The sequence below is a fragment of the Perna viridis genome, chromosome 6 (genome assembly GCF_037379345.1).
Source record: "Perna viridis isolate PV_CMFRI_1.1 ecotype Kerala chromosome 6, ASM3737934v1, whole genome shotgun sequence".
Taxonomy (NCBI): domain Eukaryota; kingdom Metazoa; phylum Mollusca; class Bivalvia; order Mytilida; family Mytilidae; genus Perna; species Perna viridis.
The window spans coordinates 46,505,251-46,606,625 of NC_142450.1; the positions used below are offsets into that span (position 1 = coordinate 46,505,251).

The 101,375-nt window shown below is 32.0% G+C and overlaps 3 protein-coding genes across 5 annotated transcripts; 2 read left to right on the forward strand and 1 right to left on the reverse strand.

Moving 5' to 3' along the window:
• The first annotated feature begins 725 nt into the window (after positions 1 to 725).
• LOC148615284 (tRNA ligase complex-associated NAD(P)H dehydrogenase PYROXD1-like) lies at positions 726 to 43,615 on the forward strand. 3 transcript variants are annotated; one of them, XM_088590083.1, is made up of 14 exons: positions 726 to 876; positions 6,904 to 6,984; positions 8,345 to 8,464; positions 15,003 to 15,074; positions 16,529 to 16,585; positions 21,351 to 21,424; positions 27,564 to 27,724; positions 28,866 to 28,951; positions 33,689 to 33,803; positions 41,450 to 41,565; positions 41,953 to 42,075; positions 42,619 to 42,756; positions 43,003 to 43,075; positions 43,427 to 43,615. In XM_088590083.1, the coding sequence occupies exons 1-14, from the start codon at positions 802 to 804 to the stop codon at positions 43,600 to 43,602; spliced, it is 1,467 nt and encodes a 488-aa protein (XP_088446209.1). In that variant the 5' UTR covers positions 726 to 801; the 3' UTR covers positions 43,603 to 43,615. The 3 variants fall into 3 exon arrangements, with proteins under 3 accessions (XP_088446209.1, XP_088446210.1, XP_088446211.1); XM_088590084.1 differs by lacking the exon at positions 8,345 to 8,464; XM_088590085.1 differs by lacking the exons at positions 6,904 to 6,984; positions 8,345 to 8,464.
• Positions 31,028 to 33,674, forward strand: LOC148615285 (uncharacterized; the record flags this gene model as incomplete). Its single annotated transcript, XM_088586258.1, has 1 exon — positions 31,028 to 33,674. A coding segment is annotated over one exon (1,335 nt), but the record flags the coding sequence as incomplete, so codon positions are not given.
• A 2,078-nt stretch (positions 43,616 to 45,693) lies between the features above and the next one.
• LOC148615286 (protein O-mannosyl-transferase TMTC2-like) lies at positions 45,694 to 80,187 on the reverse strand. The gene is made up of 12 exons (XM_088590086.1): positions 79,996 to 80,187; positions 67,576 to 68,185; positions 56,181 to 57,006; positions 53,716 to 53,830; positions 51,947 to 52,032; positions 51,660 to 51,721; positions 50,815 to 51,016; positions 49,904 to 50,025; positions 49,273 to 49,354; positions 48,960 to 49,074; positions 48,633 to 48,696; positions 45,694 to 48,411 (listed from the first exon to the last, which is right to left on the reverse strand). The coding sequence occupies exons 1-12, from the start codon at positions 80,079 to 80,081 to the stop codon at positions 48,235 to 48,237; spliced, it is 2,547 nt and encodes an 848-aa protein (XP_088446212.1). The 5' UTR covers positions 80,082 to 80,187; the 3' UTR covers positions 45,694 to 48,234.
• Positions 80,188 to 101,375: the final 21,188 nt, after the last annotated feature.

Sequence of the window (101,375 nt, forward strand, 5' to 3'; positions counted from 1 at the left end):
TATTTTGTTTGGGTTGAGATGAAATCTCTGCTCTTACTAGGGTATCTCTTAAACTCCTAGGTCTACGGAATGCCAGGACCGGGGCCCCGGGGAAGCGCTAGGATGTTAAGCGAGCACAAAAGGAACCCTTTTTTGTTAAAATCTCCGATCTACGTCTGTTGATTTGTAGCCAAATGATAATAAATGACCACGGAGTTTATCTAGACGTTTTTTGGTGGTATCTTAGATGAGCAAATGCGCCGAATTTGAAGTGCCTGGCTGTATGGTATGCTTTTAGTATAATGTTTTGGATGACAACTATTGGGAGAAAAGTATTGGTGACTATAGCCACCAGTTGGTTTGCTGTGAAGATCCATTGACATTTCACCGTCTCTTACAGACGTAGTAGTATCCATATATATATAGATATATATAATCGTCTAAAAAAAAGTCAACAATCACTCTTACGGAGTGATGGATCGGTAAAAACGATGCGGTACATAACAATAAATTAAATAAACGTCTATAACATCACCAAATCATGGTAAAATTTACATTTAATAACCGATATCCTTCTTCAGCATAAAACTTATAACTATAATTTCTGCTGAAAACGGCTCGTGTGCTTACAAATATTTACAGTAAAATCAAAAACTGGTAAAAAAGAATGTCATAAAATGACTAGTTGCCATTCGGACCACTTTTAAAGTGGTCCGAGTGGCACGTAGTCCGAATTGAAGCGTAATTTCATCCGGGGATGTATAATGTCTGCGCCCATTGGAAAGGACAAGAACCAAAACAAATAGAATAAATCATGTGAAAATGGAAGAGAAACGCCAATATTTTAAATATATAATTATTGGTGGAGGAATAGCAGGTGTAACGTGTGCAGAAAAGGTCAATATATGAACCTTGATTGGATAAGTATAGTCAAGTCTTTAAATTATCTATCGTCACTTCTTTTCTCAATAGTCAGTATAGACTATACCTGCCTCCACTTATTGGAGTACCTAAATACTATAATTGGTTTAAAATATAAACATTTCGTTCTTAATAAGCGGGAACAGTAAAATTCTAGAACGATAGATGTAGAATTATAATGAATATGCTGATTATTAAAAAGTAAAACAGTTTGAAGCCAAAGCAAAGGATGTAGATAAATCAAATAAGAGAATTCTAGTCATAACGGCACTTGGTCAAAATGGCACCTGTATATAGTTAAAATGGCACCCATCATAAATGTATGTTTCATTATTTAATAATATAGGAATAAATCCTCGGATATATTTAGTATTCATCCAGGTAGTTTTTGGAGGTTATTTTGGATGGATATAAAATTGAAGTCTTTTTGCAAGACATATCATGCATTAATTGTGATAAAAACTGTTTTAAAAAGAACAGACAATTAAAATTTCTGATTATTTTACTATACATGTATCATATAATAACAGAATAACAACTAGAAAAGAATAATAGAGACTGTTTAAAACAACACTGGATATGCTTATAAAGCAAACATTTTTTTCATGATATTTCATAAAAACACTGCATATTCTGTCAAATGTATTTTACATGTACATTACAATTTTCAGTATATGAATGATCTTTAAAACAGCACTAGAAATAACATTATGGTTCAATGAAGCACTAGTTATCATTACTATATTCAGTATGATTCTACATGTGTATATATGTATGTTGACATCATGGGTCCAGAAACGGTCAAAAGTGCTGGTCAATGACAGACAAATTTTGCAAATGTACGACGACCATTATCCAATATCGTACATAAAATATTGTCAACCCGTATGAATTTCAGTCTGTGTGGTTTTATTAGTGTACGAACATCCTGTCGACCTGTCTCCTGATTGTTTATTGGAAATTAATTGACAGGTGCGTGTCAATTTTAGCCGATGTACAGCCACCTGCGACTGTGATTTACCTATAACTAATCAGTTGATTGCATAATTGAATTAACGGTACATGTGCAGCCCCATTGCGTAAACGAATTAATTGAAGTGACTCACACAATTTTCATACATTTATTACTTGATTTATGAAGAAAAAGATTGAGATGTCCATCGATCATTTTCCCGCCGGTCTTTCAGAGGTAACGAAAGCACATATGGTGCTGAAACTACGAATTAGTCGTAGTTTGTAATTATTAATTTGCCGATTGAATCTTTTTAATGCAGTAGTCAACTACCCATTGAAATCAATATAGCGAATGTATTCGAGATATTTTTTATAAATAATCAACATTTTTTTTTTATCACTTGGAATTTTTCAGCTGTTTCCCAATGTGATGTAAAAGTTCGAGAGATACGATGTTTTGTTTACATGTTGGAACATCCACGTGTGGTCGAAAGCAAACTTGTTCACTCGTTCAGATATTTCATAAAAGACTGCATATGTGATAAAATAACACAAAGTCCAATACTTATGTTAAATAACTACATGTACATGAACAATTTTTTTTTTTTTAAGTTTTTCGATCTAAACAAGACTGACACAAACGTCTGCTAAGTTTGATAAAATGACTGGCATAGGCTGTCAAAATTTCCGGACCCTTGGTTCACATTCATACCATTAAAAATACTTTAAATTAAAAATAATTTATTTACTGTCCTTTCCATCATTACATCTTTCATGTACATGTACATACATTGTACAACAAAAGTCCTTCATCGACGATCCATACACAGAAGCACACTTGCTCAGCAACTGGCTGGCACTTATCTGTCACTTGGAATACTGGTCCCACAGACTGAAGACTTTTGGCTGGGTCTGCCAACTTGCACGTTGGTACCGTTCCAGCTTACCCTCTGATATCAGTTTCAGCTGAAGTGGAATATTTGATGACTCCCTGAACAGTTCGCTGACGAGGAAGTAGAATGGCACAGGTCCCCTGGTGGACACTTTGGCATTCAGTCTGCTATGTCACCTCTCCACATTGTAGTTTGTGGGTATAGGTGACATGAAAAAACTTCAAATATCTCAGGGACATCAATTGATTAAAAAATATTTTACAAAAATACAATAATATACCAAGTGCCATTTTGTAGAAAATAAGTGCCATTTTAACTACATTTTAACCAAGTGCCATTTTAACCAGGTGCCATTTTACATGTAACTATTTACATAGGTGCCATTCTGACAAAGTGCCATTTTAACTAGCACCCAAATCCGAGACATATACATGTATGATATACACAGAGACAAGAATTAATTAAACTTGTTAGTTAGTCAGTTAATGGATAAAATTATCATGCGGTGGAGAATGAGATTCCCTGACCTTTCCACTTACATGTATTTAGTTAACTACTTTCTCCCCTTTTTATGAAATGATCTGAAATAAATTGAAGAAGAGGTCCTGAAGACGTAAAAAATTGGGAAACTGAAGATTTTATTTAGTTGTCCTGTGAAACAAAAAAGTTGTGATAGGTTAAAGTGAATATTAGAAATTTAATATGAAATTATTTTTATTTTACGGGGAAAAAAGGGGTAGGTGGTAGGCAGTTTGATTTCAATACTTCCTTTTTGTTTGCTGTGGAAGAAAGAAAAATGTTGTACATGTATTTCAATAATCACAATACTTTAGTAGGTATGATCATTAAAATCAAGTTGTTATTGTTGATTAAGTACATGTACTGTACATGATACATGTAGTACGAGATCACATTCTCTGCCTTGTGTTAATATAACATTTCAGTTGGTTGCAAATCTCTTATGTTAACTTATGATATGAATTTTGATTACATTAAGCCCTGACAATGTAGAAAGTTAGATAAATGAATCAAACAAACCCTGCTTTGAGCATTTGATATACATGTAGTCTGGGATCAATTGAACTTGGTGATATTGATATACAGATACGTGTGATAAAGTGGTTCCTTTAAAACTGGAGGTTTTTTTTTATTTTATCTGTGTTTTATTTTGTGGCATAACAATTAAATTACATGTGAAGTTTATGGAAAACCTCATGCATAAAGTTTCTATGCTGAATATTCTAGAATTGGAATATCTCTCTTTTTCCTGTTTTGAATAGCTAAAGTTGACTCAATCATATGCACTACTTTCATGGACCATACTTCTTCATGTTGCATGAGACTGTAATTTATAAATGAAAGCTTGTAAACACTTTGGGCCAATCACTTGGTGTCAATCATTGTTGCTAACAATTATTCGTAACTCTTCTCCTCTGAAATTACTTGATCAATTAGAACCAAACTTGGTATAAATGTTTCTTGGGTTATTCTGCATAGAACTGAAGTAGAATTAACAAACATGTTTGCAGATACTAAACATTTTGTAAAACATTGGGGTCAGGCTTAAGATTTTCCCATATATCTTCAAAAGGTTGAGCAAAATTCTGATGGGTTAAAAGTGCTCAGCATAATGAATATACATTTTTAGCTCACCTGGCAATAGGCCATGTGAGCTGTTGCCATCACTTGGCATCTGTCGTGGTCATTAACAATTTCTTCAAATATCTTCTCCTCTGAAACTACTGAATAGATTTGCATGAAACTTATAATGACTGTTCCTTAGAGTATCCTGCACAAAATGACCGTTTGGATTTTTTAATGGTTAAAAAACATGGCCACCGTTATTAAAAATAGAACATAGGGTTCAAACTGCAGATTTTTGCAGATATCTCCATAACCATTAGGTTTAGCCAAATTCTGACATAGGTAAAAGTATTCAGCATGATGAGATCTATCTGTGGTCAAATTTTGGTGAAAATGTGTTGACCCATGTTAGAGTTATTGCCCTTTTTGGAAGTTTTTTGCTGTTTTTGATGTTATTACTTTAAAAAATCTTCTCCTCAGAAACTACTGTACAGAATTCAATGAAAGTTGGTATTTTTGTTTTTAGGGTATCCTTAACAAAATGACTTTTTGGATTTTTGATCGGTTAAAAAACATGGCCGCCTGTACTTAAAATAGAACGTAGGGGTCATACAGTAGTTCTTTTTGCATATATCTCCAAAACAGTTAGGTTTGGTCAATATCTCTCAATTGTTGAAATTTCCTTATTATAAGGCCTACAAACGTTTCCAGGGATCAATTTGTCAGACAACTCCATGTAAGGGTTATTGCCCTTGAGAGGTGAAAAAAAAAAAATGACTTTTTTTTTAGTTTTCATCATATATCTTGATAACTATGATAGATAGAATGAAACTTTCAATTGCTGAAATGATTCCTATTATAAGGCCTACAAAAATCTCCAAGGATCAAAGTTGTCACATGACTCCATATAAGATTTATTGCCCTTGAAAGGCAAAAAATTATGTTTTTTGCAGTTTTCAGTCAATATCTTTAAAAATTATAACAGATAGAATGAAACTTTTGATTGATGAAATGATCCTTATGATAAGTCCTGCCAAAGTCTTCATGGAGTCAAATTCAGGCTCCTGGGAGCCTCTTGTTGTATCTGTGGTCAAATTTGCATGTAAATCTGTATTGATCTGAAATATTGAATCTTATTAAATTAAATTTAATTAAATTTCAAAGCAATATTAGATAAAAATGTTCCCAGTTCAAATTCCAAGCTAGAAATTATTACCAACAATTCATCATATTTATTTTGTTCAATATCTTGAGTGAACATATACATATACATGTACATGTATTGAAGATATTGTTACCAGAATTTTCATCTGACATTCTTGAGATGACCATAACAACTGTTATGTAATATGAGTAAGGGGTCCCATATTTTGGGATACAATTTCAGGTCTGTAGCACTTCTACTTCCTGTTTACCAACTTGGTTTTTCAACATTACAACAACCTGGTCATTTATGTCTATGACCCGTTTTTTTTAGCTCACCTGGCCAAAGGCCAAGTGAGCTTATGCCATCACTTGGCGTCCGTCGTCGTTGTCGTTGTGAACAAATTTTCGAAAAATCTTCTCTTCTGAAACTACTGGACTGACAGATTTTAAACTTGGTAAGGTTGTTTCTTAGGGTGTTCTGCACAAAATGACTGTTGGGATTTTTGATCCATGAAAAAACATGGCCGCTGTTACTAAAAATAGAACATAGGGGTCAGATTGCAGTTTTTTTGTGAATAATTACTCAAAAAACGTTGCCTTTAGCAAATTTCTGGCAGCGTAATATTGTTCAGTATCATAAGATGGGCCTATTGCAAATTTTTCAAAACGATTGGTCAACTGATGTAGGAGTTACGGCCCCTGAAACAGTTTTTTTTGCATTTTTCGCATGTGCAACTTTTAAAATCTTCTTCTCAAAATCCATTGCACAGAATTCAATGAAAGTTGGCATTTTTGTTCCTTAGGGTATCCCACACAAATTGACATATCGGATTGTTGATTCATGAAAAAACATGGCAGCCATTACTAAAAATAGAACATTGGGGTCAGATGGCAGTTTTTTGCAAATAACTCAACCGTTGCCTTTAGCAAATTTCTGACATAGGGTAAAATTGTTAAGCATCATGAGAAGGACCTATGCCAAAATTTTCAAAACCATTCATTGACTAATGTAGGAGTTATGACCCCTGAAACAGTTTTTTTGTTGTTTTTTTTTCACATGTACAACTTTGAAAATCTTCTTTTCTAAAACCATTTAAGATCATTGAATGAAAATAAGCATAATAGTTCTTTAGTGTATTGTGCTCAAAATGACTGTTGTGATTTTTAATCCGTGAATAGATTTGGCTGCCTATACTGAAAATGGAACTTAGGGGTCATAAGACAGGTTTTTGAAACAAATTCAAACTGTTGCCTTTAGCAAAATTCTGGTTCAGGTCATGAAAATGCTATGAAAAGCATTTCCTGCATTTGACAGTTTAGTTGATTTTAACTTAGCCTGTCTCATTCCTCAAGTTTTTTCAAATAAGCAAATGGTTAACCAGGTGAGCGATTCAGGCTCTTTTGAGCTTCTAGTTTCTTTCCACAGCTATCTTCACTGTGCCCGAATGATGGAATACTGTTGATATCCGCTTCAAAACTGATAAAGGCCATAACTAATTACAGAAAGGTAAGTTGTTCAATATTTTTCATTGTGTTGTATTGCAAAGAGAAACATTGATAGAATTGAAGTAAAAAGCTTGTATTTGTTTCAACTTATTTCCAAGTAGAAAAAGCCTTGCTGAATTTTTATCCTCTGCTACACATAGTGGCATGGTACTTTTAAGATACCTTCTATTAAATTAAAAGGTATGTGTTCCTTCCACTGTCTGTCCGTTGGTGGTGTCAAGAAGATATATTAACAACATGATTTTTAACACAATCCCTCATTTAGTTCTCTGGTTAATCCTTTAATTAGTTCGCCAGTCAATCTGTTTTAGTTCTCCAGTTAATCACTTATCTAGATCTCCAGTCAATCCCTTATTTAGTTCTTCTGTTAATCCCTTATTTAGTTTCCCTTGTTAATCCCATGTCTAGTTCCCTGATAAATCCCTTATTTAGTTTCCCTTGTTAATCCCATATCTAGTTCCCTGATAAATCCATTATTTAGTTTCCCTTGTTAATCCCATGTCTAGTTCCCTGATAAATCCCTTATTTAGTTTCCCTTGTTAATCCCATGTCTAGTTCCCTGATAAATCCCTTATTGAATTCTGTGGTTAATACCTTATCTAGTTCTATTGTTAATCCCATATTTAGTTTTTTGATTAATCCCTAATTGAGTTCTCCTATTAATCCCTTATTTAGTTCTCTGGTTAATCCCATATCTAGTTCTCTGATGATTAGTTCTCTGGTTAATCCCATTTCTAGTTCTCTGATTAATCCCTAATTGAGTTCGCTGGTTAAAACCTTATCTAGTTCTCCGATTAATCCCTTATTTAGTTCTCAGGTTAACCCTAACTTGCTTCTCCCGTTATAAACTCTTTCCATTGCTTTTTTTTTTAATGTTATAGTGTACAATATACATTTATATTCATGAGCATTTGTACAAAGTATTTTCTGATGTATTCTCTTCAGTACACTATATTAGTAGCTAAAGTATTAGGAAATTAATTTGAAAATGATCAAGTTATGACTCGTGTTATATAGTTTTATGGCCTTCGTTGTTTTTACAAAGTTGAAAAAAAACATAAACTGGTATGACAACTTTTTTACATGGAAAAAATTAACCAGAAGCTTGAGAATGAGGTACTTGTACTCTAAAATACAAAACCAAGAAACATCAAATGATGTATTTCTCTATTTTTTATTCAGTATCTTTGGTTACTTAGTATTCTGAAAATATTAGGTTTACTGACTTGTGATTTGAACAACAATCAAAAAGACAGTTCAAAAACAATACTTTGTGAAATTCATTTTTGAAGGTCTTTTAAACGACAACTGTGTAGTTTTTTTTAGAATGACTATGTCAACTTAATAATAATCTGCTTTAGATCACTAAGACCCTTGCAGATTTCGATGTTGAGGAAAAACCTATGTTAACTGTAGAATCAGGATGTCCTAATGTTAAAGTTGTACAGGACATTGTGACCTCGTTGGATTCTGGGAAACATGTAAGTTGTACAGGGCATTGTAACCTCCCTGCATTCAGAGAAACATGTAAGTTGTACAGGGCATTATAACCTCCTTGGATTCAAAGAAACATGTAAGTTGTACAGGGCTTTGTGACCTCCCTGGATTCAGAGAAACATGTAAATTGTACAGGGCACTATAACCTCCTTGGATTCAGAGAAACGTGTAAGTTGTACAGGGCACTATAACCTCCTTGGATTCAGAGAAACATGTAAGTTTTACAGGGCACTATAACTTCCTTGGATTCAGAGAAACATGTAAGTTGTATAGGGCATTGTAACCTCCCTGGATTCAGAGAAACATGTAAGTTGTACAGGGCACTATAACCTCCCTGGATTCAGAGAAACATGTAAGTTGTACAGGGCACTATAACCTCCCTGGATTCAGAGAAACATTAAAGGTTGTACAGGGCATTGTAACATCCCTGGATTCTGGGAAACATGTAAGTTGCACAGGGCTAATGTGCTCAAAATTTGTACTCTCACTAATAATGTTTATGAATTTGTAAAATTTAATCAAATTAGTCTGAAAACCTTGAAATAAGCCTTAAATAAGCAGTATTATATCCCTTATATACTGCTTGTATACAAAGAAATACATGCCTTAAAACTTAGATTTCTCTTGCTATACCACATGGATCATTTCAAGATTTAAAGAAAAGGAAAGAGTTATATGCTGTCTTTACTAAATTATATGTATTACTAGTATGTATATCTAAAAACAAAGCATTTGTTGGAAATTTTTAATTACAAAAAAATTGCTTTTTATTCAAATCAATTAGTTTTTTATTATATTCTGTGTGTGTGTGTGTATATTTACTTACAGTGTCTTATTACTTGCTTGCCTTGCCCTAGTTTTCAGTACATATTGAAGCCTTTTTGTCATTATTTATTATCTCTATGATTCAGTTATTTTATGCACTTCTAGATATTTTGCTATATCACACCATGAATGATTGTATATGAACAAATTATATAAGAAAAAATTGATTGTTGTGTGATCTTGTCACAATGTCATTAAAATCTGTGATCTTGTCACAATGTCATTAAAATCTGATAGATCAAAGCAGACATTGTGACATTTCTAACATTGTTCTCACATAAAAACTGGTGACATCATATATAAAGATTGCTAGAATTTCTGTGATGACAGATGCTCAATTTCAAGTAGCCAAATATCCCCAAATTACTGGATTGCAAAGTATCAACTCACTTTATTTAATTTCCATATCATAACTATCTTACCTAGGCTTGTTTATGGTGTTCTTAGGTTTATATTTTGCAGTATTCAACTTTCACTCATTATGAATCCTATAATTATCATTGATAACTGAGTATGTACATATCTGATGACTTGGTGGAAAACATGACAAGTGATGTTATTTACAAAATATATCTTATATATATTTTGTACTATCTATAACTAATATTGTACTATATTACTGAAAGGTTTTTTTTTAACAATGTGCATCTATCATTACAGGCTAATTAATTATTTGGTGAAATAACTGACAAATTTCTTGATTTCATTGATTTTAGAACTATATTATACAAACAATGGGAAATTTCCATGGTTTACCAAACCCATGAAAACCACGAAAATGGGTATGCCATGAACAATAATACTTTCACAGTACACAAAATCAGCTTCTGAAAAGGTTTGTGAGACTTTTTATCAATATAAATCAAAGATCAGAATTGATAAAGCAGTCGCCAGAGCTTTTAGATTTGTTAAAGCTTGATAGCATCTGCAATTATCTTAAACTACCACAGTAAAGTAGCCCCATTGTCAAACCCCATTTAGGTTCAAATGCAGATAGTTAGATCCACTTCGTAGGTATTTCTATTATATCATATTTAATTCTACGTTATTTACACCAATAAAGAAACTCAGTAAACAACATTTACTGCAAACTAAATATGCTGATTTATTATGATTGTACATTTGTATTAAGAATGATCCAATTAAAAATAGTTGACCACTAACATGACTAACCTCTTATCAGTACCTGTTTATTTCTATGCAACCAGTCATCCACTGTCTATTTATTTTGAGACCCATAATAAACCATTTGATGTTTAACTAGAAATGTTAACTGAGTGCGGGTATAATTAGTCATTAATCATAGCAATGAAATATAAAGAGGAATGTTGAAGCTGTCTTTAGATATTTCATGCAGATCCTTGAAAATCCAAATATTTACAAAAAGGAGGCAATGGATCCGATCAAGAAACTTATATTAAGAAAATGGTTCCATACTTTTATTTGCGCTCATTTTTTTGGCCAAATGTTTTATAAAAGGATAGCATAACCCCCGTAACCATCCCACTGTATCACTCACTCATGGTAATGTGTATTCTATTACGGTTACGATCATGTGTAATGGGAGGCCCAGAGACGACAAACAAAAGTGAAATTCTCCTCAGACGATGGCATAGGAATTTTGATAAGGCATTTCTCGGGAATGATGTCTGTCTGTGGTCTAGTGGTATTGCTGACTGTAATAATCATTCTATCAGGCTTTGTTGGGCACTTGTAAAAAAAAAGAGCTGCAGTGCTTCAGGTGCCACAGTGCCTTAACAGAAGTGTGTGGCTAGTGTTGTCTGCACAAGATATAATTGAAATTATATTCTTAGAATTTGAAACTAGGCACTTTAAATGACACATGGTTGTCTATACGATAACTTGTAGCACATGAGCTATAAATCTTATCGACTGAAGAATGAAGCTTGTTGAGAGGGACATGTATCTAAGACATGATTTCAATGATTGTGGCTTAAGTTTGAGTGATTAGACAGACTGTTTTGTCCTGGAGGCCAATAAATTGAATTTCGACTTGAAAATTATAAAAAAGTAGAAAACGCCAACTAGTAGTTTGTAGTTCAATTACACAGTATGTTGGAGAGTTTAGGGTTCATTCATCTAGGTGTTCAATGTAAACTGACATTGAACCTGATTATTATGCAAACTGGCACTGCTGCGATGCATCATGAATATGGTGTGTGTTTTTTTGTAATGTCATTCGTAGTCAGAATGGTAAATTAGAAAAAAAATAAAAGAGTTCAATATTTACCATTTACAACAATAAGATAGACACATTTGAAGTTGATCCTTATACTCATGATCTTTCCTTTTATTCCCAATTTTTGTATTTTGATGATTATTTGAGGCTTAAAAATTCTAACAATGGATATAAATTGATTCTGTACATGAGTACTTTGATTTTAGTGAATGCACTGAAATATACCATCTGAATGAATTAAGCTTCTTTAAAGTCTTAATAATGTTCTCATAAAATGATAAATTCGAGATATAAGTAAAAATGAAATAAAAATAAGACAGAAAATGAGGTAATTGTGTCATGTTGGATTCTGACAATACAATATGTACTAATTTCCCTTTTTGCAAACAGTGGAACAAGCTTATAAATGAAATCAGAGACCATATATATATCACAAAGTCAAACTAATGATTTCTCACTGTGATAGTAGATGATGTTTTAATTACCAGTGTAATGATGATTTCTTTATTCCCACCAGAGATTATAATGGGTATATTTTGTAAACAGTAAGGGGACATATTATCATTAAGGTTTTTGATGCATCTGAGTTCAGAATAAAAATTGTAAACACCTGTTTATGTAAGCTACTTTTCCTTGAAATTTGTCAGATTTGTAGAATCTAAATCTTGCACTGTCTACACATGATACTCATAAAAGAAGAATTCCATGAAAGTGATGTTTTTTTCCTCTGAAGGTTACCCAATCTTTATATAACTATGGAAAAAAATGAAAAAAAATTGAGAGAGTTGGGCAATAATATATTCACATAAATAAATCAATGAAAATGAAATGAAAAAGAGGTACATGTACTAGGAAGGGAAATAACCCAGTGTAATCAAGGAAGTTATCCTCTATAACCAAGCAAATAATCCAGTGTGACCAAGGAAGTTATCATCTGTAACCAGGCAAATAACCCTGTGTAACCAAGGAAGTTATCCAGTGTAAGTAGGCAAATAACCCTGTGTAACCAAGGAAGTTATCCTCTGTAACCTGGCAAATAACCCTGTGTAACCAAGGAAGTTATCCTCTGTAACCAGGCAAATAACCCTGTTTAACCAAGGAAGTTATCCTCTGTAAGTAGGTAAATAACCCTGTGTAATAACAAGGAAATTGTCCTGTGTAATATTACAACTGGTTGGTAGATAATCTTCTCTTCTGAAACCATAAATCACCTTCATTTGTAGATTATGTAGATTGTATTAGACATGTTCTTAACAAAAGTAAAATGGCCACCATAGCTATGAAATGAACTCAGATGCTAATCTATACCTCAAACTAAAAAGCCAAAGAAAAAAATTTCCTACTAAGACTTGAAAGTCTTAATTGGGTGGGGGTTTTAAATTGAATCCTTATTAGAGTTATTACCCTTGAAAAGCAAAAAATGAAGTCTTTCTAACTAATATTTGAAAAATAATAACAGATAAAAATAAACTTTACTTGAAAGAAAGAACCTTAAAAGACCCATAAAATTGTGAGTTTAAGTTGTAGGTCAGCTCCTTATGAGAATTATTGCCCATGAAAGGTTAAAATAACATTCTGGCAGTATTTACCAAATACAAAGTATCTGGAAAACCATGATATTGATAATAGGTTGAAGGAAACCATGATAATGATGATAGGTTGAAGGAAATTTTCAATTGATGACAGTTTCTTGTCTTAAAAATAAACAAAATTATCCAATGAAAATATTCTTGTAATCAAAGCCATGATCTTACACATGTGCTAAAATCTAAACTGACCTAGCAAGTATTTTTGGATTAAAGATAAATAAGTACTCAATATTATTCAAGTTTATAATGGCAACTTATGAAATTAAGATACGTTTAGTTACTTGAAATGGCAAATACATGTACAGCATACATGTACAGCATACCAGTGCATTGTCATTAGTTTTCTCTTCAAAGAGAGATAACTCATTTTTAAGCTTTTATAAAATGTGTGATTTAGTGAGTGTTTATCTTAAAAACAAAATTCCTGATGAAAAAGAGCTAATAGACAAATATAAGATGTATAGAATGTAAGAGAAGTGTTTCATGGAATGATGTTTGTATAAAGCCATTGTACTGAGTGAGACATTGTTTACAGTTCTCCAGAGATCACCATAGATGATAAATGATTGGCCTAATTCAAATCAAATGCTATTTGAATATTTTTATAAAAATATTTTTAGAAATGTTGATAATCATTTTGTATGTGCAGAGGATTTGATGTTAATTAAACAAGAAAATGCTACATCTCGTGTGAATATGGATAAAAAACTGCGTAGACAGATGTTTCTTTATCTGCTTATGGTAAAACAGAATACAGTATTTATTTTTTATTCAGATTTTTGTTAAATTTTGAAATATTGTAAGATTATATCTACATGATAAGAAAACTCTCTGATGAGAAGTAAAAGTTACGTTGTCAGATGCTAAATAATAGATCTTATGTATAATTCTTTCTGATGGGTTAATTTGAATTCCCAGTTTTTATTAATGAAATCTCAAAAGTAAAGATACCTGTAGCTTAACAGTATTTCATTCTTAAAGACTTCGTCAAAATGATAGTTTTCCCTTTATCTTTAGTCCTATGCATGCAACAGCTGTATGGATAAAGAAATCATTAATGACAAACATTCATATGGACTGAACTAATGAAGTTACAGCATTCTGATGGTACAATCCTAAATACACAGGATTTCTCAACATAAAAATCTGACCATTGAAGTGGTGTTAGAACCATAAACATTCATCTCAAGACTTCAGTACAACATGAAATTATTGTGATTTTTATTGTTTTTTTTTTTTGTTTTTTTGGAAAAATTGTTAAAATTGTAATCACACTACAAGTAATTACAACTTGAATTTTGAATATGAATGAAGCAAGATTTTTCTTCATATTGTTGAACATTGAACTTTTAGGTCAAGAAGTACTAAACTGGATTAATTAAATAAAAACTGACCTCTTGATTTTTTTTTAAGTAAAAAAAATGGACATTAAATCACCATTATGATTTTAAGACCTGAAGTATTTTAAGGCCATCACAGTCTTCACCTAAACTTGAATTCTTGAATAGGACTAAAAATCATGTCATATTTTTTTGCAGATATCTTTTCTTTAGTACAGATTGAATTTTTTTTTTTTATTGATTTATTGCCTTGAATCAGGCTTGGTTCTACTCCTGGCATGGTCTCACCACTACAATGTACTGAATGTTTACCTTATTGTCTGTCAATGTGTGTAAACATTAAATATTGTCCCTGATCATCTTGACCAAACTGATTTTCTTGCCTGAGCTGTCAAAGCAAAAACAAAAAAATAATTCCTAATGAAAACTACCAATGATTATTTCATTGCTTAGTTTTTCATATGTTGTCATAGACAATGGCATGTGCCTCCTTACTTTTTAGTTGTAATTTCAGTAAGGAAAAAGAAAAATAGTGATAATAATGTATGTTTGTTTGGTTTTTTATCAGGCATTAATTACTGAAAATGGCTGTGTATACAGATATAGTAAACTGTGCATTTGTACTGGTGGAAAACCAAAGGTAAATGTATTAATATGTATTTGCCAATCTGCATATGTTTTTTAAAGAATTTATTAAAGTTATTGAATATTAATTTAAGCAGTAACAGATCTTGCATCCATACCATTTATTTATTTGGAATATCAGTTGTTTTAAGGTATATTACAGTTTTAAATTGGCTTGCAGTTTGAGTTTAAACTGGGAAACATAAAGAAATTATGTAACGAGAATAGGTATGATGTATCTGCAAAAAGACAACAACCACACCAGGATAATAATGTCAGCCTGAGGCCAACCATTGGTTTTCTATGAATGACCAGGAAACCCTCATACTACAGGGCAGGCTGCAGCTGGGCCTAAAAAAATCATTAGACACAGATACTATGAAAGAGTTGCCCCTACATGCTCAAGTAACATAAAAAATGAACTAAAGTTGAAAATGAAACAAGACATACAGAGGCTAGAAATTCCTGACTTCGGACAGGTGCAAAAATGGGGTTGGGTTTGTCATGATCACAACACTCCCCTTTAAAATCTATGGAAAAAAATAATACTCACGTAAACATGCTTGAAAATCAGTTCAAATAGATTTGAGTCCTTTGTTACAACAGAAATAAAGAAATTGAATATAAATTACACAAATGTACAAACTAAGGACTTCCAGAAGTTAACTGACATGCAAACTCGAGCCATTTTAAACCTACAAAAGTTATGTCCCCAAAGTTATGTATGTAAAATTATTCTAAATTCTTCCCATGCAGGGTTGAGAATCACAGTACATCAGAAGTTATACAATAATGAGACAACCCAAAAACTGTAGATAAAGTGTTTTAATTTCTATGTAAAGATCCTATGAACGAAATGGTGTTAATACCAACAAATTCTATCCTTAATGATTTGACAATTATATCATGACATACTCCTTATGAATGAGCCCATTCAATAGTTTAATTTACTTATTGGATAAGTATTGAGCTTTCCGTGCTTTGTGTAGAATATTACTGTAAAACAAAGGGTGAGAGATACCGGCATGTATTAATCCTGTACAAGTACTGGTACATCTGTATTTGAGAGTTATTTCCTTGTATTGGTTGAAAATATTTATATTTATTTAGATTTATTGTTCAATGCATTTTTGCTAAAAACTTGGTGAAAAGTTGTATAATTTATTTTGATATAACATATACTAGCAGTCCTTTGCTAATTTTGTCTTCACACTTTCTCAGTTATCAAAGTAATTAGCAAGTACATGTATACATGTAGATACAAATTATAAAGGCATCACTTTACTTTGTAGAGCAATTTTTCAGATAAGATTTTTTCACAAATTATGAATGATCAATCAACAAATTGTTTAATGCAGTATCTTAAAACAATTTTGTAGAGGTAAAAATTGGACATAAGATAAATATACTTGCTATATTTTTCTAACAAGATCCTCATTATGATAATGATATTAACATTGATATTTTCAGTTAATTACAGAGAGTGACCCTAATGTATTAGGCATTAGAGACACACAAAGTGTTAAGGTATGTTACAATGTCATACAACAAACAACACAATATAAGTACATGTATACAAAATATGACAGATTATTTGTTCTTCTTTGAGAGATGATAATCTTGAATCATTTATATTGTTGCATCAGAATGATTGAACAGATTCTTTTTCATTTTAAACATTTTTTTAGATGACATTGGTGCTAGAACATAATATTATATAGATAGTAGTGATTTACCTAAAGTTTCTTATGTACAAATTTTCAATAATTCACCCTGTGAAATAAATTTGGTAATTTCACTCTGGGACTTCCCCCTGCTAAGACTTCACAAAACATCACAACATGTATATTAACCCCCAGTTTATAAAATTTAAATTTTATGTTGAAAATAACAACAAAAAAGGAATAAAATCTATATAATAAATAGGATAATCAACTGGGTATCGTGAATAACTAAAATATAATCACTCCTGCCTGGACACATTAAGATCCTCATGCGAGGAACATGTTCCACACACTTGTTAAATCTAGGCGTTCTTCATGACCATTTTTTAGTTGTTCACTCTTTCCAATTAATTGCCCTATTTTTATTTTTGTAAGTAGTTTATTTGCTTTATTTCTGCATGTTTTCACTTGCTAATGATGTTTCAACATGTTAGGTTGGAGGCATTTCTAACCTTTACTTACTGGTAACTTTATCCTTGATCACTAAGTGGCTAAACTTGGGCTTTTGGGTTTTGACCAAATATTTATAAGTTTGGAGGTATGTAGGAGTCCCCCATCAGTCTTGTCTGTTAGTCTGTATGCATTTCTTGTAACTGGAACTCCTTCTAAATCACTCAAGGGATTTTAATGAAATTTAAATAGAAAAATTAATCCAGATTTGCAGGATTGAATATAATTTCTGTCAGAGGACTCCATAGACAGATAATCTAACTGAAAGGGTTCACATATAAGTCCATTTGAAGCTAGGAGGATTTTCTCTTTTTGAGCTCTATTTTCAGCATTCCATGTTTCTATTAATAGATGCATTTTCTGAACTTAAAGGTGTATTGTAGTGTTGCAACCTTTCTATAGGACCATTGTTTAATTACTAGAGTTTGGTTTGAATGAAAATTTGGGTTAAAATACATGTTCATAACTTATAGAGTTTGGTTTAGTGATTTCATTTATATTTTTTTAACTAAAAAGTTATGATTATGACCCTGTTAGGTTGAAAGTGTAGAATAGATCAGACACTAAATTTAAAGACAGATCATCCTGGAAAAAAATATTTTGTGGAAATAAAACTGTAGATGACAGTAAATGTACATGGTCATTAGCATGGAGTTTGAACTATCCTGTTGGTCTATACAGATTGGGGATCAATATCAGCCAAAACATGGCATTTTATATTCAGATGTCTAGAACGTAACAAATAAAAAATCTTCAAATGGAAACTTGTCCTCAACATTCTTCCAACAAATAACTTATATGCCAAAGTAAAATAGATATTAACAATATCTCTCATTTATGTAGCATTAAAGAAGATTATAACCATTTCTTTTTTTATTGTGCTTTTGTAAAGCATGACTGGTACAAAATTTAAGAAATGGAAATGTTCTAAAACTTGGTCATCATATCTTTCCTGTAGATTCTTTTGCATATGGATACATTTTTTTTTGTAATAAATTTCAGATGAAAAATGTAATGAAGTGAATTTTCTATTACCTTTAATATATACTAATTTATAAAGAATTTTTTATTTCTGGTGGGAAAAAAACAAACAGATGTGTTTTACTTTGTTTAAAAATTTATAGTTGATGAATTCAGAACATTAAGTCAAATCATTTTAGTGTAAGATCAATAAAATTTTGTGATTTCCAGAAACATATAATATGTACAAATTTTAATAATAAGATCATGTGCTCAAAGGGTCTGATTTTACACTTGAAATGATGTATGGCCACCATGGAATTTAATATGTCTTAATTACCTCTTTAAAATCAGCTTTATAATTTCATTTGAATATCAAAGTGCTGATGCACTGAGTCAAGGAAGACCTCAAAGTAATCAAAAACATTCATATAACCAAATTGTAGAATAAACAAACCGATGAAAACTTAGTCCTTTTAAAGAATTACAATTTGTTTTAATGAAGTGCTTATTTATGTAGTCCATTTATCAATGTATTATTGGATCTTCTATTGTACTATTGCTTTTGGTATTCCTTGCTGTACACGTACGTTTATGTCTTCAAATTTCTTAACACTTTACACTTAAATTAGCCTTTCTTACAAAATTCCACTGAGAATCACTGATTATCAATATTCGATGAATTTTCAAAGCATGAATGGAACCACACTTTAAAATTTACCGTAGGTTTGGAGATGCATGAAGTAGAAATGATATAAATTAAAACTAAAAAATTGTTCTTGTCATTGCTATATAGATTAGGCCCTGTGTTAAACTCATCGAAACTGTGCATGTATTTACAAGAAATGATTACCTTTCTTTAGGAATTTTTCAATTCAAACAAGGACACAAACTCTTGTTCTAAAAACTACTATGCGATTTAAAAATCTTTAAACTAAAAACAACTTTACAGCTCATAGATATGAGCAATTTAAGATTCCAATTAAGTTGGAAAGTCAGTGGTATAGAGATGTGGTGAATACAGGGAATATAATGTCTTAATCACACATGCACTTTGAGTATAAATCCATTTTTTTTTCTCTCCAAAACAAAAAAAGTCACTAGTGAACCCATACCCCATGAGTACCACTTTTTATGATGAATCACTATTGTGCTAAAGCTGAGTGTTTAATACCTGTCTGCCTTCAATAATGTATGTGCATTTCTTTCATTTTTCTGCATGATTGTTTCACAAATATGTATTACAATACCAGTAACTTCTAAGTAACTCCAAATTTATAAATGCTAAGAAAGCAGGCTTCATGATTGTATTGTTTTTTTTTTCTTAAGAGATGATTATTTCTTCTCACTTCATGTAGTGAAACTTTTAAGTGATAACCACTGAAAAGAAATCAAGGCCCCTGCTTAGAAATTGAAAATTGCAATTTTGAAAAATTTTTGAAAAATTGTGCATGTTAAATCATGAAAAACACTCAGAAAGAAGTATGATACAATAGTAATCCAGCAAATTAGTTATTTAGTATGATTTCTTGATACTCAGCGGAGTACATGATTCATGTATATATGTGTACATGTATGTTTAGTATTTTATTTCATTTATGTACATGTACATGTAGTAATTAACATACATTTACACAGTGCATTTTATGTGCAGAAGGTAAATTCCAGGGATAAAATTACTCACACATGGAATTTTCCAATTAAAAGGTAGGGTACCGACCCCATTCACCCTCCCATGGATCCGCCACTGTAATCTATACTTACAACACAAAAAGTGTACATTGCACGTCCGAAATCCGTCATTAGAAGCTTCCAACATTCTCATTGCCAACCCCATGCATCCTCCCCTGGATCCTCCACTGTACATAATCTATACTTACAACACCAAAAATGTACATTGCAGCTCTGAAAATCTGTCATTAGAAGCTCCTGACATCCTCATTAACAGGGTCAGGACGAGAGAAATAAATTGGCAAATCTCGATTGAGCTTTCCTCTCTGGGAATGTTCGGGTCAATTTGACAAAATAGTTCAGCTCTCTGCGTCCAAATTTAAATAGTTAATATCATATAATCATTTAAATATTGTAGTTCAACACAGTCATATTAAATATCTTTTATATTATTATACGCCCATATCGTACGTAAAGTAAACATTGTATATTTTACATGGAGTATGATGGGCGGCGGAACGATATTTTTACGTGAATTTTGCTAGGAGAATAACCCACGTAGTGTTATTTTTGTAGTTAAATGTAGAAATATCTACCCTGGTTACGTAATTTGGTTGCCAATGATCTCTGGGTCAAGTTCAGTCTATAAATAGACTTCTTTGACAATAAATACCAGATTCAATTCATTGAAATGAAATTAAATGTAACAGAAAAAACTTTATTGTACTACCGTGTACATGTATGTACAGGTAAACAAAATACACAATGATTAGTCAGTGTATAACTAGTAAGTGGTAACATCACAATACTATTTTCTACAATTTTAATTTTAGAAATTTTCTTAGATATATCTGCAGGTCCATTCATAACGTTATATGAAACTAAATAGACAGCTGCTCAACTCTGTTCATCAATTTGTCAAGCTTTGATATATCTACTTTGTTTATCCGTAACTCAAAAATTATTTAACCAGTATTATTGAAATTTTGCGCATGGTTATGTACATATTGAAGATGGGCACCTTGTATTATAGAGAAATTTGATAAAAATTTTTACACATTTTTAGCATGTTGAACTTAATTATGTTTTCAGCTGTATATGCTACCATTAGTAAATTACTTTAAGAAATTTGTAACCTTCAATGTAGTTTTTTTAACTTGGTTAGGGTTTATATACATATTGAAGATACCTATATGCTGACAAATATATGATGCAGGTCCAGACATGTATTGGATCTCTTCTTCCACACAAATGATCTTGAAAACTACAGTTATTAAGTATGATAAAGCAAATAGGTTATGATACTGCAGGTCAAATCCACTTTAGTATTTTGTTTTTTTTTGTTTTTTTTTTTTAGGTGGGGGGGGGGGGGGCAACTAACCAGTCATTTTGCTATTAATGTTTAAGTTGCTGTATTTTATATTACACAAGTAAAACAACCAACCTTCAGGATTATCTGATAGAACTTGTTTAAATTTGGTTTTTAGGAGTTCCAGAAGCAGTTAGCTAGTGCTAAAAGAATAGTGGTTGTAGGAAATGGTGGCATTGCTACTGAACTAGTGTATGTATTATGTTTTGGCAGTTTTTGTTCCCCATGACATGTCACGAGGGGACATGGAAATGCCGGGCGTCCATCCATCTGTCTATGTTTTTTCCACACTTTTTTTTTAATGCTCCTACCAAATAAGTTTGTTTTTGGTATGTAGCCTTATTATGAAGAGTAACAGATAAAGTTAGTCTTTGGTTACAGTTGAATGATTTTTACCAAAGTTATGGCCCTGGACTTTTCAGTTAATTTACAGTTTCGTCATTTTTTTTGTAATGCTTTTACCAATTGATTTTATCATTTGTATGTTGTCTTACTATGAGAAGTTACAGATTAAGTTCGACTTTGGTTACGGTCCTTGAACTTAGCAAATTTCAGTGAATTTAAAGTTTTCCGCACAATTTCTTTTTAACACGGGGGACATTTGAACGCTGTTCTTTTATTTACTTAGTAACGTGAATTTCATCTTATGGAATTTTATAGTTTACTCAACATTTTGCAACTTTTTCTTGATTTTAGTTTTCTGTTTTTGGTGTATTTTTTATCAAACGATCTAGAATAATGCCTTTAGGGTTGTCTTAGTATGAACAAGGATCAGGTGTTCCTGTATTGATTGATAAGACTGCAAAACATTGAATCTCAAGGTTCCATACCCTCAAAAGAAGGGTAGGATTGATTTATGTGGTAATGACGTGAAGTGTCGTCTGAATATAGCTGAAATATTGCTGCTCGGACGTTAAACCCCAACAAACAAACAAACAAACAAATGACGTGAACTGAATGGTAATTAGGGGCCAGAAACCAGCATTTCTCTTTTTTTCCCAATTATGACTTGATGAAGTGTATGGATTGCTTTGATATTTTATCTTAAAATAAATCTTGTTTTGTTCTATTCAGTATGTATATAGCTTGATACTCACCCAATAAGTTAACTTAACTGTTGATTAGGCTAATTCATAAGTGATATATAGATTTTTTGGGGCCGCCTGCAGCCTACCCTGTGGTGTGAGGGTTTCCTCGTCCTTCATTGAACACCAATGGGTGGCTTTTGGCTGACATTTTCATCCCGGTGGGGTTGTTGTCTCTTTGACATATACACCATACCTATTCTCGTTATATTTGTTACAAAGATTCATTAAAAGTTTTTTTGTCAAAAAATATCTTTGTAATCATAGAAAGGAAGCTATTTTTATTTACCTCTGCTGCAACACAGTGGAGGGACCTATTCACTAACCACTTCCAACATTTCCATTACTTTACATGTTAAAAAAAGTTTTACTGTGAATTTCCAGGACAAATGACATCTTAAAGTTGTTTACCATTGCAAAGCTTGGAAAATAAGGCTTTCAAAATCATTATGCTAATGGTATGGTGATTGTAGAAATTCTTCACAAAATTCATTTGAATAAAAATACTGAAAATCCACATTTTTACAGTTTCTGCTAACTGACAGCATGAAGGCGAATTACTCACACATGTAAACAATATTCATACACTTTTGTAGTAAATTACAAATATGATTTCAAAGTGCACTTTCTCAGCTTATTTTTTACTATTTATGATCAGAATACACACAGCTGATGCACTTACAATGCACAGATCTAGGTTCAGGGTACTAAGTAGGGGCATTTGACCCAGAAGTGGTTAGTGAGACCATTAATGGTCTTCATCCATCTATCTGTGCGTTCATGCTTCTGTCAAACTTTCATTGTGCAGGTGATTCCACAGATTTTGTTTAAATTTTTGGCACAATATGTAGTTGATTATACCATGCGGCAATATTTGTTTGATGAGTTTTATTGGATTTATGGGACTTATGAGGTGTTGTGCTTTAAACACTTTAGTGACACTTGTAGACGCTTCTCTGAAACTGCTGGACAGATTTTGTTGAAATATTGTAGTATTGTAAGGCACAATGTGCAGTTGATCATATCCCATTGCCTTTTCATGTGACAAGCTTTGAGGGAGTTTTGGGACTAAGGGGGTTTTCCTGCACTGAACTTTATACATTTTGCAGCAGCACTTTATTGATGAAACTCCATATGAAAAACAAGATTATCATGATTTACATTTTTTTAGGATTGTTCATGTCTTACCTAATTCTTACGCTGATCACATTCTATTCCCTTTTAGGATTGTTCATGTCTTACTTAATTTTTACGCTGATCACATTCTGTTGCCTTTTAGGATTGTTCATGTCTTACCTAATTCTTACGCGATCACATTCTATTCCCTTTTAGGATTGTTCATGTCTTACCTAATTCTTATGCTGATGACATTCTATTCCCTTTTAGGATTGTTCAATGTCTTACCTAATTCTTACGCTGATCACATTCTATTCCCTTTTAAACTAAAAAAAAGTAATTACAACATGTATTTCCATGTATAAACTTTTTATGTATTACAACAAAATATTTATGCAGTTTCAAATTCTATGAACTGATAGTTGATTATACAGTGCTCATGGTTTCAATTATTCTTGAAATTTTCCTTACCTCCATATGATTTATATTTAGCACAAAGGAAAGAATGGTTTACCCTACAGCTGACATTGATGCTATTGTATTGTTAATCGTAAACCTGACATGGGTACTATTGTATCGCTACATTGATGCTATTGTATCATTAACCCTGTACCTGACATTAGCCTATTGTATCATTAACCCTGTACCTGACATTAGCCTATTGTATCATTAACCCTGTACCTGACATTAGCCTATTGTATCATTAACCCTGTACCTGACATTAGCCTATTGTATCATTAACCCTGTACCTGATATTGGTGATATTGTTTTGTTAAACCTATAACTGACATTGGTATTATAGTATCATTAAATACTATTTTTTCAAAATTGCTATTATGGTATCATTAAAATTCTATCTGCTATTACCTAGTACCATTGTATTGTTAGCCTTATACCAGACATTAATGCTATTGTATCATTAACTCTATATCTGATAGTAATGCTGTGGTATCATGATAGAAAAAAAACCAAATATGGTCAAACAACTCAAATGAACCAGTATACAACCTAATTCAAAATAATAAATATTTTAGAGGTAAACATAAGGTCATCAACAAGTGTAGCCTCACCTTGAAGAAAGCTGTGAAAGACCTTGATAACAGAAGTAATAAAATCCATGGTAACAGAATAATGAAATGATAGTGTTAGGGTATTATAAATAAAAACACTCTTGTTTCGTTAAACATTTAACTGACTTTGTAGCTATGGTATTGTAAAACCTATACCCAATATTGGTACTTCTTTTTGCACAAATATATATATATATTTTGAATTAGGTTGTATACTGGTTCATTTGAGTTGTTTGACCATATTTGGTTTTTTTTCTATCATGATACCACAGCATTAATATCAGATATATATATATATATAATAGTAGGAAAAGGCAGTGGCTGGGTTTCATATAAAAGTAAGGCAAGGCAGTGTCTGGGATTCTTATAATAGTAGGACAAGACAGTTTCTGGGATTCTTATAATAGTAAGACAAGGTGGTGTCTGGGATTCTTATAATAGTAGGACAAGGTGGTGTCTGGGATTCTTATAATAGTAGGACAAGGTGGTGTCTGGGATTCTTATAATAGTAAGACAAGGTGGTTTCTGGGATTCTTATAATAGTAAGACAAGGTGGTGTCTGGGATTCTTATAATAGGAGAAGGCAGTGCCTTGGTTTCTTATAGTATTAGGACAAGGCAGTGTCTGGGATTCTTATGATAGTAGGACAAGGTAATTTCTGGGATTTCAATGATAGTAAAACAAGGCAGTGCCTGGGCTTCTTGTGATAGTAGGAAAAGGCAGTGTCTGGTATCTTATGGTAGTAGGACAAGGCAGTGTCTGGGTGTCTTGTGGTAGTAGGAAAAGGCTATGTCTTGGATTCTTTTATTCACAAACTTCTGTTCTGTCTATCTTGTGATACATGTAGAAGTATTTTGGACCCTGATTTATATTATCTGTTGTATGTTATCTGACACTTTGTTAAGACCTTGACTTAAGTGTTTTTATTATGATGAACAGATTGCTGTACAGTTAACTAAGGTGAAACATTACCCATATAGAATTTGACACCTTTTGTAACTTGCTAATTACCAAGTATAATACAGAAAACTTTGGTACTTTACAAGGAATTTTTATACTACATGTACTAATCTTTGGTCTCTATTTCAATAACAACAACAAAGATGAAAATGTCAATAGTTTACTAATTGTAAAGTTTTAACAAAAGAGGGCAGCTTTGCTTATACTTGATGCAGAATTATGTGCTCCATCCAATCCCTTCTTTATCTCTTTAGGTTGGATAACTATGGAGAGTAGATTTATATATCACAAGTGTCATTGATCTTCAAATGTTTAAATGGGTTAGCTTCAACTTATTTCACAGATAAAATAAAATTAGTTTCTGAATTTAATCCATACTATTCAAGAAATGCTATAAACAATGCTCTTTTTATCCCTAGATTTAAGATGTAACTATTCAGATACTATTAGATACAAAATCTAAAAAATACTCAGAAAAGAAATGTAAACAGTAGTTTAGTAAATTTGTTTATTGAAATGATCATAGAACACAAAGTCCTCATAACAGTGATTATACAAATTTAACTTATAGCCTTTAAACTATAGAGGTTCAAATTTCAGATTTGCTTGGAAAATACCAATTAGAACAACTCAGCCTTTGGGTTACACAAAAGTGTATTAGAAGTAGTTCCAATTCTGCAATATGAAAGTTTAAAATGAGGGCTGCACAAGTCTACTTGGAGGACATGCAACTTTACTAATTGACATATCTTTTGAAGAGGACTTATTGGCTTGATTATAACTTTTTACAGGTTACACCTGCCTCAAATTAATATCAACAAAAATTTCTGGATTTTCTTGAACATGTTTATTCTTCCATTATATTTGAATTATGGTTATCAATTGAAGTTTGGGAAATGTCTAAATGTAAATTTTAAAGTTCTTTTAGCAGTTTCATTCATTGTCAGATGTTTGATGTATTTAACTGTTAATCACAATCCAAACAATATTAAGTTGAATGTTCTGTCCATTAACGTTCCCAAACTGAACAGGGTTTGACCACTGGAGTCATATTATGATTTGTGATGTGGATAGGTGTTAATTTTCTAGTTAGGTCTTTTTATCACTTAACCTGTATTTACTGAATAGATTGTGAGACTGAGAAAGTGTATAAGTGAGTAGGCGATCAAACTAAGGTGTTCATCAAGACATGTATTTATTGTAAGTGGACTCCAAAGGAAGATAATGATGGTCACCATATCTACTTTTCACTATGGTACCTAGTTAACTCAGTAAATGTTGAACCAATGCAATTTAACATTTTTCCCAACTTTGATAGATTTGCACCCCTACTCTGGACAAATTTTATAAATATTTATTTAAAATGAATTTTTACCTGCTAAACTGCATTGTATGCTATCATAGTACTATATAACCCACTCTATAACTTTATAAATTGCTTATTAGAGTTTATTCATATAATGAAGATACATGTGTTTATGTACTGAGACATGACTGTCATACAGATTCAGACATGTTATGAGTCATATTTAGTTTTTGACAAACCATGCTTGCATGACCTACTTTGTGAGTTTGCAATCTTCATCCTTTTTTTTTTAGTTTCAACTGCTGTCCAAATGTAAAGAATATTCAAAGCTACCAATGATAAGTTTACTGCTGTTAGACACAAAAAATCCCACTTTGATCCCTGTAGGGAGTTTTGATGAAAGGTGTTTTTGTGTTTTTCTTGTAATGCTGTTTATTCAATGTCCTTGCACTCATCCCGATTTTTAGCCTCAATCTAACCTCGACCATTGTCAGAATAGAGATATCAGATGTTCTACATAATGTAATTATTTCACAAATATGTGAGAAAATTTATCATTAATGGTTTGTCAACTAACAGTATGTGCTAATTACATACAATTAATTCTATAAATGGTCATGAATATTTGTCCTTTGTCATTTACTTACTGGACAAAACTAATTGTACAAAGGGGATGTAATACAAACTTGTACTTATAACTAGGTGTACCATCCCTTGCAAGAGAAGTTGGCATTCATAGAAAAGTGTATTTTATCATGTGGATAGATTCATCATTTGAATTTAATTTTTTACAGTTATGAGATTGAAGGATGTGAGGTTATTTGGGCCATAAAAGACAAATCCATCTCCAGTACATTTGTTGACCCAGGAGCAGCAGAGTTCTTCCTTCCACAACTAAATAAGGTCAAATCTACCGAAGATAAACCTTCTAAGAGACTTAAATACACTTTAGAGGGTAAGGTAAAATGAAAGTTTCAAAGATTAGAACCCTTAAATCTGACTTTTGCTGATTCTAGACCCCTCCTTATATCTGACTTTTGGTGATTTTAGACTCCTTCATATAAAGTCATGGCATAGAGAAGTGATGGTCATGTCTTTCAGCCCTTAGATTTGACTTTTGGTCATTCTAGACACTTTCTCATATATTCATGGCATAGAGAAGTAATGGTCATGTCTTCCAGCCCTTAGATTTGACTTTTGGTCATTGTAGACACTTTCTCATATAGTCATGGCATAGAGAAGTGATGGTCATGTCTTCCAGCCCAAAGTGACAATTTCTGAACCACTTGACCAAATCTCTTAAACTAGTCAGGAATTGCTCACATTATCCATGAAACGTTAGGAACCATTCTGTATTGGAACATCACCATTTTATGATGCATTTCCAATATGTCAGGTGTATTGGAGTTTTATTCACATTTAATAGTACATCCACTCCACTTTATCACAGTCTTATGGACCATGAAATAAAGGTCAAGATAGGTTGTATAAACTTTTCAAGAATTTTGGTCTCCAACATTTGTAATGTTGAGTATCTGTGATCTCTTGATCAATTTTCTTCAAATTTATTTCTATTTAAAGAATGACTGTTATATTTTTTCAGTCTATGAAGAAATAACCTCAATCACATGGTGCACACTAAATAATCTATGTAGCAGGTTATTTTCAAGTGTACACCATGGGCATGGAGGTTATTTCAAATAGACCGAATACATATAACAGTCATTCCTTATAATTTTATATTAGTATAGAAATTCAGTGAGTAAGTATTTAAAAAAAAGTTTGATGACATCATAGTCACATTACAAAATTTGGTTTATGAGATGATGAGAGATGATTTTTATCCAATCAGAAAGCATGGTACTTCTGACATAAAATTATTACAAAATAAAACACACAGACATGAAGCATAATGCCTTTCACTCTATTTGATAAGGTTTAACACAAACCTAATGTTTAGGACTTATGCTAAAAACTTTGGAAGTTATTACATAGTGTGAAAGTAATGTTTATTTAGTCACAAAAAATCATTGGACTAAATTTGTTTGTTGAAAAAAATAATTGAAAACAGAAATGTAATTTATTTCCTACTATAGATGATACTGGTGATGGAACAGGCACCACTGGAGGAGCTTTAGGCCCTGACTGGTCCAGTGATTTATACATGTCAGGGGCTATGCAGGTACAAATATTTATTCAAGTACATTTTGCCAAAATCTTATTTGACCTTGAAGATTGTTTTGTTGTGTGATTCAACCTTGAGTGGTTCAAATATGAGTAAAAAAATTCATGAACAATCAATAATAGGACAATTCAGATACTTCAAAATCCAAGTATATGGCTTTAACATAGAGACATGAAGTGAAGATGATCTACATAAACAATGTAGCAAACAGAATAAAATACAATTACATGTAAAAACACTGAAGATAAGGAAAACAATACGGCCCACAAAAAAAAAACAAAAAAAAAACTGTAGTACTAGCAATATAAATTTTAACAAAAATTGGGAGTGACATAAAGTGCCCCGGTAAGGTAAGTATGTTCTGTTCCTTCAGTGGCACATGTCACGTTTGAAGTGAGTAAAATCAAATAAGACTCTAGCTTCAATAATGTAGTTCACCAACACACTGTCAAGGCAGAGTCACAAAAAAGTCCCACCAATAACAATGGAGTAACCATGTAAATTCACTCTTCGGCAATATCATTTAATTTAAATTTATTGGTGTAAATAATATGGAAAACAATCCAAAATAGAAAAATTAAATGTATAAGATTAAAAAATCACCTTAAGAATACTGAACCTTCAAATTTTGAATGATTAATCTTGAAATTGATAATCATGTATCAATAAACCATGCCAAAATTAACTTACCCAATATCAAGAACTTATTTTTAAAGATTTTTAAAGGAAATGAAATGTATTTTTGTCTAATTTTAATGCCCTCATATGATGCTAGTGGGATTAAAGACTTGCAATTTAGATATTTGCACCATTAAAAGTCTTTACATTTACCTCTGTAGCTCCTCTGATACAAAGGAGCTCTGTAGCTTTTAAGTGTAAAATTTGGTAAACAGCTGAAGATATTTCTCAGGACTTCAGTATCAGCTTTGTTCTCTGTAGGATTTATCAGGAGTTCAATATCAGCTTAGTTCTCTGTAGATTTCTCAGGACTTAAGTATCAGCATTGTTCTCTGTAGGATTTCTCTGGGGTTCAAAATCAGCATTGCTCTCTGTAGGATTTCTCAGGAGTTCAGTATCAGCTTTGTTCTCTGTAGGTATTCTATGGAGTTCATTATCAGCTTTATTCTCTGTAGGATTTCTCAGGACTTCAGTATCAGCATTGCTCTCTGTAGGTATTCTATGGAGTTCAGTATCAGCTTTGCTTTCTGTAGGATTTATCAGGAGTTCTGTATTAGCTTTGTTCTTTGTAGAATTTCTCAGGACTTCAATATCAGCGTTGCTGTCTGCAGGATTTCTCATTTTAGTATCAGCTTTATTCTCTGTAGGATTTATCAGGAGTTCTGTATTAGGTTTATTCTCTGTAGGATTTATCAGGAGTTCTGTATTAGGTTTATTCTCTGTAGGATTTCTCAGGAGTTCAGTATCAGCTTTATTCTCTGTAGGATTTCTCAGGACTTCAGTATCAGCATTGCTCTCTGTAGGATTTATCAGGACTTACAGTATCAGCATTGCTTTCTGTAGGTATTCTGTGGAGTTCAGTATCGGCTTTGTTCTCTTTAGGATTTCTCAGGAGTTCAGTATCAGCTTTATTCTCTGTAGGATTTATCAGGAGTTCTGTATTAGGTTTATTCTCTGTAGGATTTATCAGGAGTTCTGTATTAGGTTTATTCTCTGTAGGATTTCTCAGGAGTTCAGTATTAGGTTTATTCTCTGTAGGATTTATCAGGACTTCATTATCAGCATTGGTCTCTGTAGGATTTATCAGGAATTCTGTATTAGGTTTATTCTCTGTAGGATTTATCAGGAGTTCAGTATTAGGTTTATTCTCTGTAGAATTTCTCAGTGGTTCAGTATCAGCTTTATTCTCTGTAGGATTTATCAGGAGTTCTGTATTAGGTTTATTCTCTGTAGGATTTCTCAGGAGTTCAGTATCAGCTTTATTCTCTGTAGGATTTCTCAGGACTTCAGTATCAGCATTGCTCTTTGTAGGATTTGTCAGGACTTCAGTATCAGCATTGCTTTCTGTAGGTATTCTGTGGAGTTCAGTATCAGCTTTGTTCTCTGTAGGATTTTCGCAGGAGTTCTGTATCAGCTTTATTCTTAGTAGGTATTCTATGGAGTTCAGAATCAGCTTTATTCTCTGTAGGATTTATCAGTAGTTCAGTATCAGCTTTATTCTCTGTAGGATTTATCAGGAGTTCTGTATTAGGTTTATTCTCTGTAGGATTTCTCAGGAGTTCAGTATTAGGTTTATTCTCTGTAGAATTTCTCAGAAGTTCAGTATCAGCTTTATTTTCTGTAGGATTTATCAGGAGTTCTGTATTAGGTTTATTCTCTGTAGGATTTCTCAGGAGTTCAGTATTAGCTTTATTCTCTGTAGGATTTCTCAGGACTTCAGTATCAGCATTGCTCTCTGTAGGATTTATCAGGACTTCAGTATCAGCATTGCTTTCTGTAGGTATTCTGTGGAGTTCAGTATCAGCATTGCTTTCTGTAGGTATTCTGTGGAGTTCAGTATCAGCTTTGTTCTCTTTAGGATTTCTCAGGAGTTCAGTATCAGCTTTATTCTCTGTAGGATTTATCAGGAGTTCTGTATTAGGTTTATTCTCTGTAGGATTTCTCAGGAGTTCAGTATCAGCTTTATTCTCTGTAGGAATTCTCAGGACTTCAGTAACAGCATTGCTCTCTGTAGGATTTATCAGGACTTCAGTATCAGCATTGCTTTCTGTAGGTATTCTGTGGAGTTCAGTATCAGCATTGCTTTCTGTAGGTATTCTGTGGAGTTCAGTATCAGCTTTGTTCTCTTTAGGATTTCTCAGGAGTTCAGTATCAGCTTTATTCTCTGTAGGATTTATCAGGAGTTCTGTATTAGGTTTATTCTCTGTAGGATTTATCAGGAGTTCTGTATTAGGTTTATTCTCTGTAGGATTTATCAGGAGTTCAGTATTAGGTTTATTCTCTGTAGGATTTATCAGGACTTCATTATCAGCATTGGTCTCTGTAGGATTTATCAGGAATTCTGTATTAGGTTTATTCTCTGTAGGATTTATCAGGAGTTCAGTATTAGGTTTATTCTCTGTAGAATTTCTCAGTGGTTCAGTATCAGCTTTATTCTCTGTAGGATTTATCAGGAGTTCTGTATTAGGTTTATTCTCTGTAGGATTTCTCAGGAGTTCAGTATCAGCTTTATTCTCTGTAGGATTTCTCAGGACTTCAGTATCAGCATTGCTCTTTGTAGGATTTGTCAGGACTTCAGTATCAGCATTGCTTTCTGTAGGTATTCTGTGGAGTTCAGTATCAGCTTTGTTCTCTGTAGGATTTTCGCAGGAGTTCAGTATCAGCTTTATTCTTAGTAGGTATTCTATGGAGTTCAGAATCAGCTTTATTCTCTGTAGGATTTATCAGTAGTTCAGTATCAGCTGTATTCTCTGTGGGATTTATCAGGAGTTCTGTATTAGGTTTATTCTCTGTAGGATTTCTCAGGAGTTCAGTATTAGCTTTGTTCTCTGTAGAATTTCTCAGAAGTTCAGTATCAGCTTTATTTCCTGTAGGATTTATCAAGAGTTCTGTATTAGGTTTATTCTCTGTAGGATTTCTCAGGAGTTCAGTATCAGCTTTATTCTCTGTAGGATTTATCAGGAGTTCTGTGTTAGGTTTATTCTCTGTAGGATTTCTCAGGAGTTCAGTATCAGCATTGCTCTCTGTAGGATTTCTCAGGAGTTTAGTATCAGCTTTATTCTCTGTATGATTTGTCAGTAGTTCAGTATTAAAGTTATATCTGACACGTGTAAATCTTTTAAAGTCTTATTAAAGTAAATTATATCTGACACGTGTAAATCTATTAAAGTCTTATTAAAGTAAATTATATCTGACACGTGTAAATCTATTAAAGTCTTGTTTTATAATGGAAGACTCTGATTACTTTCATTCAATACTATTTCCAGTGTTTTTTTTTCTATTTCTTTCTGTGATATCTTTTCCGGATATTTATCATTAAATTATTTGTCTTAGATTAGATTTAATAAATTATCCTTTAGGTCACAGACTTCATCCTTCCTTTGTTTTTAATTTTTGTTTTTATTTGTTATTTATATATATTTTAGAAGACTTATTGAGATACATGACTCATTTTAAAGGGTTTATTTACTTGATCCTGATGAACTGTTTTAGTTTTATTTTTTATTATTGGCAAGTAGTGATAATCATTCTCCCTATGGGGTATTCTTTTTATTATTGACTAGATGGGATATTTTTTTTATTATTGGCATGACATGATATTTATTCTCTTTATGGGATACATTCTTACCAGTTTAAGATATAAGTGTTATATAATCAAAAGTCGGAGATTATAATTTTTTTTTTTAAAAACCAATTTGTTATTGAACTGTAGAATAAATGCTTATAAAGCTGAATCTTAAGTTAGTTAGTACATATTGCTTAAGTTGGTGAATCTAATAAGTAACTGAGATGTTTGGTTCAAATGACATGAAGCTGCTATGAAACAGTCATATATTGATCATATGACATTCATGTGAATCCATGTTAATACATGAAATTAATGTGATTTTCATGTAAAATTCACTTATTATGCTTGTGAACTCTCACCAATTTTAATTTTTCCAGTTTATTCTGGGTTTGATTTTGACAAGTTTTTCTGTAGTCATTCCAGAACCCCTTATATTACACATTTGCTCCCACCTACAATATCAAACTCTAACTTACCATTATAAACAGGTATCTCACCAAGTCCATGTAGAATATTCAGTAGAAATCAAGAGGCTCCTGACACAGGAGGTGATGAGTGGAGGCCTGTTAGAATCTCAGACTCCTCAAAACTTCTCAACCTGTGGTAAGTTGTATCCCTGGACACAACCTTAGTATATAGTAAGACCTCTCAAGCTCAACCTGATGTCAGGATTTAACCTTTTACTGGATCAGAAAGGCATTGTTCAAATAAACAAGGGTTTTTACAGGAATTCAAATATTCTTATGAAAATTGGGTTCATTATATGTTAGAAGTATTCTAAACTGCTGCAACATTTTTTATACCACCGCAAACAAATTGTGGTTATTTAATGGGATTGAGCTGTCATTTTCTGTGTCCTCTTCAGCCATAGAGACTTTGTTTTGTGCTGTAACATGAGTATTACTCGTTGGATCTTGATAAAATTTTACAATCAGGTTCCAAATGGTTGAAACCACAAAATTAAGGTTGTTATTGAATACTACTAAATGTATGTGGGTTATGGTCAAATCCATTTTGGAATTTGGTGTAAAAAAACATATTCATAAAATTTTAACTGTGTAATCAAAGTATAAGTTTATAAATCTCTATGCCCAATGGTCTATACCACAAAGGTCAGATGGATTGATTTTGGGAATAAGTATCAGAATTGTTGAGGAATTGGGGATGAATATTGTAAAAACAAGTGTTATTATTTAGGGATTCAAAGGGGTAAGAAGCAAGCATTTTAAGAATGAAAACAAAACTATCTAACTTAATGATCACTATCAACTTAGTCAGGCTTGGGTCGGTTTTTGGGGTGAATACCTTATCCCTGAATGAATTAGGGTCCAAAAGGGGCAAAAAGCCAACATTTTCCTGGTTTTCCTGGCAATAACATGGGAAAAGTGTATATATAGATCTCCTATAATATGGCCCCTTCTATCCATCTGTTCATCCATCCATTACAGAATTGTGTCTGGGCTGTTTTTTTTTTGTCTTTAGATGTAGGCTTTTGATATTTTTCATGTGAGTAGATCACCTAAAGACAATGTGTCTCGTACTATGGATAGTGTCCTATGACCTTGAACTTTGACCTCAAGATCAAAATTACTTTTTTTTTTCTGTGTCAAACTCATGTCTGAGCTGTAACTTTTTTTGTCTTTTGATGTAGGCTTTTGATATTTTGCATGTGGGTTGATCACCTAAAGACAATATGTCACATACAATGGATTATGGACTGTGACCTTGAACTTTGACCTCAACATCAAATTCCTTTTTTTTTATGACAAACTTGTGTTTGGGCTGTGACTTTTTGTATTTAGGTGTGGGCTTAGATGTTTGGCATGTAGGTAGATCACCTAAAGACAAAGTGTCCCCTACCACTGATAGAGGCCCATGACCTTAATTTTTCACTTCTAGGTTAAATTTCTGGGGTTTTTTTTCGGTGACAAAATATATTTGATTTTATACTTCTTTCTCAACTGGTAAATATTTCTATTACATATGAGTACTGCATCAAAAACTAAAAATTTTGACTTGGTAAGCTTTATCCAAACCATTTGGAATACTTAGTATATGGCTTATTTGCCACCTCTAGGCCTACAGAGATGGATTCCATCTGAATTACTTCTAGTTTGAACTACTAGGTTCTATACTACAATAGGGAATATTTATTAGATTTAAAGACTTATGGCACTTTAACTTCGTTTGTATAACAACTTAGTAAGTTTTTAGGCCCACTTTTATTCTGGTCAGAATTTTGTCAAACATCTATTTACCATCCAAATTTAGAGCTGGTTTGAATACTCAACCTAACTGTTCATGGTTTAACCTCTGTGGTCTTATCAAGCTGTGTAAGCATTTTACTATTATTGTGAAAATGGGACAGGGATGTTATTGCAATCACATTTAAGACTTGTTTTACTTTGAATAATGCAAGGTAAAGCTGGATATCTCAAAAATTAAAATGGTTTTGTTCTAAAATTTCTAAATTGAATTCCCAGTATTATTTACTGGATAGTTACATGCTTTTCATTTAGATAATGAGTCTTTTAATTAATTACATTATGCCCAGCTAATGGAAGGTTGGATGCACAAGAATTGACATTTGATTTGGGAATCCTATTATTCTTTGTAAATGTTGTTATAATGGGAAAAAAGACATTGTTTGGGTGGGTAGACATTTTAATGTTTGTGGAACCAGAAATGCAAGTTTCATTTGAAAGGTTAGTATTCTCTTAGAATACTTAGGTGCTCTTTATAAAATCTAGAGCTAACAGAATTTTGACAAACTTGAAATAGATAACCATTTTTATGTCCTTGCAATGGTAAACTTGTAAATTACAACATTAAATTGATTATATTAATCAAATATATTACTAAAATGAAAGAAGGATAACTCTAGAGGATTTTGAATATAATTATCTTTTCTTCATGCAATCCTTGTTTACTATCTAGTATTGTAATATACAAGGTTTTGATTGTGTGGTATTTCTTGTGCAATTTTTCCTGTCCCCTGTGATTAAAAATCCAGTCAAAATAAATTTAAAACTTAAACAAGATTTAGATTTGTAGCATTATGACCCAAATAAACACAGAAAAAAGTCTTAACAAAATCTAACGTGCAGAAACCTAAAATTGTGCATTTCAAATTTCCAATGGAAATTATTAATGGAAACGGGTGATAACTCTGTAAAAATAATGTTTTTTTGTCAGATTTTTATTCCTTATTTTATCAATTGTTTGTACTTAAATTGAAGTTTTTCCATATTGACACTCTCCCATTATATGCTACACATGATGTGTAACATTTTAAATTAGGATGGGTATAATTTGATTTTTGGGAAATTTTTAATTACAGAAAATGCTTATCTTTTGGGCACTTCCATCATTTTGAATCTAAAAAAAAAATTGTAATGTTCATTTCAGCAAGCTATTTATCTACAGTTTTGCCTTTGTTAAAAGAATCATTGTTGTTGTTCGGTAAAAGATATGAAAACTCTTTTCTAATCAATGCTAAAATGTCTACTATCACCACATTTTATTAATGAGATAAAGCATAGTTATAATTTTGTATCAAATTTCATTGTTATTTCTGTCATTTTGACAGAGTTATCTCCCCTTTCCAATTTTAATTTCCATAGGAAGTTTGAAATGCTTGGTTTTCACTTGTTAGATTTAGACCTTTCTCTGTACTCATTTTGGTCATAATGCTATTGCTTAGAACTTAAATTTCTTCTGTTGTAATTTGTTTAGATTAAGGGCAAAATTTTTGTAGATTGACTGGACTTTAAATAGGATTAGTGCTTTTTAAGCCCATCTAGGACAGCACGTGCTATGTATTACCGTCCATCTGTTTATCATCCACACTTCGGACAATAACTCAAAAACACTTTCACCAACTTTTATGAAACTTTGGTGAATTGTTCATATCTATTGATGTAAGTTCCCTTTTGATTTTTATAAATTTCAGATTTTTCATTTTCGTGTTATGAATTTTTATACTTAAAAACAGGGGGATTTTCAAGTTTACGAACAATAACTCCAAAACGCTCTCGCCAACTTTAATGAAACTTATTGTTCATATCTGTTAATGTAAGCTCTATTTAGATTTGTGTAAATTTCAGTTTTTTCGTTTCCGTGTTATCAATTTTTGTACTTAAAAAAAAGGGGATTTTCAAGTTTTCGCACAATAACTCCAAAACACTTTCACTAAGTTATATGAATCTTTGGTGAATTGTTCATATCTATTAAAGTAAGCTCCCTTCCGATTTGTATAAATGTCAAATTTTATGTTTCTGTGTTATGAACTTTTACTCTATAAAGAAAGGTGGACACAGCCAAGGAAATTTATTCGTTAAAAAATTGTCGAAAACGGACCATTTGTTATGAGAGTGCCAAATTTTTGTACATTTTATTAACTTGTTTTTTTGGAGGGTGGGTTGGGGAAGGGTATTTGACAGGGCTTACAATATTTTTAGTTGATCATATAATTTCATTAATAGCACAAGGACAAGTTGAAAGAGCAGGGGGTGTACCTTACGCTTAAAATGCAGCTTTATATTGTTTGTTGTATTTTGACACTTTTTTCAACATTTAGCTAAGGATCAGGAATTTTTAGATACTCAATTGACCTGATTTATTGATCCAATAGTATATTGGAATCACCTTGTCCTTCTGTCAATCATTCCATCCATCTGTCCATCATTCCATCCATCTATCCATCATTCCATCCATCTGTCCATCATTTCATCCATCAGTCCATCATACCATCCATCTGTCCATCATTCCATTCATCAGTCCATCATTCCATCCACCTGTCCATCATTCCATCCATCTGTCCATCATTCCATCCATCAGTCCATCATTTCATCCATCAGTCCATCGATCCATCCATCTGTCCATCTTTTCATCAGTCCATCATTCTATCCATCTGTCCATCATACCATCCATCTGTCTGTCATTCCATCCATCTGTCCATCATACCATCCATCTGTCCATCATTCCATCCATCTACCTGTCCATCATTCCATCCATCTGTCCATTATTCCATCCATCTGTCCATCATTTCATCCATCTGTCCATCATACCATCCGTCTGTCCATCATTCCATCCATCATTCCATCCATCAGTCCATCATTCCATCCATCTATCCATCATTCCATCCATCAGTCAGAAATTTGTTATTTTGACTCCACAATGATGAAATCAATTCAAATGGAGAAGGTCCATATGTTGTTAGCAATTTTTGTACTTGTCTGATATCAATTTCCTTTTTGGTGGGACTCAGCCATTCTTCACCATATGAAATGAATGGAGGTGCAACATTGTGTACAAAATAAAATATTATTGAAATTTGATAATAAATTAATACTTGTCATGATACACTGTATATGTGTATAGAAAAATATATTTTTGCAATGACTGATATCATCTGTATACCCATAAATAAGATATTCACCAATCACTCTTAATCATATTCATATGATATGAAAATAATTTCATTATCAGAATTTCCAGATATGCATTTGAGGGATTTTTCGTTTTTTTGGGGTATTTTGACACTTTTTAACAAATGAAAGTATGCAATTTGATCCTTTTACTATGAAATTGCTGTGGTATGAATGATTTTGACTTGGTATTGCAATGACATTAAGATGGTTATTCAGTGCGTTTTGACAGTTAAATCTTATCAATCACATCTTCATTCTTCTGGAACAAAGTTAAAAGCTGTTGTGATGCATTTTATCTACATAATTATCGGCCAAAATGGTTCCAAAACCCTATTTCACAACTCAGTTTGTATTTAATATCAGTGACAAGAATACCTGGTATATGTTCATAGATTTGTTTAAGTAGCTGTCTTCATAAGAATCATGCAAAATCTGAAAAATGTGATACACCCTAATAAAGGCTACATATTTTTATTTTTGTAATTAAGTTGTTTTATGGGTCTATATTATGAAATGTGTAATTATATATTCAAATCTGCCTGCTCTTAGGCGATAATCAACATTGAAAGTCCAATAGATTCTATTGTATTTGAGTGTCATTTACAGAGTTATCTCCCTTACCTTTGAATTCTACAATGATCGAAGATCAGAATTGATATAGCAGTCGCCAGAGCCTTTAGGTTTGTAAAGCCTGTTAGCATCAGCAATTATCCTGCACTACCGCCAGAAAATAGTCCCATTGGCTTACCTTGTTAAGGTTCAAATGCAGATAGTTAGGTACACTTTATAGATATTTCTAATACATCATAATTAATTTGATGCTATTTATGCCAATAAACAAACCGAATAAACAACTTTTACTGCGAACTAAATATGCTAATTTAATTTGGTTGAATTGACAATGATTCAATTAAAAGTAGTTGACATGTAACCTCTTATTAGTACCTGTTTATTTCTATGCGTTTAACTGAATAAACCAATCGCTTACTGCCGATATATTCAAATTGCCTATAAATGCTTTATTCTTAGTTAAAGATGCCAAGGTGTTAAATATATAAATCCCTGTAGACGCATAATAATACTTTTGATGTTTAACTAGAAATGAAAACCCTGCGAGATTATAAATAGTCATCGTTCATAGAAATGAAATATAAAGAGGTATTCTGAGTACCAATTAAAAGAACTGTTTTCAGATATTTCTTGCAGGCGTTGGCGGATCCATACACTAAGTATTTACAAAAATGTGGCAGTGGTTCCGATCAAGAAACTTGTATAAAGAAAGAGGTTCCAGGCAGGGAATACACTTCCTGTTCCAGGCTATTATGTGCCACTCATTTTTGCCAATCTTTTAACAAAAGGGTTGTATACGCCCCGAAACTATCCTGATGTATTACCCATTGTATCGTGTATTTTTATTACAGTTACCGCCTCGTGACATCGGCGGTTGTCTCTAGAAAAGCAGTGGATGCTTACCCTACCGATTCATCTGGTCCATGCTCCCTGTTTTTAGAGTCCTAGTTGCGCTTTTACTTTTGTTACTTTGTACGTATCGTTTTGGTGTGTCTGTTTTCCATTTCTGGTATTTGTCCTTGGATAGCATTCTTTTGATTTCCGCTAGAATCTTTGTTCCCTTGATTACTCTTTGACAGACAGATTTGACCTAGAGGTCGATAAAATGAATTTCGACTTGAAAATTTATTAACTGGGAAAGGCCAGCTAGTAGCTAGAGGTGTAATACCCCCCGTTTCTGGAACCATTCGCCTGCACATATAAGAAAGTAGTTCGGAATGACACGAAGTAGTCCTAAGATTGTATCTCATTTTTTTCATAGTTAAGTAGAAATATAAAACTTAGTATCATCTGAAAGCTGAGTGAATCAGCAGCAGTCTTAAAACTACAGTTTCCTTTCTAAGTGTGGGTAAAATAATTCTGGACAAAAACTCTATGCCCTTGATATGACTAAATTTCTGAACAAAAGTAGTGATTTCTGCATCTGGCTACTTTAGCTGTACGGTTCTTTCTTAGAAGGCACATAACTTAAAGGTATGTTGACATTTTTATGAGAGTTAAGATAAAGGGTGCCCATGATAATGAAACCTCTCTAGCACTATCTGTACTCATGTAAAATTTGCTATGAGCCTTATAAATAGCTGAATTTAACATAGAAAGTAATGGAGGCATGAAATGGTAGTATTACACCTTGTAGTTCGATTACAATATGCAATATGTCAAAGGTTTGTGTTTATTTATCAAGGTGTTTCATGTAAACCCACATCAAACCTGAATATAATGCGAACTGGTGCACTGCAACGATGCATCGTGAATTTTGGTTTGTGCGTTTTTTTGTAATGGCCTTCGTAATCAGAATGATTAATTAAAAAATAAATCCAAGAATTTGATATGATATTAACCATTTACAATAATAAGCTTGTGTTTAGATACGTTTGAATTCGTTCCCCAAACTTTCTTTTATACCCTATTTTTGAAATTTGATGATTATCTGAGGCGTAAAAATTCAAATGATCGATATAAATTGATGCAGGACATGAGTACTTTGATTATCTCCTATGAGCACAGGTTATATGAAAAACCAAATGTTAATTTCTTTTTACTGAAGCATTTTAAACAAGATATCAAAAATAAAAATATGTAGGCTTTCCAACCATGTATCACATTTTGCATGATTCTTAGCTGGAGTGCTACTGAAATACTTGTGGATCAATGATTTAATTACCTAATTTCTATATTACATTCTTCTTTCAGATAATAGTTGGCCAGTCTATGTACACCTGACCAATGACAATATTCTTCTTTCAGATAATACCTGGCCAGTCTATGTACACCTGACCAATGATAAAGTTTATGGCTGTGATTTTGTAGTTAGTGCTACAGGGGTGTCGCCCAATATTTTACCATTTTTAAAGGACAATCAGGTAAAATTGAAAATTCTACCAGAAAAAGATTTGACAGACACTGTCTTTTTTAATAATTCAGTTTGAGAAAAGAATAAAAGCTTTATGACCTGAAATTTCCCACCTGCAGACTTATAATTAATTCTAAATATAAGCTTCCTATGAAAGAAATGTTAAAAACTTCTAGGGAATGTATTTAAATTTTTTACAGGTTATTTAAACTATTCTGGTTTTTGGCACTGGTGAGCCAGTTTACAACTTATGTAAAAGATGAAGCCAGTTTATGACTTTTAAAAATGTCAAAGCAAATGATATTCAGAAGGAAAAGGCTGATGTTGAAGAAATAGGATGATCGATCATAAGTATAGTAGATTGTCATTATGTTTTCTCGTTTTTATTTATTGTTAGTTTTCTGTAGCAGAAGATGGAGGGTTTAAGGTAAATGATCACATGCAGACGACAGTAGCAGACATTTATGCAGCAGGTGATGTCTGCTCAGCCTCATGGGAACCTGCCCCTCAATGGTTTCAGGTAAGCTAATATTATTTAAGTGTCTGCTTATGAAGGACAGAGCTATTTGTACTCAAATAACATTTAACTTTGTTGATTATGCACTGCTATGTTGTTATACTGCTTATGTCAACTACTTTCCATAGCACGTGCTGTGCATCTGCTTAAAAGTTCAAACAATTTCTAACCACTTACATCACTTTCAACAGAACAATTTTCAGCCATTCGTGTTCCAGAGCATCTACAAATTTCAAATGTTGCTGATGTTCTTTCCCTTTAAACTTGTGGCAAACAATTTCACTGAAATTTGCATCAGCTTTATAACCATATTACAAAGTAATTTTCAATGGCTCAAGATATGAAAAAAACTGTAATTAATAATGAAGTTTGCTTGGGATTAAAAGTAACATCTCAAAAATTCAATATAACCTCCCTGAATTTAATCCAGTTATTGTGAAAAAAAAATAGAATTGTAAGATATTTCAACATATGAATAAAGGTTAAGTATTAGTCTTTGTGACAGCACTTTGGAAATAATATAGCTATTTAAAATTGTGTTTTTAGATGAGATTGTGGTCCCAGGCTCGACAGATGGGTATATATTCAGCCATGTGTATGGTGGCAGATGACATGAAGGAGGACATTCATTTGGATTTTTGCTTTGAGCTTTTTGCTCATGTCACTAAATTTTTTAATTATAAGGTATTACTGGTACTAGTGATTTATGGACTTGATATTGATTATTTTTAATTGCAAAAGTTGTGGTAAACAAACTTTAAGATGGTTTATAATCAAAATGTAAAATTTTATAGTACATAGATATCTAATATGAATTATCTCCCTTTGACAAAATATTTAATTATTTGATTCATTATTTCATAAGTAAATAGTATCGAATGTCGGTACGCAGCTGGAGAAAGTCTTTATTTGATGTTTTCATTATTTAAGGTAATATTGTTGGGGAAGTATAATGCTCAGGGACTAGGAACAAATCATGAATTATTATTACGTGTTACTAAAGGTATGTTATTCTCTGGTAGTGAGAAACTATTTACATTAAAAACAGTGGTACATTCCAAGTTTCTACTAGTACTTTCATTATGTGTATTAACACAACAGAATCATTGTTTAGTTATAAACTCGGAGGTTTTGGCATGATAAATGTTTTCCAGTCAAATGACTTATTCGCTGATAAATTGTTCATTTACTTGCAATTAGAACTCTTAATTCAGAAAGTTTTCAAGAATGAGAAATATTTGTGTCCTTAATGCATGAAATAGTTGTGAATTGACATTAAGCTCCAATCATATGGTTTGTACTTACAGGTAATAACTTTGATTAAAAAGCTAATTTATATGATGATCTGTTTCAGATGAAGAATACATAAAAGTTGTATTACAAGATGGTCGCATGCAAGGAGCTGTCTTAATTGGAGAAACAGACCTTGAAGAAACATTTGAAAATTTAATTCTTAACCAGACTGATTTGACACCATTCAAAGATCATTTATTAGAGCCTGAAATTGACCTTGAGGATTTTTTTGATTAAAATTATAATGGTTTGTTCCTTTTTTCCTTATAAACTTGTCATCCAAAGAAAAAGAAATGCAGCAAACAAACAAGAGGCTTCCAGGAGCCTGAATCGCTCACCTGGTAATTTTTCAACATTCAAGGGCAATAACTCTTACAAGGAGTCATAAGACAACTTTTATCCCTGGAGACTTTTTTAGGCCTTACAATAAGGATCATTTCAGCAAGTGAAAGAATTTGGTTTAACCTAAAGGTTTTTAAGATGAAATATGCGAAAAACTACTGTCTGACTCCTATATTCTATTTTTAGTAACAGCATTCATGTTTTTTGATGGATCAATAATCCCCACTTCAGTTCTATGCAGGATACCCCAAGGAACATTCATACCAAGTTTAAAACCCAAATTTGACCATGGATAAATCTCATCATGGCGAACACTTTTACACTATGTCAGAATTTAGCTAAACCTAACAGTTTTGGAGATATTTTCAAAAATCTGCCGTCTGACACCTATGTTCTATTTTTAGAAACAGCGGGAATGTGTTTCGATGAATCAAAAATCAATTCTATGCAGGATACCCCAAGGAACATTTATACCAAGTTTGGTTTCAATTGGTCAAGTAGTTTTAGAGGAGAAGAGTTTTGTATAATTGATTACGATGACGAACGCCAAGTGATGGCAATAGCTGACATGTCCTTTGGCCAGGTGAGCTAAAAATGAAGGTTGGATTACTCCAAACTTATCTTTAACTGAAGCAATTTATTACTTGAACCACAAAAATTATACTAGTAATAATTCATGTTCTCTGAAGATTCCATGTGAATTTATTTAATGCTCTTTATAGATGTGAAAACTGCGCATGAACCGTACACTTTCCTGCATAGAAAAAGATTAGTTACCCAAAAGAATTTAAAACTACAAGAAATGTATTTTTTACATAAGTGATTAGCCTCAAGGTAGATCATACCCATTACACAGAACATTCTTTTCTGGCATCTTGTCAAATCATACAGATTTATATATTTTCTATAAACTAATGTTTGAAATAATGTTTAATCTATTTATTTAAATTATTTCAAATGATTTTTTTTTACATAAAAATTAGAATGACAAAATTAAACAATTTTAAAAAGCCTCTTTGAAGGGGAGATAATTGATGGGAAAATGTTCTACTGGAATGTATAGGGAATTTTAGTTTTATAATATTGCAAGAAAAAGAGTTCAGTGACCACCAATTTTCATTTTGAAATATGGAAGTGTTCTTGTATAAAGTTATTAGAAATTTTATCTACCAGACTTTTAGAAGCTTGCTAGATATTGAATATTTCCTACAGAATCCATATGAAATATAGTAAAATCAAGTTCAGTGACCTTTTTTTTTTTACGTTGAAATTCTAAAGTATATTCATTCATTTCGAGAAAAACTAGGAAAATTTATCGACTAGAAATATTAGGTATAATCTACCTTCAGAACCGGAGATGATTTTACAAGGTCTACAAACAAAGCAGAAATTGGTAAAATTGGAAGTAAATATACAGTAAAAAAAGAATCATAATGGAAAAATCAGGATTTGAAATAGCGGAATTCTGCTAAAAAGCAGAAAAAAAATCATGTCTGAAGAATGCTAATTTGATACAAATGTATTGCCTCCCTTCAAGCTTGAATTTTTTTTGCTTTTTTATTGTTTTGTTTTGTTTTTTGTTGTTGTTTTCATTTTTTTTCCCCTCGAAAAGTGGTAAATTCAATATGCACCATAATTAATCTTTGAATTGTATTTTATGGTTTAAAGCTTGCGGCATGTCGTCTGATAAAAAGGGAGACTACTTGTCTTTTCTTTTTACTCAGTTGACTTATCAGATATTTCGAAATTATATTTAGAGAATATTATGTTTGTGAACAGACACATCAGACTGGATTAAGTCAAGACTTTAGGTGGATAACTTGATTCAAATCTGTATAATAGTGGAAGAAATTCTTCATTTTAAAACCATATTACTGTAAAATTTGAATTGCCTCCCCTTTTTTTTTAAAGATTGTAGTGTAAAATCAGTAATGGGTCAATTTCCTGTTTTCAATTTTCACAAGTCAAATACAAAAACACATGAAATCCATTTCAACAATTTAATTATCATTTTAACAAATGAGCATTAACAATTCAAAAACATGTAAAAATCAATAGTATTCTTAAAGAAAACAAATATAACAAGAAGAAAGATATTGCTAAATAAAATATAAAGATTTCAATAATTAGATTACTGAACATCTAAAAGAAAGCACAAACAGAAACTATTGCTATATATAAAGATATTGCTAACAATACGTGAGCACAGCGAGAAATTGCAAGATATATAAAAATGGATAGAGGAAAAAATAGTGATATCAAACTAGAAATCCTCATAAGATGTTATATATTGTAAAGCAAGAGAACTTTATATTGGAACTGTCAAACTACTTATAGTCCAGCCATCAATTTCACAAAAAGTTGTAAGTGTGAATTGATCACATGTTATGACGTAACAATGCTATTTTCTATTGTGATGTCATAACTTATGATCAACTTCACACTTATGACTATGAAATTGACGTTTGATTTATAGAAAATCTGGAAATTTATAGGACTACCATTTTTTTAAATTAAGCATCTGTGGAGTTCCTAAAATTATATTTGTAATATGATAACCATTTTTTAATTGTGGTAAAAATGCTTATAAATGTTAATTGGAAATCTTTTGTTCTTAATATGACAACACATATACAGTTTTCAAGTCAATAAGGAACTTATGGCATCTATTTTCACTGTCCTAATAGAAATATAAAATTATTCTGTACCAAGATGTAGGACAAAATAACTACAACTGAAATTTACATCAATACTTTGTTCGATTTCTTTGTTACTTTGTTCAAATCTTGTAAAAAATAATATCACAATGGTGAACAAGTACTAAGCCTGGTTTAAAAATCTGATATTAAGTTACTCTAAAACCCTTCCTAAAATACTGACTATTTAAGTTACTTGGGCAAAACCATGATCAAAGACTAAGAATATTCATCACTTGCATGGTAAATGAAATTAATTTTTCAAGGTTTTGCCAAGGTTTAAAATGAAAGATTTAGTATTGAGAGCTGTAAAAAGGAACACAGGCTAAGTATATCATGTTATGTGGAGATACACTGGTAAATGATCATCATGCTGTATTATCATTGTACTAAATTAAAACATTATCCAATTTGTGAAACTTCAGAATTCAATGAGAAGAATACCCATGGAATGATTCATAAAATATCTATCATAACATAAGAAAATATATATGGAATGTTGTACAAAATAGTTTCTTTCTTAATAAAAATTGTTCTAAAAAGAACTGGAATGTTAACAAAATATAACTTCATCTAACTTTCAATGAACAAAACTACGTTTGCTCTGAAAATGGTCAATATCTTTCATCCTTCGGCATTTATTCTTACCTATCACAGTTTTACAAACTCTAGGACAGAATAAAAGCTATAAGTACAGTTTAACAAGTTAGCCAGATATTCTACAGTGTATAATATTGAAGAGAAATAGGTCATGTGACTAGAAGTTCTACGTAGATGTAATGAGTTATTTCCCCTGTACATAAATTACAACTTTACTTATAAGGCACATCACCCAATGATACAATCAGCTTTAAGCTCAAAACAACATTTCACATAATCATACATGTACACAAATGTCTACTTGCTTTGAGCAAGCTGTTCCATACTTGTATATACAAAACCAAGCAAAATACATCCAATAATTACTTTACAAGTAAAAGTTCTGTATAGAAATCAGTAATGATTGCGTTCTACTATAGCCAGAAAGATTTGATTTGTAAAAAACAAAAGATAGTATTTATTGGTACTTAGTTTTAGACCAAATTAAACCCAATTAATTATTGGTTCTACAAATGATATAAAGGCATTCAGGGATTATGAAGATCAAAGGTGTTAACCCATACCATTTGTATGTCACCGACCCCATTGTTATGTATATATATATCCCTTCTATAAGAACTCTCCCACAATTTAGATAAGAATCTTCCATGGACAACCCCTTCTTGAACAAATTTTTGATTTCCAAATACAAAGACATATATGAAACCTTTACTGAAATTTAATACAATGAAAAGTTGTGGGATTACATATTGTATTCATCTCAGATGAGTAAACATTAAAAATGGTAACCTCCCATAAATGTAAAATTGCATATAATATGGATTACAAGTTACAGAGTATTGACAGTAGTAACAACAAACATTAACAATGATTGTTTAAAGATATTTTCATAGATCTTATATTTCCTTGGATTTCTGAAGAAACTGGATTTATTTGACTGTTCCTTCAGATCTACCCAAGACTATAACAACATGAGTAATAAATGAATTGGTAAAATACAGCTTTAATCTCAGTTAAACTGATATTCTTATCCCACCTATTTATGGCACTGACAATTATAGCTAACAATGTAATATTGTTGTGCTAATAAATAGCATAGTTGTACATATATAGAAGCATCAAGATACAATGTTGACTTAGAGTTGTATGGTTCAATTCTTCATCATATTCTATCACTCACACAAGAGTAAATACATGTGCTCTGACTAAATGATTGCAAAATGTTAATCTTTCAACTTTTTCTACCATTAGATGATTTTGACATGAGGTTACGTAACTTGACTAGATTTTGTTGTGTAGTGACATCATCTGGCTTAAGTTCCAGGGCTCGAAGATAGCTAATCTCAGCTTCCTGGAGTTTACCATTAATATGATACATGGCACCAAGGTTCATGTGGGCTGTAGCACTCTGTAATTATACAATATTGATATAAGACTTTCTGTGTAAATAATAGTATGCTGGTAAATGAAACAATCTGCACATTTTAAAACTTTTTTTTCTGGAAGAACTGTCTTTTTTAAAGAACAAACAAATTAAGAAATCTTGACATCAGGAAGAGCTAACACTGTGAAGGCAAGTGTATCTGTTGATTTTAGTTAAGTCAAGATGATTTATACTGCTGTACTTACGTTTGGTTTAATTGTGGATGCTTGCTTGTAAAGTTGTTCAGACTTTTCATTATCTCCAACTTGTCTGAAAAAAAATGATGAAACAGAATTATTCCTTATTTTGTGAATAAAACATCAAAATGCCATCATAAATGTAAGATATATTTTTCAACTTAAACGTTCTAATAAGCAACAGCTATATTATATTATATTATATTATATTATATTATATTATAAATTAAGCAAAATTTTAACAAATTAATTTACTGTAAACATTTTGATTCAGTATTGAACAGTAGATAAGTACTAAACAGATCTTTTCTTCCAAGTGTACAGAAGTTTGCCTACCTTAATGTATTTGCAGCATTGAAGAACAATTCAAAATCTGTATTGGTTTTAGTTACTGCCTGTTTGTATAACTCTGCTGCTTCTTTCAGTCTCCCAGTCTCACTCAGAAAATGGGCTGAAAAGGAATAAAAAGAAAAATATATGTCAAAAAACAGGATGTTTGTTACAATAATTCAGTATGACACAGAACTTATTTGAATTATTTAGAACATACAAAGTATTCATTATTTAACATTGTCATTACAATGATCCAATAGTAAGGGCAATATCTGTTACTTTGATATTGAAGTGTAGAAAGTTCTACTGATCTTACCATAATGATGGTCTATAGAAACATCTGCAGGATCCAACTTCTTGGCCTTCTTAAACCATTCTTCTGATTCCGAATTCTTGTTCTAAAAATTTAGAGGTAAACAAATGGTTTAAATCTTTATAAAAAAAATTAACATTCAATTATTTATTTCGATTAAGATCATTTCTTCATTCTATGGATCTCTGGCTCACTCAATTTTATTTATGTGCTAAAAGTGGCATACAATACATAATAGACCGAAATTTACAGCTCATTTTCTTATTTCGGCTTACCTTTCATTAAGTATACAGTGAGACAGCACAGATTTTGGCCCACTTAATAATTGAAAAACAAGGAAGTAGATACATTTGTTTGTAGAACAGTTCTCCATGTTACTTCTTAGCCCCCTTTAAAATTTTCTGTAAAATTTTTTTTTAAGTATACAGTTTTTTGTACATTTCATCAATAATCCTTGACTTTCTTGTAACTCTCTATCATCACTACCCCTCCTATACCCCATGTCCCTTGCTTTGCTATGCTGTTAGGGTTGAAGGTTACTAACCTGTTTCTAGTATAATTTAGCCATGGTTGTGGTCGTCTCCCCTACCCACTTTGTTGTGTGGTAATGCTGCTAAGATTAAGGGTTACTGACCTGTTTCTGATATAATTTAGCCATGGTGAGATGGGCTGGGATGTGGTCGGGTTTGGCCTTCAAGGCCTCTCTATACCAATGTTCAGCCTCTGTCAGACGTCCTAACTTTGTATAAACCTCACCTGGATAAATAAATACATGAATACAAGTAAATAACAACTTCAAAACAACTGTTAGAACCAGAAAAAAAATGCTTTCAACTTTCTTTTTATAAATAGAAATACTGTGCAGCTCAGAAAAATAACATCCCATAATTCAATAGACTTAAATCAAGTTAATCCCTGAAGTCAGATAACGTCTTATTGCAGTGACTTGACTTCAACATTATCACACATCTAAATGAAATGCTCAACTTGTGTTTAAAATTTCATTAAAATCAATTGAGCAGCTTATAGGACTTTAACTTATAGGTCTAAACATGTAAAACCCTTAAGTTTTATATATTCAACTTTACAAAACCCTTACGTTGGCATATTCTTCTTTACAAAACATTTATCCTACTTTGCAGGCATTGGATAATATGTACCTTCTTACAAACATATCTACATATGATATACAACTTTGCTTTATTTATTTTTCATCCAAACGGAAAAGACAGATAAAAGGACAGGAAGGCAGAGTGATTCCTGAATACCCCACAAAGTTAGTTCATACATTATAAAAATCAAAACATTTTTAACATTTTCTCTTGCACCACAAAAATTAAGAGGAAATACAATGAAAGGAGACAGATTAAACAACTTAGTTAAAAATTGGCTAATCTTATATGGAACAGCAGTAAGGTTTAAATTATAAAAAACATTCTGACAGGATTGACTCCTTATCATTTCCATGAAGACTTGTAACTATACCAACAGAATATGGATCACAATAAATCCAAATTATTCTTTAAAAAATCTACAAATACACACCCATCATATTATAAATACTCTGTGGAGCATAATGACTCGGCCTACGCCTCAGAGCTTCATTATATATATCTATAGCTTTCTGGTATTTTTGTAATTCATCATACATCCTCCCAAGATTGTATAAAGCTGAGATCTTTGTGTTGTCATGGAGACGAGGGTCTTTCAGCCCAGATGTATCTAAGTTGGCACAGTGTTTATAAACCTGCCAAAAAAATAATCAGTCAATAAAAAAGTTCTGGAAGATTTTATTTTTCTTGTTCATTCTATCTGTTTATTACAAAAAAGTTTCTTCAAATGCAGTTTTTTTCTCAGATGAAAGGTCAGTTTTGTTTTTTGTTTTGGTTACATCGACAGAATCTCAGGGTATTTAATAAAAATAATATCATGCAAAAAGCACAAATATTACTTGTATTCACTTGTAAGAATAAAAGAAACAATTCCTACATTGTCGCAAGTTGAAATGCAAAAATATCATATTGGATGGCTTACAAAAATAAAGATGCTATGGTGACTCATGACCAACAATAATTACACAAAATCATTTTTAATGATACCCTGATTTAAATTGACAATCCTATAGGAATGTATCAACTGTAAGATCACATTTCAGGATAAAACATTAACAGAATTATAATTTAGTCTTAAAAAGCATTAGGTACATTCAAATATGCACCTAGAAAATAGTAGTTGAATACAGTATTGTATAATTAAAAAGGTACAATCTTTTAATCACAGGAAGTCTGACTGCTTGTATAGTTATTAAATTACGAGGGCCGGTAATTACTTGTATATTTTTTAACAAAATGAGATGTACAGACATGAGAACTTTATAGTGTTCTGCTCACCTGTTCAGCCTCTTTGTACAATCCTCTAGCAGCATATAAAATACCTAGATTTAAATGGGCCACTATAAAAAAAACAAGAAAAAAAATAAGAGTTATTCCCCTTTAATGCTGTTGGGTTGATTTTGATTTTACTAATTATGTTTTAAGCAAATTTTAAACAGAAAGAAAACGACTTAGCTACATATTGTGGAAATATTACACATCAAATAACTAAAATGTGGAAATTTTTTTGCCAAAAAATATTGATCAAAACAGACATGAGAATAGGTACAGCTGAGTGGACTTACTAGAGAGTTTAGGTCTGAAGGAAATTGCCCTTTTATAACTCTCTATGGCTTCTTCTGGTCTCTTACTTTCCTGTAGGAGTATTCCCCTGAAAAATACATGAAGTAAACTTAAAATATTCTGTTTCTTACTCTCCTGTAAGAGTGTTGAACTATTCCCATGAAAAATAAGTAATCAAATGAAGTCAACTTAATAGATATTCAAACAGGAAGTGTAAATTCAACAATTATTGCAAGGTAACATAAATGTATTCACACCCTGAACGGATCCATGCAAATTGACAGCTCAATAAATCTATATCATTTAAAGAATTTGTGTAAAATCAATAATACTAAACAAACCAGTCCATTCCATAAAATGTATGAACCGATCAGTGGTCAGGAGTAAAACGAAAACAATCATCAGTGATCAATAACTGATCTGAAACGGATTTTTGATGACTGATCATAGTTATACATAATCAGTCCAGGTACTGTAGAAGGATCATGAAAAATTCAAATAACATCTTTGTCTAATAATCACAATTAATTCTCAGCTAAATTTTTATTGTATTTAACTCATTATTGAAAATTTACTTAAAAAATAAACAATTTTAGATTTATTACATGTCTTAAAGTTTATCTCCAGATCTGGAAAATATATTAACCAAATTCAATTTAACTCTTAAAAAAATCCTTCTTAACTACTTAAATACTATTACTTATATCACTAATCAGAATGTCAATAAACCCATCAATAAGTACAGAGAAGACTCAAACTAATGTTATGTCACATCCTATGGCCATCAAGCTATCTCTGCTACTTGACATTTAGATAAAGAATTGTGATAATTCATAGAACTCCATCTGTAAAGTTCAACATTGACTGGGGTATAACTGATACACCTCTATAGGTCAACAACAATCGACAGTTGTTTAGATACAGTTATGGCACACACAGTGTTATAGTTACATGTAAAAGAGCTGATATATTATCATCTTCACCTCCTTTATACCACATATAAATAAACATCTTAGGTAAAGAATATGATACACCCATCCACATCCCCCACCCCACCCTTTTTCAGCTTTGAAAGCCATTCCAAAAATTAAGCTAAGAAAAAAAATGAAAAAATGAAAAAGAAGCTTAATTTTTTCCATGGTGGAAGACAAAATACAAAAATAATCATTAAAACCAGGCTTACTGATTTATCTTGTAAAATGATAATAGACAGACTAAAAAATTACCTGTAAGGGTAATGAATTAACAAAAATATCACTTAGTTTATCATTGGTCACATACAAAAAATTGTATGAACTTACTACATGTACCTATCATATCAGTCTAGTGACCAAAGTAATGATAGTCCAAAGTAACCAAATGTTAACTAAGCTTAAATGCGGCTATTCATTTTTTTAAAATTATCATTCAAATACATTGAACATTGACTTAGAATTTTCTTTGTTCCCTCACTCCTGGTTTATGAAAATCTTCTAATACAGCTATTATAACACACCATAAAAGTTTCAACGGCAAAAAAAAACAAATGCAGACTTAATCAAGAGATGTGATGGAAGGATGGTGGGACAGATTGATAATATCCCAACCTAGCATCATATTGGTTCCTCTATTAAAACCTTTTTTTTTAATTTTTAGGACCATTAAGTCCACATCAACTCATATTAAATTCTCAGTTTAAATCAAAACTTTAAAATGAATCAATATATCAGTTGTCTCCAGGTGAGAAATGCAGTTCCATTTCTTAGTTTCAGGCATGCATCTATTGACTTACAGGTTATAATGAGTATCTGCCATATTGCCTCTGTAAGACAAGGCCTTTCTGTAGGCAAACTCAGCTGACTGGATCTTGCCTTGCTGATTCCAAACGTTTGCCAGATTTGCCCAAGCTGAAAGAAATAAAAAAAGAAATGTACAAACTTTGCTTTTTAACCAAAATATGAACAAGTACATAGACTTCTACAAAATAGTAAAAATATCATGTTTATGTTTGAAATTATTTAGAGGTCAATTCAAAAAATGGACTTTGAAACTTACAGGACTTCTACTATCTCCTATTGAAAGGGACTAAGAAGTATGTAGTCACATTCTTGATGGACTTTGGAACAGAACATGTTTTTTTAAGGATATGACTTTTAAGATTTGCTTTGTCATGTAAATTAACCACTAAATATCATGCATATCCGTCAAGTAATGATATAAATTGCTACATCAACCAATTTTTCACCACACTTTTAGCACAAAGTGAGAAAAACATTTCAAGATCATTTTAGGACCTTTCAAACAACACAGTCAGCATGCTGCTAACACTTAAATATTTACACCTCCTCTTGTCGGGAAAACAATACACAATTTTGTGTGTCCAATATCAGATGGAATGCACTTTCCTAAAAGATTAAAATGAACAAGATGTGATATTAATATCCAAGTTATTATATACTTTGACTATGTATCTTGTGTACAAATACCGTAACCAATACTCTAACACCACCGGGAAAGTGCACATCAGAAAAGTAAATGTTGGGTAATAGTCCATTTATATTCCATACGTGTCAAGTCAATATTATGTAATTAGAAAATTCATAGATCTCCAACATTTTGTAACCCAGTAAATGTTACATTATTTATGCATAAGGTGTTGGGAGTTTTAAGGATGTTTGCTGTGTACCACTAGGTAATACAATGGAATTCCTATTGTAAAAGTTAAAATAATTTATACAAAAAGAAGTCTTTGTTCATGGAATCTTGTTAACCAAGATACAGCATACAATCCTGGCTATGAATTTATATCGATTCCTATTGTAAACAAGTATGTTAAATCATGGCAAGGACAAAGTACAAGAAGGCCCATATTTGAGCCCCTGCATGACTGGAAATTAGATATTTGATATGGAATTTTTTTTCTCTATTTTTAAGAATGTTAAATGAATTATTTATCATGGCCAACCACACTTGTAAGCATATTACCTTCAATGATTGAAAATATAATGTCCAAAATTTGGCAAAGTTGCATATTTTCAATCAAATATGCCAATATTGGGAACTCTTGGGAAAATTTTAGCGATTTTTGGGTGCCTTCCCCAACTTGACACAAAATGATGATTTCTTAATGCTACTTCGACAGGAGTCATGTTGGCAGAGACATTTGAAAATAACAAAATAAGCATTGAAAATTGGCAGTTTTCTCAATTTCATTGTTTTTGGCAAACTTTAGGCATCCATAAAACTGAAAATTAATAAAATGGTGAAAATATAAAACCATTTTTAAACAAATTTCCATCATCCATTTAACAGCACATATCATATTCTAACTTATTTCTTTGTGTATTTAGCTAGGGGACATATAAGGCCCTTATAACTTGTTCTTAAAGACCCATTGAAATAAACTTGAGTTTTGTAGACGACAATACAGGTATACAATGATCTTGGTATTACTTAGGTCCTACATGTTTCAACAGTTTAAACAAACAAGATTTAAATTTCAGCTCTTTTTTATCTAACAAAATTAGCAAAATTTATTAGCATTATCAAACATGAAGTTGCAGAATGTTGTTGTGCTATGTATATCCCCACTCATACAGGAAATTGATAATGGACAGCAATCAAAATTGCTAACAAGGTATGCCAATCTATATAAAGGCATTTAAAATATACCCATTCAGTAGGAGCCAAGATTTTTGCGATGAAAAGTCTCTATCATTCCGTATAGTCAACTAGAGGCTCCCAGGAACCTGAATCGCTCACCTTGGTCAAGTTTGTCTTTCAAGAGCAATAAATTTATCAAGGAGTTGTCCAACAATTTTGACTCAACAAGACTTTAGTAGGACTATCTTAAGGGTCATTTCAGTGATTGAAAGTTTCTATCTATTATAGTTTTCAAGATATTGGCTGAAAATTGTAAAAAAAAAAAAAAAAAAAGGCATTTTTTATCTTTAAAAGGCAACAACTCTTACAAGGAGTCGCCTGATAACTTGAAGGCCTAATAATAAGGGTCATTTCAGCAATTAAAATAAGTATGCTCTTATAAAAACACATGACCAACATTTCTTGCAATACATGGGCACCATCTATTAAAAAATATGACAAACTAGACCTATTATAATCAAAATAAATCACAGAAACTCCATTTTATCAGTGTTTTAGCTTCGGCTGCCATTTATGTCATTATTTAACCCTTTATTATCACTTGTTTTCTTAAATACTGATTATCTCCCTTCTCTCTCATTATTCTTTACTTACCTTTAGCAGGATTTATTGGAATCCCAGATTTGTACAGGTTCTCTTCATTCTGCCATACTTCATTTCTTAAAATTGTTCTTCCAGACAGTAACAATACACAAACAGACACACACACAACAACTAAGTTTCTCCGTAAATCATCATTGGAATATTTAGAGTACAATAAATAAGCACCATAAGAAATTAACAAACAAAACCCCATACTTGGAATGTAGAGTACACGCTCCGCTATCACAAAACCAACATAGAAAAACAAATTAGTTGCAGGAATGAAAGGGAATATAATTAATGATAATGAAATGATGGCAACATCTTGTTTACTATATCTAGATGAAGATATATATTCCTCTTCACTCTCTGTAGAACTATTAGAACTTCGTCTTGTTTTGGAGGATTGTCTTGTCAAGTGTTTAATATGTGAAGTGCTATGATGTGCTAAGCCATTACCATTTAGATGTGGTACATATGTCTTCAGTCTAGTTCTGTGTACGTGTTTCAATAGTATAATTGATATATATCCTAAAACTGAGTAAAATGTAACTGTAAATATGTTACGTAGATCTGAAATATTTTCTACTAAGGGAATGGCTTCCATTGACCAATCAAAACTGAGTACTCTTGGACACAGTAAAATCCAGAAATTATAGACAGGAAGTAGACCAAAGGTCAGTAACTTTGTAAGTAAACTATCTGAATCTGATGCAGGATTATCAGATGGAGCGAACTCGGGAGTCTTTAGACCCATAAACATCAGACGGAATGATACAAGTGCTGCTCCTAATAGAGACAATAGAAACAATCCTTCTAACTCTTTCTTGTACATACTCTGAAATGATAAAAATATCAGCTAAAATACCACATGACTTAGGTTAAGGATTATATTCTAAAACTTTATTGAAGGGAAATACTATCATTTCTTTCTTGTGCATGCAAAACCGTCAGAATGTTACATATTGCACAAAATATTCAGGGTGATATACCTTTCAGTCTATGTATGGAACTAATACTGTAAACATTGTATTTTTTAAGTACAGCATCATCCCATTTTCAAATTCCCCATAAAATATATACCATATATAAAATTTCTTGAAAAAAAATTTTGTGGAGCTGTCCTTACACCAATTAAAGTTTCATAAGGAAAGAGAAAAAAGACAAAGATAAAATTGAAGATTCAATAAGATGACTTGCTTTTATAGGTAAATTATACTCCATAATTTTCATTTAATTTAATCACTGGAATTCGGGAACTTGGCAATAAAAACTTAAAATCTTCCAAATGGTTTATTCTTTAAGATGTGTATTTTCCATCAGATTAAAAAGTTCTTTACAATGACTTGTAAAATGGCTTCACAACTGTTTTTTCAAAAATGTAATTTTGTAAAGATTCTATGAGGGAAATAAAAAATGGGATTGACTTTTGACACAATCCTGTACACACATTTCTCATATTTTCATGGTGGACTAAATAAGTGTGAAATATAATGCCTGTAATATTATTATTTGAATACAACCAGTACCAAGAAGACCCAATGGTTTATCAAATCCTGAAGTAAATACTTACAAATATGTTCATTTGACTTAATTTAAGAACACAAGCAACTTTATTTATTACTGCATTATACCATAGTTTATGTACTGGTACAACATAAGTAACTACATCCAGTTAGTGATGCTATGAAGTCTATTTGGTATCTGATGATTACTGCATATTAACAATATCAATTCATTCTGTGTGTTATTAGGAGATAAGAATAATAAAAGCCAATTCAAAGAAGGGGGAACTGTTCCTTGATTTGAACCCCCACCCCCTATTGTTGCAATTTGTTAATTTTGTACCTTTATTGGGCAAAAGATCACCTAAGTTAACGTAATTATTTTAAAAGATTCACCATAATATAGATGATACAAAATATGAAATACACAAGAACCAAATGTCACCTTTCGTAGATAAAAATACTGTGAATTCTCCAGTCAATTTGAAATATCTAGATTGGAAAATCAATTTACTAATTACAATGATTGTCATCTACAAGCAGACATCATATGATGCTGAAGAACATTAAAGACCATTGATTTAACTGATTTTGTGAAAACTTCAATCAATTCTCTCTCTAATGCACTGTATACATGTAAAACTTATTCCTTCACAACTTCTATTTGTACCCTGTTATTACAGATAGAACCAACAAAAAACCAAATTCTATTTGATCAGCCCTACAAAGTTTTTGTTCAGACTTATTAAAACATGTTATTTGCACAGGATATATTCAACAAAAAGACGAAACCAATTTATTCGTTACAACTTTTATAAATACTTTTATCACCCAACATAAAGTATTAACTTCTACTTGACAAATTTGGTCGACTACCAAAATTATCGGTAGTATAAAGCGCTCGAGTGAACAAGGTGACAACACTTCTATATAAATCACGACAATGATACAAGGATTATCTAGCAAAATAAGCTTCACGTTTAATACAGTTAGAAACTTTATAACATGTCCCACCTCCATCAATAAAAGAAAATTTTATAGGGGTCTAACACTGCTGAGTAATCCACCAGTTATAGACTGAAATCAAATTATAGATTTAATGTTAAAAATTTAAAACAAAAAAAAACCAGATAAATGATGCCTTTTACAATAACCACAGATAATTTTTTCTCAGGTCAAAAAATTTCTGACATTACGGACAAACAATATGGTGCGGAACTACCTGTAAGACAAACATAATAACAAGTAAACAAACAATATGTCTATAGAATTTTACTGATACAGAACTACTGTTAAGTCAAACAACATAATTTCTCCTAATTAACAAGTTAACTAGAAATTACTACAAGAATAATTTATAATTTGCAAATCCAATAAAGCTATATATTATCAAAAATCATTCAAGCAACAAGTTCTTAATTAGGAGTCTGATATAAAAATACACACAAAAAATATTTACAGGTTTTCATTACAGAACAGGAAGACCCTTATGTAATTTTAATGTTTCAAAATATAAAAAAGAATCTAATTTAATAAATTGAAAAATGCTTCAAAGATGTCATTGAAGGAAGCACTTGGTCTAGTTTATACAGGTTTTTAAGTTTCTTTTTTAATTTAAAATCAAACATTTGAAAGGCAAGGCTTAAAAAAAGTGTAAAATTAAAGAGAAGTACAAATATATAGATTTATAATTTGGTAAATCTGCCACCATTTTGTGCCTACTTAGAGTGCAGAATCAACAGAACGATCGTTTTATTATTTGTTTACATCAAGACATAATAACTTAGTTGTCATAAAATACTGACGTAATTTATACCCCCAAGTTAAACACGAAAAATGAGCTCCTCTGCAAATATACATAACCCTAATTTGCTATGATCTAAATCATTTCTTTATTTGGAAAAAGCCTTCAAATTAGTTTGGTCCTCTAATGCACTTAAATTTTCCTAAGATCAAACGGCCTATAGAGCAGCTTTAATGTTTACATAACGTAAAACTTATAAAATGTCAATATAATTGTCAAAAAGTTTCTCAACAAATTCTTGTAAATTGGTGAAGATTTTTTGCTTAGATAGTTTTGCACCAGTAGTTTTAAATTATGACATATTTTTCTTAAAAGCAATTGCAATTGCCCCAAAAAAAGATAAAAAAACCTACCAACATATTCCTAAATACAAATTTACAGTATAGCCAGGCATGAATCAAAGGAAAGACATGACTGGCATATCCCCCCCCCTCCAACCACCCAAAAAAAAAGTTTAATTGGGAATTAATATCTTTGTATGCTTGAAATGTGGTTTTCCTGTGATACTACCCCAAAACTGTTCTTGTCTTGCTACATGTGGCCTTTTAATCTGTTTACACCATCCCCCTAAACTGAAATCTTGGATCTGCCTGTCAACAGTAGAATTTTCCCCGAGACAGAGCTACATCAAACAAAATTATTATGATCCTACAGAAGACTGCTGCAGCTGAAACTTGAGGTATTCAACTTATTTCACCTCAAAAACCATGACTATAGTCAGAACACATTAAGAATGGTTTAATAAATAATAAAACTGCTGTAGTATAAAGCCTAATTAATTATTACAACTAAAGAATAATTTTTTTTCCTGTTCGTACCAGTAGGTGTGAATTACCCCTGACTCAAGCGTTAATGACCTCACATAAACAAACCTGTTACTAACCATAATAAATTAGACACTACAAGTAAAGGGCACCACCTTCTCTAACGTGATGTACACACAGCGTTACACAGTGACAAAAACAAGGACAAAATAAATGCTACTGTGTTTTTTAATACCTTTCCACCAAGTAGTATATTCAATAGGTGTACTTGCCTTAAGATAAAGAGGAAGATTTAGACATGTATTTGTTTCAGAATTTGTTTCCACATATACATGATATACTAACCACTATACATGTACATGTAACGGTATACAGAATACAGAAATCAAAACTTAAATGTTCATATATACATCAATATTTTAGATTCAGTTTTCAGTTCTAAATGAAACTTTTTTATGGAAACCTGTATCCCTCACTTGCTTATATGATGAAACAAATTCTGAAACAAGGGCTTGAGGATTCAGACAAGAAGACACAAGGACCATCCATAAAATCCAAAAGTATCAGGATAACCAATCACATGTACATTTGAAAAAAAAACAGGACTACATTTCAGTAAAATACAAAAAAAACCTGCAAATTAATTAATATTAAAAGCTAGTCAGCTTGATGAGACCTGACTTCGAAATATGAATATCAATACTGGAAAGTCTTTGAATATTGCTGTGGGACAGAAAGAAAAAAGGCAACATGACATGAAGAATCCATCATTTGCCTGATTTGAAAAAAATTACCTTAAGTTCAATCAAATTTTCAAACTACATTATCAATATTTGACCACTCAAGGCAACCAAAAAATAAACCTCAGAAATATCCTGTATGCTTCAGGTTGGTTCAGTGACTTCTATTTGGTAAGAAATATCCTGTATGCTTCAGGTTGATTCAGTGACTTATTTGGTAACCAATAATCCTGTATGCTTCAGGTTGATTCAGTGACTTATTTGGTAACCAATAATCCTGTATGCTTCAGGTTGATTCAGTGACTTATTTGGTAACCAATAATCCTGTATGCTTCAGTGACTTATTTGGTAAGCAATAATCCTGTATGCTTCACTGACTTATTTGGTAACCAATAATCCTGTACGCTTCAGGTTGATTCAGTGACTCTTATTTGGTAACCAATAATCCTGTATGCTTCAGGTTGATTCAGTGACTTATTTCACATTTTAACTACTTTGGCAGTATATCTAAACAGCTAGAATCCAAACTAGAAAAATGCCCACAATTTAAACCGATTTAGTATTTTGTTCAAAAAGTTATTCTATATCTTTTGAGGAGTCGTATAATTTTCATGAAAATACAGACTACGTATTCATTAAAATGCTTGTTATCAGAATTCTTTTTATATAAAAAAGAAAGGAAGGTAGAGAAAAAAGAGGAAGAATTGAAGATAGAGAAACAGAAGTTAAAAAAAAAAGAAGAAAAAAAAAGAAACAAATTAAAAAAAAAAAAAATAGAAATAAATAAATAAATAAAGCGATGATTGATATTGGATATAATCTCTAAGGGCATATTAAGAAAGACAGTTTAGATAAGAAAGCATGGATCACATAAATTATAAACAAGCAAACTAGGAAAATCTACTATTGGTATGTATTATATAGACGGTCGGGAAGAATATATAATGAAACTGTCTCAGATAGACATGTACAATAAAAAAAAGCACTGATCTTATAAATATGACAGTTTAGGATACATTTGTTTTGAGACTGTATCATGAACAATATCTGGCAGTTCATCTTGTTCAACAGGAACATGGGAGTTATGAGACAACTTTAATTCATTCTTGTTTTTTGATTTCACAAAATTTGGAACCAGGGGCCCCAGCAGGCAGTGGCAGCTTCTAGTGATTCATTTTTAAATGTATTAAGTTTTTCTATATTAAGATTTTCTTTCATACAGTTTTTTAAAGCATTTATATTTAGTCGTGAATTTTCCATTTTTGATTTATATATGTAATATTTGGCAAATAAAATTATAATATTTCTCACTTTATTTCTACTGGAATTTTCAATTATCCCCAACAATACTATTTCCATGTTTAATGGACGTTCAATCTCTAAAATTTCAAAGATCCATGCATTCATAGCCTCCCAGAGCTCAAAGCTGTAAGAACATGACCAAAACAGATGTTTAATAGTTTCAGGTAATTCATGGCAAAAGGTGCAGGTATTTTGGGGTATTAGATTCATTTTATTCAGAAGATCGTTTGTTTCTAAGATTCTATGTAAAATTCTTGTTTGAAACCGATGAAGCTTTGTACTTTTTGTAACTTTAAAAGGAAGCTTGTAGTATTTTTGCCATTGTATATTATTTTTATTCATAACTTGCCATTTTTCTTCTGATTTTATTTTATTTTCATTGGATTGCAGAATATTATACATATCTTTTGAACTTTTTTTCAATTTTGTAAAAATCTTAAGTCATTGGTATAACTGGTCCATTGATTCTAACAAAACTGGTATCAATATCATATTTTTTTCCTAAATGATGTAATACCTGCTATTAGTGCATGATACTGTATGAAATTGGTATTTATATTATATTTCATTTGGAATTCTTGTATATCAATAAAGTTTCTATTCTCATTTAGCAGATCATGTATAAGCCATACACCTTTTCTAGACCATTCTTTGTACCACACTGGTATATTTCCAATTCAGATATCTTTATTCTTCCATATATTTGATTCAAGAAAATCCTGAGTATTGCTTATAGGAAGTTTGCATTGAAGTTCTGACCATTTTCAAAAACTTCTTTCCAAAATGGGTTTGTCAAATTGTTTTATAGGACCTATGTGAAGAATATCTTCCTTCTTAATATTTTCAGTAAAGAATAGCAAATAACTATAAGAACTGGTTGAGTTTATTAATCTCCTTATCCATGCTAACTTAAGACCTATAATATATTGCTTAATATCTAACATGTTCAGACCTCCATTGTCATATTTCTGTGTTAAAATTTCCATTTTATCTGGCTTGCCATTCCAAATAAATCTGAACATGTCTTTGATATTCTATATCTTTGAGGAGTTGTATAATTTTCATGAAAATACAAACTACATATTCATTAAAATGCTTGTAATCTTTAATTACCAGTAGAACAGACTTACTGACAGAGATCTACTTGGTCATGGACTGTGTACAAAATGAAGTGAAAGTTTTAGCCCATTAACAAATGAATGAATGAAGTGAGCATTTATGTCCATGATCACTGACTGAATCAAGCCAGTGTTATTGCCCATGAGCCAGCAACATAAATCAGTTGACATTTTCCATCTCTCTAGGAGACTTACATAGAGATTTATTACTTGTTTTAGTCAACACTAATGATATTACATTTAAACAATTTCCATAGGTATTCAAATCCAATTGATACCTGTATTTATTGAAATATCACGATTTTATGCTAACTGAGAGATTTGAAAGAGCCCCAAGTAACAAAGGTCAAATTATAGGTCATAAGTTTATCTGCTAGGCGGTGCTATATCATTGTTTTGGATTTTCTAAATGAAATTAGAATTAAATTATTTGTTTGCATGTATAACCATGCAGAATACATATTTGCTAAATCAGTGAAAATATACATTAAACATGACAGGGAATTTGTTTGTTACAAATTAAATTTCATTCAGGAAGTAAGATATTAATACTCAAGTTTCCAAATTTAACCAAATTGTGGACCAGAATAAAGCTTTACACAGTCAAACTTGAAGAAATAAATAAAAACCATTTATTGAACATTAACTACTGGAAAAAAAACATGAAATTGTGATTGTTGTGGTGCTAGGGGTACCCCACTTATACAAGATGTTAATATCAAACAGCACCAAAAATCCTTTACAATGTATGCCCTTTTCATATAAAGCCACACACTAAATTTAAAAGCAATCCATCCACTGGGAGCTGAAATAATTGTGATGAAATTAAGACAGACAGACGGATGGACATGGTGATTCCAATATACCAACCACTCACTGAGGGGGGTATAAATAAAAAACCATGATACAATACATCGTGGTGTATCTTTCACAGCACACTTAAAACTTGTTTTAATCCTTAAACAGATGACATGCCGAAGACTTGAGTTCCAAAAAAATGCACTAATGAACACCCAAAATCATAGATGGATATCATGAAGCAGAGCATCAACACTTTAATCAGTAGCAATAAAAGATTTTTGTAGAATATTGTATATTCCTCCTTGTTTCTCATCTAAGGTGTAGTTGTTTCTTATCTAGGGTGAAATCTATTTACAATACATCATGATTATACAACAAAAACATGTACCTTTCTTGTCAAATTATGCAGATTTCCCTCCTCAGTAATAATAGCTATGTGCTTATACATAATCACTCATAACTTTACATTGCATTTCTTCTATGTCCACGTTTAAAGGAAATGCACAATTTCTGGTGCAAAATAATTTATTTTTTAAAAGCCAATCCATCATCCTCAAATCTGCATTGAATTTTAAATGAGAGAAGTTTATCCTTTTATATTTCTTCCTTTTAATTTGGAACTACAGACAGGGTGCAAGTTCCCCTGCAAATTTGATATTTCCCAAAATACATATAAAACCAGAATAAAATCCTTAACAATTTATTAGTTGGTAAGCAGGGACACAGCTATTTATCTGTCTCATAAAACAAATCAAGATTTACAGTCATGTTTGTTTGTTTGTTTGGTTTTTTTTTTAAATCATGAAAATTATAAGTGTTTTCACCAAAGACGTATTAATGCTACATGTATATAGTGTACCAATCACATGTACATACCAGTCCATACTAAATCTTTCTATATATTAGCTCATGCTCAGTGTACATGTTTAAGTATACACATGTATCTAGACACCTAATCACTGCAAGTATAACTTACTAGGATTGGAAATGCACTTCATTGTTATTTCACTAGTAGTATTTTTTTTTTAATGAAATCAGCCAAAGTTTTATTTTTCTTGATGACTTTTTCTTTGTGCCATTTCTGGAAAAAAACTTAGGATTCTTCCTACATTCTGTGCTAGGGCTATTAAAATCATACCCTGTACACGCTTTTCATCAAGGAAAAGCAGCTGTGGGAAATGGTAACAAAAGTACATGTATCTATTTATATTAAGTCCATCATTTTTAGTAAAAGGCGGGATATATAACAACAAGCATGAATAATCAAGCAAAATTGTTTCCCTCCTTTCCAATAAATAACATATCAGTTTTGTAGCTTAAATCCCTTTTCGTTCTTTGATCATGGATGCATGAGAGAGCAAATTAGTTTTTAAGTAAAGAGGCGCTTTCAAACTGTACAAATTATGTAATATCAAATACAATGTTTATTTATGTAATAATAGGCAAAATTCAGAATATGCTTCAGACTTTCCTTAAATGCAAATATTGAACAATAGGAATATTTTTTTTCAATGGAATATCATTATATAAAAGACTTCTCCATCTACTATTGAGTAATGAATCGTTTCACGATATTTCAGTTTTTTTGTTCTTTGATGGTTACGAATGTATAATTTATGCTAACAATGATATATTCTTTTGCAATATCTAAATTTAAAAACGCATATCATAAAAAAATATAAATTTTTAACCTTGCTGTCACAACCTAAACTAAGTTGATAAAGGGTACTCTAATTTCATACGTTACCCTACATGACAATGCTCACGACAGTATAGGAAATTAATAGTGGTTAACATATTCTCTATAAAATACTTAACAATTCTATTGTTGGTTCCTTTTAAAGTTTTACTACAACTGTGAGTAAACCAAATTAAGGATAACCCAAACACCAAATACAATCATGTCTATATGTGAGTTATATCTCTCGTATGAAGTGCGAGATGGAGATAATTTCCTCTTATGGCTGTACAGTACACCTGTGACAGGTTTCATAGAAATAAAACTGAGTGAGGGTAGTGTCTTGAAGATTTCATTCATACTCACAGGAAGAAAAATGTATGGTTAAGGTTTTATCCCTTTTTTGCATGGGGTCAATGAATACATAATTTCATAAAACAATATCACAAATTACCCTAGGTTAATAGAATTTCAACAGAAAAGTATTACTTTCTTGAAAATTAATTGTTATAGATAAAATTTGGTTGAAATATGGTTCTAAAGACATGTATTAGTTCCCAAGGAAGATAACCTTCTTTCAACAATCATGAAAATAATCTTCAAATACATGTAAATTACAGATAATATAACAATCGTAACTAATTAGAGAAGTAAAGCTAGGAGTTGCCTGAATGTCAATATCTTGTACCTAATTCTATTTAAATTCACCAGAAATAGGATTTCATGTAATGATATTGATGATATGATCTTATTAGACTTAATTTCTAATTTTTCCTTTAGACTGCAAGGGTATAACATCATTCTGGTTCAATAATATCAAAACATTTTAGTCAAAGTTCATGGATTTCTATCCTGATTTTTGTCTAATTAGGAACCCTGCGTGGTTTGAAAGTCATGTCACTTTTGTTAATTACTAGATTAGGCAAATCTTACCATAGTCCATAGATGTTTTTTATTTTAAAAAAAAGTGTTTCATATTCACAAAAAATATAAATTTTAATTTTTAAAGTAAAATATTTTATCCATCTGATCTGATCTTTCTTCACAGTGAACTTTACCAAGAGGTATTCATTCCATACAATAAACCCCTATTATCTCACTTTAATTTTTTTTCAAAGTAACAGTGATTGATCAATTGGATGTCTACCTGGATTGAACACACCTTTAATTAATTTGTCACAATATAATAATACTGGTAGTTATTTCAACCCAATTCTATAGTCAGATGTGCTGTTGTAAAATTGTCATGCAAGAAAATTGAATGTTGGGCTGTATTGTTAAGAAGCATGAAAATTCTCCTTTAGATTTTTATATTATAAAGTGAGAAAATGAACCGCTTTGTGGTGGTGATGTATGATGAACAACAAGCTCAATGACAGTATGATATCCAAATCATTTGTCATAACACACAATAAACATGATTACAATGACTCATGCACAATATTATGAGACAAAACTAGAGGATATCATATAGAATGGTATCTAAATCATCTGTTAAAATAATAACAAGTTTTAGACTTTGTAATTTGTTTTAGATTCATGTATAAATTTGTTTTTGGTTTTTATGACCTTTCTCAGTTTTAGTACTGCACTGTTACAGTAATACCTTCGCTTTGTTTTAAAATTTAAGCTGTTCCTCTTTTATCTATGTTACTTCATCAACGTAACTGTATAGTTTCTAGCTGAGATACTTACCCAATTACCGCAGAGTAAATCTGTGATCCGCACTTTATTTTTGATGAAGAGATCAAAAGTGGCACAAACAGCAATCACTGTAACACCCTGTTCTTTTGTGAGCATGCTCAGAGTTGTAAAAATGGCTGTTAGTACAAAAAATAAAATTTTCTTTTTATCCTCAACAGTTCCTCCTCCTCCTCCTCCATCACTACTATAGTTCTCATCTCTGTGATGGATGTATCTAATGTAACTTAAAAGTGAAAGTAGAAAGAACAAACAAGCACCAACATCAGCCCTTCCCACAATGCCTGCTACAGCCTCTGTATGGACAGGATGAGCAGCAAACAACAGGCCAGCAACAACTGTTGGAAAAGTTTCTGGTAGAATGATACGCACAAAATGTGTAAATATGGCTGTCACTAAAGTATGGAGAAGAACATTCCCAAGATGGTATCCAAAAGGTGACAGTTCTCCTAGGAGATAGTTGAGACGAAAAGAAAGAACACATATTGGTCTGTAGGACTTGTGGGAACCGCTATGGGTCAAAGGTGTGCCCCAGAAATCATCATAGAAGATGTTAGTTAGTGGTGTCTCTGGGAGTAGATCCTGATTCTTCTGTATGGCACGGCTGAAAATTCAAACAAAATACTTCTTTAATCAAACAACTAACATTATAATCCTTTTTGTGGAATGTCTACTCCCCACTAAAATACCATTAAAAATTTTGAACTAGTTGGATTTTATTGCATTCATTCTCTACATCAACTATGTACATGGCCTTATAGTGGAAGAACATTTAGGAAGAAGATATATACACTGGCTACAAATAGGTTTGATACATTGTAGGAATAACAAGAATATTCCTATGCTACAGTATAGCTGACCAAAGGGGTGTGACTACCCTTTCATGTCTCACATGGACAATATATAACTGTAGTTCGGCTACTCAGAATGATATCAGTGGCCTCAACAAACAGAAGTACATAAAAATTATATTTTTTAAAAATTATAAAAAAGTCCACCATTTTTCATAAACTGCCACCTTCAGAAACTATTAGAGACTTCATGCATGAAATAAGGTCCATGATTACCTAAAAATGATATATCTCTCCTAAAAAAAAACTCTATCAGACTGTTTTGTTATCTTGACAAGGCAAAATGTGAAATGTGGTCAAATCAAGTTTTCATAACTGGCATTTGATGTTATAATGGTTAGTCTTATTCTAACCACAGCATTGTAAACAACCTTGTATTCTAATACGGTATTATTGTGATGTGACATGCTAGATTTATATCAACAAAATCATTTTATATCTGCCAGTTAAAAACAACCTTGGCAAATCTATGAAAAAAAAATAAAGTTTTTGGGTACAAATAAAAAGTAAAGTATTGATTCACGTCCTGGGAGCTAATTGTCTAAAACCTGATACTCTGGTTTTGTTTGTGAACAAACATATAATAGTTAAATTTAACTGTCATTATGTATAATTTAGGCTGTTCAAATGACTCTTAAGTGTCTACAATATACCACCTATAGATGACCGACAAAAAGTGTGAAATAAATTGTCGAATCAAACACGCACATCTAAGTGCAGTAGACTTGTATTCTCAGTTACCAATATAGATCTACAGCATGATAGATTTTACTTTTAAAGATAAACCTTTCCAGAATTTACCCATTTCAAGTTTCATGATCGAAATGTTTTATTCTCATAACATGGTAACAAATCAAACTGCAATATTTATGGATGAGTTGCCAAATTTAGACTTTTTTGTGGGTTTTGTGTATCATCTGTTACAGTGAAGTAGGGATAATGTTTTCATTGATGGATGAGCTCATTGTCTAATCCTATGATATCTCTATTACATAATTCAAACAAGTCAAATTAATCTTTTCTATGCAAATTCTTAGGCTGACATGAAGTGTTGATTTCAGAAGAGAACCCACAAAAGCCATGTCTGAGTAGATGAACACTTTACATTGACACAATGTCTAACTCTAAGTCTAAGTAGTTTTAATGGTCTGTTTATGTTAGGATCCAAATATTTAACTTTGAAATACCCAAGTCATGTGTGGTCACATACAAATCAATTTGTACCCAGAGTGGCTTCAAAACAGATCAATTATAAAGCTCTGTGGTAGAAAACTAGACCAGTAATCAAAACTCTCAAAGTCAAACAAGAACAGGCACAACTTTTAATTTATCAGTTTTCTGAAAGTTAAGCTACAGAAAATTGACAAGATTTTTTTAATATTCTTGTCTCTAATGTTTCTTTTGAGAGCATGTTTGGGAAACATGCATTTGCTGTTTACAAAATCTTGCATTAACACCTGTCAAACTTTAAAAAGTGAATCACCAATTAATCTACCTGAGTTTTATCCTACTGAGGAATACAAGAAGTCATAGGATAATCCTGGTATGATCTACTCTATTAACATACAAGTAGTGAGACTGCTGTCCTCAGAATGAAAAGAGGAAAATGTTCTCTTCTGACAGTTGCACTCAGGTTAATTTGGACAAATATAGTCCTGACCCAGGCATTTTTTAGTCTGTCTACATCTGATGTTGTTGGCTATGGTCCAAAAACATCTGATCATGGCAAGAAACTGTCTGAACAGTGATGCCTGTGACTGTGGCCAAAACACATCAGAACATTCTGGGTATAGCCTTAAATAATCTGAACAGTGATGCCTGTGACTGAAGCCAAAACATATCAGAATGACCTGGGTATAACCTAAAATAATCTGAACAGTGATGCCTGTGACTATGGCCAAAACATATCAGACATCCTGGATATAACCTAAAATAATCTGACCAGTGATGCCTGTGACTATGGCCAAAACACATCTGAAAGTCCTGGGTATAGCCTAAAACAGTCTTGACTGTGTTATACTTTGCTTTATGCAAAAATTATTGAAACTGCAACATCTTTGCCATGGCCCACAACAATCTGAAATATGGATTCTATATAGCCATAAAACTCTGTTCTGAGATGTTCAAAGTTCCTGATGCCTTTTCATTCCGCATTATCAACTTTCCTTTCATCTGTGGCAACATCCCTTCAGCATCTGTGTATGGAGTTTTCATATCATAACTCATATGTTATGCCAGAGTTTTCAGTAACTACACAGAATTTTTGTATCACGCTAGACTACTTACAATTAGGCTTCTGGAACAGGGTTATGTTGCTACAAGATTGAAGTCATCACTACAGAAGTTTTATGGTCGTCATCATGAACTCATGGATCATTATGGTGTATCCATCTGCACTATGAAAACTGATTTGTTCAACATGTCATTGTTTTCCTTTCATCTTTCATCTTGACTTGAATTTCTATGAGCAACTCCACAGGTGTTTCTAGAAAAGCAGAGGGCACTTACCCTACCGGTGCACCTGGTCCACCCTCCCAGTTTTTGGTGGAGTCTAAGTTTCTCATTTACTTTTGTTCCTTTATATGCCTTATTTTTGTTATTTTATGTTCTTTGTTGTGTGTGTCTGTTTTCCATGTCTGGTCTTTGTCCATGATTACATTCTTTTGATTTCCACCAGAATCTTCATTCCCTTGATTACTCTTTCATGCCTAAAACTATTTAAACTTTGGCACCTTTGGCTATGGCCTAAAACCCTGTGATTTGTTGCACTCTCAACTGGAGCCTAGAATGTTCTGAGCTTTTAAAGTCTTTGGTATAGTCTTGAACCATCCAATGTTGGACAAGAATAGTTCTGACTGTGGTCCCCTGGTTATAGACAAAAAATATCATGACTGTCATACTGTCATATGGCAAATGAGCATTGTCATTCTTGGTTTTGACCCTGAACAGTCCTTTCCGTGGTTCTCTTGGTTTGGACCCACTACAATTCTGATTGAGGGACCCTTCACATCGGCTAGCTGCCTAGAACAGTTCTGACTGGCTTTGGCCCAGAAAAGTTCACTGTTGACTTTGACTAGGAATAGTCATGATTGGAACCCATGGCCAAAAACAGTCCCTTAACATAGTGCATTAATCAGCATATTTAACCAATTATTTTCAACTTTCCAGCTATTTCTGTTGAGAAATCCTACGTTTTGTTTGAATATTCTTTAGTGTATTATTTGCAATTTTTTCACAGATCAATATAGTTAGTGAAAAAACTGCCTTGCCCAGCTGTGTGCAAGCTAGCTTACATTATCACATATACCTGTACACTTTTATTCATAATTGCTACGACCTGCACAGGTATTAGAAATGATCGAATTAACTTATTAAAATCAAATCTTTGTTCAATCATATTGATTCAAATGTTAGAGGGCCAATTATGTTATTCTACCTACAGATATCAATACTCGATCAAAACTTGACGAGACAAATATTTTTGCCAATTTCAGTTTAATTTCAACTTATCACGTAATCTGTATTGGGACATGTCATTCATGTTAAGAAAGAAACGTTGTATGTTCAATTCTTCTATTATAAAACTCTGAAAAGGGTCTTATAAAAAGAGATGGCTAAAGTCAAATTACATTTTCTGTATTTTTTACACAAGTGCCTCTAAGTTTTCTGTCTCCACTAAACTGCTGAACTCAACTTATTTCACGGTAACTTTATTTCACATATTTCCCACAACATCCTGTTTCACAGTTATTAAGTTTTGCATTTCTCAACTGCAAGTATCAACATTTATAATTGAGCTAACCGAGGAATTTACATCTTTGAACAAATTATTTTCACAATTATTTTCTCATAACAGTGGTCATGACTGTAAATCACTTGTATATAAAAGTTCACAGTATGTTTATAAGAAAAATTACAACATATTTTTCCTGTATGATGAAAAATATACACCATTAAAAGATAGACAAACCATTTATTAACTAAATGTATGAATTGTGTAACTGGGGCACATGCACTTCATAAAAAATCATTTGACATTTTAGGCTAAAAGTGTTCAACACTTGGAGAAAAAAGACAAACAAATACAAAAAGACCTAAAAACACATACAAATGTAGTTAGGAAACAGAAGCTAAGATATCAATCATGAAGAGGGTAGTTTTTTTGTTGTTTTTTTTTTGGGGGGAGGGTATGGATAGAACATAATAGACACCAATACTATAGTGATTGCAAAATAAATGGTTATTTATAGACCATTTTGTTAAAAAAATAGATGTACATTTCAACAGTGCACTATACATCATTACAGAAAAATGTCACCAAATGACCAGATGTTCATTATTTTTAAAATATGTTTTTATTACAAAATCAAGACTATTTATTATGATGTTTATAACTCAGTAAATCAACTGATGTGAAAAAAAACTTTTGATTTGTTTAAATTTATCATTTCTGAGGTTAAAAGAATTTTCAACAGCTAAATTTGTTTCTATTTTTTTAACTTTATGAGATGTTTATTGGAAGTACTTGGGTACAATCTGTTTAGTAAAAAATATTTCATAAGTGCATACAAATAAATCATAGATTTATACCACACATCTGTAACATTTTTATTATTCTGTTACCATTTATCCTTATTATTATTATTATCATAATTACATAGTTCATTGAATATGTATTTGGAGAGTGAGTGTAGTAGAAAACTTCAAACAAGGGGGGTTAACTAAGAATTTTTGCAAAATATCAAACTTCACAAAAGATGACACAAACATAAATTTAATGCATGATGATAAATCTACTTCTAAGTTATCACAAAATGATACCCTTCCATTTATATTTCCTTCATCTACACCATAATTATTAAATCACCTGATTCCAATCCATAAAAACTAACCATTTATAACTCTCAAAAACCTTAAAATTGATCGGCAATCAATTTTGTCCCGACTATTTTCTATATAAAGCTAAAGAAAATGAAATTTACTTTATCATGTGCATCAGTAAGGGACATCAAAGACAGAAATACTTTAGAATGCATTAGAAATGCATTTACAATTTCTATTGCTCGCCAGAGTGTACAGTCATTTAGATCTTATCTAAAAGAAACATACTCCTGAGCTAAAAGGGATTATAAATTGGTAACATTTTCTAACTGACTTCCATACACAGGGTGATGGGATTTTGTATTACACAAATCGTTAAATTACAATATCATCTTCTTATTTATGGTACATAATCATTTAACACATTTTTTACACCATGAATGGAGGGAAGCCAATCCTTCAGTTTGTTGGATGTACATTTCCAACCAAATTTATTGAGCAAAAATTAACTATGGAGAGGAATATATTTCAATCAGACTTTTCAGGATTCTTGATTAATATTTAGATACATGTACAAAGAAGAACGTAAATGTGGAAATCTATTATAACCACTCAGGCCTCTTAAGTAAAATACAAAACATATACTGGTACTCCTAAAAGACAACACATAATGGCAGAATGATTCTCCAAGCTTTAAGGGAGCTGTATCTCCTTAGTATTTGTATCTGGAGTTTATAAAACTATATGGTTGACAGAGCTGCATATATAATGTGAATTTTATCAATCCCCTATCCCGGTAGGATCTCATTGATAAACTTTTCTCCTTTTAAGTTTGGTCCATACAAAGTCATGCATGAAAAACAAAGTTCAAAACATTAAATCACAAATATGAAGATTTCATAAAATTACTTTTATATGTGAACAGTTGGATGGCTTTCAGAGTAAATCCCATTAAGATATGAAAAAAATGTGTCCTGATATCAAGATTAACTTTATTTCCAATAAAATAGATTGTCTCTGTGTTCATTTAAGGTGAATAAAATTCTATGTTTCCATTTCAATTATGAGAAGAAAACTGCTCTGAATAATTATTGAAAAGAAACAAAATGATGAATAAATTTACAAAAATATGATGCGGTATCAGTCAATATGAAGGTTATCCTGAATATCAAACCTATCCTATTAAGCCGTGACACAGTAAGATATTAATGAACATGCTGAGCTACGAATTCATTTTTTGCCTCTAAATGTAAAATCTAGTCCAGAATAAGCCGTAGCATTTTAAGCTGTTTACAAACAAATGTATAGGATTGCAGACAAAGTGACGAGGAACTGTCTACAACATATGGTTAGGATTCTATAGTGAAATAATTCTTCAATCATATAATCATATAAACTTCTCATTTTTTGGAGGGTTGAATAAAACTTTTTTTCTTAAAATCTTTTGATCGAAAAGTAAAGTGTTCAGTCACCTTATATTTCAGCCTTAGTATCTCCCTGTTAATACACTAACCCAAACATTTACTTGTTGAAAAGAATCTATCATTAGGTCTAAGTAAGCGAATAAAATTATTTTATAATATCATCAAAAAATGAAGTACATTTACTTTATAGTAAAACTAAAATGATTTTGAACTATACATGTCTATAACAAAACACCAAGCTCATGATTATTGGTTTTTATAATGTCTTCCATATTAACAGCCAAAACTGAAATTGGAAAAAGTATCAAAATAAATGTACTTAGCTGCAACATTGTAATACTTGTAACAACAAAACAACAAAGCATCAACTTTGTCACAAAAGGTTTTGATTTTGTAATTTTGTAAAATAAATTTGGAAAATGAATTCTAATAACATCATATCAATGTCACAGCAATGATATAAAAAACTGAAAGCAACAAATGAAGGGTAATAATACACAGTGGCAGATCCAGAGTATTAGGTACATGTAAGGGGGAGGGGGCCCAAAAACAAATTCTTGACCGGATCACCAGTGAGGATCAACAAATCATACTAAATAAATAATTTGCTGGATTACTATTAAATCATATTTCTTTTTGGGTGTTTTTCATGATTTAACACAAACAATTTTTCAACAATTTTTAAAAATCGCAATCCCCCCTCCCGCCCTAAATCCGCCGCTGACACAGTTACCAAACTGATAAATTAACTCATGCCAATAATCAAGGAATAGTCCAAAGAATGAATGTCTATATACAAATGGCAACATCAATGCAAACAATGGAAAACAATTGATTTCGAACAGGCATTTCTGGAAAACAATTGACTTGGAACAGGCACTACTGATGGAAATGGTTGGCTAAACTAGATTTTAAAGCATCCTTAACCTCCGCTTCCATTACCATTAAAGGAGAATAAGTTCATTTAATTAAGGAAACATTTTCTGTAAAATATCAGTTTTAATTAACTCTAACTATGAAATACATTTACTTCTACAAGACAAAAAGGTGTGATAAATAACAGCCAATACTGAACAGCTTTGTTGCCTATGTTTAGAGTATACTTCAGCTGTTATCAATGGGATAACGGCCAGACAATATGTATAAGTGCAGATAATATCTTTTAAAGAAAATATCAATAATTCTTCAGTAAAAATCGCTGTGTCTGTCAAAATAAATCATGATAAATTGTGGAAAATAAACAGAAAATTTTACTTTACTGGGGCGAGGATTTAAAGTTACATGAAATTTTTCTTGTGATGAAATTCTAACTAATTTCTGTGTCATTTTTCAAGATGGCAAACCCATACTTTAACATAATACAAAGTGAGAATGCATGTACATGTATGACTGGGGAAATATGTAGATAAAGAACATCAAAACTGAATTAAAGGAATCACCATCTTAAAAGCAATCATATTTCAATTGAAAAAAGAAAAATATTATGTCAGAACAGAAAATGTGAAACAAAATTAAACTAATATTACTAAATGGAAGTAGAATTGGATTAATGTCACGTTCATCATTAGATATACGATTGTGGGTGATATATTTTGCAGACAAACTTTGAGTCAACGGTGGTTTCAACAATTCAAAAGAAAATTGTGTGAACTTTGGTCTTTTGTTAACCACCTAAATCAGACTTCTTGCCGAAGATCACCATAATTATAAACATCAAACATTATATTTACAAGCAAGTGATCCTTTCTAAACATTTGACAAAACTTAGCACAATTTTTTTCCATTGATTCAGGATTAAAGCCAGGAGTGGTCCTTTCATTATGCTGTTTGCTGACTGGACTCAAGTAATGGAAAAACAAACATGACCACACAAATATATAAAGTTTGGAATTACATCAACACCCATTTTAATTGGGCAAAAATCTAAAAAAATATTTACACACTTTAACCTATTCAAACTACACTCTCCATGAACAAATAGAGAACAGTAGGAGAAAATTCCATATAAAAAATCTGCCATAATTGTGAAGAAATAGTTGTAATTCAATGCTATATCAAATCTCTGAAACATCTGTTTTATAAAATTAAAAACTATTGAATTGTGGCCCTGGCTAGCAAAAATGTGCAAAAACAAATTTTGAAATTAGCCAAAAATATTGGAATAAATGAAACACTAGTTCTTGGTTACTTTTTTTACTCAATTCTAAGTTTGAGTTACAACTGTAGCTGGAACAAATGACATCATATAACACTCCTAAGCTGTTGGCATCATACAGCACTGAAGAGATTCTTCTCAAAGTGTTCACTGTCAATATTCTTTTTCTCATTAGATGTAGACATTTTTCTGATTCTTCTCAAATTTGTTTCTTGTATTTATATAGTTAAAATTTCACTATCTGATTTCAAGTCTTCAAGCATAAGAAAACATCTGTTTAGGACCGAGAAGAAAATCTGTTTTTGTGCATATAAAAACACTTTAAAACACATGTTTTACAAAATTATACACGTATAAAAACTATTATTTTTCATGCTTAATATGAAATAACATTTGACTTACATTTTTCATAAATTTATTTGTTAGTGCAAAACATGTTTTTCACATGTTTTTAAAGTTGATCCTACACTTGTAAAAAAAAACATATGACAAACATTTTTTTTTTTGGTATTCTATAAAACATGTAAAAAACAGATTTTACTGTTTTTCATGTGTAGTTTGCTGTGTGCCGAGAAAATATAAATTAAAATTATTGTTTAATTTAATAAATGACAAGTCCCAATGGAATATATTTTTGGAGAGAGAAAACACACATACCTTGGATTCCAGGCAGTGTGAAAAGTCAGCAAAAAATCTTCAAAAGTCATTTGTTGTATCTATAAATGGCTCTAATTAACTAATTTAGTTAAATGTTCACTATAAGTGGGGCATTCGTTTAATTTCGATTTCTTCAATCTGTTTATGTAAGGACTCAACTAAGAGTATCATACAAACATCAGGGTCATGTTGAATCCTACACCAATTTAAAATCTTCCCTTGTTCACTACCATTCAATGAAAGAATTGATGTTTGTATTCTTTTATACTCTTACTATTTGTCAAAATAAGAACTGATTTTAAATGACAAAGTTGGATTTAAAAATGGTTCTATAAGAAAAAGTAGGTTATTGGTGAAATAATTTGTGCTGCCATTGAACTATTACACATACTATTAACAGGTTGCAATTTTTGGGAAAATAATATCTAATGCTTAGTCCAAAATATCTGACTGGGAAATGAAATCTGTATTATTATTTCCAGTTGTAAAGTTAGCCGATGATTGTTAGTTTTTACAAGTTTTTAAAGTTTCTCTGCATTAGAGCAGTACTCTATGTCAGGAATCATTAGGATGTGCTGTTTTAATGGGACTAGAAAATAAATGTATGTGAATTGGTGGGAAAACTGGGAACAATTGTACTGATGTGATAGGGGTCAATAAAGTTCAAATTCTTGATTTATTAGCTGAAATTAACAAAAATCTATGTACACAGCAAAACTTATAACATTAAAACTAAGAGGTAATATTTTAATTTGCATGAATTTTTTACTGATGGAGTTGTCGTCTCAGCAAATTTGCTTTAATATTAATCATTCAAAAGCGAGAAAATGGCTTTAACCAGACAGCCTTGAGTCTCTACATCAATTTACATGTACATGTAGTTCCAAAATAATTTTAAAAGCCTTATATGTGTCAACAGAAGAAAGTATTTTTTTTCAAAACCTACATCCTTAAAGCATTTTTTCTCACATTGAAATAAGAATTCAAAGCCTCTGATAAGAAGTTAAACTTATATACACACACTATATCATGTTCATTATGATGGTGCCATGCTCTGTTTTTTTCATACATGTCATATTGTGTCATAAAAGACTCCATTTGTTTGAAAAAAAAATTCCTAGATGCCCTTTGAGTGTCTGGGTCAATGTGGGAACATGTGTTGCCATGTTACAGTAAATAAATGATCCCAATTTCTAAATGATAGAATATAGTTGTCTCATCACATAAATTGTATACATTTTTCATATTTATAATTAGAGTAAATACCAAAATTTAGTATGTGACAATAAAAACGACAGAACTGCATTTCAAAAATTAAAAGAACTATTTCCAATCAATGACTGATTTCCTATTAAATCAAGAAATCTTCCATTCTGTACTTGATACAGTAGCACATGTAATTCAAATTCTTGACAATATCTAAATAGGATAAAAGGAATCTACAGACTGCATCCACATTCACTCCTGCCAATAATATTTGTCAAAATCACTGAATAGGCCAAAAATAGCCACACTTACAATGATAACTCCTTATTGGCACAAGTCTTCAGGTAACTACATGTACATGTACAAGGTTATATTTACTTACATGTAAAATTAGCCCATACACAATAACAATTAATTTTAGTACAATTTTGTTGTTTTTATAATTTCCTCTGAACATTGACTTTAAAATGGATGTTAAGTGTAAATTTTGCAAAAGTACTTTTTATAAAGTTGGCATTTTCAGCATTAAGAATAAAGTTACAAGGGGTCATGCCTTATACTTCCACATAAATTTCAAATATCAGAACAATTCTGGGTCTCGAAGTGTAAATACCTCAAAAGTTTCCTGCTGTCTAAACCTTTATATTGTATAAGTTAAAAGTCTTTCTGTAAGAGGTTGTTTTATATATTAATTTAATAAAATGAAGAGATACGGAAAAAAATCACCAAAACAAAAAACATGTACTTCACTCATTTCTATTTCATCAAATATTTTTCTAAGCTTTACAAAAGTCTTTATAAATTTATCTGTGTTTGTTTCTTTGCCCATAAATTTCTGAGTTCACATATTTTTTCGGAGAATTTTTTCCTAGAGGACAAGTGTACTACAAAAATCCTTGTTTTTTAAAGCACTAAATGAGTAAAAAGATCCTTAAAAAGTTAAAACTACATCAATAAATATTAAGACAAAAAGTAAAGCTGACTTCATTTGTTTGATAATTGTTGGACTTTGTTTTATTTATACAATTTCACAATTAAAACTGACATTGATAGTAGAAAGATAATTAAGGAAAAAATACCTTTGATAATTTAGTTTTTAGTTTAAAAATAAATTTTATGACATTGTTGATTCAAACTGAGGAAAAGATACATTAACAGAGCAAATAACGGGATAAAATGTTAGCCTCACAATAGATGTATATTCATACAGTACATGTGTACAATAACATTGTAAACAAACCCGGCTTTCTTTGATCTTTACCGATTGTCAATTACAGGTGAGAAAAACACAACCGCTTACCTGTCATCGTACGCAAAATCAGCTGTGAGAGTATTGAGATAGAGGACCAGGGCCCACAGACTTGTCAGTCCTATAATATAGTCCATTCTTTTAATAACTGGTCCATCACTTTCGCTGGATAAAATGAAACTCGTCCGGTAGTTGTATTTCCGCGCGCATGCTCAAATTTCATTATGACCGATGAACTGCGACCCGGACTATGTGTCAATATTTGTTCAAGTTTCAATTTTAAAGTCTTTTAAAGTTTTCACCTTTTGTAAACGTGTAAAAGAGATTCGCTATTCAACATTAAATATGGCTGAATTTTATGAAATAAATTATAAGAAGTTGACATACATAGTTCTCGGATTATGAAAAAAAGTCTACTGCCTTTTTAGTTAAATTATTTGTGACCGGCGGGGAATTCACTTAATATGTTGGGGACGGATTTCTGACGATAACATTGGTATTTGATTAAGTCAAGGAATATACTTATAGAGACCCTGGTTTGGTAGATATTGTAGAGACCTATTTTCCGTAACTAGTATTTTTTTATCTTCAGAAAAAAATAACGCCATCCTGTTTTGTATATAACGTTTCCATGAAAGACCATAGAGAAATTTTGCTGTTTTCTCTTTTGCGAAATATTTGACCGACGAGGCAGCTCATCTTCCGTAGAATATTTTGCCCGAGCTAGCTATGTTTAGACGACACAGTACAAATACACTCTGTGTTCGATGCATGTAAGCCGCTTAAAAGCACGTAACATTCAAATAATTTTCGTTCTAGGTAGCCGAATTTGCTTTGAAAAATTAACTTTTGACTACTATTATAAAACTGATTCCTAGCTAATGCCTATTCTTAATATGATATATGTTTTATTTAATATATTTTATTAATTGCTTTGAAATATAATTAATGTACATTTGTATTCAGTTTATTTAATTGAATATTTATTTGTGGATAGAATAATTAGGATGTTCGTTTTTTGGTCTGTTGTTGGGGAGGGGGTAGAAAAATACAAGAAGATATGGACTGTACCGTTTTCAAATTTTATCGATTCGTCTATCTATGGAAGAAATTGTCAAATCACCAAATATAGTTACTGCATTGAACAGTATTAAAAGAAGTCAAGTACAATAGTCTTATATTTTCTTTTCATTTCTGAAATTCCAGGTAGTACTTGGACCTGCTGCATATTTTACCAAGGTTAACTGTCATTGGCAGGGTGATCGTTGTTTAAATAAACCTCAAAAGTAGAAACGGCGAAAGTGCTCAGCAAACGCCATCAAACGAGAAATTACACATTTGTCGCCAACCGAAGGATTATTGTCTTTCATGTTCAAGTGGCCTGCTATAATCAAATTCCGGTATTATTTCAACAAACGAAACGAGAGATTTGACGCTTCTTTCAAGTGAAGGACCATATAACCCCTGTAAATCATGGCCAAGGATGACGATGCAATTGAGCAAGACACTCCATGAGCTCAGATCTATTTCTAGACATTGAACTTGTAAAGCACGAATAAAGGATTTAATGGCGTATGCTTCGTACAAAGACGTGTTAAGAAGTCATCTTTTTCATTTTATGAGGGAAGCCAAAGGTCTAGGATGATATTTGAAATAAATGCACAGGAATAGATGTTATGAAAAAAAAAACGAACATTTAGTACACATGTCCAAATGCATAAAACGTAAATATATAAATCTCCTGGACAGAAACTGCAACAAACATATTCTAGCAATGCAGGATTAAATTAATAAAATCAAATTTGTCCTACCGTAAAGTACTTACATGATGATACAAAGAGAAATGAAACAGTATGGGCGGGAGCACTGTCTAGAAGTATTTTGTAAATAGGGGGAGAATCCAAGAACCAAAGTATTGCCATACTGGATTATCTAGATGGATTTGTGTATGTGGGATTTTATTATTTTATTTTTTTTCGGCATTAATTTAGTTTTTATTGTTTCTCTTATTAGTAAAATGGGGGTTGCCTGGCATGCCGTACAACTTTTGTACAAATTAAGGCATGATCTGTAGGCCTCCATTAGTATAAAGATTTATACGAGAAACAAGAATATGAACGATTTAGGACGCAACAACAGTCTAAATAAATATTGTTCTAAACAGCAGAAAACATCAAAATCCATGTAACACCTTACTTAAACACGTCATTAAGTGACAGGGTGTAAAAAGTTCTACTAATGTTTAACTTTGATTCACCATTCGTGCCATTTTAGAAAGAACTTGCATTAAAATTAATCTATGATCCACGATATCAGAATCATATTACATGAACGAGTTTTGGTCTGAAGCTTTTTTGACACCTGTATTTATTAGGTCATAACCAGTTTTCGTTTGTTTTGTGATATTTGAATTTGATTATCTGGTGGTTTCTGTACGACACTTGACCAATACTTTTACGTACAAAACTGATACCATCAAGTAAAAATCAAGTAGCCATTATAAACACAGCTTATACATGGTCCGAATTCCGGCGGTCTGAATTCCGGCGGTCAGAATTCAAGAATAAAATACTAGTAATGATTATTCTGAGCAACTTCAAGGACAGATTTTTTTCTATCATTTTGTATGCACAAGACAAATAAACAAACGATAACCTTTTCGTTAACCAGTATTTATTCTAGTAAATAAAAAAAGAAGGAAAAGGAAAGAATAAACACCTACAAATTTACAAAAAATAAATAAGTAAAATACTACTAAATTTGCCCTCCCCTCCCCCATTAGCAGTATTTTATTTATTATCTAGTAACTTTGTATCCTTCCATTTTCTTCTTTTTATTTATAATCAAACGAATGGCTACTTAAATTTTCGGTTGAAAGCTGATTATAGCTTTCAAATAAAGCTTTCGTATTCGTTTAGAAAAATATTGTAAATAAACTTAACCCATTATTATTTTTTTTTAAAGTTTGTAGTAAAGTATAGAAATTATTATACTATCGCATTTTATAGTCTTTATACATAAATCTGTTATTTTTTTAATGGCCAGTTGTTTTTTTTCCTGTTTGAAATAATAATCTTTGTAATTGTCATGGGCCCAATGTGCTTTGCACTTGTCCTTTTATGCGAAAATCCTGAGAAAAATGTCCTTTAATGATAATATTAATGTCTATTTATTTGATTGAAAAATATTTTTTTCATTTAATAACGTACTAGTAGTTAAACTAAAGTTTTCTTGTAACCAAGAGGTGCAATTTTCTTATTCAAACTTAAAGTGGTATTTTTTTAGCCCTTCTACTGATAAATAATGGCATTTTCCAATCGAAAAGGGATTCCTTGATATATAACTCAAAACATTGTACTGAGCCATGTTTAGTTTCCTATCATCTATGTCCCGATAGCAATTTCAGAAAGCTCCATTTTTGTTTGACAGCGTTTAGTGTCAAAATCATTGTTGACCTTGCTTCGGAGTAAATACAAACCAATTTAATGAAAGATTTTTCTCTTTTTTAGGTCAGCTCACTAGTATTTCTAAGTACTGGTGCTCGTTGTATGCATTATCAGTCCGCCATTTCTATTAAAATGTAAGTTAAATGGCACCAATGAACATATGTTTAAGCTGCAGCAGCCCATGTACTGCACCATAATGGTTATCAATTACTCTATTTGATAAAAATTATCATTCTTCATTCTTGAAACAGCGAGAAAGCAATATGATATATTATAATACGAATTTAGTATTTTAAAACACAAGTGAAAATTATGCAATACAACTAATTTGTAACAAAAGGAAAAGTCCCAACCCCCCAACCCCCAAAACCTCCCCTCAAACCAAAGGTAAAACGAAAGCTTGAAATGCTTACTCATTCAACTAAACACCACGCAAACACAGATGCTAAAAGCTTAGTCATAAATTCTGACAGTTGAACAATTGTATCGGCCTATAAATTACAATTTTTACTGCATTAAGACATTTCAACAAACTTTTCTCTATTAAGGAGTAAAATTTACATCTTTGTAAAGGTAGCCTTTAGCACTTTTCCTTGTTCATAGATTTTATGCATCATAAAATTTCTACTTACAGACTTGCATGGTAACATAAAAATAACTTTAAAGATTGTACAGTTGCAGACGTTTCATTCGATATATTGTAAACATACGGCGGTGCAGTTCGTTAATTATGACTTTGCTGGCACCATCGGGATATTCCCACAAAAATGAAAAGGATAAGATTTTCCTTTTTAATATGCACAACTATATAAACATATTGTCTTTGTTAACTGAAAATAATCATGAAATTATGTTACTATAGTTTCCGAGGAGTTGCACTAATAATCTGCCTCAGTGGTACATTTCATGCCAAGTTCAGCGGGTCATAAATGTAACTCCACAAAAAAATTAAAGGATAAGAAAATCCTTGTAATATTCACAACCACATATTGTGTCTTTACTACCTACAAAGCTTCCCGAAATTCTGTGTTGTAGTTTCCGAAGAGTTACGCTTGCAAATGTGTGACGGATGGACAGGAAATATGCCTCACCAACAAAGTGGAGGAATTATAATTTACAGAAAAAAAAAGTGCTAAAATTCAACCATGATATTTTTATACTAACACTCAGTCAGACCACTGAATTTAATTTGTAACAATGGCTCTCATGCATAATCTTCCATGTTGCTGTAATGCCTGTCGAAGTATAACCAAACGTCTTCCTAATTGGGACAAGACAACGATTGTACATTAAATCAAAGACATTCGCTGACCAAAGTATGTTATAAATATAAGTTTACGAAGCGTTAGTTGCCTTCCAAAAATGATATTGCCAACATTGAAAACAATTTTATATGTACTTTGCAACGAACGGAATATTCAGAGTGTATTATACTTGACACATCAGTTCTTGCCACCCCCGCCCCCCACCAAAAAAAATGAATTAATTGTCGTTTTTTACAACTTAGCATCTAGGTTGTAGATCGAGACATATATTTTGTACGTACTTTTACTCTAAGACTGACTATAAAATATTCTGGTCTCTTACGGGAACAATAGCGACCGACTCAAGTATCTGGTGCAATATACACCACATACATATGAATTTCCAAAAATAAATTTTGGCTTTCATGGTTGTTAGAACCAAATACATTGTAATATAATTACCAAAAGTTTTAAAAGAGCATTAAAATAATTTCTCTACTAAACAATTGGTTATTTGTATTGGAATAAGTTTTAACTTATTGAACTCATATCTTCAACCTTATCTTGACGCTGTTACATGTCATTCACTTCAAAATGATGAGAGAAATCATAGTTATATACTGTATTTTTTAGGTCTACCCTGGAATCCTTTGTGAGAGGCAACAAAAACTTTTGATTAATGATCCAAACTATCAGATTCACCAGATTCAAGCGGAGTTACAGAATATCAAAGCCTCGATGAATCAAAGAGACAACCAGATATAAACGGCAATGGCACAAAAGGAAGACCAAATTCAGAGACTGCAGGCTTCTATGACACAAAAAAATGACCAAATTCGGTTGTTAACGGACAAGGTCAATCGTCAAGATAGCACAAGTAAGATTTATATTTTTATATGTATTATAGATTTGGACTAAAGTTCTTTGTCGAACAATAAGATAATATGTCAATCTCTGCAAATAGCATGTCTGACATAATAGTTTATCTCTATATTAATTGAATAGCATGGGCAAATCGGTATTAATATTCTTTTTTGTGTGCATCACTGAAGTACATGTCTCAGAGATTACCGAGCAAAATGTATGACACAAAAGTCCAAAACGGTTCTCATAAAGATTCTTTGAATATAAATGAGTTGCAAATACAAAATACCGACAATATAGAAACTTTAAGGCACAATCTATATTCATGTTTTCTAACCAAAAATTATTTTATTACCCATTTATAAAAAAGTGTTGATATAGATAAACTTACTTCTCCTTAAATTGTAAATTTATTAACTACAATATGACCAAAACAGAACTTGAATTTCTTACAGTAGAACGTTCGAATTAATTATAAAATATTCCTGACAATTTTCTTAAGAGCAACTATTATTTAAAACAACTTCAGGAAATAAAGAAATATTTTTAGCGCTTTAACAGGCTTTCCATGAAATCAGCACGAAATCAGAAAACAACCCAGATAACGAAAAAAGATGTAATCAAGTCAAGTCCATAACAGCCAACCCTATGATTTTCGGTTCATGTATGTTTGTGCATTTCTTCAGACAGCATCTTGAATTATGGACGACAAACAAAATTAATCAAAAGCCGAGACATTTCCTATGGAAAGTCAAAGGGGTCAAAATTCTTAATGCTTATTTATAAATTCCTAATGCCTGTTCACTTATTTTTATGCTTATTTCTAAATTAGTAATACTGAATTGGTAATTGGACCTTAAAGTTAAAGATCAAAATCAGATGGATGTTTTTGTATGTATGACAAGTGTATAAACCAAAATATCGTAGAGAAACTTAAAAATTCCAGAAATAGAAATTTACAAGAAACATATTATATATTAAAACACTCAATAGACCTATTTGTACAACGTCCGTAGTGTCCAAGGGTCAAGGTCATATGAAGGTCAGCATGATATATGAGAGTGAATTAAGAATTCAGAGGAAACTCTAGACACCCTTACAATGTTCACCTTAAGCACATAAATTTGTCTTTGAGGTTAAAGACCAAAGTTAAGTAAAGTACTAGTATATGATGGCACACAGCACAAGTGTTAATTTAATCATGTACCTTTGAAATTATGGAAAGCCAAAACGGTCAAAAATTCGTAATGCTTATTTGTTTATTTTTATTGCTTATTTCTAAATTATTAATGCTGAAATGTTGAATTTAATACTTACTTCTAAATTTTACATGCTTAGTTCCACATTATTAATTCCATATTCGGATTTCTGCATTCCAAATTTGTAATTGGTCATACTTGTTTCTAAATTTGTAATCTGTTACCCCTTCTTCTTTATTCCTAAGTCTTTCTTCTCAATTTGTTCTTGTGATTTCTTAAATTTTATTTATGCATAATAATTTGGAAATTATCATTCTTAAATTATAGTTTTTGAAATAGAATTCAGAAATAAAAATTTAGAAGCTAGAATAATGGAACAAGCATAATACGTCTTAGTTAGCTGAATGTTTTAGTCTTGATCGCAAAGGCACTTGAGACTTGTTTGAATACGGTTTTGTTCCAACGTTTCCACTACTCCTACAATGTAAGCGGTTGGAATCCAGTTCCTCCATACCCTACACCAAGTCAGACAAATTCAAGCACTGCTGAAATATGTTTCCACCTATTGTCGTTCTGTCTGTGCTCAAGGGGAAATCAACGTTTCCGGGGAAAATTTTGAAGTTTTCGACTGGTATCAAACATAGTATTTCCAGTATTTTACTAACTTATAGAAATCTTGTTCTTAATGAACTAAAATGGTTATAATAGAAATGACAAAAATACCCCATTTTTGCACTTGAGTGGTGAAAAGGTGGAAAGTAAGAGAGAAAATCCGAAATATACAAAAATTTCCGAAAATGCGTCTGAATAATATTTTTAACAATTTATGTCATTTCCCATTATAAACATTTTTATCTTATTTTAAATTCATAAAATATCATACACGTATTATGTTCTATTCATTTATGAAAAAAGAAAAAAAAGTTTAATATAAATTTTATGTATCAATTTTTCTCAGGTGACATACACCAGTCATTGTAGAAACACTACTGCAAGTCATATTTTAATATGTACCAAGTTAACTAAAATATTATTTAAATACAACCATAATATCTGTAACTACAGTTTCTTGACAATGTAAAAGATAAAAAAATCTCTCCTCCAAACAACAACACCACCAAACACGTCATCCACAGGTCACATCAAGGGCTTCAACACAATGGGGACCCACACCATGCAGCGAATTCTGAATATTAATACCCGATGACAAAAATATAATACACGAGTCAATAAAAACCGATATACAATGTAAATTTATAAGGTATAATTTAGGTTACAGACCACCAATTCAACCAATGAGCATTTGGAACGTACGCAAAAATAGTCCTACGCAGAAATTACCCCTGTTCCTCATAGTGCTGTGAAAAAAGTTCTCATCTCATTTAAAAAATTTAAACAGTTTCTGAAAGGAAAAACATTTCTGTACATTTTATAGGTGCATTTTGCTTCTTGTGATGTGAAGCCTAATCTCCATAATGATTTCTAAATATACCCCTATCTTGTGAAAACACTGGGATTTCCCATGCTATTTATAGACACTTCACTTCCGGTGACCAGTACTGCACTGCAAGTCTGCTAACCCCACATGCCATTCTGAGGATTGTGAGCTGACATATGTAGAATCATGCTGATATATAGTCCTCTGCAGGTTAAAGTTAAGGTAAAGTCCAGAGAAGCCATTGAATATTGTGAAATTAGCATAGAAGCCTATGGGAAGTGGAATTAGTGGTTTTTAGCCTATAAGAGAGACATAAGAACTACAGACCAAGGTAGATGTAAAATGTGGCGGGGTTAAACAAGTTCGTGAGCGCTCAACCTTCCCCTTTTCCGTACCAATGACCAATAGAAAAAAATTACAACAAACTGCACAGTAAGATGCTTATTTAGGTTGGGGGTTACCAATGTCCTGTATCCCTTTAAATAAAATCAAAAACATCCCGTAAATTTTTTCCTTATATCCCGTATCCCTGAAAGTTTTCAAAAAATATCCCTATATCCGATTCTTAAATTATAGTTAAACTGGTTGATTTTTTTACCATTGCTTTTTTTTCTTAGCTCCTAGCTTCGCGCCAAAATTCTCGGACGTGTTATTGTTCTTTATTTCTAGTGCTATCCAACTAAAATTTTTAGCGCCACCTGGTGGATAGAACTGCTTTGATTCGCGTTTGACTACAATTCCGGCAAATTTTTCAAGAAAAAATTATCCTTTCTTCATCCAATGTTATTTTTAAGTTTAGCGGAAATGGCTGAGTAGTTCCGATTAACAATACAATTTTCTGACTTGTTTCAAGTATTTCCAATGGAAATGGTGGGTTAAACCAGCTTTTAAAGCGCGGAACAATCTGTATAAAAAGATACGTTTTGGACCATTAGTCGTCGGGCATTTATTTTACTGCTGTCCATACGTCTGTCTGCTATTATTTATAGATGCTAAAATCTCAGTAACTCTGCATTGGTGCTATTTGAAATTTCGGTCCAAAGCTTCCGAAGTAGATGTATGTCGTACATTCGGCACATTCACGCACTTACTTGATTGCCGGATGTTATTGTTTTTTTTTTGGGGGGGGGGAGGGGTTGTTGCTCTTTTAGGGGGACATTATTTTACTTTTCACAATTTGGCAACACCATGAAACATTTGAAAATTTGGTATGCAGCTTTTACTTGATGGGTTTAACATCACGTAAGACTTTCAGCTCGGTCATTCACCAACTTGTTTGCACTCCGTCGTTGTACTTTTAAGGGTTTCTAAATTTTTCGTCCCATTAATCATGGCAACCTTCACTATTATTCATTGTATTGTTTTTGAGAGTTTCAGTTCTTTACCAGATCAATGATCCTTTGAGTTATGGATAACTGGGGCATTAGTAATTTTATATTTACCCTTTACTCTTCGATATATTTAATTGGTAATACTGCTTACGGCGTTCTTGTTCTACTTTAAAGTAACATACCACGTCATAGTGTTCGCTGTTGTTTTTTATTATTATTTTGGGTTTGTTTGTACAACAACTAACCTTGGAAAATCTACGTGTCTTGTTTACATGTTGGTATTCCAGCTTTCCCTTTCTTCAATGTGAAATCACTACCTCTTAAGTATAATAACAAAAGTTTTGCATGGTGTTGATTTTTTATGCATTTAAGACGTATTACATTCGTTGTCTAAGCTAACAATGGGATACCATCCTTAAATTGCAACCAAGAAGGAATAGCGAATTTTGTTCTGCTATAGAAGTTCTTAACTTTATCGATAAATAGCCAATGCAACTTTGAAATTCTTAATTAACGAACTTGGAATAAAGAAAACAAATGCCTTGAGTATGTTTCCTAAAAAAAAAATCACCAATTTATACTGTTGTTGAAACTTTCGTCGTTTGATATTCTGTTTAAAATGTTGTAGTTAACAGAAAATAAAACCCATGCTCGTAGGAGATAAAAATTATATAGAATGTACTGTAGAATTCAAAATTAAGGGAGGTAACTCTGTAAATGACACTAACAATAGAAACTATTGGATTTTCAATGTAGATTGTCTCCTATGAGCAGACAGATTGTAATGGTTGACAATACCTTTCATCATATACACCCACGAAGCAATTTAATAACAAAATAAAAATGTGTAGTCGTTTTTTAGGTGTATCGCATTTTTGAGAATTAGCATGATTCTAAAAAAGACTGCTATTTAATGTGTGATAGTGAACCCTTAAAACGGCTTCCAGAAAGTAGTATAGTCAGTAATCGTCAAAATGCTTTTCTACCAAAGACGTGGATACAAATTATCGTGAATTAGGGAAGAAACACAAGTTAATGCATTCATGAAATCGTGGTTTTGAGATTTTCAGTATACACATCAAAGGAAATTTCCTTTTCGTTGGAAACCAAATTTCGTGGTTTGGCATTCCTACGAAAACCACGAAGATTGGTACCCCACGAACAATTGTACTTTTATTAGTTATATCCGGATTCGATAAATGTATTCCCCCAATCGTCCTTATTTTTTACTGCACCAATTTGTTTTCTTTTTCCTTTTTTTTTGTTTCGTTTTTGTTTTTGTTGTTTTGTTTTGTTTTGTTTTTTATTTCTACTGCACCATCATACTTTTATCACGAATTTTAGTTCCATTTGACCTTTAGTGTTTCAAATGACAACTTCGTCATGTCATGATATCGCCCTTATAGGTCGGATGTATGTTTAGCGTATAAGAAAATCGACGGTCTTCATACGCTTTCGGACACCCTTACTATAATAGAGGAAAACCGATGCCGAGAAAAGCACGTGACCTGCGTCGGAGTCCGACGTTAATGAATGACAGGGGCAAATTGTTATTATTATTATTTAGCAAAACGCAATATTAAATATTGTAATTTTCTAGTTATTCTTGAAAGCTTACCTTCTTACGAGTAATATGATACCAAATTTATCAAAATTGGACAATTCATAACAATTTTAGAGGCATTCTCATACTAGGTTATCTCCTCTTCATCAGTGGAGAACCTTCCTTATACCTAAGCGAGATATGCATTTTACTTGTTTGCTATTGTCATCTTTTAAATGAAAATTTCCACTTAAAACGTACAAAATGACAACCCATATGTACTTATAAACCCTAAATTTGGGGTTTTGTAAGTTTTAATACAGGTTTTATGCCAAAATAGTGCATTTGAAGCTCATCGCATAAAAATCACAGAAATCTAAATGACCTGAAAACCAAATACTAAAAAGTCCATTCCAGGTCTAAGGTTATTAAACCTTTGCTTATTGTGCAAAGGTCCATGCTCCCAGTTTTTAGTAGAGTTCGAGTTGTTCATTTGCTTTTGTTACTTTGTATATTTGATTTGGTTGCTTTATGTTCTTTGTTGTGTTTGTCTGTTTTCCATGTCTGGTCTTTGTCCCTGGGTTGTATTCTTTTGATTACCGCTATAACCTCGGTTCCCTTGCTTACTCTTGCGAACAGATGACTCTTACCCTACCGGTGCACTTGGTCTTTAGTGGAGTTCTTTTTCCTTATTCTTAATTTTCTGTGTGTATGATTTTAGATATTATGTGTTTTATGATGTTTTCTCTGTCTAGTCTTTCTCATCTGTTTATGAATATCCCGTTCATCGTCTTTTCTATTCGCGCCACGAAATTAGCATTTAATCACCAAGAGTATAAGTACTCACCCGTGTCAGCCGAGAAACCCTCTACATTGACCCACCACTATTTTTGGAGATTTTGTGAGAGTATCGCAGAACATTATTTCTGAGGTAGTGTCGCTATTCAATGTTTCATTTTCATTTTTGGTCCAAAATTGAGACAAACGAAAAAAGGAGAAAAAAATGGGAATGCCAAAAATGATAACTATATAGAAATACTTATCTAATGTACTTTTTAGGTATCCTCAACATGTAACTTATAAAGGAAATATTTGTATGGCTTGTATGTTTGAACTCAGAAGGATAAAAAATATATATTTGATATAGATTAGCATGATTGTCAATATATTCACACACAAAACTTGACATTGAACAGATTAGCTGCACGGAAGTAAATGCACTCTTAGGCAGTGCTTTATCCAGATAAAAACACGGGTGACTTCAAAGAAAATATGCCAACGTCATGTACTAAGTACATGTAATCAATTATGGTTGCCATGATATTATAAACTTTTGCTTATAGAAGAAAATGTCTTTAACATGCTAAAATGAAACAAAAGTTATAATAAAATACGATTCTGTTACATTTGTACATAATCATTAGTACATAGTCTCGTATTCTGAAGCCTCTCGGTCTCCAATACAAGTTTTCACCGGCATGGTATTGTTTTCCATATTTACTTGATCATTCAGTGATCGGGTTCTATGCTAGTCTTACTTTTCTCACACTACCCTTTGCCAGCCGCGGCCGGTAGACTTCGACAGAACAATCACAGATTCAACTAACCATTAAAACAACATATCCGGGATATTCACTCTTCCCAGATCTGGTCTGTATCACTATTTTTTAACTATATTCTCTGACGGAGGCACCATACATGCTGAAATAATGAAAAACCATGAAAGCGGAGGATTAATCTATGTATATAACAATTGGGTATCTGCTACTATGAAATTGGTCACTGGATACCAAAAGGTGACATAGTTTTCGTTCGTCATACGAGTGGATTATCCCAACAAATAATACATGGACTAGGCTACTCGGTATTTTAAGGCTTTCTCATTAAACTAAAAAGCCATACATTTGGCACTATGTTGATTAAAACTTTCTGAAAAAAAAAAATAACAATAATTTTTTAATGTTTATCTAAGAGTTATCTGCCTTTATTGGAGATGGTCTTCGTCTTGGATGTGACATCTTATTATGAGAAACTATAATGAGAACAATTCTAAAATAAAATTTAAAATGACAAGAACAATGTAAGAAATAATAACCACCAATTACATAGCAACCAAAAGAAAACACAGAACAGCAAAATAAGATGAACAGTATAAAAAAAATCTCCCTAAGACCAAAAGTATGGGTTTTGAATATAGATCTATCCCTTCACTCATTATAGCTGATCTGATCAAAAATAAGAAACACTGAATAGCCAGATCTCCGCTATATAGATGACCTATTGTCTTAACACAATCCTAGTTTAAAGGATTCTATCTATCGCATCTACTATAAAGAACTTGAGATAAAGAACATTGCAGACACTGTGAAGTCAACCTCATATCTTGACTTAACTTAGAGATCGATAGAAAAGGAATACTCGTGACCAAATTATACGACACGACAAACGCGATGACTTCCCATTCCGTACTGACACATTCCATACGTTGTGCATCAGTATGCACCATGAGAACTGATTTGTTCAATGTGTCAAAGTTTCCTATGCCTTTTTCATCTACCCCTGACGTTACATTTTTAGCAATTATGGGTGTTTCTAGAAAAGCAGGTGGCGCTTCCCCCACTACCTGGTCTATTATCCCAATTTTTAGTGGAGTCCGGGTTTCTTATTTACTTTTGTTTCTTTGTACGTGTTATTTTTGGTGTGTCTATTTTCCCTGGAATATATTCATTTTCGCTCGAATCTTTGTTCCCTTGATTACTCTATTTGAAAGGTTTAAATTTAGTTTGTTTAATGAAAATACTTTCTAGCAGTTCTATCAGTTGTGAGATAAAAAAAACAACTTGAATCTTACTACATTATAATGGTAAGTTAACATTGCGGAATATCAAACTCGTTAATTTGTAAATTTTCTCTCTTTAATATCAACTTCGAGTTGGAGGTCAAGTTAGAGCAAAACTTCGGTGTTGAGTTAGTGTTCTAAATTTCAAGCTCTTCGGCAAAAAATGAAATAAAGATAGTTACAAAATAGATTAACTGATCCCCGATTGCTTCTAAATGATTACTTGTGAACAGATCTAAATTTCAAGCTCTTTGCCAAAAATGAAATATAGTTACAAAATAAATTAACTGATCCCCGCTTGTTTCCAAATTACTTGCGAACATATCAAAACTTATGCATTGTTAAGTACAATAAGATATGGGTGGAGATGGGGAGCATTTTCCACTGTCATTTCCCACCCGTACCCCAACTTCTCCCTTTCTTTACTCCGACCTCCATTCTCTGTATCTTCTCATTTGCTCCCACTTCTGGTCCCTCTTACTACCGAGTTAACGACCGTGTCATAAAATAAAGGCAGATGAAAGGCTCAGCACATATGTAGGTTTGAAATTTGTCCTCTCCATTTTTTCTTTCAATTTCCAGGTAAAAAAAAAAACAGATTATTTGAAGGACTGTGTTCAAACTATTCACCAGTTGTTCAGTATTTACTAATCAACTTTGACTGTCTCCTTGCCAACATTTTTGTCACTTTTGGAGAGACATTTTTTAACATAATATCGGCATTCCAATTGGCACTAATTATTCTCTTTTCCTAGCCGATCTATGTCTTTATTCTTATGAACTGGTGTTCCTTCAAAATCATGTGACTGACAAAAGGTTAAAGAGGCTAGATCATTTAATATCACATATCGATAGTTGACGATGTTCTCTTCTTTTGGAGAATGGCTTCCTTTTATTTATGTAGTGTATATGGATTTGATATGATTTGATATTTTTATATGAATAAATATTATAAATGTGTATATTTGTTGATATATGCATATCAGACTTTGAGTATAACTTTTAGGACTGCGAGTTACATGATTTTCATTTTGACATACTGTACATCCTGGGATCTTTATTCTCTCTGCTCTGATTGGTTATTTGTGAACTCCTTTGTGAGTTACACTTCAATTTTTTAGGAGACATATTGAATTTCTAGTCTCATATTTTATTGTCAGTTCCTATTTATTCTGGTTATGGATTTTTAAATCATCTAAAGATCCAGTATGAAATGTATATCATTATTGAAGTCCATTTAAAGAATTTGACTAACTGAGATGAAGTCAGCTAAACCCCTGTAATCAGTTACATGGGTGTTTAATCTCCAATAAATTTATAGAACCCTAGTAGATAGTTCATCTGTCATATTTTGGCGATACTACATTTATCCATTAAAGAGATTACTGACAAAGCTTCCTCTGTGTCATTTTAGGCATTCACCTCGAATTTGACGACAGTAGTTATCTCAGTACAAAAATATATGACAAACGAGACTAATTTGATTTTAAAATTATAAATTTTCCGTTCTGCAGTAATGTACCAAATTCCCCTGCATATGATGTTTATATTTCTCAGTTGTTAAGGTATGTCAAAGCTAGTAAAGACTCTTTCTGAATTCTTAAAAAGCCACCGTTTCTTAAGAGACAGGCTTTTAAACCAAGGTTATAAGAAAGAGTAATTGAGGGAACCAAGGTTATAGCGGTAATCAAAACACAAAGTAACTAAAATCATACATACAAAGTAACAAAAGCAAATGAGCAACTCGGACTCCACTAAAAACTGGGATCATAGACCAGGTGCATTGGTAGAGTAAGCGTCCTTTGCTTTTCTAGAAACACCCGCCGAGTTGCTCAAAAATAGTCAAGTCCTGGGTAGACAAACGAGGAAAGGACAACTATGACCCGTAGAATAAATCAGTTTTCATGGTGAAGATGGATACACCATAACGATCCACGAGTTCATGATGACGACCATAAAACTTCTGTAGTGATGACTTCAATCTTGTAGCAACATAATCCTGTTTTCCAGAAGCCTATTTGTTAGAGTTCTAGCGCGATACAAAAAGTCTGCGTAGTTTCGGCAAGCTCTGGCATAACGTATGAGTTGTGATATGAACACTCCATATGAAGGGATGTTGCCACCGATGAAAGGAAAGTTGACAATTCTGAATGAAAAGTCATTACGTTTGTCGTAAAGTTTGGTCAATAATTTTCCTTTACTATCGATTTCCAAGTAGGTCAAGATATGAAGCAGACTTCACAGTGTCTGTAGTATCCTTTATCTAAAGTTCTTTGGGGGCAGATGCGATGTATCAAATCCCCGAAATTAGGATTGTTTAAAGATAATACGTCATCTATATAGCGGAGATTAAAGGATCTAGCCAAACGATATTCTTTCTTTCGGATCAGATCAGCCATACAGTCAGCCTCATAAATACGTCTGATACGCTGCCTAAAAAGTTTATTTCCGATATCCATATCTTATTGAAAAGTATCTTGTTTCAGACAAACAGATTATAGATGATGGAATTTCATAATATTCTGTAGTTTTTACTTGTATATTATTATTTCATTGTGAACTTGACGCACCTTCCACGCAAAGTTCAAGACTTTGAAACTAGTGACTAGGATTTACATCATGTTTATTTAGCTCTTTTTTTCACTTTTTTATTGTTCATATCTTCTATACTGTTTTGACTACTAGTTTATCGATTTTTACTGGTGGCAACTTGATGCTGCCCCTTTGTGTTGAAAATATACCGGAAACAGTGAACCGTCATGGAAGCGGGAGGTTTAGCGCGCTAGTAAATCTGGTTTCTCCCATTCTGAGGCTTTATTCACACCGCACGAGCGAATGATAAAAAATTGTAATTTCCCGCCACGTGCCGGGAAATTAAAATATAGCGTGAAGACTCCAATGCTTACTACGCTTACCATGTTTACCATGTTTACAGTTGTTATTCATACCCTTGATAAATCAAATACTTGTTGATTTACGAATGCTATTCATATTTTAAAAGATTAGTTGGTAGTGTATCATTGCCGACGTAGTTGATGTTGGGAGAATTTAGGGTGTTGTTTAATTATTAATATTTTTATGGTTTTATTCATGGGAGAAACAGATTATCCCTCATTTCTCTCGAGAATCTATATTTAACCCACCGCCTATACCAAGTCAGGACCAATGTGGCGAATTTTCAACTTTCCGGATTTTGCCCTGATATTTCCATTTGTTATACGGACTTTCCTTTCCGTTCCAGCGCATGGAGTTTTTGTTCAGATATTGCCACTTCATTTAAGACTATTCCTTTTGAATATGCCTAGATTTTATCAGTTTGGTAATTTTGTTATCACCCTTCATTTTCAGCACTATACAGTTAATAGTTCTCTTGTTTTGATGTTTTAAATTTAATCAATCTTGTAATAGCTAACGGATGATGTCTCAAAAAAAGGATGGAAAATTTTGTTTCCTATTTTTCATATATATATTGATTGATCTAATATTATTATACAAGGTAGGCATAAAACCCAATTCAAATTTTACGCATATGTGTTAATTGTGTTTTTTTTTATTCTGCCCACTCCCTTTGAAATTTCCAGAAGAGGTTGCTTCATATCTTCCCAAAACTATTTTCGTGTGTATTGTCTTACTACGTTGCTTGGTATGTCCCATTCTTAAATCACGAATCTAGTGTTAGGTAAATTTTAGGTAATTGTCCATATTGGCGGCTATGGCTTGCCAGTGAATGAGAGTCTGACTTTTTGTTGAAGACAAGGGGGTGTTCTTTCGCTACAAATTTGTTGTCTATTGGATTTCAACGTTTATACCGTCACCTGAAAGACTGAAACTATTCAGAACCCGGATCGAAACGCATTTTGCACTTTAAAGACTCCTGATAAAATATATTCTCCAGAAAATCTTGCAATATTTCAGACGCGTAATTTCGGGCTATAATTGCAATTTCAAGTTTGTGACATAAAAAGGTAAAATAATGACACATTATACACATTTTCTTTATCACTTCTAATCCACCATGTTTTGCCAAGTGGGTCTTAAGTGGGTGTCAACAGCTCTTCTGCTACGGATATATATCTGGAGCTATCAACGTCATCACCGCATGTTACAAGTGAACATTCCATATTTGGTTTTCTCTGGTCCTGTATAGATATACTGTCTTCATTGCTTCCTCATCTAATAGAATGAATTTGAAGTTACTTCTATTTTTATCTGGAATTTATGTGAAATAATGTAGGTTTTTATTCTTTAAATATTTTTAGAGTGACGCCAAATATATTATTTTCTGTATGTCAACACTAAAGTATAAACAATAAATATTAGCAAATCTAATTACACCGGTTAATGCATAATCTCTGTAGTCAACAATCCTTTAGTTGTACGCCAAGTTATTCTCACAAAATGAAAAGTTCTTTAACCTACGATGTCTTTTGACATTTAGAGAATATGAACATTTTGAGACTATTTTTCAAAACAAAAATGAGTATGTCTTAATGTCGACATTATTTTTCTGTTTCAAGAGGATTCGTGTTGTCTTGAAAATTAACAATGAATTTAATATTTTATTCCCATGAAGACCATAAAACAATCCATTAAAAACATTCTAAAAGAATTTCTGAAGTTACGAGTCATGTAGTACATGTAGTACAACGATTCAGGCGTATGTAAAAATAATAAAATAGCAATATTGTTTTCATCTGAATTGGGTTATGTAATACGTTACATTGCCACGGGAATAAATGATTTGTAAGGTTCTTATATCTGTCGTCATATTTTATGTATAATACAAAACTTTTATTGTTTTGTACAGAAGTTTGTTGGCATACAAAATGCGTTCTACATTTTGAAAAAAAAATATTGGAGAATTTCTTAACCTTGGTTTCTATACAGACCATGAATGTAAGGAATAATAGTGACACATTAGTTCCCGTATGATTTAACGCATATTAAAATGTTTTCATACAAATCAAAAGTATAAAATATGAAGTTATAGAGTGAATGACACGAAAAGATGATTTGATTACATTACTAGAAGAATGAATGGCCGTCTAGTCGTGGTCTCGTCTCTATACCATTTAATAAAATAATTGCTTGTAAAAGGCAGAGAATGATTTGGATTGATTTCGTGTAGCAGTTCATAATTCAAGATCACACTAAATTTATTTTCTTTTTTTATTTTGTTTGTTTGTTTGTTTTTTTTTTTGGCAATGAGCAGCTCTTTTCTAAGTCGTTTTTGTTTACGTCTTGTCCAAAGATGGTACACAGTATGTATATAAGGAATAAATTTAAATTGTACGCGCAGCGATACTTTGTTAACAACAACAGAAATAATTTTGACAAGCTATAATAATCTTGCAAACAACATCAAAAGATTCTAGCTATCACACTTCAGTGCTTAATTGGTTCTGTATGTAGACGTTGCATACCTTACAGTTTGAATTTTTTTTCGATAATTGGGTCAGTTGGTAGAAGAAAGACAACCCCATTTATGCAGTCAACAGAATTCGAAAAAATGGTAGTCCATAAAGGATATGAACCTAGTGCATAGGAAATCATGTAATTTATGCATTCTCTGCCTTTTTAGAAGCTTATGTTATTTTCGTTATAATTCGTATCAAGTGGAAAACTGCACCAACCAACCATTTTATTCGCTTGGTAGCGGGTATTTAAAAAAAATAAGAAGTTAACAGTAGTTCCAAATTTCAGCAAAACATTGTTTTTACTTAGTTATGGACAGGAAATAATGAATATATAGATTCCCCCAAAATAACAAATCAATTCCAACTTTTAACAAAATATTGTTTTTATTCAGTTATAGACAGAGACCTGATAGAACCTGAATGTATTCGGAAAAAGGAAGAATTTCAATGCAGTTTACAACTATGTTGGTCCATTAATGAGTCTTCTGACGGACTACTGCAGTGAGAAGAACTGCATCTATTTTAGAGATGCAGCATCACACATCCTGAAGCTTCAATGACAGGGGCGGATCCATGATTTTAGATTGAGGGGGGGGGGCGCACAGTAAAATCTTTTTTAGGTTGTATTTTTTTTTTTTAATATTCATCTAGAGTGGGTGCAATGTAGATATCTTTGCATAAAATAAGCATTGAATTAAAATTTCATCCTACAACCACCTAAGTCTACCCCTGACAACTCATGCTTTGCAAATTTTAGGGGAGCGCGCTCGCCTGCCATGCCCCCGCCTGAATCTGTACCTGACTGATTATTATATATGGTCTATGAACCTTCACAATTGTGCTACTGAGCTCAGCCTGAAACTGTCTTTCGCTGTTGCTTTTAATTTTGTTCTGATGAAATCTGATGAGTACCCAGTCATATCATATCATTTTGAAATTTGTTCTCCACAGTTACTATTCATAGAAATAAAAAAAAAAGAAACAGTTGATTAAAATTTAAACAAATAGAAGAAAAGGCCATTTATAAAAAAAAAAAATATTAAGACAGTAATCCAGCTCATTCCACCTATTCATTTTGTGAAATAACCAAAAATACCAACAAACAATATAAAAATCTATATATACATGTACATGTGAATATAAGGTTTAACTGCTATAAACAGGGGCGGATTCAGGCGGGGCGTGGCGGGCGTGCCTCCCCCTAAAATTTGCAAAGCATGGGTTGTCACGGGTAGATTTAGGCAGTTTTAGGTTGAAATTTAATTTCTCGCTAATGTTACTACAAAAGATATCTACATTACACCCACTCTAGTGAAATATTTCAAAAATTAACCTCAAAAAATTTTAACTATGCTCCACCCCCCCACCTAATCTAAAATCCTGGATCCGCCCCTGATAAAACACAAGAATCCATACAAACAACGCTACACAGCTGGATCTGCTAATTGCACCACCAAATCTCTTTCAAAACCTTTACTTTCTATACTCAGAGCTGTTAATAGTAGGTCTCCAGTCTTACCACGACACTTGTCATTCCCGTGTTGGTATTAATTCAATGTAGATCCTGAAAAATTCGAAAGATCTTTCGAAAATCTTCAATTCAAGACAATTATCAGAATACAGTAGCATTAAAATCTATGATTTTCAACTCTTTATACTTCTATTCCCACACTCAGGTAAAATCCCGACTCAAAAACATTTTACATCGCTGTTACTAAAAAAAAGACGGTACACCGAGATACAAATATGTAGTTCTTGGTAGAGATGCCTCATATTTTGAAAAAAAAAAATCCAAATCACCTTCCAAATATACCGAAGAATATTTTTTTTCAAAATGCCGGATTTTTTACCGGTAACATATTTGTCCAGTGTGGTGGACGTGTTTTTCAACGTTCCAGCATTCCAGTGGAAACAAATTGTGCTCCTCTACTTGCTGACCTATTCCTTTACTCTTATGAGGACGACTTTTATAGCTGATCTGATCCAAAAGAAGGAACATCGTTTACTGGTAACTAGATCTAAGTTTCTGCTAGGTAGATGACGTGTTACCGTTAAACAATCCTTGATTCTGGTATTATATACATCGCATCTACCCCAAAGAACTTGAGAT

Bases quoted from the DNA above. Each gene is read 5' to 3' on its own strand.
- LOC148615284 (XM_088590083.1), top strand. From the start codon at position 802: ATGGAAGAGAAACGCCAATATTTTAAATATATAATTATTGGTGGAGGA. The intron at 15,075-16,528 runs GTAAATGTATTA...TGATATTTTCAG, and splicing joins GTACTGGTGGAAAACCAAAG to TTAATTACAGAGAGTGACCC. The intron at 16,586-21,350 runs GTATGTTACAAT...TTTGGTTTTTAG, and splicing joins GAGACACACAAAGTGTTAAG to GAGTTCCAGAAGCAGTTAGC.
- LOC148615286 (XM_088590086.1), bottom strand. From the start codon at position 80,081: ATGGACTATATTATAGGACTGACAAGTCTGTGGGCCCTGGTCCTCTAT. The intron at 52,033-53,715 runs GTAAGTCAATAG...TGTATTTTTCAG, and splicing joins GCAGATACTCATTATAACCT to GGGAATACTCCTACAGGAAA. The intron at 48,697-48,959 runs GTAGGCAAACTT...ATTTTTTTTCAG, and splicing joins AATGCTGCAAATACATTAAG to ACAAGTTGGAGATAATGAAA.